The sequence below is a fragment of the Bos taurus genome, chromosome 15, assembly GCF_002263795.3.
Source record: "Bos taurus isolate L1 Dominette 01449 registration number 42190680 breed Hereford chromosome 15, ARS-UCD2.0, whole genome shotgun sequence".
NCBI classification, from domain to species: Eukaryota; Metazoa; Chordata; class Mammalia; order Artiodactyla; family Bovidae; genus Bos; species Bos taurus.
The window spans coordinates 44366877-44510631 of NC_037342.1; the positions used below are offsets into that span (position 1 = coordinate 44366877).

At 46.4% G+C, this 143755-nt stretch overlaps 2 protein-coding genes and 1 non-coding gene across 8 annotated transcripts; 2 read left to right on the forward strand and 1 right to left on the reverse strand.

The window, feature by feature from the left end:
- Positions 1 to 1246: 1246 nt before the first annotated feature.
- RIC3 (RIC3 acetylcholine receptor chaperone) lies at positions 1247 to 62824 on the forward strand. Of its 6 annotated transcripts, none has more exons than XM_005215949.5 (6): positions 1247 to 1412; positions 35200 to 35426; positions 36602 to 36677; positions 38891 to 38984; positions 49240 to 49388; positions 60555 to 62824. In XM_005215949.5, the coding sequence occupies exons 1-6, from the start codon at positions 1289 to 1291 to the stop codon at positions 60989 to 60991; spliced, it is 1107 nt and encodes a 368-aa protein (XP_005216006.1). In that variant the 5' UTR covers positions 1247 to 1288; the 3' UTR covers positions 60992 to 62824. The 6 variants fall into 6 exon arrangements, with proteins under 6 accessions (XP_005216006.1, XP_005216003.1, XP_024831022.1 ...); XM_005215946.5 differs by having other exon boundaries at positions 60594 to 62824; XM_024975254.2 differs by having other exon boundaries at positions 49243 to 49388; positions 60594 to 62824.
- A 7317-nt stretch (positions 62825 to 70141) lies between these two features.
- On the reverse strand, positions 70142 to 90970 carry TUB (TUB bipartite transcription factor). Its single transcript, NM_001192160.2, has 12 exons — positions 90933 to 90970; positions 81881 to 81932; positions 81268 to 81424; positions 78129 to 78272; positions 76774 to 76941; positions 75418 to 75551; positions 74784 to 74981; positions 74410 to 74522; positions 73434 to 73551; positions 71106 to 71204; positions 70721 to 70892; positions 70142 to 70275 (listed from the first exon to the last, which is right to left on the reverse strand). The coding sequence occupies exons 1-12, from the start codon at positions 90968 to 90970 to the stop codon at positions 70142 to 70144; spliced, it is 1527 nt and encodes a 508-aa protein (NP_001179089.1).
- A 31010-nt stretch (positions 90971 to 121980) lies between these two features.
- TRNAE-UUC (transfer RNA glutamic acid (anticodon UUC)) lies at positions 121981 to 122053 on the forward strand. Its single transcript has one exon. It is a non-coding gene; the product is annotated as a tRNA-Glu (tRNA).
- Positions 122054 to 143755: the final 21702 nt, after the last annotated feature.

Below are 143755 nucleotides of genomic sequence, written 5' to 3' on the forward strand. Positions count from 1 at the left end.
GGGTTGCCATTTCCTATTCAGGGGATTTTCCTGACCCAGGGACCAAACCCACATCTTTTGTATCTCCTGCATTGGCACGAGCACCATAGTGGTACTCCGGCACCACTAGGAGCACCTGGGAAGCCCTCCATCTGCCATGTTCAACTGGAAATTATGTCTAAGCTTCTCATAACCTAGTTCCTGCTTATATTGTCTTATCACTTTATGTCACTGACCCTAAATGAATTACAACCAAAATGAATTACTAATAGTTTTCACAGCACATAAGGAAGCTTCAAGCTTTCACGTCTTTGCTTTCTCTGCAACCTTTTCCTGGACTATCCTTCGAACTCCTCTCACCTGTCTGCCTAGTAACTTCCTCATTCTTTAAACACTCACTCAAATTTCACCTACTTTAAAAAGCTCTTTCCTTATTTCTCCTCCTTTCAGTTGAACTGAGTGATCTAGAGTCCAGAATATTTGCTGCATTTTCTTGTTTCTATGACTATCTACCCTATAGGGAACCTACTGTATTCGTAAGAACCAAAAGAATGTTTGTTAAAGAAATTTATAAGGACAGTAACAAGAACTGTGGGGACACAGAGGAAAGAGAAGCTGGCTAAAAATGTTTCATGAAGGCAGTACTTTTCAGCTGTTCTTCAGAGAAGTTTTTAGCAGTGGAGATGTGTTAGGAATTTTCCAGGCAGTGTGAACAGGATAAGCAAAGATTCCCGGAAAGCAAGAAATATGTTAGGGAAATAGCAAATGATATAATTTGAGCATTGGTAAAACCACATCAGGGAGGGCCTTGAAGTCACAGAAAGCAGTTGGACCTTTCTATGAGGATAAAGGGGAGTTTTTCAAAGATTTGAAGTTATGGAGAGCTTTAAACGCATTACACCTGAGTTTTAGTATTATCACCTTGGGCTTCAGATGGAGAATGGATGTGCGGGGTCTTCCAGAGGGGCTGGAAGCTTAACCAGTTAACTGATGGGCGGTTAAGGAGGGGAGTGAGCAGTGTGGTGATGAAGATGAAAGGAAGGGCGCGGCCATCCGTAGTTTAGGTGTAGAACGCCCCTGTGGGCGTGGGTTACAGGGAGGAGTTTCTAGCTGGAACGAATGAGAGGGCGCGGGTACCATTCAGCGCACCTGGAGACCGCGCGGGAGGAGCGAGTCAGCCCCACGCGCCGTGCTCGCGTGTCCCTCGCGCGGCGCCGTCCGCGCAACGCTCGGTGGGGTTGGCGGAGGCCGCGGGCGCTGCGGTTCCGGTTCCGGCGGGAGCCCGCACCTGCGGCGGGGGCGGGCGGTCATGGCGTACTCCACGGTGCAGAGGGTGGCCCTGGCCTCGGGACTCGTCCTGGCTGTGTCGCTGCTGCTGCCCAAGGCCTTCCTGTCCCGCGGAAAGCGGCAGGAGCCGCCGCCGGCGCCCGAAGGTAAGCGCGGGCCGGCTCCCCTACCCCGAGCCGCAGGGCGAGCACGAGCGCCTAGAGCCCTGCTGGAGGGAGGGCGGCCGCGGGGGTCCCCGGCCCCGCGGAGTTTGGGAGGTGCCAAGCGCCAGGGTTCTCTTGGCCCCAGCGGGCAGCGGCCGGACCAGGTCCCTTCAGGCCTCCCCTGCAGGAGCGCACGCAGACGAGCGTGGACGCACTGTCCGGTTGCTCTCACCTCTTCCCCTCGCTGGCCTAACTCGACTAGTCACTATCTGCCCAAGTGCTTTGAGTCAGGAGGGCTCCCACTTGAATTCCCCTTTTTAGGGTGTCCGTGTGCTTTCTCTCGTGCTTTCGAATGGAATAGTTGGACTGGGTATTGTTAACCTTAATTTGTTGTGAATTTTCAGTTTGGTGTCGAGTGCTCACTGCTTCAGGCTCTTTTTGTGCCTTCGTAAATATAACGTGAAGATTTTAATAATCCGAGTTTCAGTTACTGAGATGAACATGGTTCTGCCTTCCCGTTACGTGAACAAGTATTTGTTAATCCTTTGTTACTGGCATGATGTATGTGGTGGTTAAAAATCCACCCTGTGGTTTGCATTCTGGGGCTTTTGCATAATGGGTGAGTGTGACAGGGCAGGAATGCCAAAGGCTGGGAGAAGAACTACAACAGTTCTCTGTAGATTGTGAAGTTCTGGTAACTTTTTTCTGGAAATTGTCTGTGTAACATCCTTGAGACACGGTTTTACAGTTTTCGAGCTTCCACTAATATTCAACCTGTTGATGTTGGACAGCTCCTTGAACTGAAACTCATTTCCCTCTAATTTGTGCACATTGACTAACTCCACCCTCTTGTACATCATAGATTATAAATACAAGAAATGCAAAACACCAAGCTCTAGGGGTGAAGGGCAGATCCAACCCAGCATTCTGTTCATAGACTTTGCTTGATAATCTTTATGTTTGTAAAACTATCTCCCTGGGAGAAACTTCTTATTAAAAAAAAAAAAAAAGCAAACTACCTCATTTGTTGGGTTTTCTTTTCTTTTTTTTCCCCTTTCTGTCTTATTACAAAACTCCAAAGGTTTTACTCACTTTGTCTAATGGTGAGGAAGAGTAAATTCACGATGACCCTAAGCGGTTAAAGATTCGTCTACAATAGTGTCTTACCACGTAAAATTTTCATCATGCTGAATTGTCTTGAAAGTTCTCTTCAATGCGAGTGGGAGATACTCTTCTAAATGTTGTGTAGAGAGACGATCAGAGATGGCTTTTTCTCCTAAGAGCTCAAGTAATAATAATCAGTGTTCTTATCTTAGAAACTTTGCAGTTTCTGTTCTCTTCATTCCTGAAGTGTTAATTTCTTTGGCATCCTTCTCATTGCTCAGCTTAAATGTAATCTCCTCAGAGACTTTCCCTGATGACTCTAACTAAAGTCACTCTTTACACTCCCATCATTTCCTATTCCTGTGCTTTATTTTCTCAATTGAAGGTGTTATTGTATCATATGACATTTTCTTTTATATTTTATTAGGTTGTTTTTTTTTTTTTTGACTCCACTTTGTAGAGTGTAAGCTCCGCAGGCAGTTTGTCTTGTTTACCGCTATTTAGCAGTTGGCATATAATGGACAGTCAGTATTTTTAAATGAATAAGATGCTCTTTTTGCATTCATTATCAAAGTAGTACAATCTAGGTAAAAGTAAGTTAGTGTTAGTTTTTCAGTCATGTCCAATTCTTTGCAACCCCATGGACTGCAGCCTGCAGACAGCCCCTCTGTCCATGAAATTCTCCAGTCAAAAATACTGGAGTGGGTGGCCATTCCTTTCTCCAGGGGATCTTCCCCACCCTGGGATTGAATCCAGGTCTCCTGCATTGCAGGCAGATTCATTACTGTTTGAGTCACCATAATCTATGTAAAAACCTACCTTAACTGACGTATTCCAGTAACTGAAATTTGCTAACTAAAATCCTTGTCTTGGTACACTGATATTTTAAAAACGGTGACTTCTAACCATTATTGGGTTATATACCCATTTGAGAATCTAATGAAAATTATGGATTTTTCCCCCAGGAAAAATGCCTATACTTTTTGTACATACATCGAGAATTTGAGTATCAACTCAGAGAAACCACAGAATCCAGAAACCCCTGCTCTGAAGAAAAGGATAGCCCTGATTATTTGAAAATTAGTGTCATCCGTGTCTTAAAATTTGTGTCATTATAGCTTTCACCTCTGCCCATTGGGATATTTGAAATGAGCATTGTCCCTTTCCCACATGACAGCCGTTAAGGTAGTCTTTAGCAAATATTTATGATGTACCCTTTAACATAGCTTACACACAGTATAGAAATACTATTTAATTCTTTAAAAAAAAAAAAAAAAGAGCCAAATCCCTGCCTTGAGGAACTCACAGTTTAGTAGAGGGGAAAAGACATTGAATAAGTGCCAAAAAAGTATCAATTGCAGATACTCAAATCCTTGCAGGGAAAGGAGGAGACACATGTTAGAATGGTTAGTTTTATTGGTGTCTCAAGAAAGGTGTTATGGAAGAGAAGAGCCCTTTTTTTTTTGGTAATAGCTTTCTTGAGATACAGTTCACATACCATGCAGTTCATGTATTTAAACTGTATGACTGAATCAAAAGATACTCAACATCGATTATTATTAGAGAAATGCAGATCAAAACTACAATGAGGTATCAACTCACACTCGTCAGAATCAGTTCATTTCAGTCACTCAGTCGTGTCCGACTCTTTGCAACCCCAGTGGACTGCAGCACTCCAGGCTTCTCTGTCCATCACCAACTCCCGGAGCTTGCTCAAACTCATGTCCATCAAGTCGGTGATGCCATCCAACCATCTCATCCTCTGTCATCCCCCTTCTCCTGCCTTCAATCTTTCCCAGCATCAGGGTCTTTTCCAGTGAGTCAATTCTGGTCAGAATGTCCATCATCAGAAAATCTGCAAACAATAAATGCTGGAGAGGCTGTGGAGAAAAGGGACCCCTCTTGCATTGTTGGTGGGAGTGTAAACTGATACAGTCATTATGGAAAACAGTATGCTATGCTAAGTCACTTCAGTCGTGTCCGACTCTCTGCGACCCCATAGACGGAGCCCACCAGGCTCCCCCGTCCCTGGGATTCTCCAGGCAAGAACACTGGAGTGGGTTGCCATTTCCTTCTCCAATGCAAGAAAGTGAAAAGTGAAAGTGAAGTCGCTCAGTCGTGTCCGACTCTTAGCGACCCCATGGATTGCAGCCTACCAGGCTGCTCTTTCCATGGGATTTTCCAAGCAAGAGTACTGGAGTGGGGTGCCATTGCCTTCTCTGGGAAAACAGTATAGAGATTCCTTTAAAACTAAGAATAAAACTACCATATGCATAAGGATGCAAAGCAACTGAAACTCTCATATTGCTGTTATCGATGTAGAATGGTACAACCACATTGGAAAACAATTTGGTAAATGCATTTTAATAAAATTAAACATATGCTTCAGTTCAGTTCAGTTGCTCAGTTGTGTCCGACTCTTTGCAACCCCATGAATTGCAGCACTCGAGGCCTCCCTGTCCATCACCAACTCCCAGAGTTCACTCAGACTCACGTCCATCAAGTCAGTGATGCCATCCAGCCATCTCATCCTCTGTCGTCCCCTTCTCCTCCTGCCCCCAATCCCTCCCAGCATCAGAGTCTTTTCCAATGAGTCAACTCTTCGCATGAGGTGGCCAAAGTACTGGAGTTTCAGCCTTAGCATCATTCCTTCCAAAGAACACCCAGGACTGATCTCCTTTAGGATGGACTGGTTGGATCTCCTTGCAGTCCAAGGGACTCTCAAGAGTCTTCTCCAATACCATAGTTCCACATTAAAAAAAACAAAACTACCATATGACCCAACAATCCCACTACTGAGTGTATGCCCTGAGGAAATCATAATTGAAAAGACACATGTACCCCAGTGTTCATTGTAGCACTATTTATAATAGCTAGGACATGGAAGCAACCTAGATGTCCATCAACATATGCTTGGGTAAAGAAGCTGTGGTACACATACACAATGGAATATTACTGTGTCCATAAAAGGACACACAGTTGACTCAGTTCTGTTGAGGTGGATGAACCTAGAGCCTATTATACAGAGTGAAGTAAGTCAGAAAGAGAAAAGCAAATATCATATATTAATGCATATGTATAGAATCTAGAAAATGGTACTGATGAACCTATTTGCAGAGCAGCACTGGAGACACAGACATAGAGAACAGACTTGTAGACACAGTGGGGGAAGGAGAGGGTGGGACACATTGAGAGAATAGCAGGGAAACATATACACACTACCATGTGTAAAATAGATTGCCAGTGGAAATTCACATGTGACACAGGGAACTCAAGCCCGTGCTCTGTGACAGCCTAGGGAGGTGGGATGGGTGGGAGGTGGGAGGAAGGTTCAAGAGGAAGGGGACATGTGTATACCTATGACCGATTCATGTTGATATATAGCAGAAACCAACACAATATTGTAAAGCAATTATGTTCCAATTCAAAATAAATAAATTTTAGAAAAAGCAGTAGCCATTTGCAGCAATATGAATGGACCTAAGAATATGCATAGTGAAAAAAGTCAGAGACAAATACTATGTGATATCACTTATGTGTGAAATCTAAAAAATAACTCGAATGTGTATGCAGAATAGAAACAGAACCACAGATATGGAAAACAAACTTGTGGTTATCAAACAGGAGAGGAAAGGGGGGAGGGGTAAACTAAGGGTATGAGATTAACAGATAAAAACTGCTATGTATTAAATATAAAATAGATAAGCAACAAGGATATACTGTATAGCCTGGGGAATTATAGCCATTTTCTTGTAAAAAACCTATAATGGAGTATAATCTGCAAAATGTGGAATCTTGAGCTGTACACCTGAAATGAATATAATATTGTAAATCAACTATGCATCAATAAAAAAGTAAGCAAGAAAAGAAGTGTGTGAATGGTTTTCAGCATGGTCACAGAGTTGTGCAACCATCGTCACTATCAATTTTAGAACACTTTATCATTCCCGCTCCCCCCCCCCGAAACCATCTTTAGCCATCTTTAACCTCTTTAGCCATCACCCATTAACAGTCCACCACCCTGAGCCCCTTCAGCCTTCAGTTCAGTTGAGTCATTCAGTTGTGTCTGACTCTTTGTGATCCCATGAACTGCAGCATACCAGGCATCCCTGTCCTTAGCTCAGAGCAATCTCCCTGAGTTTGCTCAAAGCCATATCCATCAAGTTGGTGATGCCATCCAACCATATCATCCTCTCTCGTCCCCTCCTCCTCCTGTCTTCAATCTTTGCCAGCATCAGGGTCTTCTCTAATGAGTCAGTTCTTCACATCAGGTGGCCAAAGTATTAGAGCTTCTTAGGCAACCATTAATCTGTCTATAGATTTGCCTGCTATGGGCATTTCATGTAAATGGAATCATACAATATGTGGTCTCTTGTGACTGGTTTCTTTCACATAGCATGTTTTCAGGTTTCATCCATGTTGTAGCATGTATCAGTGCTTCATTACTTTTCATGGCTGAATAATAATCCATTATGTGGAATATTCCATCTACATTTTATTCATTTATTAGTTGGGCATTTGGGGTTTTGATGATTATGAGTAATGCTGCTATTAACATCCATGTACACATTTTCGTGTGGATATATGCTTTGATTTCTCTTGAATATATGCATTTGGGAAATGTGAACATTTTAGTGTGGCTGGAACTAAGAGTGGAATTTTGCTCATATTATTACTCTATGAGCAGTTTTGAGGAACTGCTAGATTGTTTTCCAAAGTATCTATCATTTTACATTCCCACCATTAATATGTGAGGGTTCCGGTTTCTCCATATTCTCTCTGATGTTTGTTATTGCCAGCCTTTTTATTATAGCCATCATAATGGGTGTGAAGTGCTATCTTATTGTGGGTTTTTTTTTTGTATTTCCATGATGACTAACAACTTTAATATATTTTCATGTGTTTATAGGCTGTTTGTGTAACAATTTAGAGAAATGTCAGTTCAGACTTTTGCCCATTTTTAAATTGGGTTTCTTGTCTTTATTGTTGAATTATAAAAATTCCTTATGCATTTTAGGTACAAGTTCATTATCAGATATGTGACTTGCAAATATTTTCTTCAACTCTTCACTTTCTTGATGGTGTCCTCTTAAGAAAAATTTTTAATTTTGATGAAATCTAACTTATTTACCGCCTTCTCTTCTTGATGTCAGACCTAAAAAAATAATTGCCAGATCCAGGGTCATGAAGATTTATGTCCATGTCTCCAAGTTTATAGTATTTACTCTTATATTTAATCCTTTGATCCATTTTGAGTTAATTTTTGCTTTTGATATGAGGAAAAGTCCAACTTCATATGGATATACAGTTATCCCAGCATCATTTGTTGAAAAGAATATTCTGTTTACAGTGAATTGTTTTAACACCCTTGTTGAAATTCAGTTGACTAAGTGTGAGAGCTTATTTCTGGACTCTCAATTCTGTTCCATTGACAAACATCAGATATAGAATATATACCTGTCCTTATGTCAGTACCACACTGCCTTGATTACTGAAGCTTTGTAGTTAAATTTTGAGATCATGAAGTGTTGTCTCCAAACTGTGTTCTTTTATTATCAAGGTTGATTTCTGAGTGCTGTGGCTCAGGATTTCCATACACATTTAGGATTAGCTTGTCAGTTTCTGCAAAAACCAGCTGGGATTTTGATTGTGTGGAATCTGTAAATCATTTTGAAGAGTATTGCCATCTTAATAAGTCTGTTAATCTATGAATAGGATTTTTAAAATTTTATTTAGGTCTTTAATTGATTTCAGGCTTCCCTGATAACTCAGTTGGTAAAGAAATCCACTTGCAATGCAGGAGACCTCGGTTTGATTCCTGGATTGGAAAGATCTGCTGGAGAAGGTATAGGCTACCCATTTCAGTGTTCTTGGGCTTCCCTTGTGGCTCAGCTGGTAAAGAAACCCCTTGCAATGCGGGAGACCTGGGTTTGATCCCTGGGTTGGGAAGGTCCCCTGGAAAAGGGAAAGGCTACCCACTCCAGTATTCTGATCTAGAGAATTTCATGGACTGTATAGTCTATGGGGTCACAGAGAGTCAGACACGACTGAGCGACTCTTGGTAGTTTTCAGTGTACAAGTCTTCTTTTGTTAAATATATCCATAAGTATTTTATTCTTTTTGATGTTACTGTAAATTGAATTATTTTATTAATTTTAAGACTATTCATTACTCAGTTTTAGAAACACAATCTTTGTGTATTAATACTGTATTCTGTAGACTTGCTGAATTGTTTATTGGCCGCAATAAATGATCGTGTTGTCTGCTGCTGCTAAGTCGCGTCAGTCGTGTCCGATTCTGTGCGACCCCGTAGACGGCAGCCCACCAGGCTCCTACATCTCTGGGATTCTCCAGGCAAGAACACTGGAGTGGGTTGCCATTTCCTTCTCCAATGATCACGTTGTTTCCAAACAGAGATTGTGTTACTTCTTTCTTTCCCATCTACATGCTTTTCTTTTTCTTGCCTAACTGCCTGGGCTAGAACCTCTAGTACAATGTCAAATAGAAATGGTGAAGAGTGAACATCCTTGATTGTTCCTAATCTTAAGAAAGCTTTCATACCATTAAGGATAGTGCTAGCTATGGATGCATTAATAGAACTAAAGAATTTTTAGAAGGGGGTCTGTTGAGTATTTTATTATGAAGGGATTGAATTGAATTTTGTCAAGTGCTTTTTCTGTCTATTAAGTGACCATGGGGTTTTTGTCCTTCATTCTATGGATATGATACATTACATAATTGATTTTTGGATGTTAAAACCTTGCTTTTTTTTCTTTTTTCTGTTTTTTTTTTTTACTAATTTGAGGAGGTAACTCTAATGTGTTTTTATTAGCCAGATTAACAAGGATATTTCAGGCAGAGAGAACACAGCAAAATCAATACCCAGAGCTTTGAAATAGCTTTAGAGTTGTAAGAGATGAGACAAGGGGCCAAACTGTAAAGATTTTTTTCACGTCATACTTAAGGAGTTTGGATCTTATTCTAAAGATTGGTGAGGCCATTATGAGTTTGTTAGTAGAAAAGAAACTTACAGTCTGAAAGGACATCTTGGCAACAGTGTAGGGGCTGTATCAGTGAGGGTTTCTTCAGGGAAAATGTTGCAGTAGCCCTTTTGAGACATCATGAACATCATTGAGGCAGTGTGTTTGGGCTCATCAGTTTAGGATTCTCATGGTAAGTAACAGAAAATTCAGCTGAGTTGTCAAGTTGAAAGCAGGATGTATTGACTAGTGCACATGAAAACACTTTGTGTGAGAATTGGCTTCCTGTGTGGTTTGATCCAGAGGTTCACAGTCCCATCAGGGCCTCTGTCTGAGTTTCTTTGTCCTTTTTCCTTCTGGGTTCCTTATGTTGGCTCTGTCCCCTGGCTTCTCTCTCAGGCTAGCAACACTAGTTGCAAGGATTCCAGATATCACTTCCTCACATTTAATTGTCCAGAGAAAGAATGCTTCTTTTCTTTTGAACTCTTCCTTCACTCCCATCTCACTTTTATCCGCCCACCCCCAGTTCTTTCCCAGTAGTTCCAGCTAACATATCCACCCATCTTATTGACTTGTGTAAAGTTATTTGCAGTGCTCTGGGTAGAAAGAATATGCTGATCCACTGTGGAGTTGAGAGTGGTTCCCAAATAGGGATACTGGAGGAAGAAGGAGTAAATGGAGCAGGGGAAGTGTCCACATTGAACAGGAGGGAAAAGAACAATTTTCACAGACATTTTAAACTAGAAGTGGAATGTGAGGCAGAGGGAGGCATCTTGAATTATTCTCAGCTTATTGGCTTAGGTGACTATACCATGTATACTTTTACCAATGTAGTAATGAAGCAAAATAGATTAAAGGGGAAAGACAAGGAGTTCAGAAATTTGTAGAGTAGTATCACATCCCCTTTTTCCATCTTTTTTCATCTGTGACATCCTTAGGTCCCACATCCATTCCTCACGTGATGTAGTCACAAGTATGTAAGTTGGCCCTCTTAGAAGGCAAACAGTAGCAAGTGTGAGCCAGTTAGCTCATGGAAGAGCAGCCTATTGCATCCCCCATCCCCCTTTTTAGGGGGTTCCCTGGTGGCTCAGCAGTTAAGAATCTGCCTGCCAGTGCAGGAGACTCACTTCCCAACCTGGGGATAGATATTGGAGCCAGAGGAAGTGGCAACCTGCTCCAGTATTCTTGCCTGGAGAATCCCATGGACAGAGAAGCCTGGCAGACTACAGTCCATGGGGTTGCAGAGAGCTGGACTTGACTTAGTGACTAAATGCATATCCCTCTTTTTAAAATTCTTTAGTTCTATTAATGCATCCTGGGGATTGCTTTAGACTTTGGGTGTTTTACTTGCTGATTTTGCTGTGAATTAGAATTTTAACTTTTTTTTTTTTTTTTTAAAGGAGGTACTCCTATAGGTTTGTCCATTTTGTACATTCACTTGGTGTTTTGGAACCAAATAGAGAAATATAGCTTTCCTTGTTGCATTTGATCAAATTCTGGATCAAATTTGATCCAGAATTCTAGCCTCTTTTTTTCAGAACATTTATTGTTTCATTCATTGTATTTGTTTTTACCGTCTCTCTCGGCTATATATCATTCTTGATTTTTAAAAAACCTTTTTTGTTAAAGACATTTTCAAACATAAGAAAAAGTGAAGAGAGTAGTATAATAAGATGAATCCACATCATCCTTCTTCAGCAGCCATCATCTTGTATCATGAATATCCCCACTTACTTTCCCCCCTATGCAAATACAAAATCCCAGACATTGGGATTTCATTTCATCCTTAAGTATTTTTGTATACATCTCTAAAGCATAAGAAAATAAAAATTATTTTAAAAATATAGCCGCAATATCATTATCACACCTGAAAGTCAGTAATTCCTTAATGTCATGAAATCAGTATTCAAATTTCTCTCAGTGCCTCATAATTTTTTTTCATGATTTCACCCTTGATTGTGATTCGCATATCTTCTTGATCATTCACATTCTCCAAAAAAAAAAATCTGTCCGTCTTTTGAAACTGCTCTTAAGGTCACCCCATTCTCTTCATGGAAACCCGTTTGTGTACAGTCATTAAACCAGTTGGTTTGATTGCTTTATTCCATCTTATTCTGCCCAATATAGGCTTATCTGCATGCTTCCTTTCTTCCCCCTTCATTGTATTTTCAACGTAGAATCCATACTAACCCTGTTAAAGCTTAAGTCTCCCTCCACAGAACCCTCCAATGGCTTCCTGACTCACTCAGATGAAAAGACACAGTCTGTACGTGACCTACTGCTGCTGCTGCTGCTAAGTTGCTTCAGTCGTGTCCGACTCTATGCGACACCATAGACGGCAGCCCACAAGGCTCCCCCGTCCCTGGGATTCTCCAGGCAAGAACACTGGAGTGGGTTGCCATTTCCTTCTCCAATGCAGGAAAGTGAAAAGTGAAAGTGAAGTCGCTCAGTCGTGTCCAACCCTCAGCGACCCCATGAACTGCAGCCCACCAGGCTCCCCTGTCCATGGAATTTTCCAGGCAAGAGTACTGGAGTGGGGCGCCATTGCCTTATCCGGTACGTGACCTGCAAGGCCTGCTTAATCCTCTTCCTGTTGCCCTCTTTCCCATTTTGCTTTGGCCGCAGTGGCCGCCGCCTCACTATGGTTTGAACGTTCCAGCTGTGCTCTCGCCTCAGGGCCTTTGCATTGGCTGTTTCCTCTGCCCGAAATGCTCTTCCTTAGATAGCTGTGTGCATTTCCTTTATCTGCTTTACATCTTAACTTAAAAGACATCTCCTGAGCCTTCTCTGGATACTCTTGCTAAATCTTTACTTTCCCCCAACACATCCTATCCCCTTTGCCTACTTCGTTTTTTCTCTTAGTATTTATCATTACCTTGTGTATCATCTCTTTTCTGGTTGAGATAGGAGGCTCCATGAGGGTCAGGATTTTTGTTTTGTTCATTGCAGTATCTCCAGCTTTAGATCAGGCCCACACATAGTAGAAAATCAATTAAAGAATTTAATCAATAAATTAAAGAATTAGAATTAAGTGAATTAATGAATTCGCTCCCAAGGATCAAGGTTTCCTCTGTTAGCATTTATAAGCCATTATTGTTTAGTTGCTAAGTCATGTCCAGTTCTTTTGCAGCCCAGTGGACTGTAGCCTTCCAGCTTCATCTCTCCATGGGATTTCCCAGGCAAGAATACTGAAGTGGGTTCCCATTTATTATTATTTATGGCTGTGTGAATTATTGTGCATCCATATGATAGACTATTATGATTCTAGTAAGTTATATTCATGAACTACTTTTTTGTGTGTGTGGCCAGGTTTTTTTTTCTTTGAAATCAAAATATCGATTTCTCTGGAATCACTAAACCAGTGGTATTGATTTATAAACAGGGTGGACAATACAAATACAGAATAAATTATACCCAAATTTGAAATCTGGTACTGTGCACCTATTTTTTGAGACTATTTTAAGTATAGTTGACTTACAGTATTGCACTAATTTCTGCTGTTCAAAGTGATTCAGTTAAACCTGTATCAGTTCAGTCAATCAGTCGTGTCTGACTCTTTGTGACCCCATGAACCGCAGCACGTCAGGCCTCCCTGTCCATCACCAGCTCCTGGAGTTCACCCAGACTCATGTCCATTGAGTCGGTAATGCCATCCAACCATCTCATCCTCTGTTGTCTCCTTCTCCCCCTCAATCTTTCTCAGCATCAGGGTCTTTTGAAATGAGTCAGCTCTTCGCATCAGGTGACCAAAGTATTGGAGTTTCAACCTCAACATCAGTCCTTCCAATGAACACCCAGGACTGATCTCATTTAGGATGGACTGGTTGGAGAGTCCAAGGGACTCTCAAGAGTCTTCTCCCAACACCACAGTTCAAAAGCATCAATTCTTTGCCACTCAGCTTTCTTTATAGTCCAACTCTCACATCTATACATGACCACTGGAAAAACAGCCTTGACTAGATGGAGCTTTGTTGGCAAAATAATGTCTCTGCTTTTTAATAGGCTGTGTATGTTGGTCATAACTTTTCTCCCAAGGAGTAGGAGTCTTTTAATTTCATGGCTGCAATCACCATCTGCAGAGATTTTGGAGCCCCCCCAAATAAAGTCAGCCACTGTTTCCACATCTATTTGCCATGGAGTGATGCGACTGGATGCCATGGTCTTAGTTTTCTGAATGTTGAGCTTTAAGCCGACTTTTTCACTCTCCTCTTTCACTTTCATCAAGAGGCTCTTTAGTTCTTCACTTTCTGCCATAAGGGTGGTGTCATCTGCATGTCTCAGGTTATTGATATTTCTCCTGGCAGTCTTGATTCCTGTATATATATTTTTAAATATTCTTTTCCTTTTCAGTTTATCCTTGGATACTGAATATAGTTCTGTGTGCTGTAAAGTAGGACCTTGTTTATCTGTTCTGTGTGTAAGAGCTTGCATCTGCTAGCCCCAGCCTCCCACTCCATCCTTCCCCCAACCCTCCCCCTCAGTAACCGCAAGTCCGTTCTCTACGTCTGTGAGTCTGTTTCTGTTTTGTAGATAGGTTCACTTGCATCATATTTTGGATTCCACATGTAAGTGATATCATATGGGGTTTGTCTTTCTCTTTCTGAATTCACCTAGTGTGATCATCTGTAGGTCCACCCACGTTGCTACAAATGGCATTACTGAGTAGTATTCCGCTGTATATGTGTACCACGTCTTTATCCGTTAATCTATCAGTGGACATTTAGCTAGTTTCCACGTCTTGGCTCTTGTGAATAGTGCTGCTATGAACATAGGGGTGCATATATGTTTTTGGATTAGAGTTTTGTCAGGATATATGCCCAGAAGTGGGATTTCTATATTTCAGATATTTTCTCCCATTCTGTGGGTTGTTCTTTTTATTTATCATTTCCTTTGCTTTGAAAAGGCTACAGGTTTGATTAGATCTCATTTGTTTATTTTTGTTTTTATTTGTGTTGCCTTGGGGGACTGACCTAAGGAAACATTGATACAGTTTATGTCAGAGAATGTTTTGCCTGTGATCTCTTCTAGGAATTTTATGGTGTCGTGTCTTATGTTAAGTATTTCAGACATATTGAGTTTATTTTTGTGTATGGTAAGAGAATGTGTTCTAACTTCATTGATTTACATAAGGCTGTCCAGTTTTCCCAACACCACTTGCTGAAGAAACAGTCTTTTCCCCATTATTCTTGCCTCCTTTGTTGAGGATTATATATAGTGAAGTCGCTCAGTCGTGTCCAACTCTTTGTGACCCCATGGGCTGTAGCCTACCAGGCTCCTCTGTCCATGGGGTTTTCCAGGCAATAGTCCTGAAGTGGATTGCCATTTCCTTCTCCAGGGATCTTCCCAACCCAGGGATCGCATTGTAGACAGACGCTTTACCTCACCAGGGAAGTCTGTTGAGGATTAATTGACCATAAATGTGTGAGTTTCTTTCTGGGCTCTCTATTCTGTTCCATTGATCAATGTGTCTGCTGCTGCTGCTGCTGCTGCTAAGTCGCTTCAGTCGTGTCCAACTCTGTGCGACCCCATAGACGGCAGCCTACCAGGCACCACCATCCCTGGAATTCTCCAGGCAAGAACACTGGAGTGGGTTGCCATTTCCTTCTCCAATGCATGAAAGTGAAAGTGAAATCACTCAGTTGTGTCCGACTCTTAGCGACCCCATGGACCACAGCCCACCAGGCTCCTCCCTCCATGGGATTTTCCAGGCAAGAGTACTGGAGTGGGGTGCCATTGCCTTCTCCAATCAATGTGTCTGTTTTTGTGCTAATACTATGATGTTTTGATTACTGTAGCTTTGTAGTATTGTTGGAAGTCTAGGAGAGTTACACCTTCTATTTTGTTCTTTTTCCTCAAGATTGCATTGGCAATTCTGAGTCTTTTATGGTTCTAAATAAATCTTTTTTTTTGTTGTTCTAAATAAATCTTAAGATTATTTGTTCTAGTTCTGTGAAAAATGTCATGGGTACTTTGTTAGGAATAACGTTAAATCTGTAGGTTACTTTGGGTAGTATGGCCATTTTAACAATATTCTTCTATTTCCAAGAGCATGGGATATCTTTATGTTTCTTTGAGTCATCTTTAATTTCCTTTATTAATGTTTTATAGTTCTTAGTGGGTAAGTCTGTCACCTCCTTGCTCAGATTTATTCCTAAGTATTTTATTTTGGGGAGTACAATTTTGAAAGTTATACATGGACATCACCAGATGGTCAACACCAAAATCAGATTGATTATATTCTTTGCAGCCAAAGATGGAGAAGCTCTATACAGTCAGCAAAAACAAGACCAGGAGCTGACTGTGGCTCAGACCATGAACTCCTTATTGCCAAATTCAGACTTAAATTGAAGAAAGTAGGGAAAACCACTAGACCATTCAGGTATGACCTAAATCAAATCCCTTATGATTATACAATGGAAGTGAGAAATAGATTTAAGGGCCTAGATCTGAAGATAGAGTGCCTGATGAACTATGGAATGAGGTTCGTGACATTGTACAGGAGACAGGGATCAAGACCATCCCCATGGAAAAGAAATGCAAAAAAGCCAAATGGCTGTCTGGGGAGGCCTTACAAATAGCTGTGAAAAGAAGAGAAGTGAAAAGCAAAGGAGAAAAGGAAAGATATAAACATCTGAATGCAGAGTTCCAAAGAATAGCAAGAAGAGATAAGAAAGCCTTCTTCAGTGATCAATGCAAAGAAATAGAGGAAAACAACAGAAGGGGAAAGACTAGGGATCTCTTCAAGAAAATCAGAGATACCAAAGGAACATTTCATGCAAAGATGGGCTCGATAAACGACAGAAATGGTATGGACTTAACAGAAGCAGAAGATATTAAGAAGAGATGGCAAGAATACACAGAAGAACTGTACAAAAAAGATCTTCATGACCCAGATAATCACGATGGTGTGATCACTGACCTAGAGCCAGACATCCTGGAATGTGAAGTCAAGTGGGCCTTAGAAAGCATCACTACGAACAAAGCTAGTGGCGGTGATGGAATTCCAGTTGAGCTGTTCCAAATCCTGAAAGATGATGCTGTGAAAGTGCTGCACTCAATATGCCAGCAAATTTGGAAAACTCAGCAGTGGCCGGAGGGCTGGAAAAGGTCAGTTTTTATTCCAATCCCAAAGAAAGGCAATGCCAAAGAATGCTCAAACTACCGCACAGTTGCACTCATCTCACACGCTAGTAAAGTAATGCTCACAATTCTCCAAGCCAGGCTTCAGCAATATGTGAACCATGAACTTCCTGATGTTCAAGCTGGTTTTAGAAAAGGAAGAGGAACCAGACATCAAATTGCCAACATCCGCTGGATCATAGAAAAAGCAAGAGAGTTCCAGAAAAGCTTCTATTTCTGCTTTATTGACTATGCCAAAGCCTTTGACTGTGTGGATCACAATAAACTGTGGAAAATTCTGAAAGAGATGGGAATACCAGACCACCTGATCTGCCTCTTGAGAAATTTGTATGCAGGTCAGGAAGCAACAGTTAGAACTGGACATGGAACCACAGACTGGTTCCAAATAGGAAAAGGAGTTTGTCAAGGCTGTATATTGTCACCCTGCTTGTTTAACTTATATGCAGAGTACATCATGAGAAACGCTAGACTGGAAGAAACACAAGCTGGAATCAAGATTGCCGGGAGAACTATCAATAACCTCAGATATGCAGATGACACCACCCTTATGGCAGAAAGTGAAGAGGAACTAAAACGGCTCTTGATGAAAGTGAAAGTGGAGAGTGAAAAAGTTGGCTTTAAAGCTCAACATTCAGAAAACGAAGATCCTGGCATCCGGTCCCATCATTTCATGGGAAATAGATGGGGAAACAGTGGAAACAGTGTCAGACTTTATTTTTCTGGGCTCCAAAATCACTGCAGATGGTGACTGCAGCCATGAAATTAAAAGACGCTTACTCCTTGGAAGGAAAGTTATGACCAACCTACATAGCATGTTCAAAAGCAGAGACTTTGCCAACAAAGGTTCGTCTAGTCAAGGCTATGGTTTTTCCTGTGGTCATGTATGGATGTGAGAGTTGGTCTGTGAAGAAGGCTGAGCGCTGAAGAATTGATGTTTTTGAACTGTGGTGTTGGAGAAGACCCTTGAGAGTCCCTTGGACTGCAAGGAGATCCAACCAGTCCATTCTGAAGGAGATCAGCCCTGGGATTTCTTAGGAAGGAATGATGCTAAAGCTGAAACTCCAGTACTTTGGCCACCTCATGCAAAGAGTTGACTCATTGGAAAAGACTTTGATGCTGGGAGGGATTGAGGGCAAGAGGAGAAGGGGACGACAGAGGATGAGATGGCTGGATGGCATCACTGAGTCAATGGATGTGAGTCTGAGTGAACTCCGGGAGTTGGTGATGGACAGAGAGGCCTGGCGTGCTGTGTTTCATGGGGTCGCAAAGAGTCGGACATGACTGAGTGACTGATTTGATCTGATCTGATTATTATTTTTTACATTCCCTTTCTGATATTTCATTATTGAAAGAAGTACATCTGATTTCTGCATGTTAATCTTATGTCCTGCTACCTTGCTGAATTTCTCAGTTCCAGTTTTTGTATGGAGTCTTTAGGGTTTTCCATTAACATATATAGTATCATGACATCTGTATATAATGACAATTTTACCTCTTCCCTTCATTTGAATACCTTTTATTTCTTGTCTGATTGCCGTGGTAGGACTTCCAGTACTATATTGAATAGAAGAGGTGAAAGTGGGCATCCTTGTCTTGTTCTGGATTTTAGTGGGAAGGCTTTCTGCTTTTCACCGTTGAGCCTTGTATGGGCTGTGGGTTTATCATAAGTAGCTTTCATTATGTTGAGGTACGTTCCCTCTATACCCACTTTGGTAAGAGGTTTTTTTTTTTTTTTTTTTTTTTAATCATGAATGGATGTTAAATTTTGTGAAATGCTTTTTCAGCATCTGTTGAGATGATCATGTGGTTTTTGTCTTCTCATTTATTTGCTGTATCACATTGATTTGTGTATGTTGAACTATCCTTGTGAACGTGGAATGAATCCCACTTGGTTGTGGTATATGATCTTTTTATGTGTTGTTGAATTTGGTTTGCTAATATTTTGTTGAACTTTTGCATCTATATTCATCAAAGATATTGGCCTATAATTTTCTTTTTTTGGTGGTGTCTTTGTCTGGTTTTGGTATAAGGGTGATGATAGTGGCTTCATAGAATAGAATATCTTTGGGAGTGTTCCTTCCTCTTCAGTTTTTTGGAAGAGTTTGAGAAGCATCAATATAAGTTCTTATTCATATGTTTGGTAGAATTTGCCTGTGAAGCCATTTGGTCCCAGACTTTTGTTTTGCACAGAGTTTTTAAAGATTCTATTTTACTTCTAGCGATCAGTCAGCTCAAATTATCTATTTCTTCTTGATTCAATTTTGGTGAGCTATTTATTTCCAGGAACTTACCCATTTTTCCTAGGTTGTCAAATTTGTTGGCATATAATTTTTCAAAGTATTCTCTTAAGGGTTTTTGTATTTCTGCAGTATTATTTGTTAAGGCCTCTTATTTCTTGTTTTGTTCTTAGTGAGCCTGGCCAGAGGTTTGTCAGTCATGTTTACCGTTTCAAAGAACATGCTGTTGGTTTTACTGATTTTTTTTCTTTTGTTTTTTTTTTTAATCCCTACTTTATTTATTTCCTCTGTGATCTTTATTTCCTTCCTTTTACTGACTTTAGATTTTGTTTGTTCTTTTTCTAATTCTTTTAGTGAAAGGTTAGGTTGTTTATTTGAGATTTTTTTGTTTCTTGAGGAAGGCCTGTATCACGATGAATTTCCTGATTATCACTATGACTTTCCTCTTAGAACTGCTTTTGCTACATCCCACAGATTTTGTATGGTTGTGTTTTCATTGTCATTTGTCTCAAGGTATTTTTAAATTTCCTCTTTGGTTTCATTATTGGCCCGTTGGTTTTTTAGTAGCTTGTTTTTAGTCTCTGTGTAATTGTTTATTTTCTCATTTCTCTTTTCTGTGGTTGCTTTCTAGTTTCATGACATTGTGGTCAGAAAAGATGCTTGAGATAATTTCTATACTCTTTAATTTGTTGAGGCTTATTTTGTGCCCTACTGTGTGGTCAGTCTTAATGAATGTTCCATGTGCACTTGGAAGAAATATGTATTCTGGTTTTTTGGATATAATGTTTTGGAAATTTCAACTAAGTCTAACTAGTGTATTGCATAATCTAGGATCTCTGTTGCCTTATTGAATTTTTTGTCTAGAAGATCTATCCGTTGATGTGAATTGTGTTTTAAAACCTCCTACTATTATTGTATTCCTGTTATTTTCTCCCTTTATGTCTGTTAGAATTTGGTTTATGTATTTGGTGCATATATGTTAACAAGTGTAAATTCCTCTTTTTGTATCGATCCTTTTATTATTGTATAATGTCCTTTATATTCCTCTGTGGCCTTTGTTTTAAAGTCTGTTGTGTCTGATATGAGTAGTGTAACTCCCACTTTCTTCTCATTTCTGTTTGCATGTAATATCTTTTTGTGTCCCCTCACTTTGATTTTGTCTGTGTCCTTTGCCCTAAAGTGGGTCTCTTATAGGCAGCATATTGTAGCTGTTGTTTTTTCAATCCAGTCTGCTACTCTGTGTCTTTTGATTGGAGCATTTAGTTCATTGACATTTAAGGTAATTACTGACAAATATGAATTTGTTGCATTTTAAGTTGTATTTTCCTGTTAATTTTATATTTATTCTTTTTCTTTTTGCTTTTCCTTTTGTGGTTTGATTTTCTTTTGCATTATACTTAAGTTTTCTCTCTCTCTTTTTGTTTTTGTGAATGTGTTATGTGTTTTTGTAGTTATTCTGTTTTTCAAGTATGTTAATTCCATCCTTTATCTGTGTACTTTAGACTGGTCATATAGGCTCAGACACAGTCTAGGAAATGAAAAAAAAAACTACATTTTTTACTCTTCTCTTTCATTTTGTGATTTTGATATTTTCTTGTACATCTTCGTATTCATCCATTTGTTTTTCATTGTGGTTATCATCACTTTCACAGAAATTTTGAATTTTTAAAAATCTGTACACTGTCCTTATTTATCTTTTTTAAATTGTAATATTGAGGTTTTTTTTAATTAAAAAAATTTTTGACCATACTGCACGGCTTGCAGGACCTTAGTTCCCCAAACAGGAATCAAGCCCAGGTCCCAGGCGGTGGAAGCCTGAAGTCCTAACCACTGGCTCACCGGGGAGTTCCCCGTGTATTGCTTATTTATTAGGTGATTTGCTTTCCAAATGACGTAAATAAGTGATTTAGGTGATTTTGTCTTTCCTATATATTTATAACTTCATTTCTATTTAGAGAGGATCTTTCAATATTTCCTTTAGGATAGGTTTAGTATTGCTGTGTTCTTTTTATCTTTTGCTTATCTGAGAAATTCTTTGTCTCTCCGATTCTAAATGATAATCTTGCTTGGTAGAGTATCCTAGTTTGCAGATTTTTCCCATTCAGAACTTTGAATATTTCTTGCCATTCCTTTTTGGCCTGCAACATTTCTGAAGAGAAATCAGGTGATAGCCTATCGGAGTTCCCTTGTAATTAACTCCTTGTTTTTTTCTTGCTACCTTTAGAATCCTATTTTTAACTTTTGAAATTTTTATTATTATATGTCTTTTTGTAGGTCTGTTGGGGTTTACCTTGTTTGAGACCTTTCTGTGTTTCCTGTACCTAGATATCTGTTTCCTTCTTTAAATTTGGGAAGTTTTCAGCCGTAATTTCTTTTAATACATTTTCATTCTCCTTTTTTCTTTCTTCTCATGACAAGTTCTAAATAATATGCAAAAATTGTATGCTATAAATAAAAAGTAAAGATGTGTTCACTCTGCATAGTCACTAGAAAGAAGCAGATCAACATTTTAACAGTGGTTATTTTAGGAATTATAGGTGGTCATTATTTATACTTTTCTGTATTTTTTCAGTTTTCCATAGGTATGCATTTCTTTTACAACCAGAAAAAAAAAGTTTCTTCCTTCTCATGTCCACTCCATAAAAAAGAAAAGAATCATTTTTAGAATTGAGCCCAAGAGCTACACAAGATGTTCACTTCTCTATTAGTTGAAAAGTCCACTGTCCAGCTTCTGCTTTTTGCAAACTGGAACAATAGTTATCTATTGCCATTCGTTCAAAATTTTTCTTTACCAATTTAATTTCTAAATTTTTTTTTTAGTTCAGTGACCTTATTTGCAAGTTTTACCAGTCTTCCTGGAGGAAATTATTTAGTGAATGAACTTATTTTCCTCACCCATCTGGGACATTTTCCCCCTCTATAATTGTTAATTCTCTTCCATTTAACCCTAAATTCATATCCTTTGATAGAGAATATGGAAGTAAAATAGAGGTTCTGCTTTCTCAGCATTACATTTTATCATCAGGTAAATTTGCTTTTTTTAATTGGAGGATAATTGCTTTACAGTGCGTCGGTTTCTGCCATACAACAACATGAATCGGTTTTGTGTATATGGGCTGGGCTCCCTGTGTTACGCAGCAGCTTCCCACTAGTCATGTATCTTACACATGACAGTGTGTATAGGTCAGTGCTACTTTCTCAGTTGGTCCTGCCCTCTCCTTCCCCTGCTGTGTCCATAAGTCCATTCTTGATGTCTGCATCTTCATTTCTTCCCTGTGAATAGGTTCATCCATATTATTTTTGTAGATTCCATGTATATGCATTAATATGTGATACTTGTTTTTCTTTTTCTGACTTATTTCACTCTGTTTAACAGGCTCTAGGTTCATTTACCTCACTAAAACTGACACAAATTTGTTCCTTTTCATGGCTGAGTAATATTCCATTGTATATATGTACTACATCTTATTTATCCATTCATTTGTCAGTGGACATTTAGGTTGCTTCTATGTCCTGGCTGTTGTAAATAGTGCTGCAGTGAACATTGGGGTACATATATCTTTTTGAATTGTGATTTTCTCAGAGTATATGCCCAGTAGTGGGATTGCTGAGTCATGTGGTAGTTTTAGTCCAAGTGTTTTAAGAGATCTCCATGGTATTCTCTGTAGTGGCTGTATCAGTTTCTATCCCCACTAACTGTATAGTAGGATTCCCTTTTCTCCACATCCTCTCCAGTGTTTATTGTTTGTGGTTTTATTTTGTTTTAAGTCTTTTTATTTTGGGTTGGGATCTAGCCAGGTAACAATATGGTGATAGTTTCAGGTGAACAGTGAAGGGACTCAGCCACATGTATAGAGGTATCCATTATTCCCCAAACCCACCCCCATCAAGGCTGCCACATAACATTGAGCAGAGTTATATGTGCTGTACAGTAGGTCCTTATTATCCATATTAAATATAGCAGGGTGTACATGTCTATCCCAAGCTCCCTATAAATTTTGTATTTTCACTCTAAAAATACCCCTTTTGCTTTTGCTAGCCTTTTGTAAACTTATTTTGAACCTTGGCCTCCTTGTGTGGTTCTTCCAAGTCTTGCTACTCTTTCATTCTGATTTCTTGTGTGTTCTTCTATTCATCTTCTGTCTTTTCTTTTAGAAGAACTACCAGTACATGTTTCCCAGGAAAACAGTAGTTTTCTGTTTCTGTACCAGTTTCTATACCAGAAGTACTGGTAGCTCTTCTAAATATCCAAGCAAAAGTGCATTTCAAGAGCTTTCTTCTTAGAGTTTCATGCCATTCAACTGTATGGCTTTATTTTTAGAACTTCTTAATTCTGCCTTACTAGAACCTGTGCCACATAACCCCTACATTATTGCCACAAATTCTAAGATGGGACGGTCTCTTTTTCCTATGGTTCTCCTTTCATTTCATCAACCAGTTTCTTCTTTGGCCAGAATAGCCATTCTCCTACTCATCTTAATCACCCGTGGAACATGAAAATGTCAGCATACTAGGTCGGGGGCTTGTCAGTTGCTCCCAGTTACCTGACTAAGACTTTGCACAGGTGCCAGAGTGTTTGACGTCTTCCACAGTGACAGAGTGCTGCTTCTGTGCTAGAGTTGACCCCAAGAGAGTCCTGCCCTCCGTCTCTGTTGGCTGGGGCCCATGGCGCTCAACAGTAATGTCACACCTGGCATCTCTCCTGCTGACCCTGCCTGCCTGTTTTCCATTGAGCATCTCACTTTGAATGCCTATAAACAGGGTTCCTCACCATCCCCTCCTCAGGAACCCTGTTTCTCTGGAATAGTTCAGACTCCTCTCATCCCCGGGTTCTCCTCAAGTGAGTCCTACTCACTGATTCTTAATCTCATGTATACATATGTTATGTACGTATATAACATCGACATAGTCCTACTCACTGACTCTTAATCTCATGTATACATATGTTAGGTACGTATATAACATCGACATACATACATAATTGTAAGTGCCTGAAACAAATTATTTTGGTCCCTTACTTGTTCTTCTCCTAAGGAAACATCAGGCATCTACTCTGAAAGTGTACACAAAGAAGAGAGGAGACAATTTGAGAGACTGTGAGTGCATGTGAATTAAACACTTTTTCAAATTCAAAAACTCAGAGGTGTGTGGGTGTGGAGCACCTTGATCAGTCACCCTGACAGCTGTTTTCTTTTCTCAAAACTGTGAAGTTGAAAACACTCAGGATAATGAAGTAAACGTTTAGCCTTGAGAGTAACTGGGCTGGGTCTTGAGATTCCAGAAAGGGCCAACAGGCCTGTATAAGTCATTCAGATCAGTTCAACAAAGTGTATAGCATGTGAGACCCAGAGCATGCCCTGTAGGCATAAAGAAAATACTAGACTTTTATTCAAGAAGTTCATAGTTTATCCTCCAGCCAGGGTACCAGGAGTGCACCTGTAGTTGAGTAAATTGGATTTATTACCTGTTCAGCAAAGGAAGATGTGTACCATGACGAAGCATGCAGTATCTCAGCAAGAAGAGTGTTAGAAAAGTCTTACTGTAGAGATTGAGGCTTGTGGTAGGTGATTTTGAAGAAGGTTCAAGGACGTGGGGCTTTGCTATGAATTGGGTGCTGTCAGAAAGTTGGGTGAATTCTGTGACTGTGTGTCTTAGTAGAGTTTATGTAAAGAGAGATATAGCTATAATTAACAAAGTGGCAGCAGTCAGCAGTCACTCATCATCTAGGAATAGGGGCTGTTTTATATATATATATATATTTCTTTGGGCAGTGCTTGTGTTTTATGTGTGTTCAGACATTACAGAATGTTATTATTATTTTTTTTTTGCTTTGATCCATCATGGTCACAGAATGGGCTTGTCTGCTGTTGATGTCTGAAATTGCCTACAGTTAAGAGAACACCAAGCGCTAACTGTGAGTGCCAGGCCAGCTGGTAGCAACACCAGATCTTTTCTTGTTCTCAGATGTGGTTTGTAGGTTTCGATTAGCACTAACTAAAGTTGAGTAGAAATGGTACTTAGTGGGAGTTGTTACCCATTTCTGTTCCAGTCCATTCAAGTAGGACCTATAAGACACAAAATTTCAATATAACTCTTGATTAAGGCCAGGTGTGATAAGTGTAATTAAAGAAGTTCAGACAGTGTATTCTTAGCAATGGAGATGATAAGAGAAAATGCTTCAGGGACAAGGGCAGCATTTGGCCTGGGCTTAGAATAGGTTGGATTTAGGTATGTGAAGTTGGACGGAGAAGCAAAACCATTGGAATAAGCAGATTTTGGGGCTAAGAGGCAAGACATCAGAAGGCAGGCTCAAAGCATGGTGAGAAGTCTAGTTTGGCTGAATCGGGGGTATATAATGGGAAAGAAGTGTGAAGAGGTACTTTTGGGCTAGATTATGGAATTTGGTTGTTTAGGAGTTCAGGTTGTAAGGAGGGAAGATCAGAATTTGTTAAGTACCTACTGTGTGTGCTGGGTGCTTTGTATATGTTATCTTATTTAATCTGTAACCCTTGTAACAACTCCAAGAAGGAGGTCTCATGATAGCCATTCTACAGATGATGAAACGAGCTCTAGAAAGGTTGATTTAGCCTCCACTCAAATGTTGGGTGCACAGTGAGAATCTCTGACTAAAGTGGTGGTTCTCATTTTACTTCCCTCTGCCTCCTCCTGCATGATGCAGTCCCTTGTCGATAATGGGAACCATTGAAAGCTTTTGATCAAAGATATGGCAAGACTAGTTAGAATTTTGCTTCAGGAAGATTACTCTGATAACAAACAGTAATGGTTAACATCTATTGAGTATGTGGACCAGACCCTGTGCTAAGCAGCTTAGACCCACAAATATCTCCTTTAGTTACATGTAGTATGAATTGGGAATGGAGAGGTTGGTAAGAGATGAAGAAAGAAATCTGACTAAACAGGCAGAAAACATTAAGGAAGTGGTCAGCAAAGTAGAGTTAGGTAGGAGGGGAATGTGACAAGATGGGCCCTCCGAGGAGACTGGTGAGAAACAGTCAGCTATTGTTGGAGCCGCCACCTTAAGTAATGCTGAATTAAATATGGCCTCGAGAATGTCCTCAGTATTTCGGGAGAGGCTTTCATATCTTAAAGGACTGGCCATTAAGACCTTTCTTGTATTGTGGTAATCAGAAATATAAACACATCCAGTTCTTTATTGATTTACTTGCCCTGAGAATGAAATGCTGCAGATGGTTTAATGTTGCTTTCAGAAAGCTCTTTTGTTAACAGTGCTAGAGTTTCTGTTTTTGTTTTTAGCAGTGGGGCTGGTTATTAACAAGGGAAAGTAGAGCTTCACTCTGTAAAATCCATTAAGTTTTTAGTCAAGCTTAAATGATTTGCTAAGTGAAATTTTAATAATTAAATAAACCTAAATATGGGGAAAGCTTTCAATAAACAATTGGGATTTAGTCAAGTCCACTTTATAGAATACTTAAGTACATATAGAGATAGGAAACACAGCTGTTTTCTATTTTGGAAGGTCTGCAATTTTAATATTCTGACATCTTTAATGTTCTGATCTCTCTAGCTGTTTGTTTTAAAGCTTTTTTTTTTTTTTTAAATCACAAATCCCAGCTTCCTAATTTATCCCTCTCCTCCTCCCTTTCCCTTTTGGTAACCATAACTTTTCCTATGTCTGAGTTTCTGTTTTATAGATAAATTCACTTGTATCTTTTTTAAAGATTCCATATATAACTGATATCATATGATATTTGTCTTTGTCTAGCTTTTTTCACTTAGTGTGATAATCTTTAGGTTTATCCATGTTGCTATAAATGGCATTATTCCATTCCTTTTTATGGCCAAGTAATATTTCATTGTGTATATATTGCCATATACATGAGATTAGTATGTGCACACTGCTGCTGCTAAGTTGCTTCAGTCATGTCCGACTCTGTGCAACCCCATAGACTGCAGCCCACCAGGCTCCCCTGTCCCTGGGATTCTCCAGGCAAGAACACTGGAGTGGGTTGCCGTTTCCTTCTCCAATGCATGAAAGTGAAAAGTGAAAATGAAGTTGCTCAGTTGTGTCCAACTGTGCAACCCGATAGATGGCAGCCCACCAGGCATCCATCCATGGGATTTTCCAGGCAAGGGTACTGGAGTGGGTTGCCATTGCCTTCTCCAATATGCACACTACTATATATAAAATAACCAACAAGGACCTACTGTATAGCACAGGGAACTATACTCAATATTTTGTAATAACCTATAAGGGAAATATGAAAGTGTGTGTATATGTGTTTATATATATATACACACACATATGAAACTGGTTCACTGTGCTGTATATCTGAAACTAACATGACATTATAAACCAACTATATTTTTAAAACCCACAAATCCTTCTATAATGTAGCTGTAAAGTAATTTTAATATTTTGTAACATTTATAATAGTGGAAAATTGTGATAAGATATATAAGGAGATGCTATAAAGCAGTTTGAGTGAATGAACTAGAGCTATGTATATTGATCTGGTTACATTTCTAGGTCAAAATATTAATCCTCACCCAGAAAAAGCAAAAAGAATTGCAGAAACATCAGTACAGTGTGATACTGTAATATAAAGGTTTTTTTAATTGTTAAAATACACATGACATTTATCATTTTAACCATTAGGTATACTGTTCAGAGGCACTAAGTATATTCACAGTGTTATACTACCAGTATCCATTCATCATATAAAGTTTTAAAATACTCAGACAATATTGTGTATTGTTCATGGATGTATACTTGCATAGTGAAGCATACATTCTGATAACAAGCATAATAAAAGCATACATTCTGATAATAAGAACTAAATTCAGAGATGTGGCTATCTCAGTGAGGATGGGAGGAAGAGACACAAGGGGCTCCAGTTAACATCTGGTGGTAGGTAGTAATACAAGTGCTCATGTATTATCATCTGTAGTTCTTTTTGTATACTTGCGGTCTTTTCTTTAAATTTTTTTCTTAAAAAAATCATTTCAACCAGACATCTCCAAGTGTTTGCTTGCCATTGACTTTTTAGGCATCCTGGAGTGTTCAGTTCTAAGAAATATGGTGGTACCAAGATCTAAGAGGTCAGGTTACTCCCTATTGAGAACAGTTAACTTTATGGAAAAATCTATTCCAGATTCAGCATTCTGAACTTAGCCTGCCATCTCAAGTGTACCTTTGGTTACAGGTGTCAGGGGTTATAGATCCAAAGCCTAATTGACTCTACAAAGAAAAGAAAATACAGGAGGAGAGCAGGTTTTGAAAGGTGAAAACGAATTTCATTTCATAGCTTTGAGTTGATAGACACGCCAAAGGATATATACTAATGGGATTCAGAGATAAGAGATAAGAGCTTGGACGAAAGGTTAGAACTAGAGCCTGTACATTTTGGAAATTATAATGTATGCTTTGAGAGTGAATGAATTTACCAAAGGAAAAAGAATGAGGAAAAAACAAAAGATGAAACTAAATCTTGAGGAGAGAGGATTAAAGAACAGGTGAAAGAGATGGAAAGAAATAGGTTGACGGACAAGTCAGTGGGCCAAGATCAGGAGAGTGATATGCCACAGATGTCAAGGCAGGGAAGTTTGAGAGATTTGTTCAGATTAATCCAGTATTTATTGAACGACTGCGGTGATCATTTTTTTGTGTAGCAGAGGAATCTTATCAGTGAGAATTGAGTAAAAGCCATTGGACTTGATAGTTACGGTATGTTACCCTGTTGCTGTAACTATACTTCTTGTCTATAATCTCTTTAAATGCAGAAGTTCTTTTTATTTATTTTAATCTGTGTCTGGCATATTGTTAAGTGTTCAGTAGTAAATATGTAAAATGTTACATTGAATATAAAATGCACAGATTTATCCTAGGACATAAAATATGTTTTCACCGTGTAGCCTCTCTCTTCCATTGCTGTCAATTCCCCCTCCTGCCTTTGAAAATAGTATTCTCTACTTTTTCAGTGTTTTTCCCTAGGGATCTTAGTTCCCCAGCCAGGGATCAAACCTGTGCCCCTCATAGTGGAAGCAGAGATTCTTAAGCACTGGACCACCAGGGAAGTCCTTTTAGTGCTTCTTTGATTCTAATTGTAATCTCCAGTTTGTGTATGCTAAGTTGCTTCAGTCACGTCCGATTCTGTGCAGCACTATGGACTGTCCAGGCTCCTCTGTCCATGGGGATTCTCCAGACAAGACTCCTGGAATAAGCTGCCATGTCCTCCTCCAGGGGTCTTCCTGACCCAGGGATCGAACCCACGTCTCTTAAGTCTCCTGCATTGGCATGCAGGTTCTTTACCACTAATGCCCCCTGGGAAGCCCATAAACACCAATAATCTCCTTTAAAATCAGTTTTATTATGTTTCTCTACTTCTGGCCACATCCTTCAGTGTTGCTTTTTAACCCCTGTATTACACTTCCTTTCTTCCTCCCATTCAGTTCAGTTCAGTTCAGTTCAGTCGCTCAGTCGTGTCCGACTCTTTGTGATCCCATGAATCGCAGCACGCCAGGCCTCCCTGTCCATCACTAACTCCCAGAGTTCACTCAGACTCATGTCCATCGAGTCAGTGATGCCATCCAGCCATCTCATCCTCTGTCGTCCCCTTCTCCTCCTGCCCCCAATCCCTCCCAGCATCAGAGTCTTTTCCAATGAGTCAGCTCTTCGCATGAGGCGGCCAAAGTACTGGAGTTTCAGCTTTAGCATCACTCCTCCCATTACTCACCCTTTAACCCAATATAAACAAGACAAATCTAACAGTCACGGCTGTACAGAGGTGGCATGGGCTTCCTGGGGGGCATACTGAGTTTTCTGTTTGGTATTTGGGCAGAATCATGACCGCCGCTTAAGGGAAGTTGAGGGTATTGAACACAGGTGGTTAGATAGCTCTTTTAAACAATGTCAGCTTTACTAAGATATAATTCACATACTGTGTTGCACAATCAGTGGTTTTTAATAATAGTCACAAAGTTGTACAACCATCATCGGAATCAATTTTAGAACATTTTAATCATCACCCCTCAAGGAAAAATAAAACCCATACCTGTTAGCAGTCACTTTGTTCTGCTCCCTCTCCACCCTCCCTCCCTCTCTCCACCAAGCAACCATGAATCCACTCTGTCTCTGTGGATTTGCCTAATCTGGACATTTCATATTAATGGAATCATATGTGGTCTTGCATGACTGACTTTTTTCCCTTCACTTAGCATTATGATTTCAAAGTTCATCTCATACTGTAGCATGTGTCTGTACTTCTTTCCTTTTGTATGGCTGAGTACTATTCCATTGTATGGATATAGCATATCTGTTGGTTAATCAGTTGATGCACATTTTACTGTTACGAATAATGCTGGCTTTAAACATTTGTACATAAATTTTTTGTGTAAGCACATTTTGGTGGCATTCTGGCGGCGGCAGCCTGAAGAGGCTGGGTAGAATTGCTGGGTCACAAGGAATTGTTTACCTTTTTGAGGAACTGCCAGACTATTTTTCAAAGCAGCTGCATTATTTTACATTCCCATCCAGCTGAATATGATAGTTCCTTTCTCCACATCCTCCCCAACCCTTTTTATTATCTTGTCTTTTTGATTATAACATCCTAGTGGGTATAAAGTTGTATCTGATTGTAGATTTATTTACTTTACATTTCTTTTTCTTATATATTTGGATACTTGACCTTTATGAGATATGATGTTTTCTTGCATTTAGTGGATTGTCTTCACTTTTTAAAAATGGTGTCCTTTGCAGCACAAAAGCATTAAAATTTGATGAAGTCCATTTAATTTTCCGTTGGTTGCTTGTGCTTTTGGAGGCATATCTAAGGAAGTGTTCCCTAATATAAGGTCACAAAGATTTATGTTTATGGTTTTTTCCTAAGACTTTTATGGTCTTGGCTCTTATATTTAAGTCTCTATTTTGAGTTAATTTTTAGAAATTTAATGTGGTGTGAGGCAGGGGGTCCAACTCATTCTTTTCTATGGATGTCTTGTCCCCATAGCACTTTTTGAAAGATTGGATGGCTTTTAAGGCTCCTTCTGAGTCTGAAGTTTCTATGATCCTTTGTATCATAGTGATTTCTGTTACTGCCATTATTATCCAAACAGATGTACAGTCAAGATTTCATATGTTGGCCATCCTTTTCCCAAGAATACGTTGTGTCTAAAAGCAGGGATAACTATTATTAGTCTTTTATCAGTTTGTTCTAGATTTCTCAGTTGCTTTCAAGTCTGTCCTCCTCTGACTTTTCTGATACTGGTTTGCTTCTGGATGCCTTTGACCAGCTAAGGGTTTTTTTTTTTGTTTGTTTGTTTTTGCTCCTTTTGCACATAACTTTCACATATCCCTCCACCGTTTTTTGGCATGGGGACTGTTCACTCAACTTAATTTTATTTATTAGCTGTGTCATTTAGATAGCACAGGGTTTCTTCTCAAGCCTAAATACAATCAAATAAAAATTCCCTCTGGATGTGCCACCAACACCTAGAATTTAACATGTGCAAATAGGTGTTCAGTCTTCCCCTAACCATAAGCCCTCTCAGTTTTCCTCATTGTTCTCTCTTGGTATCTTAAACCAACCTTTAGGTTTTCTAAACTGTCCCCCTCATTCATTCTTAAATACTGCAGATCATTACAAGGTAAAAGCCCTTGGATCCATTCTTTCCTTTCTATAGGTATAGCTGTCACCTTGCTGATTTTCTAGACCCTAGTTTCTGTGTTTGGTCTTTACTCAACTGCTAGAATAATCCCCCTCAAACACCCTTCTTGTTAAATCGCTTCCCTGATCCTAGACCCACAGTATTGAATCTGTATGACACAAGTTAGCATTTAATCTACCTGCTTTCCTTTCCTTGCCTCTTGTTGCTTCCCTAGAAGGACTTGGTAGTTGGCCTTGTTTATTCTGTCTTTCTTTGTTCGCACCCTTTTCTCATTGCACACATTCCTCTTCTAGTGTGCTTTTGCTTCTCTTCTCTTCTGAACCTCATTCCCTCCAATGATTGATCCCATCTGACTCCTTTCCTTTTTTTGGCATTCTTTGAATACTTAGACATTTAGTTTGTCTGGTAATAAGATCCATGATACTCTGTTCATTTTTTGCTGTTTGTTTTGGGTATACTACTTTTTAAAAGCCTTGCTTCATGTGGGAACCATTGTTTCTATTTCATTTATGTCTCTCCTCCTTTCCTACCTACAGTACAGAGTAATAATAGCTGTCCAGTACATCTTCTTGGTTGATGGAGCTATATAAGTTTTGGGGGGAGGGAAATGTGTGATGTTTTGCATCATCATCGTTTTTCAATTTTAGAAATGCAAAATAAAGCCTTTTGTGCCATTACTTGGTTTTAATTTTTTATATTTTGTTTTATGCCAAGTTTTGAAAATGGTGTTCTCAGTACAGTAAGATGGAACTCAACAACATATTACTACAGACAGTAAATCTACAGTAATCTCCAGCTATATCAGATTCACTCAAGAAGATGGTTAGCTTTTTGGATGCTGGCTAAGTATTTGTTCTAAGTGCGTGATAGCCTTAAAGCTAGTAGTCACCATTTAAACTATTAAGATCCTTGACAGTTTAATAGCAAAATAGTCACCAGCACCCAGAATAAACTTCCCAGGTGGCTCAGTGGTAAAGAATCTACCTGCCAATGCAGGAGACCTGGGTTCGGTCCCTGGGTTGGGAGGATCAACTGGAGGAAGAAATAGCAACCCACTCCAGGATTCTTGCCTGGAGAATCCCATGGAGAGGGGAGCCTGGCAGGCTGCAGTCCATAGGATCTCAAGAGTCGGACACAACTGAGTGACTGTGCACATGAGCACGGCACCCAGGATAAGGGGTAGTGACCTGCTGTCTTTCTTCTATTGTCTGAAGCTGTGGTTTTGTTGCTGACCTCCTCTTAAAAAGAAGCATTGCTTCTCATAATTTCCATGTCATCCAAAGTCATTAACAGGAGGGAAAAGAGGATCATTGGGGTGGAGCTTGTCCAAGAGAAGGTACAAAGCAGAGGGCAGCTCCTGGCCAGTGGCTAGCTGTCCACTCTGTGCCTGCCCACTCACTCTCTCTCACCTCAGGAGCAGCAGGTTGACTTAAAGATAGTCCTCAGTTCATCACATCTGATTAACATAGTCAGTGCAGGCTTGCTTTCTTCATTATTTTCTTTTTAATCCTTTACCTTCAGTCTACATGCCTGTTCCTTTCTCCTGTTCATATGCACCCACTCTAATGTGTCTGTTTTATGTTCTTATGCCTACATATTTGTTTGAAAGATAATGTAGTATAATTATGGTGTGTCTTTAGCTTACACATGGTATTTGCTTATTTATTGTTTAACTCAGTGCTGTGCTTTTAAAAATATGTTCATGCTTCTGTAGGTACATCTAAAGTGTGTTTTCTGAAAGCTACATGAAATTCCATGTTTGTATCTACTCCATTTTGATTTTACATTCTAACAGTTATGGAGATTAAAGTTCCTTCAGGCTGCCTACTACATCATCACAGGGAACATTCTCACACAGGTCTATAAAGCCTCTTGCTTGAATTCAGATATAGACAGCCTTATCTGAGAATTTCTCTGGAACTTATCCATCAGTGTGGGATCACTGGATCATAGGATATACCCTTAACATCACTAAGTACGGCCGTGTCACTAATAGAATGCCTGCGTCCGTGTACGCTCTTACCCATAGTGCACGAGCGTGCTTGCTTCCCACATCTTGCCAGTACCTGCTCTTACCCACCATTCTGATTTTTGCCCTTCTGATAGGTATAGTGCTATCTCATTGTTTAAATTAGTATTTTTCTTGTTGGTTTTACTTTGATCATCTATTAATATACTTGTTAACCATTTGAGCTTCTCTTTCTGTGAGTTCCCTACTCATATCTTTTGGGCATTTTTCTATTGGGCTTCCTCTGATGTTCATATTAAATTGTAGGAATTCCTTGACTATTCCAGAGGTTTAATGCCTTGTCAAGTTTAGATACTGCAAAAGCTTTTCCTTCTGTGTTGTCTGTCTTAACCCTGTTCATGGTATTCTTTATTGAACAGAAATCCACAGTTTTATTGAAATCAAATCCACCAGTTTTTTTTTTTTTTTTTTACCATATAGTCTGTATTCTCAGAGCCCTGAATCAGGAAGTCTTTCTGCTCCTCAGTCTTTTCTGTCAGTGGTTTATCCACAGAAGCCTGTTTACATGGCTTTTGAAGACATGACCTTCCTTTCTTTCTCACCTATGACTTGGAGGAGGCTTGACAGTTGGTGTTTATGTTTGGCTTCCCCGATGGAGGAAAACTGTGAGAAAATTGATGTGCGCTCCTTTCTCTAAGCCCTGTTCTTCCACCCACAGAGATGAGCCCCTGTGACCCTGTTTGTACTACACGAATCCTGTCTGCTCAGCTGCCGCTGATTGGAAAGTGCCACATACCTACCCAAGCTGAGCCCTCACAATCTTCCTGCAGGGAATTTGGAGTTATGACCAATCTGCTGACCCCTTGAAGGACATGCAAATTGAAGGGTTTGGGGGTAAACATCTTCATGTTCAAGGAGAAGCTAGTACAAAGTAACAGAGAAAAAAACAAAGTAACAGGGGAAAAAAGCCTTCTGGCCCCATAGAGAGGGGGAATGATTGAGGTACAGTGTGAGAGGAGTTGTCTTGAATCCTGATGGCTTTCCTATTTCCAGTTGTATTCTCTTCTGAGACCAAAATTATATATATTACATTTCCTTACATGTATTAGTTGGGGTGGCTAACTGCGCTAATAGATAGACTCTACAGTATATCATGGCCCTAACACAATAGAAGTTTATTTCTTACTCACATGAACAGGTCCAGATGGTGCTAAGTTGGTGGGATGGCGACAGTGGAAGGCTCTGTGCCACACAGTTATTCAGGAACTTGGGTTGATAGAGGCTCTGCCATTTTCAACACTTGACTCCCAAATGCCTCCCTAGGTGTCAGCATCCAGCCTGAAGAAAGGAAATGAACACAGAATTCAATACATGAGAAGTTGTATAGCCCAGGCCTTGAACTGGCACCTGTCATTCACTTTGCTTTGACTGGGTCTCATTCACATGGCCATATTTAACTGTATGGGAAGCTGAAAAATGTCATCTACCTGTGGACCAAAAAAGGAAGAAAAAATGGGTTTAGTGAATAGCTAGAGATTGCCACATAGTGTTTATTACTCTAGTGATACCTGTAAATCCTTATAATCAAGTTCCAGTTTTTTCTTAAACTTGTTTGAGTTGGCTTCTATTATTTGTATCTCAGTATGTGACGTGTTTCAAAATAGCTGTATTTAAAATAGTAGAAGAAATAAAGACTGATTCATCTATTTTCTCAGGGAAGTTGGGTCGATTTCCACCTATGATGCATCAGCAGCAGGCACCCTCAGATGGCCAGACCCCTGGGGCTCGTTTCCAGAGGTCTCACCTCGCAGAAGCCTTTGCAAAGTCCAAGGGATCAGGTGGAGGCGCTGGAGCAGGAAGTGGTGGAAGAGGCCTGATGGGGCAAATTATTCCCATCTATGGTTTTGGAATTTTTTTATATATACTGTACATTCTGTTTAAGGTAAGTGGAATCATCCTGATTGTATTACATCAGTGAAAATCTGTTATCATCATAATGAGAATCATTGTCAGCATTAAAACCCTTTGTATTTCAGAGCCCTTTTTCAAATCTACCGTCTCTTTAAATTTTGCCTCTTCTTTAGAAGATACTTAAGATAGCTGTTATCTCAGTTTCATAGATGAGAAAATCTTCACTCAGAACCCAAATAATTTGCCCCAGAATTCACAACTAAAAATGTAGAAGCAGGGCTTGAACCTGGATCCTTCTAATGCCTAATCCATTGAGCAATAAAGTTCAAAGCCTACCCTCTTGCTGCCCTACCTGGTTTTTTGACTGGGCATCTTTGCAAGCTGTAAAGGCATAAAGAAGTTCTAAGAAGAACTTTATCATAAGGGTTGGCATTGTGATTTCCAGGTAATCACTGAGGCCAAATAGTGACTGTGCCAACACCACTTTTTCCTCCTTTTACCAGGAGTGCTATTTTTAATGTCAGTTGGAGTAATTCGCTCAGTCGTGTCGACTCTATGACTCCATGGACTATAGTCTGCCAGGTTCCTCTGTCCATGGAATTCTCCAGGCCAGAATACTGAAATGGGTTGCCATTTCCTTCTCCAGGGGATCTTCCTGACCCAGGGATTGAACCCGGGTCTCCTGCATCGCAGGTGGGCCCTTTACCATCTGAGCCACCAGGGAAATCCTAATAGTAGTGGTTCTCCTGAAACAGAACTGCCACATCCTGAAACTAAGCCTGATATTTCCTAGTTCTGAGGAGACATGATTTGGGTCCTTTTGAAAGTAGACTCCTAATTAAGTTCCATGTCTAGGCAGGCCACAGGCCTTAGCGCTGCAAGCAGAGGAAGCAGATTCTTTTTGACCTCCTAACTCGAGTACGAGGTCACTTTTCTCCTGCCTAGGAATTCTACTGGCAGCCTAGGTTGAGTCTTCAGTGAGCATGGGCAAAGCACATGACTTGTGAAGAGAGTGTTTTCTTGTGCCTCAGTAATTTTTTACTTGGGAACCTTCTGTTGGCTTTTGTTTTTTGAGGTGTTTCTCTAACGTTGCTGCTTGATTTGATTTCTCCCAACCTTTTTGTTTTTTTTAATTTAATATGAGGGGTTCCGTGACTTTGAGGTTCTGAGCTGCTGTTGATGTGCTGTACCTCCTTCACTTCTCAGCTCTCAAGGGGGAAAAGTACTGCAGAGGATCGGAAGTGCTCTACTGCCACACCTGGAAACACCCACAGGAAAATTAGTGAGTGCCCTTTCAGTATTTCATAAGTTTCATTGAGTCAGACAGCTGTAAAGCAGCCAGAGTGACAGTCTGTGGATATGCCTTAAAAGCATTTCTCAAAAGTTGTCCCAGTTTAATCGGATGGTGTTTTTACCTTAGCTGGCTTCCCTGGTGGCTCAGATGGTAAAGAATCTGCCTGCAATGGGGGAGACCTGGGTTCAATCCCTGGGTCAGGAAGATCCCCTAGAGGAGGAAATGGCAACCCACTCCAGTATTCTTGCCTGGAGAATTCCACAGATGGGGTGTAGTCCATGGGGTTGCAAAGAGTCGGACACGACTGAGCAACTAACAAACACACACTGGGAATTCTCAAAAGTTTCCATGTTGATATTGGGCTTTTAAGGGACAGACAGTTATGCAAAGTACAGAACTGTCAGTTCATTTTTTGTTAACATATATTACAAATTAATATTTTACACTTAGAATGGGTTTCTTCTCATTTCCAGACTTCAGAATATTGGCAGCAAATCTCTTTATTTCACATAGAGGAAAACTGAGGCAGTGAGATCAAGTCAGTTGCCAAAGTAAGTTATTAGATCTAGGGATAGAGTTTAATACTTCTGACTCTTGAAACATGATCATCAATTATTTATGGACCAACTAGCATATTCTATGCTCTCTGGAAAAATGAAATGTATATGGCATGACTCTTCACTCTGAGAATTTATAGTCTAGGATGAATGTTAGGAAGATACAACTGGTGAAAAGTTTATTGCCTAGAAAAAAGGGAGTTGGTGAAAGCCTTCTGGGAAATCGTGTCTAGCTGTGGAGGAGGCCTGATAGGGAACTTGAGTAAGACACAGCCTGAAACAGGGCAGCTGTGTGAAAGAAGGCATGAAGAGTAGGTCAGTTAAGCTGTATTGTTGAAGGCCTTGGAGGCCAAACTATCCTGTGGATACTGAAGCCTCATCAGAGGTTTTTTAAAAGAAAGACATCATCAAAATGAAGAAAGGCTGCGCTACTGAAGCATCTGCCCTCAGCCATAGTTGCTGTTTGTATTTACTCTAGAGTCACTATGAAAATAGATATCCCAGTGGCTTCTGCATCCTGAAATCTTAAATATTCAGATTTAAGTGACTGTAATCCTTGCTGTATTCTTAATTGAGATAGTGTCTAACCAAAAGTGATGGTAAACACATCATAAAATTTTTGAAAAAGATTTGTGAGCTAAAGAGTAACAAATTCATAATGTCACATAATGCATTTAAAACAGAAAGAAGTAAATAAAATGAATTCCTAAGAGCAGCTGTCTTATGATGTAGTAGCAGTTGTATCAACTTTTTACTCTTTGATTTTGAATCATACACAAAATAAAAATAACCCAAGCATTTACATGGCACAGGTGTTAATTGGATGCAGAAAAATATGTTATAAAAGTACTAAAAAGCGCTTGAAATGTTATATTTTATAGTGACCCTCTAAATATATCTGTGTGGGATGACACTCAGATATGAAACAGAATGTCTAGATTATCTACATAATGAACAACATTTTATTTTCCTGTTGCTTTAAAGTTTATTTCATGTACTGATTGAGTGATTTACTTTTTTGTTCTCCTTTTAGGACCGTAGCATTAGTTTCAGTAGATGTGCTCCTTTCTGACCTTTTTTGAGAAGAGGGCAAGGTTACACAGTTCAAGCACAGATGACTGAAGTGGAAAACCTGGGGCACGAATGTGTCAGACCTAGTTCAAGTCTTTTTCTTTTGAAGAATTAAACTGTTATCTTCCATATGTTTTCAGATCTTAGGTACAGATGAAACAGTGCTCATTTCAAGGCTTTAATACCTTTTCTGAAGACCTTTACCAGATTTGGTACTTCATCCTCAAGTATTATTTGAATTAGAAAGATGATGTTTACCTTCATTTCTTCTTGGCTGACTGTGTAGGGCTGTGTTTTTCACTTGTAGGTGTTTCTTTGGCTGGTCCTGCTGTATTTCTGTGTGTAAGAGCGGGTGATTTATTCATCAGTTTCTCAACGTGTATCCTTTATATCTTGGTACCTAGACCTCAGTACCCTTTGTGTCCTGATTGGATTAGGTGCACAGCCTGTCAGGCTCTTCTCTGAGTCTCAGGACCAGCCTGGATTATTGTAGAATGTCACAGCCAGCTGTGTTTCAGAAAAGAGCTTAAGGGGTTGTATATGATGGTTCTCAGATTGATGCTTATTTTTCAGCCAATTTTGAGCTTGTTCAACTGCAAGAAAAACTGAAGGAAACAGAGGAAGCCATGGAAAAATTAATCAACAGAGTGGGGCCTAATGGTGAGAGGTATGTTTTCACATAACAGGGATCAGACTGTTGCCCATTTGGAGAGTTAATTCAAAATTTTATTTTTCTTTGATTTCTGGCCCACTTGATTTCACTTTATATTATTGTTATTATTCATTTGCATATTATTTTTCATTTAACATTTCCATTTTCACACTTTCAAGTGTCATTTTCAAGAGTATATGTTCTCTGTTGTGCAACGTTATTGTGAGAGGGAGTAAATTTGTGAGTGGATGCCGCAAGGTAAAATGACTGGGTTTTAAGGAAGTCATTTCCTAGCTGTCTAAAAATGGCATTATCTTAAGTAAAACAAGAAAGCTATTAAATAGTGTGCTTTCTGTTTGAGACAAAATGGAGGAGCCCAGGTATGCTCAGAGTAGGCATTTGCTTTTTGTTGACTGTGCCAGAACAGAACTGGGTGTGTGAAGTAGGTGTCAGGAGCCAAACTAGCCCTTTAGGATGCACCATGGCTCAGACACACTCCTTTTGCTGCAAGGCTGGCTGAGGACCTGAAATGGTGGCTTTGGGGATTAGTGGAAGTTGGCATCAACTAAGAAAACGCGGGTGTAGGAACGTGAGAGAGGAGAAACCAGAATGTGAAATTGAGGACAGAGGGATTCGGTTCATGCTAGGCCTTCTGACAAGGATGGGGTAGGAACTGGGGTGAATGGCATGCAGGAGGTCCCATGCAGGAGGATGTCTTGAGAGGTCCCTCCTGTAGACTCAGGGGCTCAGTGCAGAGTCTTGGCCTCAGAAAACTGCTCTACCTTGGCCCCTTCTGTTTGCCATCCATGGTGCTGTTAGTGCCCCGTACTCTTTTTCCCTGCTTTCTGGCTCCTGCCTTGCCCATCTTTGGCTGGATATGAAAAAAGTAAACATCCTCAAATTATAGTCCCTTGGTTTGGCTTTTCCCTGCAATGTCTACATTGCTGCTGAAGTGACCTTTTTAAGAGTGATCCCTGCCTAGCTGGGCCCAGCACCCTTGACCTTCTTTTGGCCCAGAAAGCACAGTGACCATCTGGCCTTCTCCAAAGCAGTTGAGGTAGGTGTACATATCTATACATGAGTATATCTGTGTGAGTGAGTAATACTATTTGGTGTTATTAGCAGTTACTAATAACCAAGCTGTAAGCTAAATACGTACATTATCTGTTTCAATGTTTCGTATGAATGTGACTAAACTAGTTTGTGCAACTATATGTTTCTGGCCTTTTCTGCCCTTCCCCTATACCACTCAGTCTGGGTGGGCAAGTACCAGACTTTTATAGACCCTTGTGCCTCAGAAAATATCATACCCTGGCCTGGTCTGTTTGAAGCCCTGCTGCTGCTGCTGAGTCGCTTCAGTCGTGTCTGACTCTGCATGACCCCATAGACGGCAGCCCACCAGGCTCCCCCATCCCTGGGATTCTCCATGCAAGAACACTGGAGTGGGTTGCCATTTCCTTCTCCAGTGCATGAAAGTGAGAAGTGAAAGTGAAGTCGCTCAGTCGTGTCCAACTCAGCGACCGACCCCATGAACTGCAGCCTACCAGGCTCCTCCATCCATGGGATTTTCCAGGCAAGAGTACTGGAGTGGGTCGCCATTGCCTTCTCCAGTTTGAAGCCCTAGGCAACACCTAAAGGTCAGAAAACTATCAGTGAGTATCTGTGGGCAGGGCCTCCTACCTGGGAGACCCAGTCACTTGGCCTTGGGATAAAAAACTACGTGAAGATATTTTCTCACTATTATTCACTGCTGTTCAGACTCCCTTATCTCAGATCAAATAATGCTACCATGCATCCCATCTGTCCCATTGTCCAGGCTAGGGGTGCAGTACTGTGACTCCTAACTACTGTCTGTCCTCCTTGTGCCAGCCAGCATTGCGTCTCCACATTTCATGTGCAAAAGCAGAGGAGTTGTGTGTCTCCTCCACTACCCTGCCATCACCATTGCATATGGAGTTGTGCCATGATCACTGTTTGTGGGGCAACAGGCCCTAGCTCAGAGTATTTACTCCTTGTCAGATGCTGGAGTGGGGACTCTCTGAGGACACTTGGATTGCACTGCCTCATGTCAGCGGTTGTGTAAAATAAATATTTCCACAGTACCTATCAGGAACCAGGGATCAGCTCTCCTTTCACTCAAGAGAGCATAGCTTGTGTCTCCCTTTCCCAGATCTCATTTTCCAGTCCACAGGAGGTGACTTTCTCTCTGAAACGCCTTAATCTAAAACCTTTTATCCTTATGGGTAGGCCCTATGGGTCTTACATCTTCAAAATTGCAAGGGCTAGGTAGCCACATGTTTTATATTCTTGTCCTTTTTATATTTAAATCCTTTAACCTTAGTTTCTGTAGCATTTGTTCTTTTACAAGTCTGTGCTTCTAGGGTTATTAGAAGAGCCCAAAATAACCCAGTATTTTTTCTATCAGATCAAGATTTTGTCACATTGCCAGGCTTCTGGGGGTCAAGGAGAGGATTGAAGACAAAGAAGACATGTTCATTTGCAGCCTTCCAAGTCCTTTTATATAATATCACTCCATAACTGTAAGATTTTACTTAAAATTCCCAATATATGCCACTTCTAATACTTAGTGCTTATGAAAGAATCAAAATATGGGAAAACTTTTCAGACAGCTTTCCCCTGTGAGCAATATAAGTCTGCACACATTTTAAAATAATTAGGCCTCCTAGAAGGTTGGTATTGAGCCATGTTATGTCTGATATTAAGCAAACTCTCTAGTCCTGGGACACAAAGACTAAGGAAAGGATCTCGGAACCAGAACTGAGGTGTCCTTATTTCTGTCCTTATGATCAGCAAAATTTCCTTCCTGGAGCAGCATATTCAGCTGTAATTATTTTCCTAGAAGCATGGAGCGCCCCGAGAGGAGACATGAGGGTGCAACCTCTGGCAGCAGACACCTTGGCAGGCATGCTGTATATGTGGGACTGCACGTTTCTGGCAGGCATTGTTGGGATATAAACTCTGCGAGGACAGGCTTAGTCTCTTGTCTGTTCACTGCGTTCACATAGTAGGTACTAAGTAAATACTTGCCATTGAAAGAGTATATAGTCACTTTTGAGGTGAGCATTTGTACTTATCATGGTAGAAGAGTAAATCCTACCCGTTCCCTGTTGACATCCTTCTCTTCCTTTCCTGATCTTTGTACTCAGAGTTCTGTAGGACATGTCACATAGATAGCTGCTCTTTTCCTTATCAGACAGTAAATGTCCTTTGAGTGAATGAACATCCAAAACAGAGCTCATCATCTGCCCACAGATGAGCCTGTTCTACCTGTAATGTTCCCCGTCTCAGCAAACAGCTCCACCAGCTACTTAGTTGCCCCAAAGAGAAATTAAATGTCATCTTAGATTCATCTTTTCTTCACTTCTCATATCTCATTAATTACCTGTCCTGTCATTTCTTCCTGGTTAATAAGTGTCTCCTTGCAAAACATTCTAAACTCTGCCAGGGCAGGAATCCTTCTTATTCCTGGTGCCTAGCACAGGACAGCAGTAGGCTCTAGAAAAGTATTAGTTGAAATGGAAGAATGAGTGAGAGAATGGAGAATGCCTTAACTTTTTCCTTAAAGAAATTGGTGTCTTTTAATTTTTTTTTTTTTTGGTCCATGTTGTGTGCTATGTAAGATCTTAGTTCCCTGACCAGGGATTGAACCTGGGTCCCCTGTATTGAGATTATGGAGTCTTTGGACTATCAGGGAAGTCCTGAGAATGCCTTTACTTTTGACGTAGGTCAGAACTAACTCATGTGGTTTCTTTTCCTCTAATTTGCTCCCTTCACTTTCTGCTTTCCAAACCAGTGGATTACATCTTTCAGCCTTTCATTAGGTCCCTGTTGCTTTTGATTAAGAGTAGAATGTTTTACATGACTTACATAGTCTGGGCTCTGCATACCTCAGTTGCTTTATCTTTCCCCATTACTCTTTCTCCATGTCTGTGATCCAGCCACACTGAGTACGTGGTTTTCCTCTGAAGTACCTGTGCATTTTTGCCTCTAGGACTTTGCATATACTTTTTTCCTTGGCTTCTGTGTTGCCCCAACCCCCTCCCCACAGACACTTACTTTATTTCTTAGTTGTCTTGGAGGTCTCAACTTAGTCATCATTTCCTCTGAGAGCTTTTCCCTGGACCCACAACTTGGTTAGGTGTTCCTCCTACATGCTCCCAGGCTACCTATGTTTACTGGATATTGTAAGCATCGTGTTACTTCCTAATCTTTCGTTAACTTTTCTGGCTTCCCTAATGCCTTATAACCTTCTTGAGAATAGGGAATTTTCATTATTCAGACTTGCATTCCTAATGCTGGCACATTTTACAGTGTCTGTACATGTTAAAAGAATGAATGAGGTGGATGTAAAGAAAGTACTTTAAAGCAGACATTTTCAGCAACAATTAGAATATTTTTGGTACCTATTTTGATTTGTACAACCCTCTATGGTTGTCATTTGCAAGTATTATTTTCTCTGTAAGGCACTGCATCTCAGAGAGAAGAGGTGTGCTCTAGGAGTGTGTATTAGTTTTCTGTGGATGCTGTAATGAATTATCCTGACCTTAATGCCTTAAAACAACACACATGGTTATCTTACAGTTCTGTATGTTAGAAGTCCTACATTGGGCTAAAATCAAGGTGTTAGCCAGACTTTTCCCTGCATTCTAGAGGTTCTGGGGTACAACCTTTCCTCGCCTTTTCCAGATTTTAGAAGCTGCCCATATTCCTTGGCTCATGAACTCTTTACTTTTCACAGCCAGCAACAGTGAGTTGAGACTTTAGCTTCTTCTGCCTTCCCCTTCTACTTTTAAGGACCTTCATAAATGCATTGTGTCCTCCCAGATAATCCAGAATACAGCCCAGACTGGTAGGAATATTATAGCATCAACCAAAATAAAGCACAGAAGAATGAAGATAAGGCTTTGCAATATGAGTCATGAGTTCAGCTTTGAGTATGGTTGAAGAAACATCAGAGCATCCGTATATTGTATATGGATGGCTGAGTCCCTTCACTGTCCACCTGAAACTATCACAACATTGTTAATCGGCTCTGCTGCTAAGTTGCTTCAGTCGTGTCTGACTCTGTGCGACCCCATAGACGGCAGCCCACCAGGCTCCCCCATCCCTGGGATTCTCCAGGCAAGAACACTGGAGTGGGTTGCCATTTCCTTCTTCAATGCAAGAAAGTTAAAAGTGAAAGTGAAGTCGCTCAGTCCTGTCTGACTTCGCGATCCCATGGACTGCAGCCTACCAGGCTCCTCCGTCCATGGGATTTTCCAGGCAAGAGTACTGGAGTGGGGTGCCATCGCCTTCTCTACCCCAATACAAAATGATATGTTTGAAAAGAAAAAAAATAAACAGAACGTCCATGTATGATATATAGCAACAATAGTAAATTGGGGTATTGTGGTCAGAACAAAGGACTCAAGTTTGGAAGTGTCCATTTGGCTGGGAGTATGAGGGGGAAAAGATGAGATTACCAAATCCTTGAAGCATGTTATGGCATGTGGCCATTGCCAGCAGTCTTCTGCTGGTCTGATTTCTTTTCTCATTTGAGTGATGTTGTAAGACACTGTTTCATTCTGTGTTTAACTCTTGGATTCAGAACTTGATGACTCCTCGGAGTTTTGAAGCATTCAAAAGTCTGAGTTGTCTCCCAACTTGACCTTTTATTTTTCTAACGTCTTGGAATCAGCCATACCCAGCCTCGCCTAGCTCACCTGTTCGTGCAGTTGCTAATGATCCTGGGCCACTAGGACATGGTTTTGAAGGGTGAATTTAAGATTAGCTTTAGTATAGTAACAAGGCCTCCAAGTAGAAATGCCCAGGAGGTAACTGGAGTTATGAGACTGGCCTTTGTGTGAGAAGTCAAGATTAGAGGTAGAGTCTGAGCATCATGTATGTAGAGGTGATGGTTTAGTCTGTGAATTGGGTCTGCTTCCTGAGGACATGCCTATAGGAGTGGATAAACAGGAGCCCTAGGATTGAGCCTTCAGGAAAACCATGTTGTAGGAGGAGGACATTTCAAGGAGAAGATGGGCTGTAGTACAGAGAAGTCAAGAAGAATGAAATGTGATAAAAAGACTTTTGGACTTAAGAGTAAAGTGGTCGTTGGAGAATTCCTTAGTGGTTCAGGGGTTAGGACTCCATGCTTCCATTGCAATGAGTATAGGTTTGATCCCTGGTTGGGGAAATAAGGTCCTGTGTGCTGTGTGACAAAAGGGACAAAAAATAAAGTGGTCATTGATTTTCACAAGGTTTGGTAAAATGATGGAGTGGCAGCCAGATTTCAGGGAGGTAAAAGAAAATGGATGGTGAGGAAGTGGGGACCAGTCAAGCGAACACATTTATTGAGCACTTAAAATGTTCATGGCAGTGTGCCTATACTGTAGTGAACTTATCTCTGACATCCAGGATTATCAAACCAAATTGAGACAATGAGGAATCCATGAAAGTGCTTATTGCAGTAAATTCAGAAGATGTAAAGTGGACCATGATTAATTGCCTAATGCATGATGCAGACACGGAGTACATTTGAGGACACTTTAGTTTGGAAATCTCTAAGCAAGCTTCTCTCTCCTGTTTCTGCTTTTCTTAGCCTACCCATATCCCTTTAAATTAAGGGCTCTGATTTTCTGTGAATTAGAAAACAAAGTCAAGATTGTTGTATTCAGTAAAAATCAGAACGTACTAAGTACAGTCCAGAGAAGTACATGTGCAATGTGTCGTGATAATCACGTAGGCTCTTTGAGCTAAGGGTGACCCAGCTGCCCCAGAAGCCTCCCACAAAATGAGTTGTCATAACAATAAGAGTTAGGGGTTATGGAACAGATGCATAGTTAAGGTGAGTCAGGTCTCCTCTGCTGATGGAAAGTATAAAGCAGCTGTTCACATCCATATAGAACAGACAGGCTGTCCTCAGTTCATGGCTTTGAGACCATTTATTGTAGAAAAAGTGGAGCTCCTGGGGTTTTTATTTTCCTCCCACTGAGATTTGTAAAAATGTTGCACCTGCATTTTCCTCAGTTAACATCTTAATGTTGACAGGACAAGCAGTTTTTTCTTCTTCCCTGTTAGTCATTAAGGGTAACATAATGTAGGTTAAATGTAAAAGGAAACGTAGGCTCGGGACTGGGAAAGACTGATGACACCTCCATGAGGCTGGTACAGAATATATCATTTTTTCCTCTTCATGGGTGTTATATTGACTTCGAGTGCTTTGGGGTTTTAAGAGGAGAATAAGTAGCCTCTGTTAAATCCTGCCAGTAGATAAAACTGGTCCCAAAGCAGACAATTCTCAGTCTTCTGAGTGGGGCCTTGCCTGCCTGTCGATACGACGCAGCGCTTCCCTCTCAAATAGTCACATGTTATCCTTGAGCCTCATCTTACTCATGCAGGCATTTCCCCAGAGCCAACACAGCTGAATGAGGGGGTCACATACAGGTTTTCTTAAACTGTGGAACTTGAGCACTGTGCTTCAAGAATTGCACCGAATGTTATTACAACTTAGGAGACTAGTTTTAAGTAGAGTGCTGACATTAACTAACAGTGAATAAATATATAATTTCTTCTCCATGGGCCTCAGTTTCCCCAATTCCTTTGGTCTAGATGATTTTCAGAATGATCCAACTCTCACATTTTAGGATATGTCTTTATTTCTGCACAAGTAGGTTCAGTCTGGCAATTCTAGGGTTGGTCTCAGATCAGATCAGATCAGTCGCTCAGTCGTGTCCGACTCTTTGCGACCCCATGAATTGCAGCACACCAGGCCTCCCTGTCCATCACCAACTCCTGGAGTTCACTCAGACTCACGTCCATCGAGTCAGTGATGCCATCCAGCCATCTCATCCTCTGTCGTCCCCTTCTCCTCCTGCCCCCAATCCCTCCCAGCATCAGAATCTTTTCCAATGAGTCAACTCTTCGCATGAGGTGGCCAAAGTACTGGAGTTTCAGCTTTAGCATCATTCCTTCCAAAGAAATCCCAGGGCTGATCTCCTTCAGAATGGACTGGTTGGATCTCCTTGCAGTCCAAGGGACTCTCAAGAGTCTTCTCCAACACCACAGTTCAAAAGCATCAATTCTTCGGCGTTCAGCCTTCTTCACAGTCCAACTCTCACATCCATACATGACCACTGGAAAAACCATAGCCTTGACTAGACGAACCTTTGTTGGCAAAGTAATGTCTCTGCTTTTGAACATGCTATGTAGGTTGGTCATAACTTTCCTTCCAAGGAGTAAGCGTCTTTTAATTTCATGGCTGCAGTCACCATCTGCAGTGATTTTGGAGCCCAGAAAAATAAAGTCTGACATTGTACAGGAGACAGGGATCAAGACCATTCCCATAGAAAAGAAATGCAAAAAAGCAAAATGGCTGTCTGGGGAGGCCTACAAATAGCTGTGAAAAGAGAAGCGAAAAGCAAAGGAGAAAAGGAAAGATATAAACATCTGAATGCAGAGTTCCAAAGAATAGCAAGAAGAAATAAGAAAGCCTTCTTCAGCGATCAATGCAAAGAAATAGAGGAAAACAACAGAATGGGAAAGACTAGGGATCTCTTCAGGAAAATCAGAGATACCAAAGGAACATTTCATGCAAAGATGAGCTTGATAAAGGACAGAAATGGTATGGACCTAACAGAAGCAGAAGATATTAAGAAGAGATGGCAAGAATACACAGAAGAACTGTACAAAAAAGATCTTCATGACCCAGATAATCATGATGGTGTGATCACTGACCTAGAGCCAGACATCCTGGAATGTGAAGTCAAGTGGGCCTTAGAAAGCATCACTATGAGCAAAGCTAGTGGAGGTGATGGAATTCCAGTTGAGCTATTCCAAATCCTGAAAGATGATGCTGTGAAAGTGCTGCACTCAATATGCCAGCAAATTTGGAAAACTCAGCAGTGGCCACAGGACTGGAAAAGGTCAGTTTTCATTCCAATCCCAAAGAAAGGCAATGCCAAAGAGTGCTCAAACTACCGCACAATTGCACTCATCTCACACGCTAGTAAAGTAATGCTCAAAATTCTCCAAGCCAGGCTTCAGCAATGTGTGAACCATGAACTTCCTGATGTTCAAGCTGGTTTTAGAAAGGGCAGAGGAACCAGAGATCAAATTGCCAACATCCGCTGGATCATGGAAAAAGCAAGAGAATTCCAGAAAAACATCTATTTCTGCTTTATTGACTATGCCAAAGCCTTTGACTGTGTGGATCACAATAAACTGTGGAAAATTCTGAAAGAGATGGGAATACCAGACCACCTGATCTGCTTCTTGAGAAATTTGTATGCAGGTCAGGAAGCAACAGTTAGAACTGGACATGGAACCACAGACTGGTTCCAAATAGGAAAAGGAGTTCGTCAAGGCTGTATATTGTCACCCTGTTTATTTAACTTATATGCAGAGTACATCATGAGAAACGCTAGACTGGAAGAAACACAAGCTGGAATCAAGATTGCCGGGAGAAATATCAATAACCTCAGATATGCAGATGACACCACCCTTATGGCAGAAAGTGAAGAGGAACTCAAAAGCCTCTTGATGAAAGTGAAAGAGGAGAGTGAAAAAGTTGGCTTAAAGCTCAACATTCATAAAACGAAGATCCTGGCATCCGGTCCCACCACTTCATGGGAAATAGATGGGGAAACAGTGGAAACAGTGTCAGACTTTATTTTTCTGGGCTCCAAAATCACTGCAGATGGTGACTGCAGCCATGAAATTAAAAGACGCTTACTCCTTGGAAGGAAAGTTATGACCAACCTACATAGCATGTTCAAAAGCAGAGACATTACTTTGCCAACAAAGGTTCGTCAAGTCAGCCTAGTAGCGTATTTTTCTCTCATTGAGGCAAGTGCTCTAGCATGTTTTCTTTTGATGACATTACTGCAGAGAAAAGTGGCTTGTAGTAATGGAGTAATGTAAGTAATGGTGAAACTGCTTGAGGATAGGGAATCGGGGCAGTGAGGTGTACTGTGAAAGAATCTGAAGGCGGAGACTTCTGGAGTCTTGTCCCAGAACTGACATTAAATCATTCTGGGACCTCGGACAATCACTTGCTCTGTTCTGGGCCCTAGTTTTCCCATTTATAAAATCAAAACATTGAACTAACATCTCTGGTTCCCATCTGTGCAGTTCCAGAATCAACTCCTAGAGTAATTATCTGTTGCTATTGAACTTCCTATTCTAGAGTCCAGACAGATCATAGTAATGTTTATGTTCATCGCCTAGGAGTATTTGCTACTAACTAGCTGGATTTTCTGCTGTTTCTAAGCAGAGCACAGACTGTGACTTCTGACCAAGAAAAACGATTGCTGCATCAGCTCCGAGAAATCACCAGGGTCATGAAAGAAGGAAAATTCATTGATAGATCCACTCCAGAGAAAGAAGCTGAGGAGGCCCCTTATATGGAAGACTGGGAAGGTAAACAGTGTTTTCTTATTTCTTTGTTAACCGTCAGTCCAGAAAAGAGACCAACAGACTTTTTAAAATAAGCTTTATTACTGAGTTATAAGATATACACAGTTCATCAATTTTAAGTGTATGGTTGGATAAGTTTTGACAGATATAGAGTTGTATAATCATATCACAGTCATGAAATAGTCATGATACTTCCATCGTCGCAGAAAGTTACCATTGCCTTTGCTGCTAATCCCCTTCTGCCCTGGCAACAGCTGAACTGCTTTCTGTCCCTCTAGCTTTACCTTTTCCGTATAAACGGGTCATCCTGCACATGTTCTTTTGTATTCTGGCTTCACTGATTTAGTGTAATGCTTCTGAGCTTCATGTGTTGAGTGTATTAGCAGTTCTTTCTTCTAATTGCAGAGTAGTGTTCTGTTGTCTGGGTAGAGTTTGTTTCTCCATTCACCAGTTTAGGAACTTTTGGGCTGCCAACTTTGAGCTATTATGAATCAAGCTGCTGTGAACTTTTGCATACACATTTTTATTGGAACATATATTTGTATTTATTTTGGTATATCTCTAAGAATGAAATTTTTGGGTTTTATATGTGTGTGTTCAACTTTGGAAAGTAGGTTGATTATTCTAAAATTGTTCTAAAATTTTGCTTTCCCATTTTGCAGTGTATGAGAATTGCAGTCACTCCACATCCCTGGTATCACTTGGCATCATCAGTCTTTTTAATTTTAGCTATTCTACTGAGTGTGTAGTGGTGTCTAGCTTGTGACTGTGGTATGAGTTTCCCTGGCAACTAGTGGTGGTGAACATCTTTCAGTACTTATTTGTCGTCTGTGTGTCTTTGGTGAAGTGTTCGTTCACACTGTGTGCCACTTTCTTGAGTTGGTCATATTTGTATTGAGTTGCAAGAGTTTCTTCTATATTCTGGATATAAGTTGTCAGTTATGAATTTTGCAAATATTTTCTCTTGATTTGTGATTTGCCTTTTAATTTCCTTAGTGGCATCTTTCAAAGACCAGAAGTTTTTTGTTTTTTTTTTCATTTTGATGGAGTGCAGTTTATCATTTTCTCTTTTATGATTCACTTTATTTGTGACCTTTTAAGAAATCCTTGCCTTACTCAAAGTTACCTAAGTCTTCTGCCTTCTTCTAGAATTGTATGGTTTTAGCTCTTACATTTAGGCCTATGATCTGTTTTTTAGTTTTTGTATATGGTGTGCAGTATCAGGATGAGGTTAATATTTTTCCATATTGATATTCTATTGTTCCAGTTTATTTTGTTATATTTAATTATCTTGGTGTGTTGGTTGGAAATCAACCAACCCTTCCCTTTTGGAAAATGGAAAAATCATTTAACCACATATAGGTGGGTGTATTCTGGATTTTCTGTTCTGTTTCATTGATCTTTGCGTGTATACTTATACTGATATCACAGTGTCTTTATATTGTCTTGAAATCTGGTAAGGCAAGTTCTTCAGCTGTTTTTTTCCAAAATCATTTTTGTAATTCTGGGCCCTTCACATTTTCATATAAATTTAAAATCAGTATGTTCAGTCGCTCAGTCATGTCCGATTCTTTGTGACCCCATGGGCTGCAGCACACCAGGCCTCCCTGTCCATCACCAACTCCTGGAGTTTACCCAAACTCATGTCCATCGAGTCAGTGATGCCATCCAGCCATCCTCTGTCATCCTCTTCTCCTCCTGCTTTCAGTCTTTCCCAGTATCAGGGTCTTTTCCAATGAGTCACCTCTTCGCATCAGGTGGCCAAAGTATTGGAGTTTCAGCTTCAACATCAGTCCTTCCAATGAATATTCAGGACTGATTTCCTTTAAGATTGTCTGGTTGGATCTCTTTGCAATCCAAGGGACTCTCAAGAGTCTTCTCCAACACCACAGTTCAAAAGCATCAATTCTTCAGTGCTCAGCCTTCTTCACAGTCCAACTCTCACATCCATACATGACCACAGGAAAAAACCATAGCCTTGACTAGACGAACCTTTGTTGGCAAAGTAATGTCTCTGCTTTTGAACATGCTATGTAGGTTGGTCATAACTTTCCTTCCAAGGAGTAAGCGTCTTTTAATTTCATGGCTGCAGTCACCATCTGCAGTGATTTTGGAGCCCCCCAAAATAAAGTCAGCCACTGTTTCCACTGTTTCTCCATCTATTTGCCATGAAGTGATGGGACCAGATGCCATGATCTTTGTTTTCTCAATGTTGAGCTTTAAGCCAACTTTTTCACTCTCCTCTTTCACTTTCATCAAGGGGCTCTATGTTACTTGCTACAAAAAAAAAGCCTGATGGGATTTTGATTGGCATTGTATTGATTCTTTAGATCAGTTTGGAAAAGTTGACATTATAACGATAAATCCATTAACATTTTTATCTTTCCATTTTTAGATCTTGAGTTTCTCAGCAGTGTTTTATAGTTTTCAGTATTTAGGTCTTGTACATGTTTTGTAAATTTATCCTTAATGTTCATATTTTTGATATCATAAGTGATATTTAAAATTTTTTAAATTGCTTATTGCTATCTGCGTAGAAACACTATTTTTGTTTTCTGATCTTGTATCCTGTGACTTTCTTAAACACAAAGTAGCTTCGTTTTTTTTTTCTTCAGATTTTTTAAGATTCAGTTTCTTTAAACTTGCTATGTATACAGTCTCAAATTATTTATATAAGACAGTTTTACTTCTTTTTGCTATATAGGTCTTTTCTTTTTCTTGGCTTACTGCACTGGCTAGAACCTCTTTGCACAATATTGAACAGAAGTGGCGAAAACAAACATCCTTGCTTTCCTGATATTAGGTAGAAAGTGCTCACACATTCTCCATTAATATGATGTGAGCTCTTGGTTTATCATGGATGTTCTTTTTCAGTTGAGGAAGCTTCCTTCTAGTTTTACTTTGCTGAGAGTTTTTCATAATGTATGGGTGTTAAGATTTTATGAATGCTTTTTGTTAATCATATGAACTGATCATATTATTTTTCTGTTTTGGTGACTTAAGTTAGTGAATTATGCTGATTTCTTTTGTAAAGAAGAGTTTGTGTAGGATTACTTGTTTGTTCCTTAAATGTCTGGCAGATTTCTCCAGTGATACCATCTGGGCCTGGAGTTTTCTTTGTGGCAAGACTTATATGACTGAATTTAATTTCTTAACATGAATTGCACTGTATCAGTTTATTTCTTCTTGAGTGAACTTTGATAGATTGTATCTTTCAATGAGTTTACATATTTTATTCTCATTATCAAATTTATTAGTATAAAATTATTTATAATATTCCCTTATTTATTTAACATGTGTAAGGTCTATAAGGATGTGTCCTATTCTTCTCCTGATATAGGTAATTGGGCCTTTGTGTAATTTTTTTTTCCTGATTAGACTCATCAGAGGTTTATCAACATTGTTGATCTTTTCAAGAACTATACTGTGGTTTGGGTTTTTTATTTCCTATTTCATTGATTTCTATGGCTCACTTAGGGTTTGACATTCTTTTTCTAGTTTCTCAAGGTGGAAGCTTAGATCCTTGATCTATTTTTGGCCATTGTTTCATTAATGAGATAGTTCTCTTGAGCTTCTGTGCTCTCTTGATTCTCTGGTTGCATGTTTGTTAGATTTTTTTATATTGTTGCACAGATCACATATGGCCTCTTTTTTTTTTTTTTCTCTTCAGTCTTTTGTTTCCACCATGCTTGATTTTGGATCGTTTTCCTATGTCTTCAGCTTTATTAATCTTTTTTTCCCAGTATATAATCTGCTCTTAGTCTCATTCAGTGTGTTTTTAATCTCAGATATTGTATTTTCATCTCTAGAAGTTCTGTTTGGGTTTTTTTATGTCTTTCATCTCTCTCATATATTCATATTTTCTTCCACCTTCTTGAACATATGAGACATATTTATAACAGCTTTCTTAACAGACTTGACTGCTGATCTTATTTTCTGTGTCATTTCTAGATCTCTTTCTAGTTATTGATATTTTCTCCTTGTTATGGGTCCTCATTTCCTGCCCTTTATGCATGCCTGGTAAATTTTGATTGGATGATGGGTATTGTGAGTTTTACATTGTGGAATGCTAGATTTTGTCTTGGTACTTTAGTGTTGGACTTCTTTCTAATACACAGTTAAGTTACCAGAAATCAGTTGGATCCTTCAGTGCTTGTTTTTAAGGTTGCACCCTACTCCAGTACTCTTGCCTGGAAAATCCCATGGACGGAGGAGCCTGGTAGGCTGCAGTCCATGGGGTTGCTAACAGTTGGACACGACTGAGCGACTTCACTTTCACTTTTCACCTTCATGCATTGGAGGAGGAAATGGCAACCCACTCCAGTGTTCTTGCCTGGAGAATCCCAGGGACGGCAGGGCCTGGTGGGCTGCTGTCTATGGGGTTGCACAGAGTTGGACACGACTGAAGCGACTTACCAGCAGTAGCAGCAGCAGCAAAGTGGGTCCAAAGCAACCTTTATTCTGTGGCTAATTTAGCCCTGTTAGTAAAGTAACATCTTTCACTGGACTCTGCGTGATGCTTCACAAGGTCTTTCCACTTTGGCTAGTAAGGACATGAACTGTTCCCAGCTGTGTGTGAGCTCCAGGAATTTATAGGCCTAATGCTTTTAGCATTTCTTTTCCTGGCCCTGGTTGGTTTTATCCCATATATGCACAGATCCGAACACAGTTAAAAACATTAGGAGTTCCCTCTATAGATCTCTGGAGCTCTCTTTGCGAAACTCCTTTCCTTCCAGTATTTTTCCCTATATATTCTCACTGCTCCGGTCTCCCTGACTTTGTGTTCCAAGCTCAGTGAGACCACTGGGCCCTGCTTCCCTTTTCTCAGGATCCATGACTACTTTTGTTATTAATGTTTGAAAATTGGCTCTTCATAGATTTCATTTGATTTTCTAGTTGTTTAACGGGGGAATCCTCATGCCTTCATTATTGCCAGAGCAGAAGTAAGAGCGTACATATTAACATCAGAATAACCCTAGGTATATTAAATAGTAAAGGATGGAGGGGAGGAACCTTAAAAACTAGAAAAAAATAGTTGTGAATAGGTATTTGCTCTTAGCAGGAAAAAATTTCTTGAGCATAAAAGCAGTGCAAGATCTGTTCATCATAAAAACAGAAGTTAGAACTAGAGGGGAATTTCTTCAGCTTGATAAAGAGAATCTATGAAACCTACAGTTAATGTTACATTTAATGGTGAACAGTGAGTGCTTTCTCCCGAAGATTGGGAACAGGCAAGGATGACTACTTTTATTCAGCATGGTGCTGAAAGTTCTAGGTAGTACAGGAAGAAAAGGAAAGGAAATAAAAGGCCTGCTTGCAGGTCACATGATGGTCTGATAGAAAACCCTGAGGAATCTTATTTTAAAAGCTAAAACTGATAAATGAGTTCAGCAAGGTAGATAAACATACAGAAATCAGTTGTATTTCTGTACACTAGAATGAATGTGCTGGCATCAAAATGAAAACTTTGTAATCATTCGAAAAAATGAATGACTTAGGTGTAAATTTCACAAAACATGTACAGGATTTGCATGCTGAAAAACCATACAACACTGATGAAAAAGTCAAAGATCTATTAATAAATAAATGGGGAGACATACTGTGTTTTTCTCACTTGCATTCATTTCACATGCTAGCAACATGATGCTCAAAATCCTTCAAGTTAAGCTTCAACAGTATGTGAACAAAGAACTTCCAGAAGTACAAACTGGATTTAGAAAAGGGAGGGGAACCAGAGGTCAAATTGCCAACATCCACTGGATCATAGAAAAAGCAAGAGAATTCCAGAAAAACACCTACTTCTGCTTCATTGACTACATTAAAGCCTTTGTGTGGATCACAACAAACTGTGGAAAATTCTTAAAGAGATGGGAATACCAGACCATCTTACCTGTGGCTCTTGAGAAACCTGTATGCAGATCAGGAAGCAACAGTTAGAACTGGACATGGAACAATGGATTGGTTCAGAATTGGGAAGGGAGTATGTCAAGGCTATATATTGCCATCCTGCTTATTTAACTTATATGCAGAGTACATCATGAAAAATGGCGTGCTGGATGAAAAACAAACTGGAATCAAGATTGCCAGGAGAAATATCAGTAACCTCAGATATGCAGATAACACCACCTTTATGGCAGAAAGTGAAGAGAAACTAAAGAGCCTCTTGATGAAGGTGAAAGAGGAGAGTGAAAAAGCTGACTTGAAACTCAACACTCAAAAAACTAAGATCATGGCATCCTATCCCATCACTTTATGGCAAATAGAAGGGAAAACAGTGGAAAGTGACAGACTTTATCTTCTTGGGCTCTAGAATCTCTGCAGATGGTGACTGCAGGCATGAAATTAAAAGATGCTTGCTCCTTAGAAGAAAAGCTATGACAGACCTAGACAGCATATTAAAAAATCAGAGACATTTCTTTGCTGACAAGTCTGTATAGTCAAAGCTATGGTTTTTGCAGTAGTCACATACAGATGTGAAAGTTGGACCGTAAAAAGGGCTGAGCACCAAAGAATTGATGCCTCTGATCTGTGGCGTTGGAGAAGATTTTTGTGAGTCCTTTTGGACTGCAGGGCTTCCCTGGTGGCTCAGATGGCAAAGCATCTGCCCGCAATGCGGGAGACCCAGGTTTGATCCCTGGGCTGGGAAGATACCCTGGAGAAGGAAATGGCAACCTCTTCCAGAATTCTTGCCTGGAAAATCCCATGGACAGAGGAGCTGGTAGGCTATAGTCCATGGGGTCGCAAAGAGTTGGACATGACTGAGTGACTTCACTTTCACTTTGGACTGCAAGGAGATCAAATCAGTCAATTCTAAAGGAAATCAATCCTGAATATTCATTGAAAGGACTGATGCTGAAGCTGAAGCTCTGATACTTTGGCCAGGTGATGTGAAGAGCCAACTCATTTGAAAGACTCTGTTGGCTGGGAAAGATTGTAGCAATAAAAAGGAATGGACTACTGATAAATGCAGCAGTTTGGATGAATTTCCAGATTATGTTGAATTAAAAAAAAACCTAATTGTAAAAGGTTATTATGTAATGTGATTCTATTTATATAACAGTCTTGAAATGGCAAAATTATAGAAATGAAACTTGCCAGAGGTTAAGGAGGGAATTAGGGGCAGGAGGGAGTAGATGTGGCCATTAAAGGGCAATATAAGGGATCCTTGTGGTGATAGAAATGTTCCTGTATACTGACTATATCAGTATTAACATCCTGGTTGTGACATTATAGTGTATAGTTTTGTAAGGTGTTATCACTAGAAAAAACTAGATAGAGAGTACATGGGGTTTCTGTATTTCTTATAACTACACATGAATCTACAATTAACACAAAATTTAAAAAACTAATTAAAAAACAATGCAAGAAATTATAAGGGAGAGGATAGTATAACATAAAACTTATATGGTATACATAAAATTTTTACTTTCTGTAGATCAGACAAGGTTGAAAAGTTTTCAGAACCAACACTAAATTGGAAAAATATCTGTAACAAATATGACTGGTAATCAGCAAAGAAGCTGATATCTTTAATATATAAAAAGTTCTACAACTAATTTAGGAAACACTGATATCCACCTAGCTATGCGGTGCACAAAAGAAAAAAATTCAACTGGCTCACAAAACAGAAGAAAAATTATTTCATTCTCAGTAGTAATCAATGAAATGAAAAATGGAATTATTTATTTTCTTCCAAATTGCAAATCTTCATTATATAACATGTTCCCAAATAAGGTAAAATTATTCTTATTTATTTTCTACCTACTACTTAGGTTTTTTTGAAATTATATAGAGTTTAAGCTCCAAATGATTTGTGTAGCTTTTAAAGATATTAGCCTTTTCTGAGAATTTAACAATGTCATTAAATTTCTAACCACATTATTAATAATTATTTTACATTGATAATTCTTACAGATTTCATCTTTTACCACTTTCTTGTATACAGTATCTTCTTTCTTTAATTTAAACTTTTGATTAATTTTTGTATGTCAGAATACTTCCTTAAGGCCCTCCCCCAGCTCCCCCAAAATAGAAGGGTATGCTTTCTAAGTATTGGACTTAACCATTTTTCATCTTGATACAAGTAATTTTTTGGATGGATATAAAATTATATGATCATTTTTTGCCTTATAAGTTTCCCTTATAAGTCTGAAAACATTGCTTCATTCTCTACTTTCATTTGATGTTGAAAATGATAACTCTTATCCCAGTCTTATTCTTTTTCTCAATGGGCATCCTGTTTTTGGTTAGCTAGTATCGTTTTCTGTCTGGAAATTCGTATTCTTTTTATATTTAAAAGTTTGAATTTGTACAAGTTCATCAGCATATATCTGACTATGTATTAATGTATGGATTTTTCAAAGTATTTTTACCTAGCATTTATCCATCTGAAGACTTGGGACTTTTTTTCAACTCAAGAATATTTTCTTATAATTTCTTTGTATTGCTCCCATTTAATCTACTGTGCCCTCTCACTGTAGAATTGTAGTAATTCTAAGATTGGATCTTGGATAGGTCTTCCGTGCAGCTTATCTTTTTTCTCATAATTTCCATTTCTTTGTCATATTTATCTTTGTCCTAGGAGAATTCTTCACCTTGAACTTCTAATAATATATTAATTTGGTTCCTAGTCATGTCTATTTCAACCTACTCTTTTCTTCCTTATTCAGGTTAATTTTTTTTTTTTTGCAATTAGGATTTTTCAGTTTCTGACAGCTCTTTCTTATATTCTGTTTGCTCCTTTTTTTATACTGAAGCCTGATTGGTTTTATACATAATAACCAGTTGAATATTACTGGAAATGTCAGTTAAAAGCTGACTGACCTTAACTCCTGTTTCCTGCATTGACTTTTTTAAGGGGCTCTTTACATGGTTTTGGAGAAGGCAATGGCACTCCACTCCAGTACTCTTGCCTGGAAAATCCCATGGACGGAGGAGCCTGGTAGGCTGCAGTCCCATGGGGTTGCTAAGAGTCGGACACGACTAAGCGACTTGACTTTCACTTTTCACTTTCATGCATTGGAGGAGGAAATGGCAACCCACTCCAGTGTTCTTGCCTGGAGAATCCCAGGGACGGGGGAGCCTGGTGGGCTGCCATCTATGGGGTCGCACAGAGTCGGGCACGATTGAAGCGACTTAGCAGTTGCAGTTACATAGTTTGCTTAGTTTGGTTCCCATTTTGAACTGTGGACTTCCTCGTAGGACCAGTGAGTTTTTGTTTCTTGCTTATGTTTTAAGTTCTTGCATAATCAGTACGTTGGCTGATATGGGCTACTCAAGTAGTTATGAGAGTCACTGTTTGATTTTCTTCAGCAGGCTTCCCCATCATAAACCAAGGCAGATAGTCATGAAATTCCAACATAAGCTTTGTTCTTGGTGTAGGGAGAAGGCAGAAACATGCCAGAAAACAGACTTCACTCTTAAGCATTCAGTGGCTAGGAGCTAACTAGAAGTGGACCTCCCCAGCCTCTGCCTTTGACCAAAGAGACTGTGAGGACCTTGGGTAGCTAAGCTCCAGTTCACCCAGCATACTGTCCACAGTAAGTTAAACCTGGGAACTATCAGACTGCATTGGTGAGATTCTTGACACACTACTGTAGTGCTGGTGAGGATGTGAGAAGATGGAGTTTTTTTTATCACTGGTAGGACTAAAAATTTATACCATTCTTCTGGAAAGTAATCTGGCAGAGTATAAAACAGGCTTTTAAAATGTCCATCCCGTTTGGTCTAGTTTTCATATTTCTAAAAGTCTGTCTTAAAAAAATAGGGAAATGGACATGGATTTATATTCAGAGATCTTAACTAATATGAAACTTATAATGGAAAATTGGAAAGAATCTGAATGTCTTACAGAAGGGGCATGGTAAATCATGTCAGTTATGTAGCTGTATGATGGGATATTTTGCAGCCAACTTTTAAATGCCTAATAATATGAAGAAGTACTCATGATATAATGTTGAAGGAAAAGAATCTGGGTACAATATTTTATGTACAGTATGATCCCTCTTTGTTACAAAAGAGAAAAATATATGTTATCACTTGCAGTGATAAAAAGGCCAGAGGTGGTACAACACATTGTTATCAGTGATGGGATTCTAGGTGATTTGTTTTCTTTTTTAAAACTTGTCTGGGTTTTTCAGATTTTCTACAATAAGCCTGTGTGACTTTGTTTTTTTTTCCCCCTTGATCATAAATGTTGTAAAAATGTGTCTCCACACTCTGCATGGCACCAAAAAAGACCCCTACTTTTCAGAATTTGTAGGCAAAAAAAAAAAATGGTTTATGTTAGGGTTCAATTTGCCAATTATCATAATGTGCAAATGGGTTTTGGATTCTCTGGCTTTCACGTTGTACGGTGAGCACGGCTGCTGTTGCCAACAGCGGCATATGAGCTCCAGCCGGCCCATCTGCTGCTTAGGCTCGGCTTGGCTGACACAGATTTATTTCATTTCATTCTTTAATTTGGCAACATTTTCTCTTTTCTCATTATCATTGCTGGGATTCATTTTGTTTACCAGTTTGCTGTTTTCTTTTGTTCCCTGTCGTGAAGACGAAGAAGCCAACAATGGGAATTCTGTCTTCTCAAAATGCAGTCCTTGTCCTTGGGAATCTTGGGCATGTCTTGCTAAAGTGCTGTCTATTTCTGACACTTGCAAGCCATTTCTATTGTTTTGATTAGTAGAAGGCTTTGTGGTGTATTTTTCAAAGAGCTCAACATTCCTTTCCTCCTCCCCCTACCTCCCACCCCGCCCCTGGGAAGCTTTGGAAATGGTTCCAGATAGAAATTATAAACATTAGCCTTGAGCTATGCTTTCTCCATCTGGTGTTTGGCACTTTTTTTTTTTTAAACTGAGGATCATGTTGTTTGTTTAATCTTCATCACTACTGCAGAAGCTTGAGGTGTGAGACTTACACTCTGCCCCAAGCAACCTGCACTTGAGAAGGGATTTTCAGCTGAATTGGTTTGTACTTCATAGAGCTGGTGGACAGTCAGCCGGATCGCCAAGAATTTGCTCAAGTGAAACTTGAGAACTGTTAGTCATCTTAGAAATTTCTTGAATGGATTTGTTGGGATAGGATGGCTGCTGCCTTGAGAAGCCTCTTTGAGCCTGACACTGTTTATTTGGAAGAGACATTCTTTGTAAGACTTTGTGCTACTTTTTTCTCTAGGTTATCCCGAAGAGACTTATCCAATTTATGACCTTTCAGATTGCATCAAGCATAGGCAAGAAACAATCCTGGTGGATTACCCTGACTCAAAAGAGCCCTCTGCTGAAGAAATAGCTGAAAGAATGGGAATGCTAGAAGAGGAAGAATCAGACCGTGTGGGCTGGGCAATGCCTACTGAGCCCAGAGCTCAGGAAGATAATTCTGTTACCTCATGTGACCCAGAGCCAGAACCATGTTCCTGCTGGTCTCCTGAAGAAGAGGATCCCGCCGTCTTGGCAGAGAATGCTGGATTTGGTGCCAACAGTTACAGTGAGCAGGAGGAGACCACCAATGAAGTGTGGCCCTACGACTTGAGAGGTGAAGGGTCAGGCATCAGTGCAGATAAAGCGGATCCAGGTGGCATGCTGAGGAAGCGGCATCCCCAGGGTTTAGAGTGAGAACGGTCAGTCCAGGACCATTACTGTTGTCCCAAGGTGACCTTTCTCTCCTCTCTGATTTTATCCTTGGCCCTGTGCCCTGTACTTCATTGTCCGTGTTTAAGTATCATAGCCAATCAGGCCACTGCCATGGATATCATGTATCCTTCCTGGTGCTTGCACACCTGTCACCTTATAAAACATCATAGAAATTAGTATGAACACAAGACAACCTCCCTCTTTCTCTTCCTTCTTTGCTCCATCAGAGATTCGATCCACTGAGTAATTTTTGATCTATCATAATTACAGATGGGACCACTCAGGGCAGAGGTCTGACTCTCCATGTTAGAAGTAACAGATGGTTTACCTGTGATGAACATCAAATTACACATGATGAGGACTTAAGGTTGCAAGAGTAAAGATTTCAGAGTCCAGGGTGCTTTATTCTGTGGGCCTTGAGCAGGTTAGTGGTCTGCTGGGTTCAAGGAGGAGAACATTTTGTTTGTGGGGATGGTGGGGCCAGAGTGGGGACTCTTGCCTGAGCTGAAGCCCCTTACAGCGAGGGCCTTTTGCAGAGCCCCGAGGCTGCCTCAAACCTCCACTTTTCTCCGGCATAGAAGACTCTCACTGACCTGAGAATGAGCCCAGAGGCTTGCTAGTAATAGAAGTAGTAGTGTTAGACACTCAGTTGTGTCTGACTCTCTGTGACCCCATGGACTATAGCCTGCCAGGCTCGTCTGTCCATAGAAATCTCCAGGCAATAATACTGGAGTGGGTGGCCATTTCCTTCTCCAGGGACAGGCCGGGAAACAGTTTTTCTCTAATAATGCCTGGATCTTTAGCTTCCTTTGTCCTTGTTCTGCTTAACAGAACTGCCAAACATAGAAGCACCTTCATACCTCTGGTCTTCTGTGGCTAGAGGAAGCTTGAGATAGAGACTTTAGTCCTTACCCTGTGGAGCCAAGGTTTGAAGCTTCAGGAAAGGCTGCTGAAGGGTGGAAGTCCTGCCATGAGATGCTCACAGGGCCGAGGGGCAGCTGACGGAGAGTAAACCCACGCACTGACAGGTAGTCCTTGCTTAGATGCTGTTGCTGAATGTTGTGCCCTCTGGGAAATTTGTTCTTACAACAAATTAAAACAGAAACGAGGAGGACTGAACTTGTAGACCACGTGCTGTCCTTGGTCTAAGGACTTTGGACCCAAGCTATTGGGTCCCTATATTGTAGGGACCCAATATAGTAGTGCCTGGGAACAGACCATGTGTTCCATATTTGGATCTGAGTCTATTGAGAAAGTTGGGCAAAGTGGGAGGTATTAGGACAGGGAGGACTGTGACCAGACCCAAAGCCTAATTTCTGAGCTGCCATCTGTCATGTGTCTCCTTGAGGTAAGATGTATTCTGTATAGTAAGGATGAGTGCATTCAGTTTACTGGTAAGACCTGAGAGTTTCAAGAGGACATATTCCCAAGGACCACGAAATGTGGGAGACTTGAAAACTAAGACATCATGTAAAGGTGGACCTGGCTTTTAGAGTTCCACTATGCCTGGACTGAGTCAGAGGCCAAGGAAATATTTAATACCTGTTAAATCACACATAAGCACACACTGCTGTCACAGGTACGGGACCATATTAAGATCATGTGTCAGCTGCAGCTGTGCATTTTTTGTTAATGACTACAGAGAAAAGTCAAGGAAGACTGAGTCCATAGGAAGCATATTGTGTCTGTCTCTGTGTGGAACATTGGATTCACTTGTAAAGAAAGGAGTTTAAAATGTCCTGAGAACAATCTAGATGTAATATAATGCTGAAGGTGAAAAATAACATAGGTGCTCTTTCCTGTTTCGATAAATTATTTGCCGTGTTCTCTGTCTCCATTCACAGTGGGGGGCTGATTTATGAGGAGAGTTCTGGGCCTCTGGTTCAAGTTTCTTTTTTGCCTTAGGATATGATTCCCTTATTAGAGGTGGATATTTGTTTCCTTCTGCTTATTCTCTCATTTATTCATCTTGCAGACCACTGCTCAATTCCTGCCTTTGAAAAAGAAAAAACAGTTGAATATGAGAGCCTTATCCAGTTTATTTTTTAAAATGAACTGTGAACTGTAAAGGGGCTCAAGATGGTGAGTTCTGCAGGCAGAGAAATATTGGTCACGGTCCCATACTCGTCTATCCTGGTTGTAGAATCTGGCCAGCTCCTTAACCCCGGGAACTTTGGCTTCCTCATTGCTAAAGCTGGGGAGTCAGAGTCCAGGTCTTACAAGGTATGAGGATTAAATCACAGTCACGGAGATTAAGTGAAATCATCATTGCCTATAAAGCAACATTGGTCCTGTCTCATGTAGGATGACCACTCAGCAAGCGGTGGCTACTTTATTGTGCAAGATTTTATGCTGTAATTGCGATACGGACCCAAATCCATATGAGCACAGAGGAGGAAAAGGTCACTTTTGCTAAAGGACTTCCAAGAAACTCCACCCTCGGAGATGGGTCTTGAGGGATGCTACGAACTTCTCCAGATGTGCAAGGAAGAGAAAGGATACAGTTGGCAGAAAGAGTGGTGGTAGAGCAGTGGGTGTGAGACTAGATGGATGTTCAGGTATTTTGGTATTTGAGGCTGGTATGTAAGGTGTCACATAACCAGCTCTTTATTTGGAATGTTCATCTCTGGGGGCAATTGGCTTGTAGAAACAGTTCTGCCCCAAGTACTGAGACCTCATGATGATTCTTGCTGCCCTGATTCTTGGTGGGCTTATATAACAGGAAACCATTTATGTATTTATATTTTAAAAAATTTACTCTTTAGTCATTTCAGATTAGGCAGTTCTTTTTGGATTTTTCAGAATTATGTTATTCTTCAGGGATGAGATTATATGTATATATACAGTCCAGGAGGACCAAAGTCATGGGCCTGGCTTTTGTCATCTCTCTTCTCCGGGTCTTCATTTCTCCAGAAATGATCTGGGTTGAGAACTGGATCAGCCCCCTGGCACTAGGTCTGCAGTGACTCCTGGGCACCGTGGCAGAGCACAGAGTCACACCTCTGGGGTCAGAGAGTTGGCCTAGGAGATAACTGCATCACGCAGGGCCATGCTTAGTAACTCAGGTGGGTGATCTGGCCTGGAGGGGCCCTTTCCTGGTCAGACCAGGCGCACAAGGAGAGCACCTCCTGAGCTCCAGGACTAGTGCTGTGGGAGCTCGGGAGCCAGGGTCAGAGAGCTGCAGTGAGGAGCGGAGGCCCGTGTGGGCTCTCAAAGAGCTGCCTGTGAGCACCCCATGCACCTTCCATGGCCTGGGTCATCCAGCGACTTGTAGTCCAAACTGGGACACTTTAGGAAAAGGGAGCTTTAATAATAATTACACCAGGATAATAGCTGTCAACCAGGACTCTCCATGGACCCTGTCCAGAGCTGTTAAAGAGATCATGTTTAACCTGATCACTAAACCACAAAACCATCTTCCCTTTTTTCATAGTAGTGTCCTGCATATGCTATTTCCCAGAGGCAAGCCATGGAGAGAGGCCACAGTCCAGGTAGGTTCTTGATCTGGGGTAATAAACCAACACTACTCATTACCACATTAAATTCCCTCAACCCAGACTACATTCCAGAGGAAACTCGAACACTTCAGCTACCCAGAAAGGAGAAAAACAAAGTGTCACAGACTTTGCCTTGATGATTTTCATACAAATCTTTCTAAAATGTACCTAACGTTAGGTTTTTCCTTTCCCATTTTCTTATACAAATTAAATAGGCCAAATTTCTTTATCTTAGACTACTCCTTAACTTCTCTAAGTACCAGTTTCCTCAGTTTTGAATTGAGTAGCTCTCCAATTTTGAATTGGGAAGCTCTCCCCTTGCAGAGCTGTTGGGATGAAATGAGATGGTATATATAGCATCTGTCCAGGGTAGCCAGTGCTGGGTGCTCAGGCCAGTGCCATCAACAGCATAGCACTCACCAAGTTCCTGTGCTGCCAGGCAGTTGGACTTGATGCTCCAAGGCTATCCTGACTGCCAGGAATGGCCCAGATCCCAGGTCCTGCAGTCACTGGGTGACTTCAGTTTTGACCTCCCCATGTAGGACCAGACCTGTAGCTGTCAGGCATAACTGCAGCCTCCCTTGCTCTTGACTTCAGATCTGCCACAGGCTGAAAAGAAAAGCATGTAGCATGTCCAGGTTCTGTTCAAACAGGTTGGGCTGCTCTGCATATGGCTAGAGGAACCCAGTGGCTAGGTCTTCATGTTATTTCTACCACTTTGGCCTTCCCTGCCTTTTTTCAGCTCCACAGCCCTGCGTGTGTTCCTCTGGGCCAGGCCCACAGGGTTTACTCGGAAGCAGCAGCCTGCTCTTCCAGCTGGCACAGCTGAGCCTGCAAAGGATTCGCTAACTTAGTACTTCCTGTCCTTGCCCTTCCCAGCCTGTGTGTGTGGGTTCTGACCATCTTTAAACTTGAGGAGCACAGCCAGAAGGAAGACAGTTTCCTCCCACAGGTGACTGTTTCCAAACCACCTATGATCCCCTTGTTACCACCACCCTCCTGCCCTCCCCTGAGGCTCTTAGGGCAGAAGGAATGAATGATGTAGAAAAAAACTTCTAGGTAAAGAAACATGTTTTCTCTTTCATAGGGGGAAAAAAAGTGCACAGCAGTGTTGAAACAGTTCAAGTTTAATTTGTTGATATATGGTTTGTACTTAGACAAACATTAAAGTTCTACAACGTACATAATGTCAACATGGGAAAATACCACCTTTGTCATTGCACATACCAATAAATAAATACATTTGCTCCAGAATACCAAAGAGTTTATTCAAAAAATCACTTAATAAAAGCAGTTTTGCAAGTTTGTCTAAAACTCGATAATTTTGAACAAAAATAAAATGTCTAACCACTCCAAAATAGGAAAAGACAATCTTGTGCAAACAGACATACACATTCTAGGCATTATGCAAACTGGCTAAATGTACGCTCTCAACAAGAGAAGTGTCAGCATTCTAAGTCCCCTTTGTCACCAAATGCAGGACTAGGGAGGCCAGAGTTGGGCTTCCCTTTCTATGTCACTCTGTTACTCTCTAGGAAACTCTGGATCTCAGCCTAATCTCCAGCTCTGCCTGGATCTTGAGAGGGAAGCAGGGAGGAACGAGAGAACAGAGGAGGAAAGAGGTGTGACATCTTTCTCGGGAAAGAAAAAAGGCACAGTGATGAGCCAGAAAGTGATGGAGCAAGGACCAACCTTCATTCAGCCGGAATCCTACCGCAAGCTGTGACAGTCTAACCTTCTCATTCTGTGAGAAAACGGATCTAGAAAAACCCCACGGTTTACTCAAAATCACTTGATTACTAAGTGCTGTAGTGCTTCCTGTAAGAACCAACTTGCTTCTCAACCTGGTTGGAAAATTCAAAAACCAAACCTGTCCTAAAACTTCTGTTGGACTTTTCCCCCCATATCCTGAGATGAAAGAAAACTGCAGAACTAGAGGCATGGAAGGACAGATGACCAATAAACTCAAAAACAAGAGCCCATAGTTTGGCCTGTTGTGGGGCTGCTCCAGTTCTCCAGGCCAGGGCCCAGGGCAGTGTAGGGTCGCGGCGCTGGGCCCTGAGTGCCAGGGAGTCAGGCCCCCCTTAGCGCTGGGCGTCAGAGCAAGCGGCCTCCTTCAGCTCTCTGGAAACGTGTGCTCTGAGCGCCCCCTGGCATCCTGAGGTGACAGAGCTATCTCAGCTGGGGTAAGGAACGGTAGAGAAGGGAGGGCCAGGGTTCCCACAGGAAGGGAAAGCCAGGGACCCCACCCTGGAGATGGAATTTGTGCTTGCGTTAACAGAGCTGTGGACACGGCCAGCCCACCCACCCCCCTCACCTACTGTAAGGAAAGCACGGGCATCTTAGTTTGAAATCATCACTGGCTTGTTAAGTTCAGAACTACCTCTGAATATATGGTAAATTCATTTAGAGGTAAATGCCCCACTATTTCCAGAGGGGAAAAAAAAAGACATCTGCTTCTACAGTTTTGTTCCTTTTTGTCACTGCAGGAGGCGGGCCCCAAAGGTTCTCTTCTAGCCTGTGATGATAACACTCCTTGGCTTCTAACACCTGTCCTCAGCATGGGTCTGAACCTCACATGCTTGTTCTGAATTAGTGTCATGATTTTTAAGGCACATTCAACTAGAATAAGTTCAAATTCATCCAAAGCACGCATGCAACACACCAATTTCTCCAGCTAATGCAGAGTGGAAACTGAAGAACTAAACTTTTCTGGATAGCGTCTTCCCAATAAGAACCTCCGGAGAAGGGGTTGGTACTTTCCCAGGTACGCTTTCTGATCAAAGGGCATGAAATGAAGGAACAAAATCCACAGGTGATCACAGCTACATCCTCATTCCTTTCCTATTCATCCACAGAAATATGATAATAGGAAACCTTGATTGTTCACCGATTGCCCTTGGCCCCAAATACACACAGAGACAAAGAGACAGACACAGAGCACCTTAGAGCCAGAAGGAAAGAAAAGCCAGGACTGGAGAAGAGTTAGGGATGTGAACCTTACTGCTCTGCAGGACTGTGTAGGGGCAGAGATGGGGTGTAGCCCCAGGAGGAGCTGGCAGCAGGAGCAGTTACAGAGGAGCTGCCTAAGGCCCCAGCTACCCAACTCCCGTGGGGCATGCTTGCTCCATCACTAAGTTCCCTGCCCAACCAAGGACCATCTGGGCAGTGGGTATGAAGGACAGGGACTCTTAACCGTGTGAGAGACTGAGCCCAGGTGGTCTCCAGGGGTTCCAGCAGCTTTAGGAGTCTGGGCCCATGGTTAAACCAGCATCACCCAGAATGGGGTCTTAAAAAAGACCTTGTGAGGCTGGGTCTCCAGCAGGTGATGAGTGCTCTTGCCTGTCACTCAGTACCTAACAGCGTTTTGTCGTTGAGCTACCCTTTGCCACACCCAGGCTGGAACTCTGAGGCCACACTCCCAACCCTAACGAAACACCCGTCAACCCATCCTCTGTGTACTGGAGGAGTAAGCAGGCGACACGTTTTCCATCGTATGTCTAATGAATTCTCCACTCTGCCACCAGGATCCTCCATCTCACAAAGATCCAGAATCAACCTTTCTACCTTAAAATCACTGACCCAGAGAAACAGCTTGACTAGACATTAGGGGTCATCTCGCTTCTGTCATTCCAAATGTCAGCAGGTCTCCAAAGTCAAGACAGGAAGAGCCAAGCTGGGACTATGGAAAGGAGGGGAGCACAAAAGTATTTCCCTGGGAAGCGGGCCTGCTCCAGGACAGAAAGTTCCAGTGCCCTCAAGAAGGTCCCAAGTCAGAGTGGTCTAGGTACCAGACCATGTTAACAACCAGAGATGGATGCCCCAGGTGTGGCCAGGTCCCTGCTAGGGCAGGAGGCCTCGCTTTAAGCACTCAACGCATGAAAACCTAGATTCCTAGGAAATGAGAACTTCCTAGTTCCACTGAAGTCAAAACAGCTCCACCACCTCACTCAGGGCCTTCCTAACATGTTTGAAGTATGACTCCTAAAAAACCCAACTTCCGTGTAGTCTTTCCAAGCACATCCATCTACTCTGAAGTGAGGAACGACTCTCGCTTGCTTTCCATTGATTTCTGATCTCCATCTGGGCCGGCAGCCTCCGTCAGGATGAATGACACATAGCCAAGTGTTCCCAAGTCTGCAGCGTAGATGGTGCCGTCCAAGGAGGAGGGTGGCAGAGGGAGAGGTCAGGCCACTCACAACTACCTGTCACACCTGGATATAAAACTGGGCTGCAGCCTTGCTGAGGCCTGCCCTCGGGGAGGCGGGGGGGGTGGGGGGGTCACACCTGGATATAAAACTGGGCTGCAGCCTTGCTGAAGCCTGCGCTCAGGGAGGCGGGGGGGGGGGGGGGGGCAGACACAGGCCAGTCCTGATCAGACGGATGTGCAAAATCAGACAGCTTTCAGCAGGGAACTGCCTGGTTTCCCACTGAAATGGCCTCAATCTCACCACCTCTTGACATTTCTAAGTCTGGAATCAGGTGCATGGGCATGCATATTGTGCCCCAGGAAGGCCAGAGACAGCAGTTTTTTGGGAGGAGAGTGGGAACAAGGAAATGAAAGGAGCTGAAATCCAAATTCTGCCCTTAATCAGCCAGGTGACTCCAGGCAAGTCCATCTTCTAGGTGATCTAAGGGTTGGTCCTGCCACCTCTGATCCCTTGTGGTTCTAACATGTCTCCTGCTCTCCTCACCCTTTCCCATTCCCAGCTCACAACTACACACACGCCCTCAGTGGCCACAGCCTAGGCTTTACTGTAGGGAGCTGAAGCACAGGCAGGAGCCCCAGGCACACCTACCTGTGTGCAGTCTGGGGCTGGCATCTTGGGGTTCCCTGGGTCAGCCGACAGGGCTCCTGGACAGCCCTGGCCCACGTGCCACCTGTATGCTCAGTCTGTATGGATCCTACAGACCCTACCTGCTAAGACGTTTGGCCTTGGGGGCCGGCCTCCTGCCGCCTCTGTGCGCACAAAGAAATCCTAAAGAAATCAAATGAGCCCCAACTGCAGGCCGCCAGCCAATTCTCACAGCCACAGCCAGGCCCTGCAACCCTGACAGGGGCCTGCCCCTCACCTTTCCACCCCAATTCCTCCCAGGCCTGGCGGAGGCCAGCTGACGCTTGAGGACTTTCTGCAGTTGTAAGAGCCAGGCTCAGCTACCCAAGCCTGTGCTATGTAAAGCTGTTGTGCCCCAACACTCACACACGCTCTCACACACTCACACATACACACACTCTCACCGAGCCCCTCACTGCTGGGGCCCGTGGTCATCGGACCCCGGGCTGAGTGGACGCTGGGCCGCAGCAGCCCTGCCTTGTGCTTCCTCTCCCTCTCCACCTCTTCACGCCTCCCCTGCTGAAGGGGCTGCTCCGCTTGGCAAACAGGACTGCAGCAGGACACGAACCCGAGAGTGGGGGCACAGAAAGGATCTGTGCTGGTCCCCTCGTGCCCCCCACTCCTCTGCCTCAGCAGCAAAGGCAGAGGAGCCCGTTCCCGGATGGCTGAGCCCGGGGCCCACCGAGAGCCACAGGTTCACCTGGCAGGGGGCCTATGTACAGGGCTCAGTGGGGCTGCTCCACAGGCAGGCGGGCAGCGCCACTCCAGGCTGGGCCACCCCAGAGGGCACGAGGTGGCCTCTACTCGCAGGCCAGCTTGCTGTCGAAGCTGGACAGGGCAATGGCAAAGGCCTGCAGCGCACACAACGGGTAGTTGTAATCCATGGTGAACACGTCCTCTGCTACGCGGCCAAACTGCATCACGATGTAGTCCGCTGGAGACAGGCAGAAGTGAGGACACAGAGAAGGGCAGAACAGGGATGCAGACGGACAGACGGACACCCAAATCATGGGAAGAGAGGCCAGAAGCAGAGATGCCAAGAGGATCCCAGAGGCGGCAAAGCACAGACCAAATGGGAGCAGTGGCAGGAGAGATGGAGCAGGTGACAAGATGCAGACACACAGCAGGAGATGGGGAAGGAGAGGAGGCCGTTCAGAGGTGCTCCCCGCCTGAGACTCTGCCGCGCGCACAGAATCCAGGGTCAGGGCTCCAGAGGAGGCTCTTCCAGGGCCTCCCAGTCATTAAGGTCACAAAGTCCTTTACCAACCCAATAACCCATGTCCTTAAACTCTGAGCTCTACAGGCAGGGCTGAGTGGGCTGAATCCTGACCTAAGGGCCCCGGTGTCACGCAGTCGTGAGTCAGGGCAGAAACACTCACGGTCATTGCCGTGGATGATCTGGAAGTTCTTCACCGAGGCCTGAGTGACGCGCCCGTGGAAGTTGAGTACGTAGGACTGCGTGTCGTCGTTCCAGACGGGCGTCTTGTTTTGCAGCTCGATGATACTCTCTGTGTTCTTGTTCTGCCAGCGTGCTAGCAGCGTCTCATGCTCCTGGGAGGGCAGCCTTGGCTGAGCCAGGTGCGGGCCTTGGCCCCATGACCGCCCCAGAGTGATCTGCCCCGGGGTGGGGCTCCTTAGATCTCCCTAAGACCCCCAGGGCTTCTCATACTGTTTACACATGCACAGCCGCTGGAGCTGTGCCCTCAGAAGTGCATGCAGAGGCTGGGAGGAGGGGGAAAGCGGGTGGGATGGGTGGAGACTCACGTTGCGGGGCCGGATGGAGACTCTCTCATGAACCATGGTCATGCCCGGGACAATCACACTCATCTTCCGAGGCCCCTTAAAACCTAAGACGTTTGTCTCCTGGGAAAGAGAGAGAAGCTCACTCAATAGTGGCCATCTGAAGACACTACCTACCTGCTGGACAGACTGGAGGAGCGATAGAGATGAGCTAGTCAATCGCCACTTGAAGGTACAGGAGGCATCTGTAAACTTACCGTGTCCAGAATCGGCTCCTTAATCTCCACTTTGCCCAAACAAGCTGCTCTTACCATCTTCCTCGCTCCAGTGAACGACATCTCCATTCTTTCATCTGCTCAAACTACCTGGAGTCATAACTTAACTCCGCCCACCCTCACATACCTCTTCTAACCTATCAGCAAATGCTGTCAGCTCTTCCTTCAGGTTATACTCAGAATTCAACCACTTTTCAACCACCATCATCTCTCAGCAAGAATACAGGACCAGCCTTTAGCTGGACCCTGCATTTCCTCAGCCCCCACCCCACCTCCTTGTCATCTGTTCTCCACACAGCACTGAGCGGTCCTGGTGAGTCAGGTCATTCTTCTCAGTTCACTCAGTAAAAGATTGCGGTCTTACCTCGTGCTGCAAGGCCTCACGAAATAGGGCCCCATCACCCCCTCCTCTCTTCACCACCTACTCTCTGCTACATTCCCTGTCCTCCTTCTGCTCCCCTGACATGCCAGCATTTTTGCTCACCATCTCAACACCTGCACAGTTGGCGCTCACTTCCTTCTGGCCTTTACCCAAGCACTACCTCAGTGCTTGGTAGTGCTTGGGTAAAGCACTACCTCAGTGAGGCCCTCCCTGCCATCCTTCCTAAAAGAATATTCATAGCCCTCTTCCTCTTCCGGTGTGCTGCGGTTCATGGGGTCGCAAAGAGTCGGACACGACTAAGCGACTGAACAGAACTGAGCCCTGTTCCTGCTTTATCCTTCTTCAGTTCAGTCGCTCAGTCGTGTCCGACTCTTTGCGACACCAAGGACTGCAGCACGCCAGGCCTCCCTGTCCATCACCAACTCCCAGAGCCTACTCAAACTCATGTCTACTGTGTCAGTGATGCCATCCAACCATCTCATCCTCTGTTGTCCCCTTCTCCTCCCGCCTTCAACCTTTCCCAGCATCAGGGTCTTTTCAAACGAGTTGGTTCTTCGCATCAGGTGGCCAAAGTATTGGAGTTTCAGCTTCAGTATCAGTCCTTCCAATGAATATTCAGGATTGATTTTCTTTAGGATTGACTTTGGGATTCCTTTAGGATCTCCTTGCAGTCTAAGGGACTCTCAAGAGTCTTCTCCAACACCACACTTCAAAAGCATCAATTCTTTGGCGTTCAGCTTTCTTTATGGTCCAATTCTCACATCCATTCATGACTACTGGAAAAACCATACCTTTGACTAGACGGACCTTTGTTGGTAAAGTAATGTCTCCCCTTTTTAATATGCTGTCTGGGTTGGTCATAGCTTTTCTTACAAGGAGCAGGTGTCTTCTAATTTCATGGCTGCAGTCACCGTCTGCAGTGATTGTGGAGTCCCCCCAAAATAGTCTCACTGTTTCCATTGTTTCCCCATCTATTTGCCATGAAGTGATGGGACCAGATGCCATGAATGTTATGTAACTGTTCTATATCTTTCCCCCCCACTCAGGGTTCAGGTCCCAGAAGGGTACATCTTTGTTCACTACTGTCTCTCAGTGCCTCAAATGGCACCTGGGGCTAAGTATCACTTCAAGAGATTCAGACTGCCTCCCCAGAGCTGACCAGCAGGTGGCACCACTGGATCATACGAAACAGCTATGAAGTCCCAAGCTAATGGTACCAGTCCCTCATTTTGAAATTAGACGGAGAAATTCCTTGTGTTTATATCCCAGTTCGGTATCTATGAGCTGTGACACTGGCAAGTGACCCAACCTCCGACCTTCAGTTTCCTCATCTATATAATAAAGAAGATAGGCTTGAGTTCTTAGGTTGAATGTTCAGTGAGATGTTTATGCAAAGGGCCTTACAATCCATTTAGGAGCTGAATACTGGAGGGAAGACTGGAGGGTTGCACCAACATGAACCCAGGCCTCCTGCCTCCTCCTTCCCAGGAGGCACCCAGGCTGGGCTGCAGAGAGGCAGGCCTAGTTCCCAGAACTTGCCCGGCAGGTGGTCAGCTGTGTTCTGTCCCAGGCAGGGGCCACTCCACTGCCCTCCTTCTCTGCCCACAAAAGTAGATGGAATAGGCCACAGACAGGTAGCAAGTCCTGAGTGTCATGTCTAGCTTGAAGCCCAGAGACCCAGGGCCCACGACTCACATAGCAGACAGCAGCCAGCTCCTGACGCAAGGTTCCACTTTCCAAAGTAGAGGCTGATGCTTTCTGAGGGTTGACTCCATTGTCATACACGGTGAACTTGGTGCCCATGAGGTTGGACCTGAAGGACAGACACAACCATTGTAAGGTCGTGCATCCTCTGTCCCTGGGCAGGGAGTAGCTCAGAGGCTATCCTAGGGAGGGAAGACTCGAGGGGACCTTTGTGACCTTTGTGGGCAGACAGCAGCGGACCTGGGGTACACTGTTCACAGAATCATCTCAGAAGGCGCTTCATGGACAGAAGGCCTCGACTTGCTCCGAGTTTAATCAAAGGGCATCTCAGCTGAGCTCAGGGAAATCGGAGTTCCACAGAAGGTCTCCCTGGAGGAACTGGAGTGGCCCCCCTCATGGAAGGTGAGCCACCACAGGGGCACCTGGCAAGACTGCAGAGGGGACTCAGCACCCCATGGAGGGTGGAGACGATCCGCTCTGTCCCGTCAGCCTGGGAGTTATGGTCCAGCCCCATCTCCAGCTCTAAGCTTGAGTTATGCTCCCGAATCTGCCACACTTCTCAGCACGCCCTCCCTCACCTGAGGCCTAGCTCAGAGCCTTCGCCCCACCCCTAGGTTGCTTCCTCTTCCCTCAAGGGCTCACTCCTGCCCCTTGGCACCAACCATGAGACCAAGGCGGCTCTTCCACGGTGGCCTACATCATCCCTGACATTGTGGAGTTTGACTTGTCCCCCCTAGTGGGCCTGCGCCCCCTCTACCTGGGAGCAGCTTAGGGTAGGATGAGTGAGGCTCATCTTCAAATCTGGCTGTAAGCTAGCACAGATCTGAGCCTGTGGTTGATCTGATGGACAGAGAGAACCCTGGGAGAGGATCCAATGCTTGACCTCCTTCAGGGGCAGCAGCAGCCCTCTACAGAGCCTGCCCCAGCCTGCCCCACCCCCGCTGGCCTCCTGGGGGCGTGCTGGTACCGCAGTTTCCCGATGTAGCTGTCCCCTCCTCTAGACAAGTCTGTAGGGTCCACGGAGATGAGGTAATTGGAAGTTTTACTCTTCTTTCTCTTCCTTCCCGCCAGGAGGAACACCTTGGGGAGTGGAGCAAAGTCATGCATGTTCCAGGCCCAGCCTCCAGTCCACATGCAATCCCAGGACCACTCACACAAGCGATCCCCTCGCTTCAGCTCTTGAACATACACATGTGCACACATATGCACCAATGGGGACACAGGCTTCTGTCTCTTTGGGGGAACTGGCAGGTCAGTGCTGGAGCTGAGGCTTCCAGTCCCACTCCAGCCCCCAGGACTTCAAGCCCACAGGATGAAACTGCACATCCAAGCCAACCTCACCTTCTTCCCGTCCTCACGGTCCAGGTGCAGGAAGTAGGTGGGGTACATGCCCCGGTCCATGCCCTTCTTGTCCCGTGTGATGCGGCACTTGATGGTGATCCCCTGGGGGGCCGGCCTCAGGGCAAACTCTTCGAGATCCTGGACCTCAACATCCACCGACGGCTCGGGGGCTGTGGGGCTGGGGGCCGAGGCTGCCTCCTACCAAGGAGAGAGGAGGAGCCTAAGACCCAAGCAGGGACCCCGAGCTGCTGAAATTGATGGTCTGGAATCCAAAGCTGCCCCCATATGGTGGTGGTGGGAGACAGGGCTGGCACCCTGGGATGTGGGCACAGAGATCTTGCCCCTGGGCCAGCAGCTGGCTTCCTAGCTGTTCCTTCAGCTCAGCACCCCAGGGTAGGGATGGAGGGAACAGGCAGGCTCTCAGAAGCCATGCTGTCCAACTCCAGCTCCCCCGCCCTCTGGCTTGACTGAAGACTGGGAGGACAGAAGAGCCCCAGGGGAAAAAACTCTTGACAGGCACCTCGGCCCAGCCCTCGGTCCAGGAAAGCCAACTCCGCCTCACTTCACTTCGTTCCCCTCCCACCTGGGTGGCACTGCTGTCTGCCCTCCTGCTGAGCAGGAGCTCCTCACTCACCCTGGTGGACTTCCTGCTCGTGGCGGAGCTGGGGCGGGTGTTGCTATTCAGCTGGGAGGAGCTGGAGCTGTTCTCGTCCTCCTCCTCCTCCTCCTCCTCCTCCTCCTCCTCGAAGCTCATGCTGCTGGAGATGCCTGGGCCGGGCAGAGGAGTGGGAGGCCGGGCAGAGGAGTGGGAGGGGACGAGTGGTCACACAGGCACACCCAGTCACTCACCCGTCCACTGGCTCCAAGTCACCCATTCACACAACACACACGGACACACACACGCAGAGTGGCACGTACACAAGTACATCCACGCACTCCCACGCACACATTCAGATGCACACTAGGATGCTCTCTCTCTGGTGCATATGTGAGCTGGGGCTGGTCACTGTCCCCGGGTGCAGCCCCCTGCCCAGCCTCAGCTGTCAGACCCTATCTGACAGCCAGGGTGCCCTGTCTCCTGGGTAGCAAGGCCTGAACTGAGCTGGCCCTGCCTGGGAGCCTCCGTCTCTGGCCTCAAGTCTACTGGAGGCCTTGGCTGGCAAAACCTATAAAATCTCGAGTAAGGCCCAACTCCTCACTCAGTCTGATGCTCAGGGCCCACCAATCCTCTCCAAAGAAAGTGAAAGTCGCTCAGTTGTGTCTAACTCTTTGCGACCCCATGGCTCCTCTGTCCACGGGGATTCTCCAGGTAAGAAGACTGGAGTGAGTGGCCATTCCCTTCTCCAGGGGATCTTTCTGACCCAGGAATCGAACCAGGGTTTCCAGCACTGCAGGTGGATTCTTTACCAACTGAGCTACCAGGGCGGCCCATCCTCTCCAAAACCTGCCCTGTCTACATGCCTTCACATCTTCACCCCAGCTCAACAGCCCTTCCTCCAGGAAGCTGTCCCTCATGCAACATCTCAGAACGTGTGCACTGCGGGCTCTCCCTACACCACCTCCCTGGGGCAGAGCTCACTCTCTGGGCAGCAGGTCTCCTGGGACGGTATGCCTTGCCTCTCAGCCTCCTGGCCCTGCTCCCTCTAGCTCAACAGAGTGGGGACATTTTGTAAGAAAAGAACTTTCTCAGAGGGACAAAAGGGAAAGGAAATCTGTCCCCACACCTGGGCCTCCCTGTGGGCAGGAGATGGGGATGGGGACCCAGGGCTGGGTTGTGGGCTCACTGGTTCCTTGAGCCACACTTCTCTCCCTCAACGCAGCCTTCTCAGGGGTCCCTGCCCAAGCTGCTCACTGGTCTCCAAGTGTGCCCCCAACCAGGGCCTGGGAGGAGCTGAAACAGACACAGGAGGGCCATGCTCCCTGAGAAAGGTGCACCGGAGAACCTGGGGCTGAGCTTTGGGGGGTGTCTCTGGACCCCCACGGGGCTCACCCTTCCTCTGCATCGTGGCACGGATGTCCTGCCCACCGGGCCGTGTGCCGCCACCTGTGGCCGTCTCCCCTGCGTCCTGGGCCTGGTCCGACTGGCCCACAGTCAGGATCTGCACAGGGCCTCGGGCCTCAGACTTGTCTTCAGCCAGTGCTGCTGGCCCGCCGGAGCCTGCAGGCCATGGACACTCCTGAGTCCCATCCAGGGGTGTGGAGGGGGCGGGGCAGCCTGGATCCCCAGGTGTCCAGGAAGAGGGTGAGGGAAGAACGGGGACACCTCTGAAAACTTTATTTGAAAAACCAATTTTTAAAAAAAAGAATGACCACTGTCAGCCTCTTAATGATGGATGAGCTAGGAAGGGGCACAGGCTCCATTTCTTCTGCTGTTCCCCCACATCTGCGGCTGAGGGGGGCACTGAAATGCCTCGCGTCCCTAGGCAGCCGGCTCCAGGTACATGGTGAGCAGGAGAGGAGGGAGAACGAGGCCGGGTGCAACACAGCGAGGCCACCACTCAGCTCGGACACGGCCAGCTCTGCACTCTCAGTGCCGGCCTTCTCTCTCACATGCACACACAGACTCACACACATCAGTGGAACGCACAGGGCCCCTGGAAAAAGACAGGTCGGCGCACACTGGCCTTCCCAAACGGAGGAGCTCCCACCTCCCCCATCAACCTTCCTGCCCAAGTTGCCACAGCTTTGGGACCAGAAACAAGGCCTGGCCCACACACCTGGGCTTGGCCTAAAATGCTGCAGTCACTCCACAGGCCCTCGGACCCAACACGCCACTGTCGACCATGACATGGAGGCCTGGAAGCCCCCCAGGTCCAAGGGCTGAGGAGTAGGCTGGCCAGCAGAGACAGGACTCAGGGCAGGGCCACTGTAACTGGCCTTGATCTCCAGGGATCTTTTCTGGAGAGGGAGGAGCAGAGGGAAAACAGACTGGTCTGTGGGCCAAGAGGAAGGAAATGGGACTGGAGAAGTGAAGAAGCCCACAGGACGACTGAGCACTGCCCAAAGGGGAAACAGGCTGCCCGGGAGACACTTAGGCTCCCAGAGGAAGTGTCCTGATCAGGGTGGAGGTGCTTGGGCGGGCGGGGAGGGGCTTCCTGGGCCACAGCTGAGCTGGACTTCACATCCTCCGGCAGCGGGAGAGTCTTGCCCAGGCCCACGGGCCAGCCGGTCCCACATGAGCAGGAGGAGGCCAGTGAGCCAACTGGGGGATCCTGAGTGCCATTTGGGGCTCTCCCCGAGGACTCTCACCCAGCCCCTCACCCCCAAGTCTGGAGGACAAGCATCCTGCCAGCCCCACAGTGGGGGCCGGGCCTCCCGAAGAGGGGGCAGTAAAGGCAAGCCAACCTTTGTGCTTCCCCTTCCTCTCCTTCCTAGAGGCCCCGCCCTGGCCCCCTGCCGCGGCGGCCGCCTTGGTTCTCTTGGCTGAGGCTGGTGCTGTGGGGTGGGCAGTTCCCAGGGGCACACTGGCAAGCGAGTCGGCCTCTTGAACTGCTCAGGAGAGGGCCGGGGAGAGAGAGAGAGAGAGAGAGAGAGAGAAATGCATACAAGGTGAGACCAGAGCTCCAGCACAACACTTCCCAGCTCCCCCACCAGGGCCTCTGTACCATCATCCCTCCAGGCAAAGGTGTGCAGGGCAGGCCAGGCTGGAAGGAGGTGGCACCCCCCACCCCAACCCAACAGGGTGCTAAAGTCAACAGCCTGGTCTGGTCCACGACCACCCCAGAAGCAGAGCAGTTGGGGAGGCAGAGGGAGTGTGCCTGCAAGAGTGGGGCTCACCGATGATGGTGGGTGAAGATAGAAAAGGCGGCAGTGTCCAGAAGAGACCACAGTGAGGGCGAGCACCCCAGGGACTGCACTGCTCTCCTGGGACAAGCCCTCGAAGCAGAATAAATGGATCCCAAGAGCTGCCTGCCGAGTGCAAGGTCTCGGAAGGGCCACCACTGGGGATCTCCACCCTCTCCAGGTATCAGAAGCCCAATCTGTCAAGGCCCTTGAGTGGCTTCTCACTGCTCACTGCTCTTAAGATGACGACCAGTGTCCTCCCGCAAGCCTGGCCTTCCCCTTGGCCTAACTGTGCCCTTGGCACCTGTTGGGCATCCCAGGTCTCAGACACACCCCAGACTCCCTCCTGCCTGCCACGGGCCTGCTCTTGCTGTCTCACCACCTGGAGTGCCCTCACCACACAGCCCCCGCTCCCACTAACTCCCATCAGCCTGCGAGTTCCAGCTCAGACATCACCTCCCCAGGGAAACCCTGCTCCGGCTACTACTCTGCCATATACTCGCCGAGCTTGGCTTCCTTCCGCAACCCACACCTATGACAGTCTGTTTCATCCTCTCCCTGCTCCTAGATCTTAAGATCCATGAGAGAACAGAGACTGCATCGGTTTGTGCTCACCCTGGACCCCCAGCCTCTAACCCAGAGCCTGACACAAACAAGCTCTCAATAAATATTTAAGAAATGGATAAATATATACATGAATGAACACAGCCAGTAGGTCAAAAACTCTCCACTGGGATAAAATGCTGGTTCTGATTTATCTCATCTTCTTCTGGAGTTCCCTAGTTGCTCATATGGTAAAGAATCGGCGTGCAATGCAGAAGACCTGGGTTCAATCCTTGGGTCGGGAAGGTCCCTTGTAGAAGGGAATGGCTACCCACTCCAGTATTCTTGCTTGGAGAATCCCATGGACAGAGGAGCCTGGCAGTCTACAGTCTATGGGGTCGCAGAGTCAGACACGACTGAGCAACTAATACTCACTTTTTCACATCTTTCTCTGGGAATGATCCCTGTGTATTTTACATCAACAGCCAGCAGAGGGCAGAGCAGAGGCAGCAGAGGCTGCAGGGGGCATGGCTCCTGGAAACCCGAATCCCACATTGGCCAGCCTGGTGAGCAGCCTCTAGAGCTAGGGAAGCCTGGACCTGAGACGCTGCCCTCACCCCGCCTGGTCTGGAGTCTGGGCAGGGGACAGCATTCAGCTGACTGGACCTGGGAACACAGCACAGCTGCTCCAACCTTCAAAGCCCTGGGACAGAACTTTCCTCACTTTATAGGGAAGGAAACAGACTTGAGAGGGTAGGCAACTGGCTCACAGTGACAAGTGAGCAGGTGACCCACACGACCAGAAACTCTGACTTTGGCTATGCACTCTCAGAGGCGCTGCGGTCTTTCTGCAGGCCTGGCCCAGCCCAGCACACAGTCAGTGCTCATGAAATACCTGCCAAAGTGACTGCACAGATGTGACCTGCCAGACTCTGTCTCAAAGTCTCAAGATGTTGGCTCTGGCACAAACTGGCAGGGCCTGAAGTCCCTGGAGCAGGCTCCCCTGCCACGGGACAGACTCAGATGGCCAGGTGCCAGGCTTGGCAGAGCTGGGGCGGTGATGCTGGGCTCCAGTGGATGCACACTGAACTCCACCAAACCCAGAACGGCGGGGGGCCTTCTCTGCAAGACACTGTGGCCGCCCTTGGGGCAGCACCCATGGACGAGGAGTGAGGGGAAGGCTGCCAGGTAAGGCTGGGGCTGGGGGCCATGCCGGCTGGAGCAGCTGAGGCTGCCTCCCACAGACCATCCCCTTCTCTAAAGGGCTTCTGAGGTGGAGCAGACACATCAGCTGCGGCCCACGTGCTGAACTGAAGCGCACACAGGGGGCATTACTGTGAAGGAGCCCCACGGGCGAGGCAACTACCAGTCGTCTGAAGTGGCTGGAGGCCGCATATGCATATCCCGAGGAAGCCCGGAAGGAGGGGAGCCTTCCAACTGCAAAGCCAGAGGCCTGCAACCTTCTTATAGTCACTTGTCGACAGAGGAGCTGCCGTGATCACTGGCCACCAGCAGGGGGCAGTGGGGACTGAGCCTGAGTCCTCCTTTCAGGCTCAGAGAGACCCACCCTCTGCCCAGCCTGGGGTTCTCAGCAGAAAGGAGGGTCCTGAGCACTGGGATGAAATCGAGGCGTCCCTGCCCCCAGGATGAGCCGCAGAGAATTCCCTTCCCAGGAGACTCCGCTGAGAACCAATGTGTACACAGCTGGGAGCTGGAGGCTGCTGGTCATCACGGCTCCATGCAGGGACCCGTGGGCCAGAGGCTGGGCGCACTGAGGGTTTGGGGAACCCAGGAAGGGGAGGCGACAAATGTCTGTCTATCTGTGACAAGAGGCATGGGTGAGCAGCATGTGAGATGGAGTCTTCTCGAGAGACAGAAAGCTGGCGGGGAGCAGACTGTTCTGCTCCTGAGAGGTGCCTCCTGCTTTCAGGGAAATGTTCCAGATCAGAAACCTGGGCTTTTGAAGTCCCAGGCCCACAAAGCTGTACCTTCTGGCCCCACACCTGGCATGGGAGCCCAAGGCTCTAGATCCCAGCCTCCCTCTGCCTGTCCCACCACTCTGCCCACTGGGCACCCCCAACAGGATGGGCCCCTCAGCTATCCAGGCCAGCAGGAAGTCCCTGAGGGCCCCCGCAAGCAGTCCCAGGGTGGGGTGTACCTTGGTAGCCGGTGCTGCCGCTGAGGTAGGACTCCACCAGGGGGGCCTGCTCCTCCGACTGCCGGGCCCGCCGGCTCCTGGGCCGCCCGTCGGCATTGGCCTGCACCATCAGGGGCTCCTGGCGCTTCTTCTTCTGCTTCTGCTCCAGCAGGGCCCGCTACAGAGGCAGTGGACACACACACGGGTTGGCGGGCCCTGAGACAGCCGACCACCTCCCCAAGGGAAGGCGCCCAGATGAGGACTTGGGGGACCCTGCTGTCTCCGTATGGTTCCAGAGGTCACAGTGGGGTCCACGGCCCACTCTGGCCTTGTGCCCCAGGACTTGGGGTCCAAGGGAGGCAGGCACGTATCAGTCCAGGTAGTTGCCCTGGCAGGGTCACAGCACAGTGGCCTGAGCTGCCTCCCAGCAGGAGCCTTAGGTGCCAGGGTGGTGCTAAGCTGGTGAAGGAGAGAGCTCACCACTTCTCCCTGGGAGGGCCCCCTCTCTCCACCACACAGGATCACCCAGGAAGGAGGACCGCTCCCCCACCCCCCGCCCTTGGAGACCCCGCCCAGACTCCGGCCTGGATGGCGCGTGCTGGCCGCCCTCCCACCCGCCTCCAGCCTCACTCACCTGCCTATCAAGCTTCTGCTGCCGCAGGTTGCTGCCCTCATCATCTAAGACACTGCAGGGGGAGAGAGGGTCACTCAGGGCTGGCCTACGAGGAGCCAGGACCACCCAGAGCCCTCTCCCAACATATCTGGGTTCTTTCAGCTCCTCCCATCATGGCTGCTGGGCATGGGTCGGGGCAGAAGGGTGAAGCTATATTCTGGGAACTGGCTAGAGACATAGACATGAGCTGTCTTTCTGCTACTTCAGGGACTTACCTCCTACTGCGATCCCTGCTGCCCAGGGACTTCCCAGTCTACCCCGCCCCGGTTAACTGAGGAGGAAACTTTCCCGTTGGGCCCATTAGGGCCCGGCCTGACTGAGATCCAGGGGGCATCAGTCACAAGCCGGGCCCCAGGCGGGGCTTCAGACTCAAGAGCCTGCCCCTCTGGCTCAACCCCTCCATCTTTCCATCCTTCTGGTGGAGGCTGGGTCTTCTGGGGCAGACTCTCGCCATCCATTCATGAGCAACTCCTGGCTCTCCAGGTGGTAAAGCGGAGCTGCTGACACTGCCCACCTCCCTGCCCCACTTCAAGAGGACCCCGGGATTTGGAGAGTGAAACTGAAACACCAGCCAGTCCCTCCAGGCACGGTGAGGGCTGGGTGCAGATGTGTGCAGGGCGGACACAGCACATCGATGCACAGCCCAGCAACCAGCCGCTGGGTCCTTCCTTGGCTGCCTACACGGAGTGGGTGGCATCAAATCCTTGAGTCCTTTAACTAAGGTCGTGGGACGGGCAACCTCATCTCACAAGGACTGGCCCTGCCTCCAAGTAAGGCAGAGCATGAGGAGGGAGCGCCAAGCACTTAAGCTTTCTTTCTAGTCTAACACATGCATGAGACCTAGACCCAAGCCTGTAGAGCCAAGGTCAGGCCAGCTGCATGGGGGCAGGGCTGGAGCCTGAGGATGCGAGCTCTGGGAACCCCCAGACTGCCCTGGCCCCCTTATTCCAGAGCCTGCCACTGAACCAGACCTTGTGTGGGTACCTGCACAGGTGTGTCCAAGTGTGCTGGGTTTGTGTGTGAGGCTGTAGAAGTATCTCATGTGTGCGCACACTGGGAGATGTCCACATGTGTAAGCATGTACCTGGATATACATGCATGCAGACACCGTGTCAGAGGTGGGTGTCCTGAGCGCAGCCAAGCACGGTCGCACGTAAGGAAGTCACATCACCCTGCAGACAAGGTGAGGTGATCCACCTCCTCCTGACAGCAGCAGCCCTTTCCAACTGGAACAATCATTGACCTGAAATGTCCTTTCAGCTCAGCAAACTGCTTGTGCTGCAGGGGCTGGCTGGGGTTGGCGCGGAGTCCACGGATTGCAGACGGCCCACCACCCAGCCCGCTGGCTTCACCGCCTCCCTGGCCACGACCTGTGAAGACTGCCTATTTTGAACTAGCAGCTGTCTTACCTACTTGACATCTGGGAAGGACTTGCCCAATGCCCATGGGCTACTCTACACACAAGAAGAGCCCGATTGTGATCTGGGGCCCTTCATAGAACAGCCTCATTCACTAAACCCTCAGCGGCCAGAGCACAGGAGAACACACTACTCAGACATGCTTCTAGTCAAGGCCTCAGTCTCCCTAAAAGAGCCTACCTGCCTAAGAGCACGCAGCTGCACGTGGGCCTCCCCAAGGGCAATGCTAGGCCCAGAGGACAGAGAATAGCTCTGAAAAATCCCAGCTGGCTGGGACAGTGAGGGTCCCGTCACAGGAGGCCACACACAGGACAGGCAGGGCAGACGGTGAGCAGGGTGCCTGGGAGTCCAGCCAGGTCCAGAGGCTACAACTCTTCTCCTGTCTCTCTGCCTCCAGCCAATGGCCTGACTGGAGAGTTCAAGGGCCACACATCCTCAAAGGCTCAGTGTACCAACACCACTGTCCTCATGGTCCATGGTGCTACCTGGCCGAGAGGAGCAACGGGGCCTGAAATCCAACTGTGCCCTGCCCTCCATGCTTTGTGCCTTGGCACATGTGGGGCAGCGGGCGTCTCAGGCATGTTGGCCACCTCTGCAAGGCTGTGCTGCCTCCCCTTCCTGCCAGCAGGAGAGGCTGTTTCCTGGCTCACCGGGATGACGTGAGCCAGTCATCTAGGTCATCCCTGGCCCTGGGCTTGGCTGAGCAGGACACAGGCAACTATTTCCATGGTGCTGACACCATGCAAGGAGCTGACGTCTAACATGAAAAGGCAACATCCTACTGAAAGGTAAGCTCACATAGGCAATGCCACCTCCAAACTGCGGATCACAGTGGTTGCTCAACTGACAAAAGGTGGTTCCTGCCGCTGTGGCCTCCTTGCCCAGTGCCCCCCACCCCACCCCAACAACCTCATCCACGTGGGGAGGACATCTTCCTAGCACAGGCACTGTCCCACTGCCATGGACTTTCCACTCCGTTCCATCACTTCCTCTTCCTCTGTCCCCACCTCCATCCCCCAATGGGGGAGAAAGACAAAGAGTACGACTACAGGTAGAATGGACTTAATCACCGGCCTTCAGAGAAAGATCAATGAATGCAAGGGTGAGGCTTCTGAAGAGATTCCAGAAACTCAGATACCCCAGAAGTGCCTGGAGAGCCACCCCCCTCCTGAGTGGAGGATGCAGGTGAGTGCGGGATGCAGGGCAGGGGGCGGCAACCGGGGAGAAGCAACACGTGCCTGGTGAGCAAGACCCATCCAGGAGGGCCGACAATCAATCCAGCTAAAAGAGGAGGCTCTGAGAGCAGGCAGCAGCCCGTGCAGGGCAGCAGGGTGCTTTCTGAGAGCCACAAAAGCAAAGGGTGGACCACATCACCTGGCACCCGCCAGCTGGTAGTGGGTGGTGTTTCTGCCTGACAACAATGTACCCGGAGCACACAACATCTGTCGCTGGTGAATAACAAAGAATCCCCTGCACACAGCGCAACAATGACAACAATGGTGGCCGTCTCCAGGGAGAGCAGAACCAGAGCTCCTCTCTCACCCCGAAAGCAGCCCAGCCAGTCCTCCCCACCTCACCTCCCCCAGACAGCCCTGCCTCCTACAACAGAACCTCTCCCAGGCATCTTCTTTCCTCACTCCCCGGCCTGCCTCCTTCTGCCTCTGTTCTGGACAGCACTAAACGATAACCATGAAAGGAGACAGTAATGGCCTTTTAATGACTCGGGCTCCAATTATGGAATCACTGCCAAGCCCAGGCTGCCAGCTGCAGCCCCGCCAGGAGACTCGGACAGGAGACAGGGCACTGATGGATGGGTCTTCCAGCTGACCCCGGCGGCTGCTTCACGGCGGTAACCAGAGGGGCCGGGAAAGCACTGGCCACTAGCTCGTGAAGGCCAGAGAAACCTAGTCTGCGGTATCCATCCATCCATCTGCTCTGCCCAAGGCCAATCAAGTGACCCCTGAACCTCCCAGGAGATGGCCCCTCCACATCCCCCAGCTTCAAAGCCACCAGACAGATATCTGAGAGTGAACCATGTATGACAGCAAGGGTCAGGGACACTTCTTCCAGGGGCTGGAAAAGCCAGACTTGGCCAACGTCGCCAGGAACCCAGGTCCCCCCTCTCGTTAGACCCCACCTCCATTCTCCGGCTAGTCCACCAGAGCCGACCAGAGGCCAGGCCCTCCTCGGAGCAGACCCAGTCTCCAGGCCCACTCCCTGCCCTCTGCTCCCTTTCCTCCCGCTCAGCCACAGTGGGGCCGGCCCTTGCTGGACTCGGGCCGTCAGGCAAGTGTGTTGGCAGGGGAGGAAAGACCACCTGCTTGGCTGTGAACTCTGCCCAATGCTGGAACCTCCCCACTCCCCAGCACGTCCAGACCTGTGGCTTCTGTTGCCCAGTGGCTGCTTGGAACATTGCGGGCAACATGGTGGAGGTGGGAACAGAGGCAACCCCAGAAGAGAGAGGACTACTACTCACAAGAGCCAGCCTCCCAGGATGAGGCTTCTCCATGCCAGCCACTGGCTCCCAAACTTACCAGGTCAGTCCCAACTGCTGGGGGCACTCAACCCTGACTTGATAGTTCAGACCTGCTGGGGAAGCTGCCCCAGAATCAATCCCCCCACCTCACACTTTTCTTTTTCAAAGCCAATGACACATGGGATTCTAATGCTCAGCCATGCAAATAGAGACCAGGAGTCAGAGCTTGCGATCTCTAAAGAACAAAAAAGAAACTGAGAAGTTGCTCTAAGGCTGGAAGCATGCAAGCACAGTCTTCTGTTCAGATGCGGGAAAACATTATAGTGTGCAGAACAGGGTGGAAGGGGTCAACTGAATATCTAGACAGGATGTGACCATTAGGAGCAAGGCCAAGTACGCTGGTAGGTCAGGACACATGTCCTCGGGCCTATCAGAAAAGATGGGAGGACAGTACAGCCAGGCCTCCGCATGGAGCTGCAGGGACCGGTGACCCTACCACAGGGGCAAGACGAAGCCATGCCCGTGGTGTGCTGGGTCAGTCAGATGATAAAGGTGTTGGCAACAATCGGTCATGTCATCATCAAAGGAGGTTTCTATTAATAGCACCATGCTTCTCTTGGTTAGCAGGTTTTTCGATGACCTGACACAAGGCAGGGCTCTGAGCAGACTTACAGGTGAAACGTAGAAGAGATACTAACTGTCCACTAAGAGAGTGTGAATTCAGAAGACCCTAGAAGCCTAACAGGAAGTGGTCAAATCTTACAGGTGGGTCCCCAAACACCCCGTCTTCCCACACAGGCAGAATGGAGAAGACAGGGCTTGACATCAGCCTGATGAAAGACTCCGCAGTTTTGCTCACAGAGGCCTTGAGAGGAGTGGTCAGTATCAAAGCCACCCCCCGGGGTGGTAGGGCTGGAGGGCAGAGGTCCACTGTGAGGAAATAACACCTCACTCTGCTCGATGCTGGACATCTGGACAGGCCACAGCCAGGACGCCGCCTGCGGCTCCAGGAGTTGGAGGAGGGCAGAGACCAATCTGAGCGCATCCACAGGCTCCCTGCTCCCTGGATCGTTTGTCAACTTTGTGCTCCTGCTCCCTCCACCCCGGGCAGCAGCAAGACGACTTCCCAAAGACGCTCGGGGTGGGAGAGGAGAGAAACTCCATGTGGAACTACGGGCAGAGGGTCTGCTCTTCCCTCCTGCGGCCAGAGGCAAAGCAGTGGGCCAGAGTCCGGGCACCTCTGAGGCAGAACTGAAAGACGGGAGTCTTGCCTAATGAGCAGTCATTCCTCTCCCCGAGAAGCGGAGTGAGAAGGGCAGTACCAGGAGGATCTTAATGAGGACCAAAGGAGGGGAAGGGCTTCCTTGGTGGCTCACACAGTAATGCAATGCAGGAGAACCCGGGTTCGATCCCTGGGTCAGGAAGATCCCCTGGAGAAGGGAATGGCTAACCACTCCAGTATCCTTGCCTGCATGGACAAGAGGAGCCTGAGGGGCCACAGTTCATGGGGTTGCAAAGAGTTGGACGTGACTGAGCGACTCACACACAGAACAAGAGGAGGGGAAACCCAGAGACAGGAGTAGGCTCACTCTAAGGGAGAGTTTTCTAATGGTCTCGTCCATCGGAAGTGAGGCTGCTGGCAGGGATGCTGAGGGGAGCGTTCACACAGAAGACTGGGCAGTCTGTGAGGGCCCTTCTTGCCTGAAATTCTCCTTCTCTGACCTAGAGCTGTGCTTTGCCAGTAGCACTCAGGAAGCCCCGTTTTGACGGGAGAGTACTGCAGCCCTCAGGGGTGCTGAGAAGCCAGGTGTGGGGCCAGGAGAGCTGGGAAGTCCTACAGTCTACCGGGGAATGCCACTTTGATTCAAAGCAATGGGCACCGTGTCCATGCACGGTCATGCCAGGCATGTGCCAGGCTCTTCAGGTGCATTCCCCACTCTCCAGGAGTTCATGGCCGGTGAAGGAGGCGCCAGGCAGCGGGCACAGGACGGTGCAGACAGAGCACAGAGGACAAGGCTGGTCATCACTCCCTCCCTCCAATACACCTGCGGCCAGCAGGCTCTCCTGACTCTCACTGCTCCTCCTTCAGCCCATAAAACGTAAAATCATGAACCAGGGACGGTTAATACTCCTCAAGAACACAGGTGAAGGAAGAATGGCAGAAATAAAAATCAGTAGTAGTAATAATATGGAAAGAAAAAAAAACCCAAAAAGTTATAACAGTTGTTACACTTTATAAACTAAATGGCTCCCTTCTAAGTCAGAATGTGAGGTTAATCCATGATCATTACAAATTGAGTCACAATTACCCTTAAGAAGATTAACACCAGCTGTCACAGCTTCAAAGAAAACGCGCCAGGTCTGGGCGATGCAGGTGCAAACCACCACTGAGGCAGCAGAACCCCCACCAGGAGAGCTAACAAGATATCGACCCACCTCTGGTCCCCAAGCCAGATGATACCCTCCAGTTCCGACATGCTGTGACACGAGGGAAACCTCACACCAAAGCACGTGCACACCCGCCTCTCCCCCTCATCTCCAAGTGCATCGCCTCACCATCTTCTGCCCCAGTTTCCTCTGTGATCAGGCAGGCATGTGGCTATGACTGCGATCAGCAGCCCTGTGAGTGCAAAAGGCAATTTGCATCTGCTCCTCTGGGCCAGATCTCCTCATTCTGGAAGTCTACACCCAAGTTCAGTGCTTTCTGAGGCTCACAAAAGCTCAGAAAGACCCCAGCAAGGTGGGAGACACCGACAACTTCTAACTCCAGCTCACCTCCAGCTAGACACCTACCCTCCCCGCCACAGAACAAGAAAGAGGGTGGCAGAGCGATGGGACGGTGGACAAGGCAGGGCTGCAAGGGGGCCAAGATGTTCCTCGGGGCTGGGCTTCAGGGTGGCAGGATTCTGTGCTCCAGATGGAGTGTGTGGGCTCAGGAAAGGAATGAGAGGATGGGGTAGTTGGGCCTGAGCTGGGGCAAGTGCCAAATCCCTCTCTGCAGGATGCCACTGCCTGGGACTCGTGGGAAGACTGAGCACTCCGGGAGACAGCCCCACCTCCCTAGTGCCCTCTCCCCTAGAGGCAGGCTTAAGCCTCCCCAGTATGAGGCTGACTTTCTCTAAGACCTGAGCGCTCCCTTCACAAGTTGCTGTGGTTCTTGGCTCCTGGGAGAGGCTTCCTTGAACCATGATCTGGCCTGGTCCCCAGCCTGCGGATCCTAAACATGCCATCACATCCCAGCTCCACGCGCTGCCCCTTTTCTCCCTTCCTCGTCAGTCAGTCTGTGGCCACCAGCCTGCCATCAGCACCCTGGGCAGGTACTCCCACAGCACTCATAGCCTCTAATCTCACAGGCACTGCCCAGGCATCCCTGCTGGGTGGTTAGAAGAGGTTAATGACACTCTGTGAGCTGCAGTGTCTTGTAGAAAGCCCTCAGCACACACGTGTCAAGAAGGCCAGGATGCTCCAGAAACTACTTGCACCCCCAGCCAAGATGCCCTGTGCGGGGTGACAACCCTTCTGAGTCCACAGAGCCCCAGTCCCCTGATGGGACTGTCTCCTGGTCTATATGAGACTGCAGTGTGACTGCATATGTTCACAGGAAATCCTGGGTTGATGTGTGTGTGTTGGTGGGAGGGGCGCCCACAAAAGCTAACTTGGGAAACGCTGAAGCCCCCAAAGCAGCTGAGATTAGAGACCACAACAATTCTCAAGAGAAAAACTGAAGTCTCAGGCCAGGGACAGGTGCTTGTTTGTAGCAGGATCTACTTTTAACAAGCCTCAGGCAGTTTCAGCTGATTTCAATTTGGATGCTGTCTGGACAGACTCATCGAAGAGCCCTGTCAGAATTATTTTCTATCAGTGACTGGAATCAGGTCTCTTAAGAGCAGGCTGTGTTACAGGCAGGTCTGGAGTCTGTGCCTGCCAGCCACAAGCATCTGCACCTGGGCTGGCAAGAACATGGTGGACCTTAGAAGTCCAGCACCCCTTTTACACACATGCCTCTCAGGGGAGGCCTGGAGATAGCCCCGTAGCCCATGGCAACCAAGGAGCCAATGGGTGGCCAAGGATCTAGTGCTGCCATGGCGATGAGCTCTTTTCCAGTGGTAATGGAGAGAATGGAGTAGAGTGGATGGGGAAAGGCCTGCACCTGTGCAAGCTCCAGAAACCGCCCCCCGACCACCCCAACCTCCACACAGGTGTGAACACTCAGCTGTCCTTGGGACAGACCACAGCATCCGGGAACACAGGCAGGCCATGCTTCCCTGAGTGTGCCCAGGGTTCCTAGGTTCGCTCTCTTGTGCATGTGAAGGCAGTTCTCATGTACTGAGTTGGTTTGTATGCAGGTGTTTAAACCAGTTAGCAAGTGGATTTCTGTGTCTTTGATAGATACCAGTGGTACCTGTGTGTGGGTAGTGGGAGGCAGGTATTCCACCAAATACAGGATGTGTGTGTGTACAGATAGGCAGGAGTACACCTGTGTGATCCCGAGAATCAGTGAGTGTGTGTGTGTACACGCACGCAGCAATACATGGAGCATGAATATAGAAGCAGCCTGTGCTTTAGGTTCAGAATGGCTGTCTCCAGGAATTCATGCTCTGACTGTGTGAACCGACCAGCAGGAGCGTCTTTGGTCCAGTGGACGTCCGATGGGTGCATGTCTGCAGATGTATGTGTGTGTGCACGCGGCTATACTGGCGTGTGACCAGTATGCTGGGCCTAGGAGGGGGCTCAGCACGGTTAACTCCCTCCCCAGGCAGCCACATGGCGCTGCCCGCCCCAACAAGGCCCATACAGGCCCAGAGAACTGGCCTCTTCCAGCAACGCCGGCCGATAAGTGGGGAGGACAGAGCAGGCAGGTTCACTGGGGGGCCCCCAAAGTTGGGGTAGGAAGGCCCAGCGTCTCTAACCCGCGCCCCTAGGGTAGGGCCAGATGGGGAGGGTACAGCTGTCCTGCGCCCCAGCCCTGCATCCGCAACCAGCCCTGCTCCCGGAGTTCGAAGTGGTGGGCATCCCGACCCAGCACCCTCGACCCTGCCCCGAGCCTTCAGCACTGAAGGGTGGTGGGCTAGTCCCGCGCCCGGGGGAGGAGTGAAGGTGGGGGCCGGCGCCCGCGTACCTGTAGGGAATCCAGTCGGAATGCGGCTTGGAAGTCATGTCTCTCGGGGGCGGGGCGCCAGCTGCGGCTCGGAAGGCCGGGGCTCTTGAGGGCCGGCGCGGGGGCCCTGCTCAGCTTCCGGGCCGCCCAGGGCCGCATCCTCCCGGGCCGGGGCGCTGGGCCCCGCCGAGGCCCGCGCTGCACGCCAGGGCCCCGGCCGCGGGTTCGGAGAACGACTGCTTGCGCCGCGCGATGGGCGAAGCGGCGGAGTGCGCGGGGCCGCCACGGGCGTGCGCGCGCGTGGAGGCGGGAGAAGTCGCCCGCACCGCCCCTCGCCGCCAGAGGGGCTGGGGCCCGCGCCGGGGGCCCGGCCTTGGCGTGGCAGCGGCGGCCCGCCCCTCCTCCCTCGCTCCGCCCCGCCCCCGGCGGAGACCCCACCCCCAGATCGGCTCCGGCGTCCCAAACGCCCCCGCCCACCTCACAGAAAGCTCGGGTCCTCTGGCTCCGCGCAAGTGAGAGCGCCTGCGCCCACTTTGGGTGAATAGAGGCGCTGCCACTGGGCGGGTCCCCGACCTCCAAGCCTCAGTTTCTCCTTCTGTGAAACGGGGATAATTCTAACACCTACCTACCTGAACTACCTATTTCCGCTAAGGGATGGGAAACCGTTGCTTAAATGGGGTGAGGGAGAGAAGTAAAGGGTGGGATCCAGTTGTGTAGGAAAGGAATGATGCTCCAAAAGACCGAAAGAGGTCCAAGGGGACCTTCAGGTGCCGAGCACGGAGGTTGGCCTTTCCCCTTCCAGGTAGCTCCATCCGCCTCCCCGGGGAACCTTCTTCGGTTTTAGTAAAGGAGGTGTCTTCCCACTGCGGAGGAGTCCTTCCCCTCTAAGCTATAGCCGTCAAGACAAGGATAACATTCAGTCTAGTGCATCCTTAGCCCTTAAATTTTATATTACTTAATCTCCACAGCAGCCTTGAGAGGCAAGTAGTTGCTGCTGTTTCCCAGAGAATAAAGCTTTGGGAAGGCTAAGATGTCCAAGGACAGAAAGCTCCCAGCGATCCGGCTTTAAAGGACCCAGCGTCTGTCTTCCAAAGCCCTAAGGACCACATCTAAACGGAGGCAAAACCTCTCAACAAAGATAACCTTACAGTCTCTGAGCACTGAAGTGGTTCTGGCTGTGACGAGCACCGAGTTCAAACCGTGTTGAGGTGAAGGGCAGCCAATCCACAGTAGGACTGGCTGAAGCTGGGGGAAACCCGGGGATCGAGGAGGGGTCTCCACACTACAGGTGGGTGTCCTCACGTGCACCGCTGGATTGGGCAGCTCCATCCCCCAGCCAGGCCAGGGGAGTGTCCTTGACTGCCTGGCTAATGGTGAGAGCCTGGAAGGGCAGCCCGCTGTCCTTCCATATAGGAGGGCCCCTACAGCCGCCCTGGGTCCACAACCAGGAGCCCCCATCTCAGGACTCTCCCCACTATAAAAAACAGTAACCAGGATCTTGGTGGGGTGGGGGTGGGGGGCGTTTGCTGAGCATCAGGTGCCAGCTGTATAATTTGTGTAATCCTCACAACCACACAGTGGTAGGTGCTCTTATCATGCCCATTTTGTAGCAGAAAAAACAGGCACCGAGAAGACAAAGATCTTGCCCGAAGTCACACACCTGTCAATGGTGAAGCCAGGATTCACACACCAGTGCCCACAGCCCTTGTCCTTAGCTTCCTCCTGCCTATCACAGTTCTTGCAGTGAGCATGCACGCACGCACGCACACACACACACACACACACACACACACGCACGCCGCCTCCCTCTTCAGGCTTCTGGCGCACAGGGCAGTCAGATCCATCTCTGTCTACTGCAGCATCAATGATCGCCAAAGGCTGTGACCTCTGATTATTTATCAACCTCCAGAGCTATCACTGTCAATGAGAACAGAAAGCAGACAAAAAAAAAAAAAAATTCACCCCAGAGTAGGGTGCAGGGGCAGAAGATAGGGTAGTTTCCTTGTCTGCTGGGACCCTTGGCCTGGGCCTCTGTTTTCACTCCTGTCAGGTTCTAGAAGGGCTGCAGAAAGGGGCTGGTCCCTGCCCTGGAGACCAAGGCAGCACAGCAAATCACTACCCAAGGCCTCTATCTGTCAGGACCTGTGGACGGAACACCGCCTAGAAGCAAGAGGTCAGTACCACCCTCCAGACCACTAGCAGCTACCAACCACTTCAGAGATGAGCTGAGAAGACTGCCTCTTCAAGAACTTCAGGCTACTTTCCTCCTTTTTTCCCAAATTATCTGACACCTTAAAGCAATCAGAATCAAGTTGGAAGGTCTCAGGAGCCTGGAGTAATTGAAACTATTAAATAGACACTTTAAGTTCTGTCCTAAGGGAACATAAACTGGAGGCAGAGTGAGGTGCAGAAAAAAGACAGTTCTCCATGTCTCTTTCTGTGGAGGCTGTGTGCGCCCATGGGATGTGGGGGAGCCAGAGGGGCTGTGTGCCATGTATGCGTGAATGTGTGTGTGTAAGGTATCCCTGCAATCATAATGGGCCTGCACAAGAACATTTGTTAGTTGATATGTTGATATGTGTGCATGAGGAGGATCTAAGCATGTACTTCTGTGAGTTCTACAGGGATGTGTGAGTTTCACACTCAATTCAGAACTGGTGATGGGTTTTGCTGCTCAGATGACTTCCCTGGTTGACATTTTAAGCGTATGCCCTTGGCTTCTACTAAAAAACCACTCCAGAAAGGCATGAGAATATTGTGCTAAACTGTGGTTAAAATACAGCTGTGCTGTACAGTGACCCTTGAAGAAGTACCTAAGCTTTTTAAATTTAGCCCAGGAACAAGGGTATCTCTACTGAAACAGAGCAGCCCACACGCCCTCACCACCTGTCCCATTCCTCAAAGATGAGGTATTTGCTGTGAATTTAAATTCTCCTCCCGGCATGTTAGGCATTTTCGAACATGGTCATGGCTTGTCAAGGGAGAGGAAGAATACATCGGGACAGAAACAGACTGAAGGAACCTTCACCAGCTGCCACCCACATGGAAGGGACCGTAGCGCAAGTTACCCCTCAGTAAGGCTTGTTCAGTTAAGGAAGAAGGTGAGCATGTTGGCACCTTGCTACTTCCATGTGGAATCTTAAATTTTCTGTTCCTAATTTAACAGTTTGAGTGTGGGCCACCTTGCATCAATTTTGGAAGCAAAAGGATATGAAGAATAAATGAACATGGATTCAGATTGGGCACCAAGTCCCAAGGTGTCCTCCCAGCTTCATAGCTTGGCACAGTACCCTTGTTTTCTGAGGGAGACAGTGCAATCGACCAAACATCAACTCGACCCAACTGGGCTCAAGGGTCCTTGCAGCAATTCAGCAGGTGTCAGGCTCAAGCCTGCTCTCAGGGAGCTTTCAGTTTGGCAGGAGAGACAGAAAGCACCAACACACCGGTATCACAGTCCAGGTATACAAAGTGCTGGGAGCAGCCAGTGATTCTAAAGGGAGGGACATCAGGTTAGGATAAGCCTTCCCTGAGAATGAGAAAGGATGGCAGTTGAATTGGGCCTTGATGGATGAGGAAGTTTTTTGTTTTTGTCAGCCAGGGAAGTCCCCAGGAGGGTTTTGATAGACAGCTGAGGAAGGAATGGGTGAAGTTTAACAATTCCTGAGAGTCTATGACTGGCTTGGCATGGTTCTGGGCTCTTTTACCAAAGGGCATTCTAGACAGAGAGGATGACATGAGCAAAGGCAGGGATGTGAGAGTCTGTGACCAACGCACATGAAAATCTAAGTGCAAATCACCTAATGGGGTAGTGTGTAGGTGAGTGGTTTGGTGTGGCAGAAAGGCCTAAAAAGTTAAGGTAGGACCAGATCACATGGTCCTCAGAGCATCCGACTGGTGGGCTTGGATTTTATCCTGTAGCCAATGGGGAACCACTAATGGGTTTTAAGCCACGGGTAATCCAATCACTGTGGACGGTGACTGCAGACATGAAATCAGAAGACAACTGCTTCTCTGCAGGAAAGCGATGACAAATCTAGACAGTGTGTTGAAAAGCAGAGACATCACTCTGCCAACAGAGGTCCATACAGTCAAAGGCTACGGTCTTCCCAGTGGTCATATACGGTTGTGAGAGCTGGACTGCAGAAGGCAGAGCGCCAAAGAATCGATGCATTCAAACTGTGGAGCTAGAGAAGACTCCTGAGAGTCCCATGGACAGCAAGGAGATCAAACCAGTCACTCTTCAGGGAAATCAACCCTGAATACTCACTGGAAGGACTAATGCTGAAGCTGAAGCTCCAGTATTTTGGCCACCTGATGCAAACAGCCGACTCATTGGAAAAGTCCCTGATGCTGGGAAAGATTGAAGGCAGGAAGAGAAGGGGGTGTCAGAGGATGAGATGGCTGGATGGTATCACCAATGCAATGGACATGAACTTGGGCAAACTTTGGGAGGTGGTGAGGGCCAGGGAAGCCTGGCTTGCTGCACTCCATAGGGTTGCAATGAGTCGGACATGACTGGGGGTGCAACCGAACAGCAACCTGCCCACATGCACCTTTTAGAAAAAGAGAATTGGGAACAAAATGGGGGATAAAGAGAGACAAGCCCAGAGGTACTGAAACCTGCTAGATGATGGATGGGGAAGTCCAGGGCAGAGATAAAAGGCCCTACACCAGGGACCAGTGCTTTGCAAAGCTGTGGGGCAGACATCATGGCAAGATGGCAGCACATGTGTGGGCAGCCAGAGAAGCCCTCTGAAATTCCATTCAAACTGCAGAATATATGGAGACCACCGCTCCATTACACATGATTAAAGTGAGATAAATGGGCTTACTGATGTCTGTGAAAAAAAATGTAGGGTAACCACTCATAAATTAAAAGCAATATGTCTATTTTCCAAATCACTGCAGAAGAGAGTAGCAAATAAAAATCTTCCGAACAACAGAAATGGTCACAGTCTAGGGACTTCTCTGGTGGTCCAGTGGTTGAGCCTCTGTGCTGCCAAGACAAAGAATTCCGTTACTGATTGGGGAACTAAGATCCCACATGCTGCACAGTGCAGCCAAAAAAGAAAAAAATGCTTCTAGTCTAAGGGAAACATAAAACTCAAAGTATAAAACAAAGTAATAGGAAGAAAACCAAATGTAACAGTGAGGAAGTCAGTGTAAATGAGTGCCTATAAGACTGGCAGACGTGACTATCATTTGTGGAGGATGCTCTCTATGCTGGGCACCCTCTGTGTGTTTCATAAAAGCAAAAGGGTGATGAAATGGAACTGTGTGGTTGAGGCTCCAAGGTAATCACATTCCAGGGTGAGGTGGGGCACCACCAAATGTGACATGGAAAAGAGGCTGTATCATGAGCTGGCACATCTCTGATATATATAAAATAGGCTGAAAAAAAAAAGGTTATTGGAGGTTCAACAGGAATTTTAGGAAGAGCTCCCAAGGTCCAGTGAGCCCTGAGTAGGAAGGGTGGAGAGTACTATGTCCTTCATCTCCAACCTGAAGGGTGGAGCTTGATGGAAACCCCTATGAGAGCTTAGTGATCGACTCTTTGCAATCCCATGGACTGTAGCCCGCCAGGCTCCTCTGTCCATGGGATTCTTCAGGCAAGAACACTGGAGTGGGTTGCCATTCCCTCCTTCAGGGAATCTTCCCAACCTAGCAATTGAACGTGGGTCTCCTGTGTTGCAGGCAGATTCTTTACTGTCTGAGCTGCCAGGGAAGCCCAGGATGGGGCCACAGTGCTGGGGCATCTGAGTCACACCTGCCCTGATTGCTGAGAGGGTGCTGCTGCCCCAGGGTCAGCCTGTGCTCTCAGGTTAGTGGGGGTGATGGATACAGTGTGGGCCCCTACACAAGGAACAGGTGTGATTGTCTTAGATCCGAGGCCAGAGGGCCCCCTTGTTAGGGGAGGCCACAGTAGGGGAGGGGATGAGTCCAGCTGCTTTCCCCGGGCCTGAGAATGGGGCCATAGGGTGAGCCATAGAGCAGAAGCACCAGCCACATCAAAGGAGCTGTACTTGGGGAGACACCCCAGTGATGGAATGATCGCCAAGAATCCACAAAAACACCCCACACAGAGAGATAGCCCAGAGAGTGTGACACCAGCTCATCAGAATATCGTATCTAGTCAGGGGAGAACTTTCCTCTCGTCTCCTCTCCTTGCTTTGTACCTTCATCTTGGACCCTGGAGAGGGTCAGAACTGCTGAGTGGACCCTTGCCTACAAGCAGCTGGCTTGAAGCAGGCTGGGGTGGACAAGAGAAGCTGATGTTATGCCGGAGTTCCAAGATTTTTTTAATCACAATAGATAGAACAGACTAATGGCTGACAGGACCACCTTTGGTTACCTGCAAATGGCCAGAAAAGTCACGGACTTACCTTCAATTTCATCTAGGTTTTGGGGAGGGGGGAACAGCATCGAAGAAAAAAATTAGAGACCACGGGAGACAAAAATAAAGTTGGCTTTATGATTCCATCTCATGAGTCATGCCTATTCAACCCAACAGCTACACATGGCTTCTCTCATCTAATCCTCACAACAACACAATGAGGTAGGTACTATTATTATCCCCATTCTGCAGATGAAGAAACTGGAGGTTACATAACCTGCTCAAAGCCCCACAGATAATAAGTGAAAGAGTTCAAACTCAGGCAGCACAGAGTTCTAGAGCTCACAGCTCAATGGCTATCATTTAGAGAAAACCCAGTGATGAGGGCTTAGCCCTTTGACTCATTAATTCCTGTCCTAGAAATTCAGCCAAGGGAAACATGCACTGGAGCCGAAGTTGATGTACAGAGATAGTCATCCCAGCTTTATTTCTATGGGGGAGATTGGCAGGAATTGGGTGGATGGGGGTGGGGTAACAAAATGTATGTCATCTGGGACTTGGTTAGGTCAACGATTCTACGTTCACAGGATGGATCTCTAAGTATCCTTTAGGAGGAATGTAACTACAGAGCAACAGGTTCATGAGGTAAGGTACAGTATCACAGGAAAGTATAACATCCTACAAAGAAGCTCCACACTAACACATGCACACATGGTCTCAGAAAAAGTTGCCCAGGCTGAGAAAGACACAGTCTAGTCCATTGCAAAGCCACCCTAGGACCACCTTCCAGGTGCTGGCTTCCGCTTAACTCTAGCTTGTGGCTCCTTGGATATCCTTTTGACCCCTCCATAACACAGACAGCACCCTGCCAGTGTGGTTAGGGAGGCAGGCAGTAAACAAACACTTGGTACACAACGGGTTTAGGGAATTAATAAATAATATTCTTAAAGCTGTACAACTGAAATAGCCTTCATCGTCCTATGTAGTATGATCTGTTACCAAGGATGGCACCCAGGTGGCCACTCTCCAGTCCACGTGGGCATTAAAAATGTTTGCACCTTTGAGCTAGGTATTAGATGATTTATCTTGGACGGGGTGGGGAAGTGTGGGAAGGAGGCTTAATACCTGCTCTTGGCCCAGTGTACCAGCTCTGCTCTGAGGATCTGCTGAGCATCTTCTGCTCCGAGGACCCAGACGTGGGTGGGGTGTGGCTGGGGGACCCAGAGCCAAGGCACAGGGTCTCTGCCCACTTCCGCACAGGGCATCGAAGGAGCAGGGGCTGTTAGAAATAGGGAAAGACTCTGAGGAGGAGCAACCAGGCCCCCATGCTCAGCCTTCAGGAGGGGTTTGTTTTATCAGTGTTATTGAATTTGCAGATAAGCAACAATGAATTAAGCTGATCAGGAAGAGAGGGAGCGAGTTCTCATTTGTTCATAATGTAGGATTTATCTAGCAGAGCTCTCTCCTTTGTCAAACAGAGAGCCACTGCCTTTATATCCTCCAGCAAAGAACATTTTATTTTGTAACCTTTCAGAAAACCTATGAGTTTGCGGTTTTGACCTTTTTTTTTTTTTTCCCCCTCATCTAAGAAAACCATGGTTATTTAAAATGTGAGGTGCATTTTAAACAACCCTACTCTGAATGTGCTAACCCATCTCTCTAGCAAGAGGAATCAGACCCTGAAATGCAATTTAAACTATTTGCAAAGTTTATTACCCCTAACATACCATCTTTTCGCTCCATGGCCCTTCTCTTTTGCTGCTAATGGTTCATAAATATCAAATTCTAATCAGATTCTAAAGCTACCAGGTCACTGAAGCAGCAGTGTCCTCTAAGGTAAGAGCTATGGGATTGGAATAAAGCTGGTCTACATTTCTGGCTCAGTTTTCCCATCTCTGAAATGGAGAGAAAAGTCACCAAGACCTATAGAGGCAGCAGGTATAGGAGAAAGAACACCAGACCCAGAATTCCAGTCCTGGCTTTGTTATTAATATGCTGTGTGAGTTTGAGTGAGTATGTTGCCTCTCTGTGCCTCAAGAAATTCAGGGAGTGGGATGTTCTCCAAGGCTACCTTCCAGCACTACACATCTCTCTGATATTTTAACTCCTTACAGCAGGGCTGTTAGGAGACAAAAGAAGGTGATTAGAATTTGTCCAACTCTGAAATAAGGATAAAAGTCTTACATTTTATAAAAGAAACACACAGCAGTGAAAACACACTAGACTTGAACTGAATTCTTGTCTTCTCTGTGCTGCTAACTCATTGGATAGCCAAGGACCACTTGCAGGGCTCGCCTCAGTTTCCTCATCTGTTATGTGGGGACAATGCACATCTTGCCTACCACATAGGGTGTGAGAGACTGAACACAGAGAAGGAATGTGAACCTGCGATCACTGTTCCAAAGCACCACGGAGATGTGACAACACATAGTAATTAGAGCTTCCACTTATTGAGCCCTGGTGTGGAGCCAGCACTGTGCTGAGCGTTACCTGTATTATCTCATTGATTGCTCACAGCAACCCTGAGGAGCTATTACACGAAAGGAAGCATAAGCTCTATGGGTGGTCACAACAGCAAGGATTTACTAGCTTTGGTGGAAGCCTGGGCTTTGGGGCCTGGGCCCATCTCAGAGGAGGATGAGAACAGGCAGTCCCAGCAGCTGCTGCCCTGCCTGGGCTCTGCGGGGAGGAGAGAACCACTCCACCTCAGCATCTCTGAGCTCTGGGCAGCTCCTTCTAGACTTCCTCAGTGAGACAGTGCCCGGGGCTGGTGGGGCTGGTGGGCTGGGGGGCTGGGGTGGGGGCGGAACCCACCTATGCCTTTCTCCAACTCCAGGCTGCTCCTGACCTCTCTGCATCTCTCTGCCTGATTCTCAGTCTTCCTCCCAGGCCACCCTCCTTCACATCTCTGCTGCAGGCACCATCCCCTTCCACGGCCTTAAGGCTGGCATGGGGCAGGTGGCAGGGAATGAGGGGCCCTGCTCAGCAGGACAAGGCCCTGGATTTTGGCTTGATCTTCTCAGGTCAGCTGGCTCTGTCCAGGCCCTCATACTCATCACTACTTCTGGGATCTCCTTGGAGATGGGCAAGCTGGGCTGGCCCTCAGAATGGGCTTCAGAGGTCTCCTCTCCCAAGCAGGCAGAGTTTGGAGAGGTGTTGTGTGTTCCTCTAGCTCATGTCACCCTCCACTCTTCTCCAGCTTCTTGGAACACCTGATCCAAAATCCCACAGGCCTCCCTGCTGGGTCCCACCTCTGCATACTTACACCTCAGCCTGTCTGGTTTTCATGGGTGATGGGTACCCATTTCTCTAGCTCAACCCAACCTATTTTTTACTTTGCCCCATCCCACCTCTTGGCTCTGACACACTGTAGGATCTTCCTGGGGACCCCCACCAGAGCAGGTGACTGGACACTTGCTGATGCTGTTGGCTGACATCCTCGCTCATCCAAAGATACTTTTAGTATCTTGGATGTTGGGAGACCTGAATCTAAGTCCCTGGCCTCCTTTCATGACCATTGACAAATCTCTTCCCAGTTTTCCTGGCCTCAATGTACCGATCCGGAGAAGGCAATGGCAACCCACTCCAGTACTTTTGGCTGGAAAATCCCATGGACAGAGGACCCTGGTAGGCTGCAGTCTATGGGGTCACTAAGAGTCACAACTAGGCAACTTCACTTTCACTTTTCACTTTCATGCATTGAAGAAGGAAATGGCAACCCACTCCAGTATTCTTGCCTGGAGAATCCCAGGGACAGGGGAGCCTGGTGGGCTGCCGTCTATGGGGTCACACAGAGTCAGACACGACTGAAGCAACTTAGCAGCAGCAGCAGCAGCAGATGTACCAATCTATAAGATGAGGGGACTGGATTAGATAATGTCTAAGGCCCCCAATATCACTGGATTTCCAGTATCCAGGCCCCATCTGACAATTTACATGAAAAAGATGCACATTTCTCACCTCCCACTCTAAATGCCCTGGGAGAGCTGAATAGGGAACACTCAGAGCAGGTTCACTTGGCTCTCACACCCTTAAGCAAAAGTATAAAGAGCAGAGACCATATCCCTCACCTGGCCACACACCCAGAAGATACATGGGAGATTCAGAATGGACCCTGGCAATGGATCTGAATTCTCTCCTTCCCCAGAAAACGAGTAGAGGTGATAAGCATGTACAAATAACTCAGTAGAAAAGTAAATAGGCAAGTCCCACAAAAACTCCAAATGACCACAAGTACATAGGAAAAACTGGAACCATGATATTTCCTCCCACCACCCTACCACATGAAATCCATCACCAGGTCCTGTGGCTATGAGCTCCTAAGTATCTCTTCAATTGGTCCCCTTCGTCAATCTTCCCACCATTTCCAATGCCACCACCCTGGTCCATGCTACTTCATCTGAGGTACATGGGATCACCTGTGCGCTTCAGGAGTCCACTCTGGAGCCAGATCTGTGGCTTCAAACCAGGCTCTGCCACAGACTCCCTGTGTACTTGGAGACTTAATAGTTAATATACAGAAACCACTCAGAACAGCGCCTGGCATGTTGTAAGGAGATGTATGAGTTAGCTGCTATTACATAATGAGCTGCACCCTCTTTCCCTCTGGCTCTCCTGCAGTCTGTTCTCACATGGCATTGAGAGTGATCTCTCCATAATGCAAATCTACCATTGCACCTGCTGCGTTAAATCCTTCACTGACTTCCCTTGCTTGCAGACCAAAAAAAAAAAAATGTTTAAGTGTCCACACAACAGAACAAGTTTCCATTCTCCAGCCATACTGGTCTGCTTTCAGACAAGCCAGGCTCACACTCTCCCAACCTCAGCAGAGGCTGTCTCTTAGGTCTAGAACCTACCTCCCACCCTCCCCGCTTCCAGTTCAAGGCTCTATTGCTGAGACTGAGGGTGATGGTTCAAATGGGATGCAGCCAAACCAACTACCTCAATTTTTAAAAGTTCCTGAAGGCAACACTGAGGAACAGTCATTCAGTTCAATTCAGTCACGCAGTCGTGTTCGATTCTTTGTGACCCCATGGATGGCAGCACACCAGGCTTCCCTGTCCATTACCAACTCCTGGCACTTGCTCAAACTCATGTCCATAGAGTCGGTGAAGCCATTCAACCATCTCATCCTTTATCATCCCCTTCTCCTCCTGCCTTCAATCTTTCCCAGCGTCAGGGTCTTTTCTAGTGAGTAAGTTCTTTGCATCAGGTGGCCAAAGTACTAGAGCTTCAGCTTCAGCATCAGTCCTTCCAATGAATATTTGGTACTGATTTCCTTTAGGATTAACTGGTTTGTTCTTGCAGTCCAAGGAGTCTTCTTCTAAGGAGTCAAGAGTCTTCTTCAACACCACAGTTCAAAAGCATCAATTCTTCGGCACTCAGCTTTCTTTATAGTTCAACTCTCACATCCATACATGACTACTGGAAAAACTATAGCTTTGACTAGACAGACCTTTGATGGCCAAGTAATGTCTCTGCTTTTTAATATGCTGTCTAGGTTGGTAGTAGCTTTTCTTCTAAGGAGCAAGCATCTTTTAATTTCATGGCTGCAGTCACCATCTGCAGTGATTTTGGAGCCCCCCAAAATAAAGTCTGTTACTGTTTTCATTGTTTCCCCATCTATTTGCCATGAAATGATAGGACCAGATGTCATGATCTTGTCTTCTGAATGTTGAGTTTTAAGCCAACTTTTTCTCACTTTCATCAAGAGGCTCTTTAGTTCTTCTTCAGTCATTAGTCTACTATAGTAGACTATATGTTAGCCTATAACAGTCCTTAGTCTACTATATTAGAAAGTAGAGTCATAATTTACATTGTTGCAAATGGGATCAACCCAGGGATCAAACCTGCAATAATTTACATTATTGCAAACGGCACTCTGTACTGGGTTCTTGAGAAAACTAAAGTGGATCAATGACAAAATCTCTAGAATCAGAAAGTTCAATAAAGTCACCACATAAAAAGATGAAAAGAAAATACTCAATATTTATATTATAATTATAAAATAATAATCATTTACAGCTTGAAAGATCTCTCATCTACAATGGAAAGATTATGTGTGAAATGTTTTAAAATAATATTAATGAAACTTATTTGTGATCCATATGAAGAAATTTAGGCAATATAATTGAGATTTATAAAAAGAACTTGAATGGAGATTCCTAATATATTCCTACCTGATAAGAAGAGTATTTTAAAGATAGCAATTTTTCCTAAATTAGACTTCACTTAATTCAAAGCAAAAATTGAAGGGAATTTTGAAACTTGATAATGTACAGGGATTTCTTAAGATCCCCTTAGGTGATGACCTGAGGAAAGGAGGGCACAGGCCAAGATGGTCTACGAACCAGGCTTCTAAGACAAGAAAGGCAAAGTAGTCACTTTGCCTTGATGACTAGTGCCAATCAGCAGTGTTCCTAAAAACAGGTCATCAACAAGGATTTTCTGTAGAGCCCAGGGAACTCTCCTCAACACTTTTTAATAACCTACATGGCAAAAGAATCTGAAAAATAATAGATATATGTATATATATATATATAACTGAATCACTTTGCTATATACCTAATCACTTTGCTATATAATATAGCATTATAAATCAACTATACTCCGTTCAAAATTCTCCAAGCCAGGCTTTAGCAATACGTGAACCATGAACTTCCAGATGTTCAAGCTGGTTTTAGAAAAGGCAGAGGAACAAGAGATCAAATTGCCAACATCCGCTGGATCATTGAAAAAGCAAGAGAGTTCCAGAAAAACATCTATTTCTGCTTTATTGACTATGCCAAAGCCTTTGACTGTGTGGATCACAATAAACTGTGGAAAATTCTGAAACAGATGGGAATACCAGACCACCTGACCTGCCTCTTGAGAAACCTATATGCAGGTCAGGAAGCAACAGTTAGAACTGGACATGGAACAACAGACTGGTTCCAAATAGGAAAAGGATTATGTTAAAGCTGTATATTGTCACCCTGCTGATTTAACTTCTATGCAGAGTACATCATGAGAAATGCTGGGCTGGATGAAGCACAAGCCGGAATCAAGATTGCCAGGAGAAATATCAATAACCTCAGATATGCAGATGACACCACTCTTACGGCAGAAAGTTAAGAAGAACTAAAGAGCCTCTTGATGAAAGTGAAAGAGGAGAGTGAAAAAGTTGGCTTAAAGGTCAACATTCAGAAAACTAAGATCGTGGCATCCAGTCCCATCACTTCATGGGAAATAGATGGGGAAACAGTGTTAACAGTGGCTGACTTTATTTTTCTGGGCTCCAAAATCACTGCAGATGGTGATTTCAGCCATGAAATTAAAAGACGCTTACTCCTTGGAAGGAAAGTTATGACCAACCTAGATAGCATGTTAAAAAGCAGAGACATTACTTTGCCAACAAAGGTCCATCTAGTCAAGGCTATGATTTTTCCAGTGGAAATGTATGGATGTGAGAATTGGACTATAAAGAAAGCTGAGTGCTGAAGAATTGATGCTTTTGAACTGTGGTGTTGGAGAAGACTCTTGAGAGTCCTTTGGACTGCAAGGAGATCCAACCAGTCCATCCTAAAGGAGATCAGTCCTGGGTGTTCATTGGTAGGACTGATTTTGAAGCTGAAACTCCAGTACTTTGGCCACCTGATGTGAAGAGCTGACTCATTTGAAAAGACCCCGATGCTGGGAAAGATTTAGGGCAGGAGGAGAAGGGGATGACACAGGATGAGATGGTTGGATGGCATCACCAACTCAATGGACAAGGGTTTGGGTGGACTCCAGGAGTTGGTGATGGACAGGGAGGCCTGGCGTGCTGCGGTTCATGGGGTCACAAAGACTTGGACATGACTGAACGACTGAATTGAACTGATACTCTGACATAAAATGAAATTTTTTTTAACAAAGAGGATTCCTAAGTTTTGTCTTACAAAGCAGTTGGGTCGCTGATAAAATTAGGTGTCCATTCTGTACCTCAAGTAAGTGCTTTTAAAGGTAACTGGTTAATAAGAGGTGAGGTGTTAGTTTTGAGGTACCAACTTTGAGAGAGTGGGCAGTGAGAAGCAGACTCCTGCACCAGAGCACAAAGACCTCAGGGTGCAGACAGACTGCGCCCCTGCCAAGGAGGTGGGATGGCTGCAGGGCTGGCGGTGCAGGTTCAGAGGATGTGTGGGCTGGGCCTGCTCCCCCGACTCCCCACCCTACACAGGAAGCTGCCAATAGGCTCCAGGTCTCAGGCAAACCCATAGTTGCCGAGTGATCTCCCGCACCAGCTACACCCACCCCGAGGAAGCACATCTATCACCGTGCGGCCCTCCTGCCCTGCCTCCCAGGACAGGAGGTAAAGGGCAGTGGCAAGGGGAGTTGGTGTCACCACTTCCTTTTTTGCCTATTTTATCCAATCAATGGGCCTCTTTTTCATTTTCAGAGCCGTGAGTTGAGCACACAATTCAACTGATCTGTGTTGATGCCCAAGATTAGGGCAGCCTGGGATAAACTATTTTCCTGCCCTTGATTCCCCTAAGTAACCCAGGTAAAAATTATCTGGAGGCAAAGAAAAGTAAGAAAAGCAAAGAAAATTCTGATAATGATGGCTAATGAGAGGAGGACCAGTCTGACTAGATGTTAAAATATATTATAAAGCAATACCAACTAAAACAGCATGCTGACAGATAGGAATCTCACATGAAATGTCAGTGGACAAAGACAAGCAACAAAGAAATATACCCCATTTTCTATAAGAACTTAAATATTACCCCAAAAGTACTAAACAAGAAAACAGGAATGCAAACTTGTGATGACAGCTGTATAAAATGAAGTGTACATGGAGTTATCTGGAAGGGGAGAGGGAAACATTCCAGAGCCTTGAGATTTTGGCTGATTTTCAGTGGAAGGAATTGGGGTTACCACAGCACAAAGTTTATGTAGAGAAAGAGCAAAGAAAATAAAAAATCTAACAGTTCAGCAAACCAAGAAGTATGCTGGGATCTGAATTCTAGTCACAACTTCTCACTGATGAATGGCCTGGGACTAGGTCTTCCCCTTTCTGGGCCTCAGTCCAACAATTCAAAGATAAAGGATTAACATAGATGACCTCCACTGGCCCTTCCAGCTCAGCCATTCCTCTGGGATTGACAATATGGGAAATCATCCCCCATTTCTGGTTTCTACAGCAGGATATGATGGGAAAAAAAGAAAGACCCTCAGACCTTTCCTGATCCAAACTGCTGAGTGACACTGGAGGTTGGCTCTATTCATCTGAGCATGGAGACTCCCTCTGCAGCCAGCCCTGTTAGTCTCTGGCACCCAGAGATAAGTAAGACATGGTGCCATCCTATGAGAATCACAGGGCAGTGGAGGACACCGGTGAACACAGACACAACAAGTGATAATCCTGAGCAGAGTGAAGGTCTGGACCAGTGGGGTCCAGCGTTGTGGAGGCATAGGGGTGGGCAGTAGAGTCTGGCCAAGGGTCAGGCAGAGCTTTGCAGCAGAGGCACCACTCAGGCTGGATGGAGGTTTAATGAAAAGGAGTAAGGGAGACACGGGAGGCAGGAGAGCACTGGGGTGGGTGGGTGGCATATGGAATGAATGGGGAGGTTATTCGGGGCCAGGCTGAGGTCTTGAATCTCTTAGCAGCAATAGGAAGTTGGGGAGACACATGGTCCCGCTTGTAAGGCAGATCACAGGCAGCCCTTGGAGCAGGGTCTGGGGTGAGGCAAGAGGGATGCAGAGATACAGGTGAGTGGGCTCTTCAACAGCCCAGAACAGAGGGGCCTGGCCTCTTCTGAGAAGGGGACCAGGGTGAGGGGCACAGCTGAGGTGAGCCCACTAAGAAAGGGCTCGGGTCAGGGCACACAACCAGAGGGAAAGCAGAGCCTTTGGAGACAGCTTCTGAGGCCAGGCTGCCTCAAGCTTTTGTGTTTGAAGTATTTTTTGTTTTGGGGTTTTTGTTTTTTTTTTTTTTTTTTTGGCTAATAATCCTGGCTCTGCCATTTAGAGTCATGGAATCCTGAACTATTCATGTAACCAGTCTTGCCTCAGTCTTCTTATCTGCAAACAATTGCAACTATTTCTTAGGGATTTCAGGAGATTAAGTGATTTAATAAATGAAAGCCTTTGGAATAGTGCCTGACATAGTAAGTGCTCCATGAGAGGTGATGATGACAATGAAGATGACGGAGGAATGGCTGGAGGTGGGGCAGGGATCCCCACAGGAAACACAGTGGGAGAAGAGGTTTGGGAGGGGGGTTGGATATGTGAGTTCCAATTCAGATATGCTAGGTTTGCATGTCTGCAGGACACACATTTTCGGTAAGTGGAAGAGCATACACAGAGGATGGGCCAGGAGATGAGTTCAGGGAGTCTTGAGGGAGGAGGCTGAGGGAGAGAGGGCAGAGAGGTTGCCCCGGGGGAAGATGCAGAGAAGAGGCTGACGGAAGAGGGGGATTTTGTGGGGGTGAAAACCATCAGAGTGAAAGCTCCCAGGGCAGGGATTTCCTCAGCTTTGCTCCCCAGATTATCCCCATTACCTAGGGCAGTGCTGGAACAAAGCAGATCAATATTTCTTTGCTGGGTATATAAATAAAGATAATCGTCCCTATCCACTCCATAAATTTTCTTAGGCACAAAGTAATACAGAAGCTGCTACTGCTGCTAAGTTGCTTCAGTCGTATCTGACTCTGTGTGACCCCACAGACAGAAGCCCACCAGGCTCCCCCGTCCCTAGAATTCTCCAGGCAAGAACACTGGAGTGGGTTGCCATTTCCTTCTCCAATGCAGGAAAGTGAAAAGTGAAAGTGAAGTCGCTCAGTTGTGTCCGACTCTTTGCGACCCTGTGGACTGCAGCCTACCAGGCTCCTCCGTCCATGGGATTTTCCAGGCAAGAGTACTGGAGTGGGGTGGCATTGCCTTCTCCGAATAACAGAAGCTAATGTTTATTAAACATCTACTATGTGCAAGGACCTGTGCTAAAAACCGCATCTACGGGGTCTCACCAAGTTTTTATGGTAGCCCTACACAGGAGGTACTATCAGTGTTCTCATTTTACAGACCAGGAAACAGGTTTCAAAGGTAAAGCAACTTGCCCGAGTTCACACAGCTAGGAAGGAGCAGACAGGGTCCAAACCTGGGAATCTGTGACTCCTTGACACTGGCTGAACAGGATGGGAAACTGGGAAAGGACAGCCCATCAACAGCCTCATCGCACTAACTCCCAAGTGCCCCATAAAGAGTGACAGTTCCTGGATCTTGCTGGAGGAAGGGGGAGGCAGAGGTACGAGCCAGAGATGCAGGACCTAGTTAGTGTAAGACTGGTGGGGTAAGGCCATCGACAAACCAATATCTTATGCAGCCAGACGCTGGGAGGACAGAGAAATCAGATCAGGAAATCAGAGTGGAGCTGCTGGAGTAAGAGGTTCAGAATGAAGGGCAGAAACAGAGAGAGGGAGGGGTCCTATCTTCACGTGGTGATGGCTCTGTGCATGTGTGAGTGTGTGTGTGCTGGAGAGAGGTGATGGGCTACACAGTTGCCCAGAGGATCCTGGCAGGTCCAGACAGGTCCAGGGGTGTCCTGGGGGGAAAGGGACTGAGGGCCATCTGCCAAGTGCAGGTACTGTACACCTGAAAGGGGCAGAGCTTATGCAGGTGGCTTCACACCCCTTCAGAGTGCTTTTGTAACCACTGCTGAAGTCCTCAAACACCAGCAGTTATTACTGGTGTAATTTACAGGCTAGTTCCTAGACCAAGGAGTCCAGAACCAGGGATCACGTCTGATTCTGGCCCCTGCTGCGTGCCCAGTACAAGCACAGCACCTGATAAACGAGCACATTTCCAGAAAGGGATACAAACAGTCACATAGGCTAGACTTGCCCTGGATCTCCAACTTGCAGGTGACAGGCTGGGACTCAGGACCCTGGAATCCTCTTGCCCCAGGGCTGTGGTGCCCAGAGCAGGGGTCCTGGAGGAAGTCTGAGGCAGCTTCAACCAGACTCTTCCCAGAAGTCTGGACCCTCTACATGGTCCTCCTGCCTCCAGAGAACAGTCCACCCCCTGGTCCCCTGTGCATAGCAATGGACCAGGCCTGGGATCAGGGCTCGGGCACAGGCAGCTGACCGCACGGAACTGCCTGCCCCGCCGCGTCCTGACCCCATGCTGGGCCCCTCCTGACTCCTTCGCTGTGCTGCCTGCCTGCCTCCGGTGATGCTCCTGCAGGGGAAAGGTGGTTCCGTGCTGTGCCAAGCAAGACTTCAGCCCAATCCTGGTGAGACCTGCTGGCTCTGCCACTCTGGGAACTCCCGGTGTGAAAGAGAACTGCTGAGAGCCCGCTTTGCCCCTGGCAGGACCCTGGAGTCCCACAGGTCCCGGGCCTCAGGGCAGCATCTGGCTGTGCCCTCCCTCCTCAGCCAACTCAAGGATAATACGTTAGCCACAGACTACTTAGCCACAGCACCAGCTGGAGCACTCACCACCATGCATATACTTGTTCTCTCTGTGACCCCGGGGTCACAGAAGTGTCAGCAGTCACAGAAACCACACTGTCACATATGAATGGACCTACTATATGCATGGCTGGTGTGAGTGCTTTCCACGCATCATTGTGACTCCTCATGCGATTCTGGGTTCGAGATGTTAATAAACCCATTTTCAGATGAGGAAACAGAGGCTCAGGAACTCGCCAGGATTTAACCATCCACTGGGCTAAACTCACCATAACCCGCAGGTCAGATTAACCCAGAAGCTGAGATTCTGTTCCAGCTCTGCTCCTGGGCTTTGCCAGTGCACATGCTGCCCCCTCCCCTCCCCCCACCCCGGGCCCTCCTGCTGAGCACAGAAGCACACCTGAGACACACATGGCCCAGCTCTAGAAGCTAAAAGAAGCAAAAGGAGGGAAACTGGCATTTGTTGAGCAACAGCTATCTGTGCTGAGCACTTTCATTCATTCCTTTCTAATTCAATTCTTTTGAATTCCTCTGTAATTCAACCACCCTATAGTGAATATCCCCATTTTACAGAAGAGGAAGTGGAGGGTGGGAGATGGTAAACTAAAGTGACACAGAAACACACAGCACCAGGGTCAGACTCAGTTATCCGAATCTGAATCCACATTTCTGCTGCACCAAACCACTTCTCGGCTCTGTCTAGTTGCCATTTGGGGGTCCTGGGGCCATGTCTCGCCTGTCCATGATCATCTGCTCCAGCCCTACCCAAGCCCTGGGTCCATGAGCATTAGGCCAGGAATGAGAGGGAAAGGAGATTCATTTCTGGCCCAAAGGCCGGAGGACACAGAGCCCAGGACGGCTCCCGGCTGCACCCCCTCAGCTCCACGTCCATGAGCCAGGCCTTCTCTCAGCAGATCCAAACCCAGGTGCTGGGCTGGAACACTGATCCTGGCCAGCTTCTGCCAATTCCCCTCCAAGAGGCCGGCCCCTGTTGTCTGTATCACACACTGGCCCTGTGTCCTCCCCTCCCCCAGCATCCTGCTTCAACACAGACAGGCCCTTGGTACAGGAACTCCCAGATGCGCTTGGCTCACAAACGGTCCCGTAACTCCATCCTACCCAGGACACCCTTGAATGTCCACGTGTGACTGCGTTCTCAAATTTTCTCAGTACTTCGACATTGTGACTGCCAGCCTCACACTCTAGTTTCCACTGCCCACCAGTCAGGTCTGCCTGGACTTATTCTCCTCCCTCACTCAGGCCTGTTCCCTCTGAGATCCCAGGGTGTCCCGTGGCCCTGCCCACAACGACCACAGCACCCAGTTGCCATCACCGGGTTTTATGCCCTCGAACCTCACTGTCTCTGTCTTGAGAGCCCCTTACGTCACTGGCGAGCCCTCCTGACGTGTGCAGGCCACAGTGCTAGACTCTGATGTGGGTCAAGGCTCCCTAAGACTGTCCCAAACTCAGCAAGCCTGAAGCCCAGCCAAGGCACGGCAGCCCAAAGCTTACAAATGTTCCTGGCCTTACCCAGATGGCCTCGCGGGCCACAGTCAAAGCCCTGGCTTGATAGGCAGTGGACAAACTCCTGGTGTAGCTCCCCAGGGGTGGTTGAGATCAAACAACAGGCAGGTAGACCACAAAGCCCAAGCAGAGTTTAACCCCAGGACCACAGCCACAAGCACAACGTGGTAATCTAGGCAGCCAGAAGGCCACAGCTGGGGCAGGCAGCTATGGCTCAGTCCCAGAGCAGGTGGAACTGGGATCCCGGTGCCCTACCGCGAGGGGCAGAAAGACGAAGTCTAGAAAACCAGCATTTTCCATTTCTCAGCCCTAGTCTAACTCTTTGACTCAGGACTGATCCCACCATAATCCCTGCCTATCAGGTTCTTAGGGTCCTTCACAGAATGCTCAGCTCCACTGATCATTTCGGGAATACATATGGGAACAACTTTACTGCATGGCTCCTAGCCAATATGGCAAGACAGGAAAAATCAAATCAAAATAAAACAAACTCGTGGAGGACGGAGGGTGGGGGAGGAATGGTGTGGGAATCTGGGATTAGCAGATGCAAACTATCACACACAGAATGGATAAACATCATGGGCCTACTGTATACACAGGGAACTATGTTCAATATCTTGCAACAGACCATAATGGAAAAGAATATGACAAAGAATATATATATTTGTACATAAAACTGAATCACTCTGTGGTACAGCAGAAAATAATACAACATTGTAAATGAACTCTATACTTCAATAAATTTTAAAAATAAAAAACAAAACATCTCCAAACAAATAAAAACAATGAATCTTACTACTGGAGGGCTGTGTAGACTGGCCACACATAATAGGCATCATGGTAAACGGGTTCAATATTTCCAGAGAACTATCTAGTAATATGTGACAAGAACTATAAAATTGTGCACATCCTTTGACCCAGTGATTCCGCTCAGGGATTGCTTCCCAGTAAAATACTAAGAAAGTAATTTGTACAGAGATATTCATAGCAGTGATATTTATAATAGCAAGAAATTGGAAAGGGCCCAAAGGTTCAGCCCTTGGGAAGTGACTCAGCAAACTGGGTCGGGTGAGCAGCTCAGAGGCTCCGCAGCCAGGAGGTGTGGATGTGCCTGGGGTCAGGGAAATGAAGGTGCAGCCCTGGGCAGGCCAGATGGGAGGCGACCTAGGTCACAGCACCTCAGACTCCAGCTCTACCATGCAAACATCCAGTTAGTTACTTTGTGTTACTTTCACCTTGATTCAGTGAAGTCAGTAACCTTCACGTTAATCAGGAGAGCTTTTAAAGGTCATTTTCCAAAAGACATTAAAAATACTAAAATTGAACTCTGACAAAATTCCATAATGATCCTCGGGCATGCTCGCCTTCCAAGACAAGCTCTCTCGAACCTCTATTCTCCAGTTTCTCTGCTGAAGGAGTCAGGCTCACGGGACCGGATGGGGCGGGGGAGTCAGGCTGGGGATGGGGGCAGTGCGGGGGCTGGTGTGGACCTGGGTGCCCTGGGCCCTGAGCAGGCTATGAGGACCACAAGCCTGGGTGCGAGGCCCCGGACACTCAGGTGCAGGAGCCCCATTCTTTCAGGCTTCATCCTTCTCTTCCTCAGTCTTTATCCCTCACGGGCCCACCATATGCACCATTCTTTCTCCTCTGGGCCTCAGGAAGAGGTTCCCGAAGAGGTCTTCCACCCTTCACGTGAGATTCTGGGTGACCAGAACGTCTCCAAGAGTCAAAGCCTGAGTATCTACGGGTGGCACTGTGGGCAGGGGCCTGCCTATGGTAGGACTGGGCCCGTGTATGAGTCCTCACCCAGCCACAGAGCTCCATCAGAATCACCTGAGGGGCTTTCAAGAACTAGACTCCTGGGCCCCAACCAATACTCTGTGGGAGTGGGGCCTGGGAACATGTATAAACTCTCCACAGGCCTGTATGAGGCAAATCACTGTCCTAGCACCTCTCATGCCTAAGAAAGAAGTCACGGGCCTGTCTTCCTGGGCTCCTGGGTTCTCGTGGCTCTTATCTGGACCAAAGGCCAGCTTGCAGTCAGCAGTCACGGCAGAGACCATAACCTCCCCACCTCCACACGACCCTCAAGGGAAAGCCCTAGCGCAGTAGTCTAGGACATCTCAGAAGGTCCTCCACAGGCCCCTGAAATGGGAACTAGGCTCCTTAGCTGTCCACAGACTAGTTCCCCACCCCCTGCCTTGGCCCCAGCATTGCACATCCCTGACACTGGCAGCCCCCCAGCTATCTGGGTTGCCCCATAGCAGCTGCAGCTGCTCCTGGTCCACTCCCACATCCCAGGGTGGGGCAGAGGGGCCTACGGCCCCACCCACCCAGTCCATACTTACGGAGTCATTTTATAAAGCTGCGTCCTCCTCTCAAACAGTGACCCTCCCCAGGCCCAGGGCCACACCCCGGCCACGGGCGTGGCCTGGGCAGACTCGGTCTCACTGCCCCCTGTCTCCACGACTCTCTTCAGCTTCACATTGGTGCTTGAGTCCCCCAGCCTGTTGTCAGAAACACCAAGAGTCGTCACCCCACCTCCATCCAACCACCCTGCCAAATGACAACTGCTGAAGTGGCCTCCATGGTCCTGGGAACCGAGAAAGCAGGGGAGGGAAAAGGGAGGGGTGGGGGGCTCATCCCAGGGGTCCTGGAGCAAGCTTCTGAGCCCTAGCTAGGACACTGAGAGGGTGACAGGGAGGAGGCCACTTCTGCTGAGCTCTCCCTCCAAACTGTTCCCAAGGTAGCAAGAGACCTGGGGACCCTGGAACTCCCCAAAGGCACAGCCTTCAAGCCTGGGATCCTGGGGTCCAATGTGGCCTGGTCTGGGCCATCTGGATGCCTTAGGAGGTAGGGGCAGGGGCAGTACCACCTTCCCAGCAATGGGAGGGCGGTACATGCTGGGCCATGAACTTGGGCTGAAGAAACAAGGGGCAAACAGGCATGAATGCTGGCCCCTCCCAGATGACCACCTCATGGCAGGATCCCAGAGCCAGGGTGTGGGCAGGGGCCTTCCACAGCTCAGGGGCCCTGCCTGGAGAGAGGGAAGCCAGGCATGGGCTTCTTGGGTTGTGAGCGCAAACAGGTTTGAAGGGTCTGGGTTTTCCCTAGGGGGCACTGTTAAGGCCATTTCTGCTCCTGTCTCCACTCATCTCCCTCCTGCACACAGGTCTAGGCCCAGCCTCCCTCCAGTTTGCTGACAGTGCCTAGCTTTGAGGGGCATTGGGGGACAGCTGGGTGAGGTGGGGAAGTCTTAACCAGTGGAGGTCTCCAGCACTCAGTGGGCATCATCATGGAGACCAGACTTTAGGAAGAACCCAAGTGTTCTCCATCCTGTTCAGAGAATCCCTTTGGCGCTTCACAACCAACCTCACACTGTGTTGTCCGCAGAAACTGTGGGGAAGGGCTGGTGTCACACAGACCCCTATGGAGGTGGGGCACTGATGGTTGAGGCTGGTGACCCACCAGCCAGGAGGAGGGAGCAAGCTGAGCTGCTGAAATTGCCCACAGCCACGCAGAGTCTTGGGTAAGCATGGGCATGACCACGATTGCGCTACATGGGAAAACAGGCATCAAGGCTCACACAGTATCTGAGTGAGGCTATTTCGTTTCCTCATCGTGTTTTATTACCCTTCAGTCTCCACAGTGTCTGTGTGGATAAGGCTTCACAGACTTGGGATTCTCTGACCCAGTGGTTCCAGGTGGAAACCAACGCAGAGACTATAAAAGCTCTGGTGGCTCTGGACGAAGCTGGGGGAGGCCAGGGGCTGGAGTGCCTCACCCTCAGCCTCTCCCTCCCACTCCAAGGATGCCCTAGAGTTAGTTCTGGGTGACTCTGGGGCTTCAAATGTCATGTGAAAACCACTGGTCTGGTCCAACCTTCCCACTTTCAAATAAAGAAGCTGAGGCCCAGAGTGGGTAGTGATTTGTCAAAGGTCATACAGCAAGTTGGCAGCAGAACCAGGACTGGAGCTAGAACTGAGACCCTGAGACTCCTAAGTGCTGTGACCTCCTGCTCTTGTGGAAGGCAGCTGCCCGCCCATGGTTCTGAACTAGCCTCCTCCAGCCCCCTCTCTGGCTCTCTTGAATGGAGGGACCGGAGTCTGGGCCACCTCTTCCAGAAATAAGGCCAAGTCAGGCACCTGAGCTCCTGGCCCTTCAGGACTGGATCTGTTCTGTTCTGGACCTGTTCTGAGGCTCTTCTCATTGTGTGTTCTCCCAGGGAACCTCTCCAATCCCACCCCAGGCCCCCATCTACCTTCTGGGGCTCCAAATCTATATCCTGCTGGTTCCCCTGAGCTCCAAGTGTCTTGGGGTCCCTCCAGAAGCACCCCAGCTCTCCAGGTTCAAAACTGAATTCATCTCACTCCAGACCTGCTCCTCCTCCTGTGTTTTCTGGCACCATGAATGGCCCTGCCATCTACCCATTCACCCCCAAACACCCAGATGCCACCCTAACTCATCTGTCTTTCACCTAGCCCTGTGAGTTCAACCTTCAAGGCCCTCCTATAGGTCCCTCTCCTCTGTCCCCCACGCTTCTTTCTGGGTTTAGGCCTCACGTGACTCCAGCCTCCTTCCAGAATCCAGGACCTCCAGTCCTGCCAGCTCTAAGGGCACCATACTTTTCCAAAGTCAACCTGAGCACGTCGCCTCTCTGCTAACCAGGATCTTTCAACAGCCCCTCATTCCACAGGACAGAATCCAAACCCCTTGTGAGGCTATGTGAGCGGCTCCCTCTGCCTCCTGCTTCTCCCCGCCCTCCCCTCCAGGCTGGCCCACCTCCACTTTGCTCCAGCCCCCTCTCCCCTCCTCTGCCCCCATCAAGTCTCATTCCAGATTTCCCAGCATGACTTCATCTTTCTCATCCCTCTGCCTCTGCATGCACCCTCTTCTCTCCCCAGATCAAGACTTCTCCAAGTGTAGCCTGAGGGTCATGCCACACCCAAGCACACTGCAGACTCCTGGGCACCAGATTGCCCAGACCTACTGAAAGAGTCTCTGCCTGTTTAACAGAGAGCCCATGGGTACTGTGCACCCAGTACTGAGAAGCGTCTGTATCAAGCCAGCTGCTCTTGTCCCGGCTTCCCTCCTTCTCCAGCTGGGTGAGGTGTCTCCTTTCTGCCCTATGCTCTCAAGGGGGTGGCTGGCTGGGACTGGGTGTCTCCTCCTCTGGGCTGTAAGTTCCATGTAGGCAGGGACCATGTCCTCCTCTTGCTTGGGAATGCCCAGCACCTGGCAGAGAAGGGGCTTGGGTAGCTATTGCTGAATAAATGGGGCTACCAGGTGAGCCCCAAAGCCCAGGAGCAGGAGGAGGTCACAGCTGAGCTGGTGAGCTGCTCCAGCTTGTCTGGAAATCTGAGAAGCAGCTCCCAGTGTCTCTGAGGTTGCATCTGCACTCTTCCCCTCATCCCGTGTGCCATAAGGGAGACGTGTGTGGAGGGGGTAGGACCTACTGAGAGCTCCAGTGATGCTTAACACTCGGCTCTCCAGAAAATGTCTGCATGCCTACATACATAAGTTTATCATAAATTTTGCTGATATAAAGGATGTACAGCACATAATTTACAAATAAAAATTCCATATAGCCAGTTGACTGTCCCCCAAATTAATGCATTCATTGATTTCTTTTTTTTAATTTAATTTTATTTTTAAACTTTACAATATTGTATTAATTTTGCCAAATATCAAAATGAATCCGCCACAGGTATACCTGTGTTCGCATTCATTGATTTCTGCTTTCCCCTTTAGCTGGAGCCAACCTATGATTACAGTGACAGATGGTATAGTTCTGATGCACATGTTGGTTGTTGATTTTGTTTAAAAAGTAAGATGAAAGTGAAACAACAAAGACGTGTCAAAACGTCAGCCATTCACCAGTGATTTGAGTGGCTTCTTTGCTGAATTGGTAAACAGTTTTTGAATTCTTAAAAAAAAAAAAATTGTTCAATAGTTAGTGCTGTTGACAATGAAGCAGCCACAGACATTTCAAACTTGAAAATCTGATCTGCATTCATAAAAGTGTTTTCCGTCCCTTTCTGAAGTCTAGACCATCAACAAAAGCATAAATCAAGTCTTAACTTGTAGCATCTGTTGACTTCTGGGGAAGGAATACTTGCATTCTGAGACATGATTGAATGTGGAGTGAGGAACAGATGCAAGGCAGTGCCTCACAACAAGACCAGCCGTAAGAGTGGCTGGACTGAAGATGCAGTCCAGCGCTGGAAAAAAACTTACAAAGTGGGGAGTTTTGAGTATTTATCACCTTTTTTTAAAAAACATAATTTAACTTTACATTTATATTATTTAAGTTTCAATAACAGCTATATTCGGAGAAGGCAATGGCACCCCACTCCAGTACTCTTGCCTGGAAAATCCCACGGACGGAGGAGCCTGGTGGGCTGCAGTCCATGGGGTCGCGAAGAGTCGGACACGACTGAGCGACTTCCCTTTCACTTTTCACTTTCATGCATTGGAGAAGGAAATGGCAACCCACTCCAGTGTTCTTCCTGGAGAATCCCAGGGATGGGGGGGCCTGGTGGGCTGCCGTCTATGGGGTCGAACAGAGTCGGACACGACTGAAGGGACTTAGCAACAACAGCTATATTTAGCAGCTGGCTTACAAAACTTTTTCTTTATTGCACAATTGATCCTCATGGAGTGTGGGAGCCAGCTCCAGGACAATAACCCTAAGGGACTGAACATGACCGGCCATAACCCACCAGCACCAGGCCACCAGAGGGGCCAGTCTCCTCTCAACCCTCAAAAGTCTGGGTTGTGAGCTGCTAGGCATAGGGCCATGCTTATTTCCCTACTGAGCTTCAGGTTCCTCAACTTGGAGAAGGAAGACCATGGCCACCAATGCCTGTCCCTTCTTCACGCACTCTCCGCATTCTCACATGCTAGTTCATTTTCGTTACTCCTCCGACACACACTAACGGACACACCATGCATGCATGCAATTTGGATCCACATGTGGCCCTCCCCCTCCCAAGCCACATATACTAACATGCCAGCTCTTCTGGCACAGTCAGGCTCACACGTGTACAGCTGCCTCCCACACGCCACCTCGGACACTCCACAAACATACTTTGCCTCCAGCTCTATTTCACACTATCCATACACCCAACTGTCACACACAATACCCACACACGCATATGTACTTGAAATTCCTTCACGTACTTCATACGCGCATACCCTCCAACAAAGACCTGTCAGCTTCCCACTCAAGGCATTTCACACATCAATGGATACCATACCAGCTCATCACATACCTCCACCGTTCCAGACACACCACACACACTTCCTTCCCCACCGCACACACACACACACACACCATGCACACATGTACACCATCACCTGCCTCATCTCTTTTCATGATCACTTAGCACAGGCACTTACACCAGCCACCCCACACACAGAGCTCATACTTCAGGCATCCTCATATCACCCCCACATTTCAAGGCAGGAGACTCCCCCCAACCCCTGCCAGAACTCTAAGCCCACCTCCTGGATCAATCATGAGGGTGACCCTGACATCAAGGGGTGGGAAAGCTGGAGGGAGCCTCCCTGGGGTCACAGCTCCATTCCTGGAGGTCAGGTCTCCTTGGGGCACAGGGACGAGGTGGAACAGGGAAGGGATGGACAAGCGCTGCTCGCTCAACACTTCTGGGTCCTTCAGACCCAGCCTCGGGCACCACGGGTGGCTGTAGCAGCCCACCTCCTTCCTCTGTCCCCAGCACCCCACCTCCCAAATGAAGACACCCTGCCTGCTTCCAGAAGCTCATCCCGTGCCTGCCTGGGGAAAGCCTCCCTAGGGCCTGTGGCCCTTGCTCAGGGGCAGTTAGTTCTGGGCTCAGGCTCTCCTGGGCTGGCGGGGAGGGATCAGAAGGCAGGAGGCTCAGGACCCAGGTGGGCAGGAGCAGGCGGCAAGGCGAGCAGGGAAGTAAGGACTCCCAGCTACAAACTCCACAGATGCTCACAGGACTCACGGGCCTCCCCTTCCTGAGTCTTGCCAGACTGAGGCTGTGAAAGAATCACATGCTGGCCTTGGCTGTCCCAACCCTGAGCTCCATCTGAAGGTCAGGCACTGTCCACTCCTCCTGACCATACCCTGTGAACTCCTGCACTGTCCTTACCACCTGGCCCATTATCAATGGAGATGAGTCTTGGGGTGAGAGGTCAGTCTCTTCTGTCATCATCCCAGGGTCTGTGTGGCCTGGGTGGGGGCCTCCCTTTGGGCCTTGAGGGAGGAAAAACCAGTGTCCAGCAGATGCCAGCTGGACTCCAGGTCCTATGATGGGTAGATGCTAGCACTTCTGCCTAGAGTGCTTCCAGCTCACTCTAAGAGCAGCCTTGGACACCCCTTCTTACAGCACCACCCAGTGTCAACCTAGAGTACGGCACCAGACCTTAGTAGACAATGATGAAGTGGGTACCTCTCTCTTTAAAAAGTGTTTCCCTCCCTTTCTCTCTCCCCACCCCTCTCTCTCATACACACACACACACACACACACACACACACACACACGCACACACACACCCTAGACTGGTCCCATCCTAATGCAGTCTGTTCTCTCTAGACTCTACATCCTGGTCCTCCCAGAAGATGAAGCCTCTAGGTTTCCATGGCAACAGTAGTTGGCTCCCTGATTACTGAGTTACAATGAGCCCTTCTCTCCATCTAATTTAGGAGGTTTCTAGGGGACACAGACTGGGAATCTACTCCTGGGCTCCAGATTCACCTTATGACCAGAGGCAAGACCCTACCCCTCAGGCCTCAGGGTCCCCTGGGCTCAGTGAGGATGAGGCTACACCCTGATCCTTCAGTTCTGACACACCTACTCCAGTTCTGACACACTGACTTACATAATTATCTTACATATCAGAAACATCTAGTTATAAATATAAAACAAGAGATTCTAGCCTATTCACATATCCATGAAAACTTCATAAGAAATGTCTCACATATACATGAAAACATACTAAAATTCTAAAAAAAACACAAGAAATCTTACCTATACAAACACTCCTGATTTAAGGAGATGAATCCTCTGTTCCTGTCTGGTATTATAATTTTGGTATTCATGTCTACAAATGAATATATAGGTTTGATGCCATTCTAATCACAAATGCAGTCGAATTTTTTCAATTGAACAAATATATCCCAAAAGTCAACTGGAAAAAATAAGCCAATATCCCCAAGATATCCAAGAAAAATTTATAAAAGAACAAGAAGGGACTTGTCATACCAGTTCTCAAACTGTACTAAAACTCTGAAATAACCAAAATAATGGTACTGGCTAGAGAATGACCAAACAGACTGATGCAGTGTGGAAAGAGACCCACGTCCGTAGAGGAAATTGGTTTATGATAAAGATGGCCTTTCAAAAGACTGAATAAATGTTGTAGTATTTGCCAAATGGTTTAGAGATCAATTTGCTATCTGGGGGAAAATAGTGTATCCCTACTTCATATCAGACATAAAAAAAAAATAACAGATGGACTAAGGTTTTATGTAAAAAGGAAAACATTTCTACAAGGAAAAAAATATTAGACAATAGTGTTCTAATCATGTGTAGAGAGTAGAGGAGCTGCTCTAAGCAAGTTCCTAAATCCAGAAGCCAAACAGATTTTATAAGGTTTGAAACAGCAGTCTTCTCATATGGCAAGAGACACTGTGACTGAAGCGAGTGCAAAGCTGGTGGACATCCAAGGGGGTGGCGGGTCATCTACTGTCATATATTTCTGAATGACGCTCTTTCCATAAGAAATGTCTCACACTGATGTATCAGAGACCGTTAAAGACATTCACTCTTCTGAGCCATTAATTTCGCTTCTCTGAAGCTATTCTAAGAAAGTAATCTAAGTGAGCATGGAAATTTACAATAAGGACGTTCATCATTGAGAATTTAGAAACTATTGAAATAACCAAAACAGGAGAGTAATTAAATAAGTTTCAGTAAGTCTATTAAAAAAGCTATTCTAGAGACACTAAAAGTTTTAAGTGTTAAATGATATGGGAAGACATGCTACAAGAAAACTTTAGATGTTAGTCTACACAACTTTGTGAAAAGGATATCTGCACACACGAACATATATAATTGTCTTGTGGATAAATTCAATCTGTATATTTTTTCAGATAATGCCCAGGAATATTTTTCCCCCTAAAGCATCTAAAGAAAACTTAAATCCATTTTTAAATTAACAAACAATTTCTGCATAGCAGCACAAAACAACCTTATTTCTAGAATTTGCTCTGCTGTGTCCACAATTTGACTTCTACTTCACTCTGCAAAGCTTCTACTGTTCCCAGGGGAATGACAGTAACTTGTTCTGGGCATTGGCTACGCAAGGCTTCCCTCTCTCAGCCTGAATTTAAGTTTCTCCTTGTCACAATAGCTTTTCTTTGAAGAATATTAGTGCAAAGTTTATAAAATTGCATCCCCCACTCCCAAAGATACAAATGCTGCCAGTAAAGCAAGTGAAAATTAAGTGGTTGAGAGAAGCACAGGAAGAAAGAGCTAAGAGATGTAACAACAGCAAAGCATATATTTCCTTTAAGGTCTGAAAGTCAGACAGCGTTTATTTTTAATTGACAGACTTCACTGAAGGGGAAAACAACATAGTACTTTACTCTGGTTTTTATTTAACTTTATCAGATTTTTCTTTTGTTTTATGGTTTGGGGTGTCTATCTTTTTCTGTTTTTCTTTTTAAATGAACTAAGGGTTGCCAGAGGTGAACACAGAGTAAAAGATTAAAAAGAAATACATGAAGGGTGGGGATTCCCTGATGGTCCAGTGGTTAGGACACAGTGCTTTCATTGCTATGGGCCCAGATTCAACCCCTGGTCAGGGAATTAAGATCCCATAAGCTGCATATTGCAGCCCCCAAAACCAAAAACCATGAAGGAAAAGATGCTCAACTTCAGTATTCACCAAGGAAATGCAAAGGAAAACCCCAATGTCACACACTATGCACTCACCGGGATGGCTAAAATAAAAGACAGATTTGGTGAGGATGTGGCACAAGCAGAACTCATATACTGCTGGCAAAGGTGCATTTGTAGCGCCATTTTGGAAAACTTGGGCAGTATCTGCTAGAGCTGAATGTAAAACTCAGCAATTCCACGCCTAGGTACATACTTCACAGACGTGCAAACACACGTGCGGCAAGAGAAAGGTACAAGAAGTTCATAACAGCACTAGTCACAGTTGCCAAACGCTTTCAACTCCCTAAATGCCATCAACATTAAAATGGACATATAAACCGTGCTACAGTCACACAAATACTATACAGAAGCAATAAATGAACTACTAGAGAAGGCGATGGCACCCCACTCCAGTACTCTTGCCTGGAAAATCCCACGGACAGAGGAGCCTGGTGGGCTACAGTCCATGGGGTCACGAAGAGTCGGACACGACTGAGCGACTTCCCTTTCACTTTTCACTTTCATGCACTGGAGAAGGAAATGGCAACCCACTCCAGTGTTCTTGCCTGGAGAATCCCAGGGACGGGGGAGCCTGGTGGGCTGCCGTCTATAGGGTCGCACAGAGTCGGACACGACTGAAGTGACTTAGCAACAAAATACATTTTTAACACAGATGAAGCTCACAAATATAATATCAGCAAAATAAGCCAGACTCAAAGAGGAGATAAGAAATTATCCATTTATTTAAATATCAATCATAGGCAAAATTATACAATTAATGGGGTTCTCACTGCAAGAATACAGATGCAGAGTTACACGGCATGGTAGTAAGACCTCAAGCAGAACATGAAAAAGAGTATACCAAGATACTTCATAATCAAACTGTTGAAAGCCAAGGATAAAGAGAAAATCCTAAAAGCAGCCAGAAAAATGGATGGGGTGGCAGGACAGGTGCAAACAGGAACAAAGACAAAAATGGCAGAGAGAAAAAAATGGCAGAGGATTTCCTCAATCTGACCAGGAGCATCTTATAAAAACCCAAAACTAACATCATACATAAAAGTAAAAGGCTGAATACATTCCCAATAGGATCAAAACAAATCTATTCAACACTGTACTGGAGGTTCTAGCCAAGATGAATAGGCAAGAAAATGAAATAAAGGCTCCAGATTAGAAAGGAAGAAGTAAAATTATCTCTATTATAGATGACGTGACTTTGTATAAAGAAAATCTAAGGGATCTACTAAAAACCATTAGAAGTAATAAACAAGTTCAGCAACCTTGCAGGATATAAGACCAATATACAAAATTTGTAACACTTCTTTACACTTACAGTGAACAATCCAAAAAATGAAATTAAGAATAACTCAATTTACAAAAGCATCAAAAAATACTTAAGAATGAATTTTTTAAAAACAAGTATAGATTGTTCATTGAAAACCACAAACTTCTTTCAAAGAGATTAAAGAAGACCTAAATAAATTAAAGATATCCTGTGTTTATGGATCAGAAGATTCAGTGTTGTTAAGATAGCAATACTCCTCAAATTGACCTACAAATTCAACACAATCTCCAATCAAAATACCAGGTGGTTTCTTTGCAGAAATTAACAAGCTGGTCCTAAAGTTCATACAGAAATTCAAGGGAGCCAGCACAGAGCCAAAACAATTTTGAAAAAAGACAAATTTGGAGAGCTCATACTTCCTAATTTCAAAACTTACTATGAAACCACAGTAATCGAGACTGTATAAGGTCAGACTCATAAATCAACACAGTAGAACTGAGAGTCCAGAAATAAACTCACATTTACAGTCAGTTGATTTTTGGCAAGGATGCCAAGACTGCTCAATAGCAGAAAAATCAGTGTTTTTCAGCACATGATACTGGGAAAAACTAAATATCCAAAATGAGAAAAACCTGGGACCCCTCTACCACACACTATATACAAAAACTAACTCAAAATTAATGAAAGACCTTAGTGTAAGAGCTAAAACTATAAAATTCTCAGAGGAAAACATAAATCTTTGTGACCTTATATTAAGCAATTAGATATGACACCAAAAGCACAAGCAACAACAAAACAACAGATAAATTAGACTTCATCAAAATTCAAAACTTTTGTGTTGTAAAGGCACCATTAATAAAGTGAAAAGCAACCCGAAGAATGACATAAAATATTTGCAAATCATTATCTGATTAAGGATTTTCATCTAAAATGCAAAAAGGTTTACAACTCAGTAACAAGACAAATAGTCCATTTAGAAATGAGCAAAGGATTTTAATAGGCATTTTTCCAAGGAAGACACACAAATGGCCTATGGGCACATTATCACTCATTATTAGTCATTAGGGAGAGATAAGTCAAAACCACAATGAGATACCACTTTAGACTCACTAGGATGATTATTTAGTCAATACCACAGCTAAAACATGTATTGGCAAGAAAGTGGAGAAACTATATCTCTTATACATACACCGCTGGTGGGAATGTGAATTGGTCCAGCCACTTTGGAAAATAGCCTGGCAGTTGCTCAAAAGGTGGAACATACAGTCTTCCAGAAGTTCTACTTCTAGGCATGCACCCAAGAGAAATGAAGCATGTCTGCAAATATTCACAGCAGCATCATTCATAATAGCTAAAAAGTGGAAAAATGTGAATGTCCATCAACCAATGAATGGATAAACAAATGTAGTAAATCCAGATAACAGAATAGCATTTGGCAATGAAAAGAAATGCAGTATTGAGACATGATACGACACGGATGAACCTTGAACACATTGTGATATGTTTGAAAGAAGCCAGTCACAAAAGGCCACTTATGATTCCATTTATATGAAATATCCCCAATAGGCAAATCTACAAAGACAGAAGGTAAATCAGCAGTTGTGCAAGGCTAGGGGAAAGGCTAGTTGTGTGTGGCTAGAGGGAAGAGGAACGACTACTAATGGGCATGAGTTTTCTGGGGAGATGGGGTAAACGGAAATGTTCTAAAATTGATTGTAGTGTTGGTTGCACAACTTAAAACACATTGAATTGTACACTATAAACAGGTGAATTATACGGTATGTAAGTTATATCCCCCAGAAGTTGTTTTTTAAAGATAATTCACTGTTTAAAGCAAATATAATAAACTGATAGTTGGGTTTATAAGTAAAAGCAAAATGCATGACAACAGCAGCCCAAAAGACAAGAAAGGGGACCTAAAGTATACTGTAGCAAGTTTCTTATGATATTCATGAAGTACTGTAACATTTTAAGGTAGACTATGACAAAAGAAGGCAATGGCAACCCACTCCAGTACCCTTGCCTAGAAAACCCCATGGACGGAGGAGCCTGGTAGGCTACAGTCCATGGGGTCACAAAGAGTCGGACACGACTGAGCGACTTCACTTCACTTATGACAAGTATAAGGTGTATATTGTAAACTCTAGAGAAAGCTTTCTCCTTTGAAGGAAAGCTACGACAAACCTAGACAGGATATTAAAAAGCGAGATATCACTTTGCCGACAAAGGTCAGTTTAATCAAAGTTAAGCTTTTTCCAGTAGCCACTTAGGGATGTGAGAGTTGGACCATAAAGGAAGGCTGAGCACTGAAGAACTGATGCTTTCAAATTGTGGTGCTGGAGAAGACTCCTGAGAGTCTCTTGGATAGCAAGAGATCAAACCAGTCAATCCTAAAGGAGATCCACCCTGAATACTCATTCGAATTCATTGGTGCTGAAGTTGAAACTCCAATACTTTGGCCACCTGACGCAAAGAGCCAACTCACTGGAAAAGCCCCTGATGCTGGGAAAGACTGAAGTCAGGAGGAGAAGGGGGAGACAGAGGATGAGATGGTTGGATAGCATCACTGACTCAATGAACACAAGTGTGAGAAACTCCGGGAGACAGAGGACAGAGAGGTCTGGCGTGCTGCAGTCCATGGGGTTGCAAAGAGTCAGACACGACTGAGTGACTGGACAACAACAGAGCAACCACTAAGAAAAACGAACAAAAATGTGTTACAACTAATAAGCTAAGAATAGAGATAAAATTGAATCATGAGAGACATCCAATCTCAAAGAAAGTAGGAGAAGAAAAAAGAACAAGTGTGACAAATAGAACACTGAGAGCAAGACGGTGGATTTAAATTCAACCATATTATGGTAACAGTGAATGTAAATGTTCTAAATATTCCAATTAAAAAGTCAGATTTGTCAGACTGGACAAAAATGACACAATGATGTAATTCCTAAAAAAAAACCCGCTTTAAAGTCAGAGGGTTAAAAGTAAAAGGATGGAAAATGATACACCATGCAAACACTAGTCAACAGAAAGCTGGGGTGACTAGATTAGCATCAGACCAATGGAACTTCAGAACAAGTACTGCCATCGATAAAGAAGGACATTTCTTACTGATGAAGGGGTTAAGTTCTTGAGAGGACATAGCAATCTTAAATGTTTATGTACCTATAAAGAAAGCTTCAATACACATGAAGCAAAAACTTATAGAACGAAAAAGTAAAATTAAGGAGAAAGGTGTGAAGAGCAGCTCTAGTCATCAGTGAGAGATGAGGCTGAAGCCAGGGTAATCCATGAGACCACCAGGAACAAGTTTATGGGAGAAAAGAGACCAGGACAGACTCCTGGACCACATCAGCATTTCCAGGATGAACAGAAGGAAATCTCATGAAGAAAACTGAGAAATATTTATCAGGATGGCAGGCAGAAAAGGAGAGTGTGTGGTCATGGCATGCAAGGAAGACAGCTTCTAAAGGCAGAGCACGTTCCGTTCTATCAAATGCAGCTGAGAGGTCAACTAGGCATGGAAAGGCTTCAGGGGGATTTATAGCAAGACCCACTGGAGACACAGGATGAGAAGCTCCGGTGGTGAAATGGGGGCAGAAGCCAGGTTGTAGGAGATTAATCAGCAGCAGGTGGGGAAGTGGAGATAATAAACACTGACTTTGATTTTAATAGGCTTGGCTGAGAGGGCAGGAGAGAGAAGAGGCTATAAAGTCAAAGTACTTGTTTCATTTCTTAACTGAGTTACAAATGAAGGAGCCAGGAGAGGAGTGGGGCCAATGAAGATGCAGAGGAGAGAAGGAATAAGCAACAGAGCGGGGAACTTGGATGGAGAGGCAAGGTGGAGGGTCCCCAGATCTCTTGTGGAGAGGCTAACTGGAAGAGGAACACCCATCTCTCAGTGTGATGGGGGCCAGAGGCGTGGATAGGAATGGATGCAGGAATGCTGCCCAGAGCGGGGTTAAACAAATTTCTTCCTGGGGGTGGGGTGGGAGGCAGGCAGAATGGATCCAGGTATATGTATGGCTGAGTCCCTTTGTGTTCACCTGAAATTATCACAACATTGTTAATCAGCTATATGCCAATATGAAATAAAAAGTTTAAAAAAAAGAAAAGAAATGTCTTCCTGGCAGATTTTCTTTATAAAGAGAGAGCCCGTGTGGCCTGCTAGGAATGAGGGGGGAAACTGTGGTATAGAGGGATTATGTGAGAGCTTAGAAACAGCTGAGGGGGCATTGCAGTGGCCGAGGCCGGAGGACTGCTGGGAGCTCAGGCGAGGCTATGGACCGTGAGTTTGGACTAGTGTTCATTCATGAAGGGATTCCCACCCGCCCCCCTTCCTTGTAAGTCAGGACTAAAGAAGGCAGTCAGTTACCATGTTCTAGGGGCGGTGTGGGAGACTAAGGGCCAGGTGGTGACTGGTAAACAGCTGAAGCAAGGTCATAGCGTCCAGACTGGATAGGAACAAGGGTTGATTCAGGGTCAGGAAAAACACTAGGAGGCAGGAGCCTGAAGGTCTCTGTGAACTGATAGTGCAGCCAAGGGAGACAATGCCCAGGAGGTACAGAGAGACTGAGACTTTGGAGCTGGAACAGTTTCACGTGATGATAAGATCCCAGTAATGGGTGCCTAAAGTAAAGGTGACAGTCAGTGAGTTGAGGAAAACAAAAAACTCCGAGGCTAGGGTATGGAGGAATGTCCTCGGGGACTTGGAAGCTCCCAGGATGACTGGGAGAACCTGCAATAAAAACGCTGTGACAAGATTCCTTTATTCTGGCTATGTCCTTCCACGGCTAGACCATCAAGCTTTATCATCAATTATCAGCCTTACTACTGAGGCTGCCTGGCTCCCTCGTCCATCTACTCGCCACCCCGCGAGCCCATACAGGACTGGCTATTGGGAGCAAAATGTCACGCTTGTTGGCACCATCTTGAATAACACAGCTTTAAAGGGATACTGGCAGAGCCTTTCAACACAGAAGAGCCAGAGTAGCGGCGGTGGGAGGAGGTCCTGGGTAAAGTAGCAAGGCACCCAACCCCAGAAAGAGTCATACCTGGTATGGCCAGGAGTCCCTGCCAGCCAGGCATCACTGTGGACATATAGCCCACAGTAAGCTCAGGGCCTCCATGCACAGGAGGAAAGGTCATAACCAAAGGACCACTCACTCCTAACAGGCCCCTTGACTCCTACACAGTGAAGTGGCTCCCAGGCCTGCACTGCAGAGAAAGAGCCATGAGCAGGGCGCCTGGGTTCAAATCCTGACTCTGCTGTCAACTTGCAGTGTGACCCTACCCTGAGGCCTTTGTTTTGCTGTTAATCAAAGGGTGATCTCAGAGGTTCTTGTGTCCTTGACAGTGTATGGGTGGTGGGTGCCAGAGGGGGCCTCATCAGCTCACATCACTCAAATTGCATCAGCTGCAGAAGACAAATGAGCTGAAGTCCTCGAGCCTCATTTGCGTCATACAGCAGAGTCTGCCCCCTGGGGTTCAATCCTTACACCCCTCCTCCTCCCCAGAAGCCTCTGAAGTAGGCTCAAGGGATACACCACGTCTCCTCCCCTGCCTCCCATCTTTCTCTTCAGGAGATTTTCTTTAGGCTAAAAAGCCAACCTGGTTTTAGGCCATGTGCAGAAAAGAACAGAGGGCCATAGACACATGGTTCTCCACAGAGCTCCTCTTTGAGGACAGCTCACCAGAGACCTCATCAGAAACCCAGGACCAACATGCCAGAGGGCACAAACCAGAGCCCCAAATGCCCCCCTATGTCTCTGGCCTGGTCCCTGGAAGACCTGATGCGTTCTGCAGGTTCTGGGAACCCTCGGCAGCCACATCGCACCTGGGAAGGGGATCCCACATCTGGTCTCACCTATGAGGCAAGCTCCCTCCTTCATAGGCAGCTCTTCCTGCCTGTCCTCTGGGCCAGGAAATATATCCCAGGGACCCTGCCATCAGTAAGGCACAGAGGAGGCTCTGGTCAAGAGTCCTAGAAAAGACCCATCTCTGGACTATGAAGACAGGCCTTGGGGATGGCAGCCTAGGGCAGGGAGAGTGTGGGTCTGGGAACGCCTGGCCAAGTGACCCAGGACAGGCTGGGGAGTGGAGCCCAGAACTCTAGGCCCTCTCAGCAGCATCACCAGGCTGAAGTTGGGCAAAAGGACCACAGGAAGGGCCAGGAGGACCAAACCAAGCCCACAACAGCCACAGAGAGGGCACACTTCACTTCGGGGTCACACCTCCCTCCGGACTTCATTTCCCACGCACGTAGCCCAGCACGTATGGGGTCCATGGCCGCAGAGGTGCCCTCCCCTGCCCACACCCTCCCCGCACAGGCTTCTGTGGGGGCCTTTCCCCAGCCAGCGCTCCCTCCTCCCCTGCCAGCTCACCGAGCGATCTCCCTTCCTTCCTTCCAGTACTTCCTCCTGGTTGTTCTCCTGAGGACAAAAAGCAGGGGTGACTCCACGGCCTTGTACCTCACCTTGTCATTCCTGCCCCTGGCCTGGCCAGACCGTGCGCTCATCAAGGCCTCCTCCAGGGCCTCAGTCCCAGCTGCTTCCGGTGGGAGTTAAGTGGGATCAGCTGGAGGGACTTCCGGCAGGTGCTGGCTCTGTGGGGCCCGGGACAGCAGGCAGGCAGCTCAGAAGGAGGGCGATAATGACCAAAGCCAGGGGAATGGAGCACAGGGGCCGGGTGGAGGCAGAGGGCAGGAGCGTGGAGCAGCCAGGAGCAGGGGCCTCACTCCCGTGGTGGAGGACTCCCCTGAGATTTGGGTGAGCAGAGGCGCAAAGGTCCCCATTGACCTGTCCAGAGCCTGAGATTTTGGGAGGGAAGAGCCATGGGACCCCGTGTGGTGGGGGAAGGGAGGGCCTTGGGACTGCAAAGGGAGGAAGTCATGGCGGGTGCCGTGGACACAGGGTTGGGGTCCATGGGCTAAAGGAGAGGGTGTTGAGAGCTTACCGATCTCTTCGGTGGCCCCGTTTCAGGGGCCCAGGTTTCCTGTGTTGCTTTGAATGCTGAGATCCCATGGGCCGGGGAGTGCCTCCTGGGAACAAAATCCCTGTCTTGGCAAAAGGGTGCAAACCCAAAGAGAAAGCAAAGAGGTCCTTGTCCCCATGGCTGCCAGAGGGTGGGGTGAATTTGAGGTCTGGTCCTGTCCAGGCTGCACAGAAAGCCCGTTGCAATGCTTTGTCTCACCAGCTCAGTACTGAAGCTAGTCACCTGGGTGTCTTTCTCCTCACCGTGGCAACAGTCAGGCTAACAGATGCCATCACTGATTCATTAGGATATGGAAACCCTCTCTGCTGGTCACAGTCTCCCTCCCAAACCCTTCAGAGCAGACTGAATCCTCAAGTTCTCCGTAGCTGTGCCACTGAGGGACACGCAAGTGTTTGTTTCCATGACAACACAGAGACCATGTATCCCTACATTTGTGGTTACTATGGCAACCCTGGCAGATCCAGGTACATTAAGGACAAAGACCTCATCTGGGGGAACCACAGTCAGACACATGCACTGATGTCCTCTCTGTGGTCAGCCCTGGCCTAGGGGTCAGTGGCAGGCCCTGTGCTGGGGGACACACACAGTGTGCCTTTGAGGAACTGATGGGGGATCTAGGTTTCCTAATCTGTGTCCTCAGCCTCTTGTCCTCTCACCCCACCTAGAGTGTACAGAGTGATCTTAGCCCCTCACAGGGCTTCAAGTCCCACAGCCCTGCCATAGAGAACATCCATGCCTGCATCATGGGTGCACCTCCTCCTAAGCTCCAGACCCTTTCATCTACTTGCTCTCTGGACACATCCCCCTGGATGTCCTGCAAAACCTCACACTGAGGTACACAGCTTGGGACTTCCTGTGGCTCTGAACACTTGTTCTATATATTCTATCTCTGTGAGTGACACATCCAGCCCCCCAGGTGCTGTTGTTGCTTCCTCTTTTCCCTGTCCACATTCCTTGACCAATGTAGACAACCATCAAGCCCTTCTGAGGTTACTGACCCAGCATCACTCAGCTCCCCATTCCCCCTTGCCTGGACCCCTATCCTCTGTAGGGCCTCCTCATCTGTTGCCCAGATCTCGGCATCAGGATGGTGTCTGCTTCCAACTTACTTCTCTCAAATCCATCCTCCAACTGGCAACAGAGTGAGCATTCTAAATGCAAATCTGATCATGCCTCCTGACCCTGCTTAAACCCCTCAGAAGCACCCTGTTCTGCCTCAAAGCAGAATCTAAGCTGATTTCCTCTGCCAACCCCTCTAACCTCCTCTGCTCCCAGGCTTCTCTTTGTCTCCTGCTCACGTCACCGTCAGCTCGACTTGTTCCCTTTCTTATCCATCCTCAGCCACACTCTTGTAAAAATTATACTCAGATTTTCAATGAGAGCTTAGAATAGTAATTAGGAATAGTGGGGCTTTAACTTCAAATTCCTGAGCAGGAAATGATGCCTAGTTGCAAAACCAGGCACTTCTGACCCTACCCTGATGGGATCCCAGAGCCCTTGGCCCCTACGTCTGCCAAACAGACAGAGAAACACTTGTGGGGAGACTGTGAGTGGCCCGGGAGGAAAGTGCAAAGATGAGCCCATTCTATCAACTCTAATGGCCCCCAGAGAATAGAACACAGATTGTCAACTGAGAAGGTATCTCATACCCTGCCCTTTGTGTCACTGATGGCTCAGTGGGAGGAGGGGTCAGAACTGTGCTCCCCACCTCTCAGTCTGCTGTTCTCTCCACTTTGACACATGCCTCAAAGCTCTGAAGCCAGTGCAGGAAGGCAGCACAAGGGTAGAGTGCAGACATGCTGCACGTAGCAACTTCCAGGAGGGTGAGTATACGTGTGTGGCCACCTGGAACCAGAAACCACATCCCTCCACATCCCAGGAGCTTCTTTCAGAGTCTTCTGTCCTGATTCGGGCAGAATGGAACTTTGCAGCCAGAGTCAAAGGGCATCTCAAAGCTGAGGCTCAGGCTTTGCTGCACTTTGCTGTACTTTCTCAAGCACAGCGTCCCTCGTGGTCCCCTTTCTGCCCAAGCTCTCAGGTTTATATACTGGTCCATAGGAATGTGGACCAGAAAAAACCTTATCAACTGTAAGTGAAGTCGGCTTTCCCCAAGGAGGCCATTCTCACTTTATGGCTGGCCGTGGGGCCCAGCGGCACAACCCCCCAGGAGAGGACTGGGGAAGGACGGACAAAAGCAGTCACGGAACCTCGGGGCTGGATAGACTGCATCCCTCAAGGGTCACACCTCCTGGGGCCGGAAGCCCTTTGGAAGCTAAGCTGACCAACATGGGATTATAAAACCTCCATGCATGCTGCCAGCATCAGGGTGCTCATTCTTTCCAGAGCAGTCCCTCCACCTGCAGTCAGCAATTACTTCTTCCCTTTAAGCCCAGACACACACTTCCCTGTGATTCTCCTTCTGTCCAGCAGGGCCCCACACAACATCCATCTCAGGACTTGGCCAATTCTGACCTCTTTTATATATATTAGCTCTTTTACTGGTGAGCACAACCCTGAAAGGAGGGCGCTGTTCTTGATTCCTTCCCAGGAGAGGAAACCGAGGCTCAGAGGGGGAGTGACTTGCCCAGTAAGTGGCAGAGCAGGCATGGGGTGACCAACTGCCAGGCTGGGGGACCGGACAGCATGCAGCTCAGCAGGGCTATGGAGCCTCAGCAGGGAGCTGCTGCAGCAGAACAGCAGGGGTGGAAGACTTCCCATGCATTTCATCTGGGACCCTCAGACCTCCCACTGGGACAGCATAGGTCTGGACCATGACAGGACAGTGCCTCAAGTCCAGATACAATTTGGTGTCCTGGCCAGCCCTTCAACATTGATCTTTCTGAAACATTTATTTAGCGCTTAGACAAGCTGTGCACAGCTGGAGGGCTGGGCAGTGGGGACAAGCGTCCCTGGGCTCAGAGGCCCTGTTCAGCAAAACAAAAGCCCTTCAGTGAATTCGATCTACCCCCTGCAGAAGGCTGGTTGGCCAGCACCCATGTTTTCCTGTCACAAACAGGTCATCACAGTCTTCCTTTAGCCACATGCCTTCTTAACCCACTCCTGCCCAGGGAGGAGTTATTCTCTCCAGACACCTCCAGCAATGTTTTAACTTCTTTTGAGACTGATGCATCAGGGACATTGTCAGGCACGCCTGCATGCCTGGCGTGCAGGCCCTGCCTGGATGGGATTATAGGAGTGCGGCAAGACCAGCAGTGTCCTGTCCTGCAGTTACCACAGCAGTTACCATGGCAACCTCGAGGTACCCTTTGAGATGCCTGAAGGCTGAAGCGGGGTCCAGAGGGATGGAGTGGAGGAGGGGCACTGGGAAGGATGGCCCATGGTAGGGGCTCCCATTCAGAGATAAGTTGAAACCTCCCCTACCTGAAGCAGTGAACAGTAAGAACTGAAGGCAGCAGCGGGGAGGGGGCCAACAGGAAGTGGGAGAGCAGGGCCAGGACGGGGGTGAGCTAAAGGAGGCACTCACCTGAGGTCCAAAATTTAAGAAGGTGCTCCCAAACCCAATGATCAAGATAAATTATACTTAAATCAAAATGAATGCAAAAATATCCTGGATAAAATATCACAACTGTAAACAAAGATAGGATCCTATAAAGCTGGAATTAGAGTGAGGCAAGTGAGGTCAAGTCCTGCTATCCATGGTTAGATCCTGTCTTTTTTTTTTTTTTTTTTGGCTCTTTGGCCTGTGGAGTCTTAGTTCTGCAACCAGGGATTGAACCCAGGCCCCACGCAGTGGAAGCTTGGAATCCCAATCACTGGACTGCCAGGGAAGTCACTGGATTCTGTCTTTACTAAAATTTTTATTTTGTTCACTGTGGATGTTTTTACATTCCTTTTGATTTTTAAAAGTCACTGCTTTAAGATATTTTCTGTGGTAAAGGCCTCACTGCCTCACCCTAGTCTGGGGCCTGGAAGGGAGGAGGGACCCTATTAAAAACATCATCATGTGACAAGTCACTAGGAGACATGGGTTCACTAAACTGCAGGGATTCCTCTCAGCTCTGATAGAGCCAGATTCAGCTTTTACAAGATTCTGCAGCATGAAGATTGCTCTTGGGGAGCAGAGATGCCAGGCACATACATGGGCCCCCTACACTTGGGGGTGACAGTGACTCGGAGGTGGCCCCCATCTCTTGGCCTCTCTCAGGCTGGCTGCTAAGGGGAGTGGAGGGGAGGGGAGCGGAGGGGGCGGGCGGGGAAGAGGCTGGCAGTTTTGCACGGCTGGGAGCAGGAATGGCAGATTAGCTGTAATTGCCTGAAGCTGAGAGGCTGTTGATAAATGTTACTAATAATCAACCTTCAGATCTGACACCAGCTCAGGCTGGGATTACTGTTTTGAATGGAAATCGAACCCAAACCAGTAATTACCCCGGTGAGCGATGCCAGTCTCACTCTGGAGCCTGTTCTAGGCAGGGAAAAGGCACCTGCATGTCAGTGTCAGCCCTTTAGATAGGGTATTCTGCAAGTAGCCCTTTCCCAAGAGCACAAGCCTTGTGCTGGCCTGGCCTCCACTGATCCTGCGGGACACAGTCAATAGAAATACCCACTCTTCTTCCAAGAAACGTCCACCCAATATGCACAGCTTCTAAACAAAATCAGACCTCAGACATCACTGGCACTGTCCATCCCCCTGGGGTGGATCGGGTCCCTGCTGACATCTTCCTGAGCCGTCAGAAGCAGCTGCATGGTGGATGGAGGTCATCCCCAACACCAATGTAGCCCTCTAAGCCTCTGTCTGGGAACCCTGGGGGGCCACACAGTTGTTCCCTGTTAGACTGAATGGCTCTTGGAATGGGCTGAGCCAGGGCCAGGAGAGAGGGATGAGGCGGCCACAGGCACCAGAGCCCACCCCAGCCTGTCTCATCCCTCATAAGCTCATTCTTGCTCCCGGTACCAGGCAAGAGCCAGGAAGCTGGTTCTCCCTGGATACAAGCGGCACTCTCTGGCCCTGGCCTGTGTCTCCTCAGCACCTCTCAGCCCATCTAGAGAACCCCTAGAATGTTGGCCCCACCTAGCACAGGACAGAGTGGGACCAGCTCCCTTCCCAGGGTGCACTCATGCCCAGGTCCTTCTCCCTCCCCTTCCACCCCACTCCATTCCCCCATCCTTTGAATCCCCACACCTTTCCTTCCCAGCAGGCTAGCTGGATACTAAAGAAGCACCAGACATACCACAGTGGTAAACAGTTATGGCAAGGCTGTCTCTTGTTTGCATGTCATCTCCCACCAAACACCTTCTGCCCCTCCACTGTGCCAGGTCCTGTAGCTCAGAGGAGAAAAATCAACCTCCCTCAAGCTGCTCTGATGGGGAGGAGGAGAAGTAGGCAGGTGATGTCAGATCATCACAACTGCAGGTTGTCCCTGATGGCCTCTCCCCACAACCCAAGTGAAATGCCCTGAACTACCAGTCCATCCTAAAGGAGATCAGTCCTGGGTGTTCATTGGAAGGACTCATGTTGAAGCTGAAACTCCAATACTTTGGTCACCTGATGTGAAGAGCTGACTCATTGGGAAAGACCCCGATGCTGGGAAAGATTGAGGACAGGAGGAGAAGGGGACGACAGAGGATGAGATGGCTGGATGGCATCACTGACTCGATGGACATGGGTTTGGGTGGACTCTGGGAGTTGGTGATGGACAGGGAGGCCTGGCGTGCTGTGGTTCATGGGGTCGCAAAGAGTCAGACACGACTGAGCGACTGAACTGAACGGTACAAAGTCTGGAGGTGTCAATACGCTGCCTCAGGGGGTCAGATAAAGCTGGTCAGGGTCAGTGGGATTCAGAGTATGTGTGAATAGTCTGAATAGTCACAGTCTTTGAGGCTGGAACTGGAGGGTGAACAGAGGGCAAGTGGCAGGACAGACAGGGCCCTCCCCAGAGGGAGCCAGTACCTCAAGGGTGCCACCTAGTGGCAGTGCATCAGGACTGCAGCTCTGTTTTCAGGCCCTGGCGTTTTCTCTCTGCTCCTGTCCTTTCCCTAAAACAGACCCCTGAACTCAATTGGGCAAAGGAGAACCAAGGGAAAAGGCTTAGTTTTGTTTTTGAAGACTCAAGGCTTAGAGAAAAGAGGGAACAGGGGCCCCAGGTCTGCCATAGGGTAGCAGGCAGGGGAGGAGCCTTTTCTCTGGAGCTCCCTGACTCCTTCTAGGGCTTACTTGCACCCTCTAATTACCTGCTCACTCAGTAGTGTCTCCCCACTGCACCGCTGGGACCTCAGTCTGTCACCTGCTCCTAGCCTGGCCCACAGGGAGAGGTGACAGGAAGCCCCCACACCAGAACTGGCTGCTGTGATAGACGTGGGGGCCCGGAGAAGCTGTGTTACCATCAGCTAACTTGCCTTGTTCCTGGGGCCTAGGAAGGGCTCACTTTCTGCTTGGGGTCAGACACAGGTGCTGCAGGCACTCAGCCCTCAGCTCTTAAATATCCTATTGACTCTGGAATGCCTGTTGCCCCCCGTTATTTTCCTCTCTTGCCAGAGAAAGAAGTAGTGAAGAGACACGAGGTGAATGGTCCCCACAGTAAAGTTCCCAGGTGTGCAGAGCACTCAGCCAGGGGTGAGCCAGATGTGTGTCGATGCAAATGTAGGGGGAGAGGAAGACAGCTGTGGAGAGTGAAGGAGAGCCTGCCCTGGGGGACAGCTCAGAGAGGTAAAGCTTCTCTTAAAGGGCCAGATAGTACGTACTTTAGGCTTGCAAGCCGAACTGTGTGCAACTCTGAGGCTGTAACTGAAAGCAGCCGCAGCTAATATGTAAACAAACAGGCATCCCTGGGCTCCATCATACTATTTACAAAAACAGGCTGCCAGCCTGCTGTCCATAGTTTGCACACCAGTCAAAACTTGCTGCCCACCAGAGAGGCTGTCCACTCTCCACCACCCAGGACTTGGCCCAGGAATAATCTTATCCTCAAGGCTGCCAGCAAGTACACATGCTCAATGGACTACCAGTTTGCTGTGCCCCTGCCACCTAGGGGGAGGCCGGGGTGGTCACAGGGTTAAGATGCAGAGGCTGGAGTAGAGAAGGTCAGGGTGGTGAGACGCTTGGACAACCAGGACCCCCAGATCTCAGTCCTGCCCTCCTCTCCCCTCTGCCCAAGCACTCGACACTCACCTGGAGGGAGAGGCTCTCTGTAGCGGCAGCTACTCCCCCACCTTCCCCAGGGGGATCTCTCTCCCTCTAGCTGATGCCCCTCCAGCCCCTTCCTGAGCAGGAAACCCCCAAAGCCAGGCGGGGGGAGGGGACTGAACTGGCCCAAGGACACACAGCCGCCGCCGGACAGATGACACCCCAGGGAGGGCGAGGTGGCCTGAGCGGGGAGGACGGGTAACCCAGCACCGGGCCCCACGGGCCTAGGAGCGGCCAGGCTGGAACCGACCCCAGCTCCGCGAGCGCGGGCCGGGCGGGACCCCACCCGGTCCCCGTCCCGGGACACAGCACCAGAGCCTGCGCCAGCCTCCCTACCCCGGCCCCGGTATCGCCGAAGGTGGCGTCTAGAGAAGTTCGCGAGTCACCGGCTCGGGCAGGGCCCTGGGCGCTCCAGTTACACTAAAAGTGAGACCCAGCAAGATGGTATCAAGGCCGCTCTGAGGCAGCGCTGGCTCATCCAACATTGATGCGGCCACGGACTGCCCAGAGCCCCTCGAGGCGTGGAGGACGCAGGGTCCCGGCTCCAACTCCTTTGGGATGGGCGGGGCTGGGGTGGTGGTCCGCCTCCCCTCCCTGCCCACGATCACACCTGCACCTTGATCTAAGTGGGCACCTGGGGCGGGAAGTGGGGTGAGTAGTGGCTCGGTGGGTCAGGCGGGCGCTTCTACAGCCCACCAGCCCCGCAGAAAGTGCCCAGGCAAGGCAGTGTCAGAGCAGGCTCCTGGCCCAACCATGCCTAGTCTTGGGCCAAGACAAAGGGCAATGGAACCGTCTTCCCTCCACTTCCCAATCGTCCCTACCAGAGGCAGGAGCAAAAGATGGTGGGAGGGAGGGGGAAGACAGGGAGGAAGCTGGCCAGTCCCACACAGAATCAGTCCTCTCCAGCCACTACTTCCATTCACACCCGGGGAGAACCACTCTTGGTGGTGACACATTCTTCCCTGCAAAGATGTACAAACTCATCAACAGGCACCATGGTGCACACACTCCCCAGCACAACAGGCACACACCCCAGATACACTCTTACTGGCGCACACACTCAGTTGCACGTGCAGGGAAACACACTGACAGAAGCCTTCTCCCAGTGGAGCCCAACCCATCACTTCATCTGCTCTCTGCCACTTGGTGTTGGAGAGGAGAGGACCCCACCCAGAACCTCCCACCCAGGGCTGACCAGACTGGAGGGAGGGGCTGACAGGAGGGTGGTGCCCTCTCTGTGCCCTGTGCCTTCCTGGCCTGATGGTTAGTTGGTCTGCAGTGCCAGAGAGGGCAGGGAGGAGGCACAGCCAGGCTGGGATGAAGTCTTTGCTGAGGTTGGGGAGCTGGTCAGAAGATAATCCTAGATCCCCATTACCCTTCTGCAGGCCCTCCCTGATTTCAAAGGTTGCCTGACCTGAACTCTGCCCCCCATTCTAACGCTGCCTTCCATTTGGGTCTGGCCTGATTCACCTGCAGAAGTCTGCCTCCATGGCAACAGCATGGGCAGGTTGTCCCCTAAAGCCTGCTGGCTCCCCACAGCTGACAGACCCATGCACATACACACATACACACACACGCAGGGTTTCTTTTGTTCATATTCACATTAGAAGACCAGATCATCTGCCTGAGACCTCAGAGGGGGGCTGACGGGGAACACACACCTGGCTCAGGATGGAGGGCACAGATGGGCATCTCACCCAGGCACATGCTGGACCAGAATCTCCCAGAGGGGACCCAGGCTCAGCTGACATTTATCTATTGACAAACCACCAATTTTGGCAGGATAAAGGAATTATCCCAGGGGCCCCAGCTTGGCAATTGTCCTCCAAACTGTGGGCATAGCAGGCCCTTCCTTTCTTCTCTGGTCACAGATATGTCTGTTTCAGGGTCTTTCTGCTTTTGCTTAAATGCATCCAATGATATTAGGGCTTCCCTGGTAGCTCAGCGGTAAAGAATCTGCCTGCTGATGCAGGAGACCCGGGTTGGATCCCTGGGTCGGGAAGATCCCTTGGAGGAGGAAATTGGCAACCCACTCTAGTGTTCTTGCCAAGGAAATTTCATGGAGAGAGGAGCCTGGAAGGCTGTAGTCCTTGGGGTTGCAGAGTGACTGAGCACACACTAAATAGAAATACATCCAGTAACCCTACCTGGGAAACCCCAGTGACTGATGACTTCAAACCCGAGTGGGAGTAAGTCCTAAAGTCCTCAAGAAGTCCTTGTCCACAGCCATGACTGACTTTTCTCCCCACGCCCTAATCACCCTGAGCCTCAATCATTCCAGCTACATGGGAGACAGACCATCCCATACTCACCACCCTCCTCCAGAGCTCTCCTCCACTGACCCCTGGACCATCTCTCGCCTTTGACTCACCCAGTCCAGCTCTCTAGATCTTGTACAGCTACAAATTCATCTTAAAAAGAAGAAGAAGAAGCTATATGCTAAAAGCTCTGGAACAAGGCAGGTCTTCAATCACCTACCTCTGGCAGCCACTGCAGCCTCCCCTGCCCAGCAACCCCTAAGCTGGCGCTGCCATGGCCAGGGTCACAATCCCAGCCCCCACCTCCTCCTCTCTCCATCCCAGCCTTCCCAATCACAGAGCAAACACTGAGGCTGTAGGCCATGTACTCATAGAACACCAGAACTATGAGTGCTTCAGTAACCAGTCCACCTCCTTCTACTACAGGGGAAATAGGCCCAGAGAACCAAGGGACTAGCCCAGAAACAGAATGGGAACGAATGGGGTGGACTCAAATCCTAGACTCCTGACTCCCTTAACAGTGCTCTGTGCAACACATCATAAAACCATGTATAGACAGCAGAAGGATCCCATCTTTATTTTGGAATAAGCTGCCGGTGAACTCACAAGCTACAGTGATCAGCCCCCAGGCCTGGTCAGCCCTGCTCCCCAGTCCCTTCTAGCTTCTCTGCTTATTCTGGCCCACCAGCACTGGGGATTGGGCTTAACTGATTCATCCTTACAGATCACTCTGCAGTGGTCTCTCAACAGTGATGGCATGGGTCCAAGTCCTCAAAGAGGGGTCTGTTTCCATGTCCTGATGTACTTGTGGATTCTCCACAAGTACTGAGGCTCAGCCTAGCCCCAGTCCTTCTTGGGGAAGCTGAACCTTGTCACCCACACCTCAGGCACTGGATAAGGTTCTTGACTCTCAAGTCCATCTGCCCCTGGGTCGGAGTTCCTACAGCTTTGCCCTCTCATCCACTTGGTCTCAACTGGTGCCCACTGGGTCTTCATTAGCCTCTGTAACCCCTGGACTACCTCCCTCAATGTACTCCTGACCCATCTCTGCCTCCTCCCTTTCCTGCCCACTCTCCTCACAGAGCTGCTCCTGCCTGGGTCACCACACCTGTCCCTATGCCTAGGAATGGCCCAACTTTCAGATTCCGTTGGACAGAATACTCCTGACATTAGCCCTGCTACATGCCAGTTCATAATGACAACAGCTAACACTTAAATAGCACTTGCTATGTGCCAGGCACTGTCCCAAGCACTCGGCACTTATTAAGTCTCCATATATTCATTCATTTAACCCTCACAACAATGCTGTGAGATGAGTACTATTATGTCCATTTTAAAGAAAAGGAAATGGAGGCTCACAGCAGTTAAGGAACTTTTCCAAGGTCCCACAGGTACTGTGCAAGTGATCTGAACACTGTGAGGAAAAAGCCAAAGTTAAGGAACATCTAGACATGGCTCTGGCTGCCCCACCCCTACCCCCTATTCCCGCCCCCTCCCCACCAAAAGTATGTGGTTCTGCTGACATCAAGCTAGATTCAAGAACAGGGAGAGACTAATTTTTTTCCCTGTGACAGGAGGGCCTACTTTTTGAAAACAGAAGCACATATTTTGTTAGTGTCACATTCTCTCGGCATGGTAAAGTAAGCCTTAAATACAAAAAGGCTATTTTTATAAGAATTTGGCTGCTTTCTCAAGTTGACAGAAACCTACCTGGGCAGAGCATCACCAGAAGCTTCGTGCCGTGTGTGGCAACCTAAGAGCAAAACATGCTGTGAAGACCCCAGCCAGTGTGGTCCCTTGTCACCAACAATCTCCAGGCCAATTAAGTTAGGAAATTCATTCTCTCTAATCCTATAGTGGATATGTGTGTGGTCTATTTCTGCTAATCCACAGCCCACCTGAAAGGGTACACAAGCATTATCTCAGCCAATTTTCACAAGACCCTTCACTATAAGAAAATCATCACCCCATTTTACAGATGGGGATACTGAGACTGCTGCTGCTGCTGCTAAGTCACATCAGTCATGTCCGACTCTGTGTGACCACATAGACAGCAGCCCACCAGGCTCCCATCCATGGGATTCTCCAGGCAAGAATACTGAGATGGGTTGCCATTTCCTTCTCCAGTGTAGGAAAGTGAAAAGTGAAAGTGAAGTCACTCAGTCCTGTCTGACTCTTCTTAACCCCATGGACTGTAGCCTACCAGGCTCCTCCGTCAAAGGGATTTCCCAGGCAAGAGTACCGGAGTGGGTTGCCACTGCCTTCTCCCAAACTAAGACTAAAGAAGATTAAATATCTACTTGATACACTTCTAAACTGTTCAACCTTTGTTTCTTTTATTTTCACAAGTGGCAGTATGATTTTTTATAATCAACCAAAACAAGAAGGATTTTCCCTTACTGTGCTCCATTTACACAAAAGGCGATGGCACCCCACTCCAGTACTCTTGCCTGGAAAATCCCATGGGCAGAGGAGCCTGGTGGGCTGCAGTCCATGGGATCGCTAAGAGTCAGACACGACTGAGCAACTTCACTTTCACTTTTCACTTTCATGCATTGGAGAAGGAAATGGCAACCCACTCCAGTGTTCTTGCCTGGAGAATCCCAGGGACGGGGGAGCCTGGTGGGCTGCCGTCTCTGGGGTCGCACAGAGTCGGACACGACTGAAGCGACTTAGCAGCAGCAGCAGCAGCAGTAAGAGGTGGAGCTGCGACTTGAACCAGGTCTGTCTAATACCAAAGCTCAATTTCTGCCCTTTTTGTACCATCTCAGTGAGCCAGTCCCTTGGGAGTCACAGCTCTTCCTAAAATGTTTAGTACAGGTCATGTCTTGCTTCTTTTCCCTTGTCTCCCGTTCAAAACTTATAACAAAGCTGCAGTAATCAAAACAGTGAGGTATGGGCATAAGGATAGACATATAGACCAATGGAATAGAATTGAGCATCCAGAAATAAATCCACATATCTACGGTCAATCGATTTTTTTTTAATTTTCAAAATTGAGATATGGTCAATTGATTTTTCACAAGAGTGCTAAGTCCATTCAATGGGGAAAGAATAGTCTCTTTAACAGATGTGCTAGAACAACTGGATTTCCAAAAGAAATGAGGTTGCACTCCCACCTCACATCATATACAAAAAGTAATTCAAAATAAATCCGTGACCTACGTATAAGCTCTAAAGCCACAAAACACTTAGAAGGAATCAGTGGTAAATCTTCATGACCTTGGATTTGGCAATGGATTTATAAATAAGACACCTAAAGCATAAACAAAATAAAAAGGGATAAATTTAACTGTCCAAGTTAAAATCTGTTGTGCTTCAAAGAACATTATAAAAAAAGTAAACATTTGTACACTGTTGATGGTAATATAAATTGGTATAGCCATTGTGGAAAACAGAATGGAAATTCCTCAAAAAAATTTGAAATAGAACTATCATATGATCTAGCAATCCAACTTTAGAGTATATCCAGAAAAAAAATGAAATCTGGATCTCAAAGGGATATCTCCACCCCCATGTTCATTGCGGCATCATTCACAATAGCCAAGATATGGAAACAATTTAAATGTCTGTGGACCAATACATGGCTAACAATGTGAGATTTTATATCTATATCTATAGCTATAAGGGAATAATATTTGGTCTTTAAAAAGAAGGAAATTCTGCCATTTGGGACAACATGGATAAATCTGGAAGACACTATGCTAACTGAAGTAAGCCAGCATAGAAAGAAAAATACTGTATTGTATCACTTATATATTACTCTAACACAGTCAAAGTCATTGAAACAGAGAGGAGAATGGTCATTGGCAGGGGCTGAAGGGATGGGGAAATGAGAGCTGTTAGTTAAAGGGTACAAAGTTTAAGATACGCAAGAAGAACAAATACTGAAGTTCTAATGTACAGCATGGGGACTCCATTTATCAACTCTGTGTTGAATTTTTGAATTTGCT

What these genes read in the sequence shown, in the direction of transcription:
- RIC3 (XM_005215949.5), top strand. Translation starts at nt 1,289, where the DNA reads ATGGCGTACTCCACGGTGCAGAGGGTGGCCCTGGCCTCGGGACTCGTC. An exon ending in AAACACCCACAGGAAAATTA is followed by an intron (nt 36,678 to 38,890) that starts GTGAGTGCCCTT and finishes CTTATTTTTCAG; the next exon opens with CCAATTTTGAGCTTGTTCAA. An exon ending in TTATATGGAAGACTGGGAAG is followed by an intron (nt 49,389 to 60,554) that starts GTAAACAGTGTT and finishes TTTTTTCTCTAG; the next exon opens with GTTATCCCGAAGAGACTTAT.
- TUB (NM_001192160.2), bottom strand. Translation starts at nt 90,970, where the DNA reads ATGACTTCCAAGCCGCATTCCGACTGGATTCCCTACAG. An exon ending in TCCGACTGGATTCCCTACAG is followed by an intron (nt 81,933 to 90,932) that starts GTACGCGGGCGC and finishes CTCCCCCTGCAG; the next exon opens with TGTCTTAGATGATGAGGGCA. An exon ending in AGCAGAAGCTTGATAGGCAG is followed by an intron (nt 81,425 to 81,880) that starts GTGAGTGAGGCT and finishes CTGCCTCTGTAG; the next exon opens with CGGGCCCTGCTGGAGCAGAA.